A 144,179-nucleotide genomic window follows, 5' to 3' on the forward strand; every position below is an offset into this window, starting at 1 on the left:
CAAATTTTCCATATGGAAATATCGTTTCGCCTAAAATTATGAAAAACTTAATGGAAACTCAACTGTATCTAACTAAGTTTTCAAAATTAAAACAACCACGACGATTAATGAATGATAAGATTTCATTTAGATGAATCTCATTATCTAGCTTGTTTAGTATATTGTTTATTTTTTATTTCCATCATTCTCTAGCGTACAGCAATTTTTAATATAGAATACCAGTACCTACTCATACTTCCTTATATTTAAGTTGCTGGCTTGGCAGAATAATTCATCCAAATTAAAAATATTTTTAATTTGGAGACGTTTAAGATTCCATTTGTTTCATTATGGAAACATATTTCTTAATAAATTTGAATAGCAATGATATTATTAATAATCAATTATGATGAAAATTTTTTGCTCCAGTAGAAATTCAATGAAATCAATTAATTTTGAGTCATCAGATTGAACACAACCAATCAGTACATTATCTAAATGTTTTTGATTTTTGTCTCTTCTGTTTTAAAATTTTTATTTTTATAATTTTTGGAAGATAAAATTTGACGTTTCAACTTTTGTTTAAGTCATTGTCTTCAAATTTTTCTTTGTTATTTCTACTAAAGTGGAAAGTCTAGACTAGGAGATTTATCTTAAGTGTACTGGAATTATAAAAAACAAAAATGATTATAGTTTCTTAATATAAATATTAGCTGCATTACTTTTACGGCATGCATAATTTATTTCTAATGTTTAAATCTACCACAAATACAAATTCATACCCCAAATTTAAATTTAATATCCCATTAAATGTCTTCATTCAGTAATTTTGTCATCACGGCTTGTTGCCACCGACTCGACGGAGGGCTTTTAATTCCGAATTTATATTATGACTGATTAACCTATCAAAACGGCTTATAAGTAGCGGGTACAGCGGTTTACACTTCATTTTACATTGAATTACAACCCTTTCCCTCTCGATGGTTCTAAAAATGATTATGAGAAGTTAAAAATCAAATTATGTGGCGGTACCTCTTTAAAATAAAAATATTTTCTTGGGTTCTACAAATAAATGAGAAAATACTCATTAGTTTAGTTTAGATTATCACTATGATGTTATAAATAATAATTAACTTTTACGAATCTTGCGAAAAAATTTTAGCTTATTAGAAAAAAGTTTTTATCACACGTTCATCACATTGATTTGAAATATTTGAACTCAATTTTCGAACAATTCGAAACGTTGTATTTTAAGCACTTAACGCAACACCTAGGACTTGATTGTTAACCACTAAAAAATGTTTTCCAAAATTCTCAAATAACGATTGCAATAATAAAATTTAAATATTTTTGTAACCTTTTAAAGACCAATGGTAAAACACCAATTTAATAATTCGAAAATATCCGAAGAAATAACTATTATGCATTGAAATTTGTCAATATGATTTCAGCATCGACCATCCCCAAGATGTAAAACTGTACAATTGATCATCCTACTGTTTATCTAGTTTCTTCGCTGTTTGCTGCTGAGTAAACTTATTCAATAGCACTTAAGGCCCCTTTCACACCAAACGAATCCGAATCAATCTGGATCACTCCGAATCAAGTTGAATCTATAAAAATCCTTTCATCTTCTTTTTGTTTTCCTTCTTTTAGTTGCTTTTGAGCTATCATAATGGACGCAGTTGTTTTAAATGCAATAGTGTTGAGATTTCTGTTGCTGTGATTTTTATCACTGGCGTCATAAATCGCACTATTTTCTTTAACTTTTAAAATTAATAACTCCACGTCCATCTCGTATGGTTGTCGATTCAAGACTGACCGGACGAGGAATCTGACAGGTTGAATCAAGTGCGACCTCGAATCAAACCTGATTGAACCAGATTCGTCCGGTCTGAAGGCGGGAAAAGAGTCCCTTCACATTTAAACGGAGCGCTCGAAGCCGAATCTTGGTCAATCAGATTCAAATTGATTCGGAGTGATTCTGATTGATTCGGATTCGTTTGGTGTGAAAGAGCCCTAACCGAACAGGCCTCCAAAGGTATACCAAATGAAGATTTGTGAACATTAGAGGAAATTATTTAGTTGTGAAATAATTTATAAGATGAACTGACGTTCTAGTGAGATATGATTAAAGAAATAAATTTTAGTAGATCGCCGGTTATCCGAACTAATAATGTCAGAGGTGGTTCGGATAATCAAAAGTTCGGGCAATCGAAATTTTTATTTATTTATATTTTATATATAATAAGAAAAAGGAAGATATAAAACAACAACTTTGTTTTTTTTCATTTAATTTAGCCACATGTACATAATGAAAAGAATAAAAATATGTAAATATTTACGTGTATGGAAAAAAATAATTGTATCTAATCAATGTTTCATCAAAATTAATGCTGTGGCATAGAGAATGTCTTAATATTTATCTGTTTTAATGTCGCTTTTGTTTTCATAGCAGCTGGATCTTTTTTTCAGTTCTAATAATTGTACGTGATACGACAGTTTTTGACGTTCGAGCCTTGATCATCAATTACGTTATTTTTATCACAATCCACGAAAACACTAATATTTCTCATTTCATCCAAAATTTTCGATGAATCTTCATTATCATGCGGATTTCGATTTCATCTTTGGATGGTTTCAGTAGTTTATTCCAAGGTGCAGCTTTTAAATCCATTCTATGCTTCGACGAACTACAGTCTTTTAAATTCATTTTTTTGTACGTGGAAAAAATAGTTTCTTCTTTATCTGTTCAACTACAAGCAGACGACGCATGAGCTATTTTCGGTACAGTTTCTTTAATATTTAATGAACCTTGCCTTCTTTTTCACTATGCTGCTGAAAATTCTTCACTTCGGGAATTTTCTCGTTTTTAAAACATAGTGAGTTTCTGTATTTAAATATCATTAACAACGGAATTCTATCTGTCCCAGATCCTTGCTAATTTTGTAACCTGGAGCTGCGTCTTCTTTTCGAGACACCAACGACTTATATAGCAAAGCTCTTTCGGTTGTTTGGCTTGTTTCATCTGCATTGCAAATACAATCCAAATCATATTCTTAAACTTCAAGATATTTCTTCAAGTTCTCGGAAAAAGAAACTGCAGCTGGAGCGTCAGCATTAAATTTTTCACCGTGAATTTCGATTTGCCTTATCCCATGTTCTAATTTGAAACTAGAACTTGTGGTAAAGGTTGAGTAACCACCAAGCTTTATCTTTAATTCCAATGTTTTTTCAGACAAAATGAGCACCGATGTGGGCTGCCCAGAATACCGTTTTTCAAGTGTAAACAGCTTTCTCCACCAATTCACTTTTCACTTGTTCCATAGTTTTACGATTTGAACTGCCCGCCTCACTGTCAATTTTATGTGCGTACCTGACTATTGAATCAGAATTATTTTTCATTCCTGTTGTAGTTGATTTACCATCAACACCTCACAAAGAACGGTTTGAAACTGAAAGTCAAATAAAGGGAAAGGGTTTGACGGAATCAAATGCAACGTCTAATATCATTGAACCGTCACACACTTATCAACTAGATACAAATATGTAGTAAGGCAGTTTTTGAGAAATAATTTATTTTTGTTTAATTTTATTCAAAATAACAAAAATCAGTTTCGATTATCCAACGTTAGGATAATTGGCGTTCGGATAATCGACGCTCTACGGTAAAACTTACTTACTTAACTCTGAAGTCTTTCTACCTTCTAAGGTAGAAGGCATGCTGTATTGAGTCTTTACTTGGGCTGCCTTCTCCACAGTAGTTTCCATTCTTTCCTATCCTGTATCTTTTGTTTTATTTCCTGTAATCTTATTTCTCGATTTTGCCCTGCCTTCTCAACTTCTTCTGTCTTAATGAAGGACTCTTTTATAATTCTTCAGTTTTCCTAGTGTCAAAATTAGGTTTCGAAATAATTGATACCATTGTTGCAATAGCTTTCCGATCATGTTTGAAATAGATATCTTTTTCTTACATCTTCTTACATCTGGACTTACATCTACGTGAAATTAATAGAAGACACGGCAACCACAAGATTTATTAGTTGGACGACACCTAGCAAATTCTGTAAATAAAATAAGGGTAAACAAGGACAAGAGCAGCCCACTTAGAAGGACTTGACTACCATATCCTTCTGCTAAATGTTTTAATTCTCCTTCACAAAAGAATTAGGAGACGGTTTGGTCGATGATAGCGATTAACCTCACACCATGAAGGCTATAACTCAAGTTCGGATTACTTTGATTAATTAAATTTTAAATTAATCCAAAAAGGCAATAGAGAAGACGTTTTACAGTAAGTTACTGTACTTACACAACGCAGTATTACATTTGTCACTTTACCATTGTAAATTATACTTATTAGAAATAATTTATGTTCAAATTATGGGTGATGTAGTAATAAATAATACTCAATACTCAATGTGAAGGTACTATAAATGGAAATCGTACAATTTGTTAAAAAAAAATTGATTACAAGCCATAGAGAAGATAAAAAAGGAGAAAAATGATATTAGGAAATTTGGACGAGATGGACGATATGAAATCCGTGACTGAATCTGAAACTACCTACAAATATGAATTTCTTATGAAACATCATTTTTATATCTAAATTTGACTAATTATAATTCGTTCAATCGTATGAATTTAGTAATCGTATTCTTACAACTAAATGCGTCCATTTTCCATATCTATAAGCTTTTGCGATTTATCTCATCTTCATTAATTTCAAGTGAAATATTGTTGTAGCTTGAGCAAACTGAAGCCATTAATTGATACAAAATATTTCACTAGTAATATGCAGTCAGTGAAACTTCATTTTCAATTTCTCCTTAACATAATCGGCATAACAAACTGTCAACGAATGATATCACATAAAAATGTCGGTACGAATAAGACATAGGCATGTATCGGTTCTGTCTGTCCCATTCGATATAAAATACTTGCTGATTCAGTATTAAAGAACAATAAAATATCTTAGTGGAGATATGTTGTTTCAGTTAGTATCTCTGTCCCACAGTAATTTAGGATTGAGATGCCAACGTTAATAACAGAGAGCTATTAATCAAATACAAAGACATCCGACAACCAAAACGTGACTGAGACTCATGTCGGTTAAGTAGAACAGAGAACAGAAGGGTAAAGATAGATTGACGCCCTTTACTTCAACCGATGTTAAGGTATTATTGGATAAATTGATTTTTCGTCAATCTTAAAACGTGCAATTATCAAGTTGCTCTCTTAGCGGGTGTTGAAAGCTTTCATAATTGGAGATAAATCATATCTCCAAAAAATGCCGGAAAATTTATAGTATAAGAGCGATTTAAACTTTGTGTTATCGATGAGTGTTCCATTTTGAATTTATATAATCCGAATTTGTAAGTCCGGCTCGTAATCCGACACAACTTTTTAGGCAATTACCATTGTTTTGCTGAAATATGAACCCTAAAATTACTAATAAGTGTTTTTATCTATTAACACCATTAAAATTAAGTATTTAAAAACTCATATAAATATAGTTCCAACAAGTACAATGCCTTTTAAATGGGATAATAATAATTTTATACTGTCATTTAGAAGTGTGGAACGTCATAGCAATTTTTTAAATTTTGATTATGAAAAGCACTGATTGTTAAGCTAAATAAACATAGAAGAAGAATCTGAATGTACTCCTCCTGAAATTGCGTGCAATGTAACTTAATCCTGCTTTCGGAAATGTCAAAATAAATATACATGAAGTCAGATGGTGATTTCATGATTGGTGTAACACCAAAAAAATCAAAAATTACACGGAAAATGCTCGCAATGCATATTTCTGGGAAACGTCGGGCCAATTTCAATGAAATCATCGACTTTATGGTCCCATTATGTAATGTTGAAAACTACTATAAATTTAAATCAAAAAATCTAAAATATTGTGTGATAATCGTGCGTGAACTACTTTTGCGCCCTCGTTGCGAGAAAGTATCACTTCACGTACTTGTATTATAAATAAAATTCTCTCGAATTCAAATTATATCACAATTTTTTAGACGATCGATAACATTTACTAAGACAAGATGTAATTTTATATTTCACTATAGTAAATCTGACTTGGATAGTAATTATACGGGACTATTCATTATTTTTCAATAACTATCTTTGAAGATTCACAAAAAAATCTTAGTATTTTGATTTAATATGTTTCATTCTGAAATTACAAAACTATTTTGTGATCTGAGACACTATCAAAACATGAGATAGATGGCTCTAATTACACCGTTTGCATTTATGCTTTAGTCTAGAGCACTTACGCCTCTTATTGTTAAATAATAGATAGTCAAAGAAAATTTGTTTGTTTATCTTTTAGTAAATTAAAAAATATATTGTAAGTCTCCCAAACTGAGCTCAAGTTTATTGGTATGCATAACTGCATAGTAAAATAAGTATCCTTATTTTCAATCAATTATATAGTAAAATTACTAATCAAATATTTTATTACCTCTTTGTAATTTTTTTTTAAAATGAAATAAATCATTTTGTTTAGTATATTCACTATAATGTCTTGCGTTAAAACTTTCCAAACATTTTTGTTTTATTATTATTATTATTATTTACATGTATACATTTTTTACAAGCTTGACACACATAACTTTTGTATGTCATATGAAATTTATTGTGCGGATTTCCAAGGTTTAACAGAAAATTTCATGAACATTCTTTGCTCTGCTTTAATATTATTATTACGAAATAATGAAAAATCAAAGTTCTAATAACAAGTAACTTAATAATTTGATACAAAATTTGCAAACATACGAATGTTCAGGTGGTTCATTGAGTATGTCATAATATCCTAAATGCGATTGAGATCTGAGGATTTCTACCTACATTCGAAAATTTACAGTATCGAAATACTCACAAATAGACTTTGTGAAATACAGAGAGACACAATCTTGTTGGAAACAAATATTAGAATATATGGTTAAGAGCCAAATAGCCAATGGCGGCTCTTATTTTTCTTCCAACTTTGTTTTTCTACAATACTCGACAAATCTCCACTTTTTCACGGTTTTGAGTATCGCTTTCCCTGACTCAGTAACTGACATCGTCCAGTAACTCCAGGAGCATACGTTTATGAAGATGTATTATAAGTGCTTCTAGAATTTTAACATTATTTCAATTGAGTATCTGCCTGGTAAAGGTATTAGTTTCTTGAACATTCATATTTTCAGTTATGACAGTTTGTCGATGTATACTTATTGTTCATATGGTTCATTTCCCTCGTATATATGTGAAATTTAGAGTATTTCATACAATGCTTCTGTCCGAAGATCTATTGTGTCCTTTTTTCTTGTTGTGGCACGGTTGATGCTCAATGTTTATAGCTGAGCTATTGATTCCACTCCTTTAATAAAGTTTAATGTGAGATGGCTCTACCTCTAAAATATCTTGATTTTCTATTTCATTCCACTAGGTATAATACTCTAGAGCACTCTAGGTCTAGAGTGTCGTAGACACACACTGAGGACGAGCAAAATGTGCACGCAGCTGCCCTTTTTATTCATATAATTTGTATTCGTAATACGACAGTAGCTTCTGTTTGTGCTCTTGCTCATTTCCATATTTATTCATTCGAAAAAAATTCAATTTGAAGCATTGAAAAAACGAAATGAGAGAATGGTTCGTTGTTCAAAGATTTTCCAACAATGAAGAGGTGATGCTGGCAGTTAATGGCTATTTTGAAGAGCATGCCGATTATTATAAAATGGGTTTCGAACTTATTGAGAAAAGAAAAGAAGATTCCGTTTTTATCCAAAATTTTTGTGTTTTCTCTGTTGGATCAGCTACTTTTGGGACCATCCTCGTACGTATATATCAATATAGATACTCGAATCACTTTTTTATAAAATAATTACGTTTTCGAATTGAACTGCCTTGAGTGAGTAATTTATTTGGCACTATCCGAAATTAACAACGAAGTAAGTAGCAACATTCTGATATATCCTTTAATCCAGAAAGTTGTACGTTCTCGGATTCTGTTATATAGGACGCTGTCACAGTCTGAGTTGAAAGGTTTTAGCAAACGTTGGGCCCCGCCGACTCGATCCATCATGGGTTGTCAAGTCGGCTACACTTTTTCTACCCCTACCACCCCCTCATGGCCTTCTACTTTTATGGAATCAACCCTCACTCTCGAACAATACCAATTATTACCAATATTTAGTCTTTCATTCAAATATTTTTTTGGTTGAAACCCCGAGCAGGGTACCCTTAATAGAAATGTTATGGACGTTGCACCCTTATCTGAAAAATGTCAACAAAAATCTATTCAGTTTCGATTTTTATGGAAATGGAGATGTCGGATATAAGTCGTAACTGAAAAAAGTTAGTTCGGGGTAATATAACATTATAATTCGCACATACGACTTTTAACAATGTGTATGCAACCGATTCATCAAAGTCAATAACAGGATTGCAAAAAATACCAAAGAAACTGACAAGAAAGAGTACATCGGCTACTGAATATTGCCTCAAGACATTCTATAGAAAATATTTGAGCTAATATATTTGAATCTTTGAAATTCGATATCCGTAACTGATTAAATTGAATAATTTCATACTTTCAATCGAAGTCTTGGTGAAAACGTTACTAAACTAAAAGGTGTCGAAAAAGGAGAATATAAATAGAAATTAGGAGAATTTTTCACAGGCGTTGTCATGAGATATTAAAAATTGAAGTGTTTGTCATTATATCAATGTGATATGAATGAATATTCAGCTTACTTCAGAGGCTTCGGGTCATAAGTAATACCTACCAGAATATAACTGACTGGTAATTTTAATGTAAAATCGAATAAATACTAAGATGTTCCGTTTGCTTCGCTCATGACCTATTTATATATAAAAATAACTATCTATTACAAATTCCCATCACAACCCATCAAAACTAAAGCCAGAAACTGACAAGTATAACCAGTTTAAGCAGGCTTATAGTAAAGACCCGAAGACTAGAGAGGCTCACACTTCAGTGTCAAAATACATCGCATCGAGCAAAGTATGTTGATTAAATACTTACGTTCCAATGACTTTACTCTTTTTGCCCAACAAATTCACAAAGATTTTGGGAAAAAAGTGAAGGAATTTTCACATATCATTTAGTATATAATTAACTAATTGCCCAACTGAAATTTAAAAAATATCGTCACCATTGCACCATGCACAGAAGCATGGTGCAATGGAAATATATTTTTATTCATCTTTTTATGCAGTATAGCGATAAAATTTTGCTTTGCATGACGAGAGTAGGCAATGCAGAATGATGAAAAATCAAAATTTACCACATGAAAAGGAGCATGAATCGAAGGATTACGCACTTCTTAACAAGTGTACACCATTGCAACAGCATCAATAGTTCATTGTGACGTCCAATTACTTAAGCATCAACAATATTTTCCAGATTGGACGCTCAGAAATTACCAGCTGCTCCCACTTGAAGAATAGCTGTGTGATGAACGATTTTCTTCTGATAACGAAGTCATATGTACAGTAGATCAGTTTGTACTTTGTACTCTTAGTAGATTAGGGAGGATACAAATCTTTCGTACTAGACCTTTGACAAATATAGACAAGTCTTTCCTTGTCTAAGTATTAGACATATTCAACACTAGAAATAATTAAGTCAACGAGATAGTATGAAAGTTCTCGTTAAAACAAAAATTTTCCAAGATATCAGTAATCCTACCTTTTATCTAGATACCGTAACTGTGATTTAAAAATACCAATCGTGAAATTTTGTAGTGAAATCTACATAGCTCTTGCTATGTATTTATTCAGAATTTATACACCTCAGTTCCATCTAGCGGCGAAAGGTTATAGGTTAATTCCAAACAATATTCACCCCTACAGTCAACCCTCATAACAGTGTTTCGATATTGATCTGCGACTGTGATTTATACCGGTAAAAACGTATATGTCTTATATAGAACAAAGAAGTATCAAAATGTATAGTGAAAAGGTGGAAATTACAACAGAAACAGAAATAGATTGATAATTATTCAACAGATCATCAACTATTTGCATTTAGAACATTGTTTAGGTGAGTTTCTAATTAATGCTATGTAATTCTAGAACTCGCGCCAGTTTTAACCTATTCATTGTTGTTCGCTTCCCAGTACCAACCCTAGTAACGGTTAATATTTAGGTAGTTGCCATGGTAACCACAAACAATAATAAACTTTTTCATATGTGGAATGGAAAGCAAGAGTTATTGTAATGAACATTCTGGACCATAGATTCATAGTAAAATCAATTCAGAGTGTGCATTAATCAGGAAATAAATTGCTTCTGAAATATTTTTTGTGGGTCTATTTTTTTATTAAGTAATGTATATAATGTTGAAAGTAATAAGAAAAATACGAAATAATATAACCTTTTACTCATCTGTGAGACAAAATAATATATATTTAAATTTTAAACTGTTCCATTATTGTCTTTGTCGTTATGTTTTTCGCGAAAACGTTTTTAATGCTAGCTAGTTACTTTTAAATATCACCCACCCCCGAATTTTTTATTCCTAGACGTCTAATGTCTAATTATCCTGAAGATTACCTTCTAAAACTTTTCCTAGCTCAACTAGTCTTTCACAACTAGCAGCTCCTAAATTCATTATGATAAAACTCAAAATCTTGAATTTTCATGCGAAAAAAAAAAATTAAAAGGAATGCTAGTAAAATCCATGATGTTTAATTTTATTATTAACAGTTTAACATTTCCTAATTACAGGCAGTATTATCACAATGAGGTCACTGGATGATTTTTATTTGTTAAGAATTATCTTAATATAAACAAACATGTAATTAGAATTATTTATTTCGGAAACATAACATCATACTTTAAGAGCATGATTAAGAAAAATCAGTTTCAACTTTTTCATCACTAAATATGCATCACAACTTGTCCACCGTTTCTTTTTAAGCATTTAATTGTTCTTTTAGAAAAAGCTGGTACTATGACATGGTACCTCATCATATTGGTTGTCAATTATTGGTAGGTTATCAATAAAATCGGAAATTTTATCATTCAAAAATTTTGAGTAACGTTCAGAATTCATAGTATTCTCTCAAAAAGCGTCCAACTATTCTTTCCTTGAATATTCCACACAATACATTTGTTTTAAAACAATATTGGTAGCGACATTCGACAGAAAAATGCGGATTAATGTCGTTCCACCAGCGTGAGCTCACTTTGCCATTAGAAGTAACCGATGCTTCGTCCGAAAAAAGTATGCACCATTCCATATAATGATCATCTTTTAACTCCCCTAACCAAGCCAGAGTCCAAACCTTTTATTAAAATCTTCGAGTTTTAGAGTTTGAATGAACTGGGGCTTATAGGGTTCAAATTTGTTAGATTTTAATATCTTCGCAACTACATCTTTACTTACATCTTTGGGATTTTCTACTGCTGAAAGCATTATTATATCTTCGCAAAATGTACATTTTTATCAAGATAGAATATTACTGCTGCTTCCCTATAGGTTTTCCGCCAATTAATACAATTTCTATATTTTCGTGTAGAGTCAATTTCAACGTCAGTTTTGCTACTTCTTGATGTACAATTAATACACACTGACGTTTTCAATTTTGTTTACATTAGTTACAATTGCATTTCAATTTCAACGCACATTAACTAGACGGAATGTATTTTTTCTTTCTCGAAAGCTTTTACTAGACTGATTTTCGGCAAAAGAAATGTCATTGTCAGAGCCACCTAGATTTTAAATTATTTTCTGTTGGGTATTACTTATTTTTTTTTATTTAAATTTATTGCTGAAATATTTCAAATCAACAAACGAAGATTTGAGGTGTTTTGACTCGTTAAATAAGTTAAAAGTTTAAGTGTATCCCAACTAAAATTCGTGGTCAAAATATTCCTATTAATCTTTTACAATTTGTTGACGCCCTGTACATCTAATGTCAAATGTAAAAACAATTTGTTGACAATGTCAAATTTAAAAACATTATTATTTTCGAAAACAGAGATTTTCATAAAGAATATAATATGTTTTTTCGTAAAACTTACAATAAAAAAGTTTCCCATATGTTTCCAATAATTTCGGACATATCGTATAATTGAATTACAGGCATTATATACGATTCGAATATACAAGGCCTTAAGAGACAAAAGCATTTTATTTCGAATAAAAATCACATATACAACTGAAAATTACGTAGAAATTTCATTCTTACCTATATAAAGCCCCACTTAGCAATTTTTGAATAAAATTAGTTTCATCATTTTTTGTCTAATGATAGACGATTTTCCATGAATTTCATTATTCAAGTAATTTTTCTTCCAATTTGATTTTCATGTAGTTCCTCTGCTAGAAACTCGTGATTTATGAGGTGCACTGGAATAAATAGACTGATTTTGTCTGTAAAGTATTTTGTAGCTCTATTTACTAATATATTTTGATAAAGACTTAAAGAAAAGGCGAAACGTCAAATTTTATGTCCCAAAAATTATTACAAGAGACAAAAATCAAGAACATTTAGATGCATTAATATATCTAAGGGTCTAAGAAAGAAGACATTAAAGAAATCTATATTTTTACACTTAATCCCTTTTTTTTAATATCTCTCTCTCCTTTATCAATGACATAAATCGTTTTTCCTAAAAACTATTAATATAAAAAACAATTTTTGAAGCATTAAGCAAACTTCGCCGATTTACAACAATTTTATGATTTTCAGTAGAGGAACTACAGCCATGATTCGTAAAATTTTTTTGATGTATTTGTTTCGGTCATGCACATAATAGCAATTACATACAACACAGTTCAACACTATTATAAGTTAGATGGCCAACTAAAATGTCCACACACTCAAAAATCGCAACTTTACTTTAGCTTCAAATAAGACCACTACCAAGTTTATAACAGCAGCATATGTGCTAATAATATGATGAAAATGTCCTCAACACTTACTTCACTAGTTTTTGTATTCACAATGCTTCAAAATCCTCACAAATTCAAAATCAAATACAGTAATATGAAATCATAAGAAATATTAACGAATAACGCCATTAACCAGAGCTCTCATGAGAAAGACGAAGATCCTACAATCATGTGTTGTCTCTTATACAATTTTGGACACACTTTTGCTTGTCTTGGCGCATTGACGAGTCCTTTCCATTTATTTATCGAGCTCGATGGTCGTACATCACTTTCGTCAGTACAGCTACGTTGCCATTCAGCTCCGTAGATAATTTTGAATTTATAATAAGTAATCTTGAAATTAAATTTTAACACATCTATTTCTAGTATAACTGAATATGGATAGATCCAAAAGATGTGCGGACAAAAACCTAACAGACGATGATGACAAATCTTCCGATTCTTCAGAAGAAACGTTAACTAATGGTTTTGTAGAAGACATTCGTATGGAAAGAGAAGATTCGACATCATCCGGGGAGAACTTTGTTCTATCTAGAATGAAAAAGAAAGTTTTATATTTGACAGAAAACCAAGAAAACGAAAGTCCACGAAGATCAATTAATAAAGCATCTAGGCATTCAACTTTAAGACCTTTCTATGAAAATGAAAAATATGCTGACGCATCAAGACTGCTCCGATCTAAAGTGAATGAAGATGAAGATTCACATTATAATTATAATCCTGATGAAATAGAAAACCATGCTATTATCAAAACCATTATGGTGGGAAGTGATTATCAAGCTCAAGTACCAGAAGGACTTTGTCACTATGATGATGCCTTACCTTATGAAAATGATGATAAATTGATTTGGGATCCTACTATTATTGAAAACGCTGCAGTGGAAGATTATCTCCGTAAAGCGGAAACTATCCAGAAACCGTCTTTGCCTCTGGGAAGTCATCTGAGGGATAATGAGCAATTCCTATTTTTGTTGCAGCAGTGTGGGCATAATATTGAAGAAGCTTTGAGAAGATTGAAAATGAATATTGGAGTACATAACGAAAATATGTCTCCTTGGTCTGAAGAGGAATGTCGAAATTTTGAAGCTGGCGTTCGAGTGTTTGGTAAAAATTTTTATCTGACACAGCAGAATAAAGTACGGACGAGATCAGTGGGAGAATTGGTGCAGTTTTATTATTTATGGAAAAAGTCAGAAAGACACGACATATTTGCTAATAAGGTTAGTTGTATTATTATTTTTTGAAAAAATTTGAACATCAGTTGGTTAATTTACAGGTAAGATTGGAGAAGAAGAAATACGCTCTTCATCCTGGTGTAACCGATTTCATGGATAGGTTTCTGGAAGATCAGGATATGCGTGATAGTAGTTCATCACCAAATGTTCAAATAGTTGATGATAAGAAATGTCAAGATAATCTAAACTCCACTTCAAAAAACGAAACATAACCTTTTTATCCTATGTAGAAATATTTATTTTATAATAAAGCATAGGTTTCGAAAATTGTCGTATTTTCGTAGCCAAAAAGTTTTCCACGGGATTACTTTTATCCTATACATGGTAAGTCACTTGTATCTGTACGCTCTGCTAAAGGCAAAAGATGATATTTTTCAAAATCGCTTCTTCTAGCCACATGAAAATCAAGTACGAGTACCATATAAAATTATTTTCAGCCATATAGGATGTTTCAAAAGTAGTAAAACATATCTAGTATACGATTTTCTAAATAGAATGCCCTTTTTTCGATGACATCACTGAATTATACAATATACAGAATGAGTTTTATGTACGGAACGCATCAAATATCTTGGAAACGGCTTGTACGATTTTCAGGAATTTTTGTGTACAAGAGTCTTGTGATACAGCCGGTATTATGGAGGTATTTACATTGTTGTCAGATCTTTTATTTTTCCTGAAAAATAATGAACTTTGGCGTTTCAATAAACTATTATTTTTGAATGTCACAATGGATCGTTTATCTGAAAAAGAACGAATTGATATTAGGATATGGTAAAAGGTGTAAAAGTCAATAAGAAACATGCAAATTTCTTTAATAATTTATATCCTAACAGAAATCCCATAACAAGATTACTGTCGGTAAATTAGTGAAAAATTTAACGAAACTGGTTCAGTAAAAGATTTATCCAAATCACGGCGAAGAAAAATTGCATCAACTGAAAAAAAATCTTTAGGTATTTGTGTCCTGTTAAAATATCCAGGGAACTTGATATTTCGCAAACATCAGTAATGAAAATTTTATCCAAACAAAGTTACATTGGTTCAAGAGTTGTCAGATGACGATTTTGATAGTTTGCAGACGTATATAATGTTACAATCAAAAATATCCAAATTTTGTAATGTAATGTTTTGCGATGAAGTCACTTTTTGTATTAATAGAAACGTAAATCGGCATAATTGTGGAGACTGGTCACGTAACAATCCTCGTTGGATGCGTGAATCTCCCACCCAATATCCCGAAAAACTGAATGTATGGGCTGAAATAATAGGCGACAAAATAATTGGTCCCTTTTTCATTGGGGGTAACTTAAATGGTACTGCGTATTTAGATTTATTGGAAAATAGTATTATACCTGAGTTGGCTCGGATATTTCCAAATCCAAGTATTTTTAATTTCATTTAAAAAAATCTTCATTATTAGAAATTTTCAGACAATAACAATATGTTTATATAACAATGGTTTAATCACAGAATTGGCTTTTGATTATGGACCCTTGTCGAGTCGTAGAGGGGGATACTTTTTCAAATTTCTGTTCTACACAAACTAATTCATAAAAACGGTTAAATGATAATTATGATATTGAAAATCGGCACTTTTTTCGAGAATCACTTTACTTTATTCAATATTTACGTGAATGGACAAATACACGAAAAACAAAACGAAAAGTTACTTGAAAATGGCATTTTGGGCTTTTTTGTAGGATGTTTCCTCAATATTAGAGCAAAATTGTGGATGTAGATATCCAAATAAAAAATTTCCCAATTGATAGATAGGACGTGTTTATATGTATTCATAACTTCAGAACGGTTATAGATAGATACAGAGAACCACTATGCCCTATAATAAAAAAAGGCTTTAAATACTCGAATAATCCTTACTAATATTATAAATGTGAATGTAAGTTCATTTGTTACGCTTTCACGCGAAAACTACTTAACCGATCATCATACAACTTTGTACATATAATCTTGGATGTATTAGAAATAACATAGGATACTTTTTATGGAAAAAAATTATTTTTAAGTGATATAAAACAATTTACGTTAAAAATCTCAAAATCTAGCTTCCTCAACGCCTTCCAGCATTCCAGCAATGAATTTCCAACCCTGAGTATTGTAATACCTTTCCATTGTAGTACCAACGGTCACGTCAATATCCAATCCAATTGACTATAGTTACAGCTGTTTGGAATTTTTGTTTATTGGAGTTTACTCCTTAAGAATCGATTTGCATATATAAGGGGCCAGGTATGAGAAAAATGTGAGGAGTAAAATCTATCGATGAATGACATCGTTACGTTTTTGGTGCGCACCCTATGATGCGCAACTTTCTAATTTGTCAGTGTCGACATACTTATATTGCTGTTTTTATTATAAATATCAATAATTAATATTGTTATTGTGAAGTTTTAATTTTTATCATTGTGTTCCGCTAAAGTGAACTGAAAGTATTTTCAAATAACTATGGCAGAAAGAGGTGTAGATGATATTGCCGGAACATCTAACAAACACGTGGTTGCACGGTACCTTATAATTCATATATTATATGTATGAGCATGTGCAATTTGTATTTATTAAATATTTTAATAATTATCGATGTAGTTCATATAAATATATATTTGAAAACAACACATAAAATTAGATAATCAACCCAATATGAATTATCGAGCGCATCCACATAAAATAGAAAATTTCTAACCTAACCAAAAATTTATTTTTTTTGTCGATGTCTATAAATTCTTCCACGTTATTATGATTTATTTTATAAATAATTTTTAAATATTAACAACTGTAGTCAATAATTCGATAATATTATCAGAAAAATCGACAATATTTTTTCATTATAATAATGTTTTTATATAATTTTCTTTCGAAAAGTTATTTTTTAGCTTATTTAAATAATTTTCATGTACTATTTATTATTGTATGTAAAAGATTTTGTGACATAATTATCTTTTTATAACCATTTTTGTTGATTATTAAGATAATATTATATTTTAAATAAAAAATTAATTATAATAATTTAAAAAAACTGTTTATAAAAACCTTTTTTTATCAAGTCGGTTAAAATTTTTATGCATTTATAAATTTTCTAATTTTTTTTTATAGGAAAAAATCTAAACCTCCAAAAACTCCAGCGAGCTTACAGATTAAAAAAAAATTAATGAAGGAAGCACAAAATATTCTGGCAATCAACCAATCTTTTTTAAGTTAAATAAACTCTTTTTGCGTCTGGTTAGATTATCGAACTTAAGGAGTAAACTCCAGTCGTGCGTCGGAGCTGCCACACACAATTTTTCTATATTTATTGTTATTTTGTTCTGTCACTCTTTGGTTTTAATTCTCACTCTCTTCTTCTTTAAAAATTACTCGGAAGCAAAAGACACATGCAGCAAAAGCTTCACGAAATAAAAAATCTTCGATTCACGCAGAGATGAGAAGACAGCAGCAACTTAATGTAAAATTGTCTGTTTCATATGTTCAACCACTTTTAGGATAACCTGTAGACATAATTTAAGTTGATAGTTGATACAGCTGTGAGAAGCAATTTTGGAAAATATCACCGAGTGACTAGAAGAATAATCTACAAAAATATACAGCCATTTTGGTGACTGCGCCCTCACCCGGGTTCGGATAGAATCAAAACTGAAAACTACCTACAGTATAATGACTATAATGACTCAATATAAGTAGAAGTGAGAGTCGGATCAAGGACGTGGAAGAACAAGAAGAAAACTCACTTTCACAAATTGATTTATGCGTAATCGACAAATTGATTAATAGAAATACTATGAAAAAATCAAATTATGGATTAGAACTTATCTACCAAATCACTAAGTATTTCTATAGACATTAATTTGAAAAATCTATAACGGTTCTTATATAATTGAAGGAAATAATACGGATGCAGCGGTCATAACAATGAAACAATTTTTTGAAATTTCAACTAGATTTCTATGATTTCGGAAAGAAACTATTATGGTTATATTTTATTCTCATTATGATACAACTATAGGAACATGTAAATTATCCGTCAACTGTCATTAAATTTGAGAATATTACACTTGAACACGTTTCTCTTTCATATTGGCAAGCGAAGGTCGAAAGGGTGTCCAAAAATAATAGTGTCCGTTATTTGTTATGTTTATTCGAAAGCATGCTTTTATTTTGCCTCTGATTTCAACAAGCTTGCAGGGATCAAATGAGGGAAGTCGAAAGTAACTTATGTATGAAAAATGATATGTTAATTTATAGTAAAGTAATTTTTCGAAAATCCGTCCAACTGCCCTCGTACAAATAATAGATGCCGTCCGAGTCAGTAGGAATCTATAGTTTTGATATTCTCATTGAAAATATTCTCGGCTAGATGGCGCAAACAACAGTAAATATGTAGAAATTCTCTAATAAAATCACCTGTCAGTTCACATCAACCATTCATTAGTTATTAGAAATACTTAATAGTATTTATCTAATCTAATATACAACTTTAATTTTTTTACGTGAACATATACAGGTTGTTCTAAAATAAATTTAGACCATAGTATATATAAGAATAAGGTAAATTATTGTTGTTAACATTATCAATCACAGCCTGACTAACGTTCTTTAGATTTGATATGATAATTTTTAGTACTACATAAGTTTGAAACAAAGCATAAATAAGGTGATGCATTTTCAAAAATGTGTTCCAATCGCACAAAGATTGTCTACAAATAACATTGAAAAAATGGTGTTCGATTGCGTTAGGTACACGTTAAAAGCTCTTCACAACTTTTGTTAAATTGTTATGTAATACAGCAGCAATTTCTTCACACATTGAAGCCTTTAAATCTTCGAGAGATCGAGGTTTACGACAAAAAATTGAATTTTAAAATTCATGTTGTATCATGTGATCGGGAAACATTTCTCTAACGAGTTCCATCGATGCACTACTTGCGTGGGCTGTATTTTGAAACTATAATTTGATGTGTCAATCTCCAAAACTCAAATTAAATTGCTTAACTAAAACATACGATGGACTCAAAAATGATGTAGCAGATTATTTAGGTCCATAGCCTTGTAATTTCTCTCCACTTCTTTCGGTCCTTGATTTATCTCTCCAGATCTGGATTTTTTTCTCTTTAAAGTATTCTTCCACTACTTTCCTCCTCTGTGTTTTTGGTCTACTTCTATTTCTCTTGCCCTTTGGTATCTTCCAAGCAACTCGTTTCAAAAGGCCGTTTTCGTCTATTCGTTGTGACCTAACCATTACAACTTTCTTGTCTGCGTGCTGATTGGTGACTCATTGATAAGCTTCTGACATTATCCATGTTTCACAGACGTATAACTTGATGCTAATATTCTTCTAAGGCTACCAGCACAGCTGTTTTTTTTTTGCAATTCCTAATTCCTATTGGCATTTATTATCTAATAGTACAACCCAATACATGAAATTTTCTACTTCCTCGAATTCTATTAAGGTCCCATTACGTTTATGGCTATGGCAGTAACTAATTTCCGCTAGTTTTTAAGAATAAATATCTAGGTAGCATCAAAAAACTTTCGTGAAAAGCTGAGGGTGCAGTGCTTTCCGTATAATACAACATTACACCTTAGTTAACAGGACCTTATTTATTTCTCAATTTTAGCTTTTTTTGGTTTTCTTTTCTGGTTAAAATTGCTTCTAATAGCTTCTTTCGACGATCCATTTTACATACCTGAATGTTGAGTTAAGAAAAAAAGAAAAAAGAACAGGTTTGTAACGTATAGGTAGATAAAAAGACAAAAAGTCGGCGGTTGTTTCAAAATCAATTTATGTTAAGTCGACGACATCTATTTTATTGTTCAAGTCCTTATTTTTTGGGTGTGCGCCATCTCGTGATTTTAATACCCGTCATAAAACTGTTACAATGTGTCAACGCGTGGTTTTCATACCTAACCTAACCTAACCTAACCTAAAGGTGTTAGCAATATTCGGACTAGGACTATTTTATATCGAATTTTACAAATTATGGCTTCTGCAAATTTGAAAAATTCATCTCTCTACTGTAAACCGTTTAGTACCTACTTAACGTTAAAATGCAATTTAAAGGATTTAGAAATTTTAAGTTTTAACTTTTGGATTTTGCAACTTTACAAAGTGGCTTAGATAATAAATTCCAATTCCAGGCAATACTTTTAATGAATGCGTCTCGAGTTGTATTATGTACTCGAACTACCTTTTCGTTTACCTGAAATATTCCCGTCCTGAGTTGGCATCTCATCTCAACGGATTAAAAATAGACATGCCCTAATTTTGATATCATATTCCATTTAATGATTTTGCTCGTTTTTTTTTATTTACGTTAAGAAAAACCTTAATTACAATAAAAATAACGTGTGATTGGTTTATAGATTTCGAGGGTATGGTGTTAAAGTTAACGTTATTTTGAATAATATCTACATCTCTATTCAAATTTTATCTATTCAACTTCCTATATCATATCTCTAAAACTGTCTGTTAATAGTTTTAGCTGAATTTCCACATATTTATTCACTAATTTGGTTATACGTTTATTTTACGAATAGAATCACTTTTTTTCAATAAAAAGCTTTGTATAACCTACAGTAAAAATAACATATAGATATCACAAAAGGTTCAATTAGAAATACTATATAAACTATACCGAATCAATTTCAATAGTTAAAATTGTGGCCATAGAAGATTGCAATTGATTTGGATGCACGGCGTTGAGGGCTCTGTATCTGAAACAATTGGGAAAATTAATGGTTTCGTCTTGAAATATCGGCCATAGCATATCAGAGACTAAATATCAGTCTAAAAACTGCAAGGAGAAAAATTATGGCAAATATTAAGCTATCTGTTGTATCGATTTAAACAGGATTTAAAACTACGAACTTATTGATTCACGAGTGCAAGAATGTACAAACATCTATGAAATTTGACTACGAATGACTGTCTGTTCTTTCCAATCCCGATAAAATAGCCTAGCGGAAAAAATTCTGACTGCAATTATGAAAAAAAAAACCTTGAGTAGAAGTTTTGAAGAGTTCAATGAATACTGGATTGAAGATGTTCATCGAAACATATTTCATTTATTGACTAGCTTTTGTATCTACATATTTCACAACTAATATTCGTTTTAACTACCCTTGCATACTAAGGTGATGCTTCATATCCCCTAAGATTAAACATTAGAAAATATCTATTCGAATAAATCATCAAATTTTTTCATCCCAATTACATTTCTTGGAACTACTAAGTTTAATAGGAAATCTGACTGATTTTCCGGCAAATTTATATGTTTATATTAGATGTAGAATCTAGCATAACAAGACAAAATGCATAGATTGAAAATTTGGACATCAACTGTTACTAAATTACTGTTAGATTCAAAAATAAACTTAGCAGAATACGGTTTGATTGAATTGATAGCAGATATACATAGTGCAAATCATAGAGCGTTACTGAATATTGGATATAAGGTGTCTGACATTGATGTATTACCCTCGCAGGGCGTTATTCCGAGAGTGAGTCATCCATTCCTGAATGGCGCGTCTCCTTCTCGGTATCATTAAATGCATATACTACACAACGCTCTGCGTCTATCGCCTCCAAGCGACGCATCAGCTGATCCGCTGTTTTTTAAGATCGTGGCAGATATTTATGAAATATACGCCGGATATATAGTGTATGAAATGAACTAGGGTGCGCCAAATTTGTGTTATTATATTCAAAATGCTCCCATCAATGTTTTTCAGTTGAGTCAAATCTATTCGTTATATTTATAAATTGTATAATTTATTCTTAAAGCGATAGAATCATCATCATAAAAAATCCTCATTTATTTTTAGTGCGGATAAAAAACAAAATATAAATCAGTGAATCCCAAAGTGGTCCAGGTGTATCCCAGCGGCTCACTGGAGGCCCCACAATAGAAATATACCAAATTCAATACTTAGATGTTGATCTGGTTTATGAGAAAAAAGTTGTTTTTTGTTGTTTTTAGTGCACGACCAAATTCTCTTCTAAATCCCTTCGGTAATTGAGCAAATACCACGTTATTAAAATATACGGTAAATGAATTTTTCATACCAGGTATTTCAACTGGTAGGTATCATACCGTCATGTGATCAGACAAGAAGTTTCAACCAGTTATAATAGATAAAATTAGTAAAAAACAAATCTGTTCGTTCAAATAAGCGATTGACTATTCGAGGGCATAGGAAAATCTCATACGAGCTAAATTTGTTCCAAGACTTTTGACTGAGAAAAATATAAAGAATCGCGTAATATAATACGAAGAGCGCCTTTCTGAAGATTTGAATTTAAATGCCAAAATTGTTATTGAAGACGAAAGTTGGGTCCACAGTCATGGAAAATTAGTCCTCATCTCGCCTGTTAATCAAAGTCGGCGATCAAGATCGAGGTTATTATTTTCTTGTGAGGGCATAATGCGATGAGGCATCGTTCTAAGTGATCAAAAGACTGTTGCTTAACGATAGACGATAAAGCAAACTTGGAGCAATGTCAATGTTTGTTAACATTTATTTTATCCAAGATTTAACATCAAACTGCTTCAGGTTCTTGCGAAAATAAAAACGTACTCAATGGGATACGTTTTGGGACTATTTTTAAAATTGAGAAGGCCAGAGTCATTACTAGAGAAGCCATTTAGTTACTTATACCAAATTGGGGAAAGGTTTTGCTAAGCCAAAGCAGTATTCTAAAGGATCTGAGCTGAAAATCTAAACATAAATGAATATTTAACATTTTTCATTTACAGAGAAGATATCAATGAGGAATTAATGTAGTAAAAACCTCCAGATGTCTAATATTGAATGATTTGCTAACTATTTATGAATCCAATTTATACTGGAAACTGGGAAATAAATAAAACAAACTAAAGCTATAGTTTTATATTCTGAATCAAAATGCTTGAGTACCAATGTTTTACTAGAACTGTACAATATACTATGTATAATACGAGTACATAAACGAGATATTTACATTAACTTTCTACACTATGTTTTCTCAGAATTATACATAATGAAATTTTTTTATACAATTAGGAAAATCTATGATATTTACCAAATATAAGACATTTTCTGTTGGTAGTACAACTTCAATAAATTATTAATAATTTCAGTTGATTAGGAAGTAATCGTACAATCTACTTTATTTGTTCGCTAACAATAGGGTCATATATGGACAATAAAAATAAGAATTTTGCCGTGAATATCGTCAATTAAATTTCAGTTAATCGTGATGAGACCTAGTATGAATATTGAAATCTGAACTCCATGTTATCAGAAATATGTTCCTCATCTTAAATTTCCCACACTTTACATTTATTTAAAAATTGGTGGAAATGGTAATATTCTCATTAACAAAGTACACAAAATATTTCATATTTTTCATTAAAATGTATAACTTTTACTTCAAATATAGTTCTGCAGTAAGTTTTAAATGAAAGTATAGCCATTGGTATGCTTCATTTGGTAAATATCCCAGGCTGTTCCTCGTTGGTGTATGTGCAACATTTCTACTTGACTATTTTGTACATTTTTCGAAATGAAACTGACAACTCTATACAATTTTAAAAACTGACGAAAACATTAAATGTATCAACAATTTTAGGGATTGTCACTAACATTATTCGTGTTTGGAACATAAACATGATAAACTAATCAGTTAAATGTGATTGTTTTAATTTTTCCTACATTCACACATTCTGTAATTATTAGCTTCTCCACCTTCCATCAGTTTAGTTCATTTTGAAGGTATGCTGCTTGAATTGTGTTGATATGACATAAGGTTCATTTGAGTTGGAGTTGAATATTTGAAAGAAAAACCGATTTTTGGAATTTAAATAAGAATAATTTCATCTCAAGCTTAAACCATTTTAAGAGCACAGAGTATCGGGAAATGGAGTATTAAACGGTTTTTGGTAATGAATTACTCAAATCAAATCTTCTTAAGGAAGAGTTTCAGTTAGTTCAGAATTTGTTATATATCTTCACATCGATACTCTATTTAATTTAAGAACACCATGAAATCAAGACAAGTTTGAACATTAGTATAATCAGCTCACGTAAGTTTTTGCATAAACTTTCCAGTGTTTGAAGCTATGTTTGTTTTCTATCAATGAACTCAACAATTTCTTTATACTCCAACCAACTGAAGGTAGGCTTTTTGGATTATTAGCAAACGCAATTGATGCCTTTAAAAAACAATTAATCAAGTTATCATCTTCTGGATGGATTGAAGTGTTAGATTAGGCGATAGATTCATAGAGATTGACATATATTTTTCAAAGTTACTTGATTGACTTAAGTGTAGATGCTGCAACTTGATTGAGAGATTCTGACGCCACTGTTTTTTGAAGAAAAAGCCGGCTCAATGTCGAATTAATATCTCGGTAATAACGAGGTATCAATTGAAAAGTTTTTCTTCTCAAACTTACTCTATGTTGGTAACCTTTTAACTACGATTGAATTTGATGGAAGAAATAACGTTATCTTAGTGCTAGTTACTCCACTATATCAATCAATTGCCAGTGTCTTGATTTTCGTATTAAATATAAAATGTTTTGAAATTATTTTAATTCATATAGTCATCCTATCTCAACGGATTGACTTTAATTCATATACCTAAAGAAACTATCGGAAATTTTAGATTTTAGAAAAATCGATTTTATTTGTTACATATCTAATAGGTAGTCAATAATAATATTTATAATTATAATAATTAATAGTTAGTGTCGTCTTTTAATGAAGGAAGAGATTAGTTTTATTAAAATCGGCTTTATTGTTATTTAATTAAATAGTCATGTGTTTGCTGTAATGGATAAGAATATAATTAACAAATTTCTGATGTTTGCTGTATAGTTCACTTTTTTTCACTTTTGATTTGTATACGATGTCCAAATCCAAAAAGATTTCGTTTTCGCTATGAGGATGATAATGTGTTTTTAAACAAAATCGTGTCTAATAACCTCAGATTTAACCCTTATAACCAGTACTACTTAAAAAAGAAATTTCAGGTTAGAAATTACAGCTATGTGTCGAATGCGACAATTTTTTGCTAACTCTTAAAGTAGAAGCAAGTAGAGTCGATTTTAGTAAAATAGTCATTTTTCCGATTAATAAGTACGAATAGTTTGAAATTCAGGTGTGTTTTTTTAGATAGACGTCATCGATTTACTTGTGAATCTACTTTTAACACTCCTACCACATTTTTTGACTATTTATCTGTTCATTTTTATTTATATTTTTATTATCTCAAGATTTTTGCAGCATAATATGAAAAATCAAATCAACTGTTTTGTTTTATTCGACAAATAGTTGCGTCATTCATTAATGTCAGAACGAAATATATGGAAGTGGTATTACTATGTTAGAACGAAGTGAAAATGAGGAAAAAATAAATGAACCACATCGAAGAATTAAGTTGCCAAATGTGGACTTATTCGCTACGATAGGCGTATAAAATTAATAACAATTAACAATTATTTAACATAAATAAATTGAAAATATACGAGGAGTGTTTACTAATATACATTTTTATAGAATGACACTGAAGAAACAAAAAATACATTCACATATAAAATGAAATAATATCTTAGAAGTCTTCAGCCAACTAATCTTTGAAAACGTTTCATTTATTTAATTTATCTACCACTCATATAATATGAATAAGATCTGATAAGATTTAATATGGGAATTCCATTGTAGTCTTCATGTGTTTCAATTTCCAAAAGAAAATTGAGAGATTTTGTAATTAAAACTTGAGCTAATTAGTGATTATAGCAAAGGAAAATTGCAGTGTAATACCTAGACGTGGGCGTAGAGGGTCCTCGCCCACGGCCTCGCACTTTAAGTAGCCTCGCTATTGACAATTTGCGCAATTTTTGTAACCAGTTTCAGAAATTTCGTGAAACGGGCTTTAATGAATGTACTGAAATACGAATTCATAGAAAATTGCAGTCGTGATATACGAATGGCTTTTAAAGAGAAACGACTCGGCAAAAAAAGAAAATTATGAAGCTGTAGACGAACCTATTGGTTCCATTGATAGTTGATTTAGAATTGATTCTTCTGGATAGATAATTTAAAATCTTTGCCAAATATCGAGCTTTTGAACCACTTCAAGATGGAGAAAACAAAGACATCTTATGAGAATCTTATGAGCTCCACGAAGTGCTCAATATACCAAACTCCATTAAAGACGCCAGTCGGATGATCCAATACATAATTACAAATGAAGTGGAAGATATCTATCCTAATGTTTGGATTGCTTTTAGAATTTAAATAGAAGTTAAAGATTACTCAAGAAACAATATGTAGCATGACCGACTATCTAGTTTAGCAATAGTCTCAATCGAAGCAGATTTCATAACTTCTCCATCCCCTGGGGAAGTTTTGTATGGGAAGAATGAAACTTTCCTGTTTTCTTGGTCTTTCATTGATTTGGATTGCCTGTGTTCCTTTGTCTTGTGTTATTTTTCAATTTTCTCAAAGTGATTATAGGCGTGAGTCCATTTTTTCGCATCTATTGGTTCAATTTCGTTTGGTTCTGTAACCGGTCTGAGAGAACCTTCAGTGCTGCTTTATCTATCTCAAATGATTTGAATTTGCTGTTTGTAGGTTTCGTCACTACTTAGTCCAAGCTACGACACTGAACATGTCAAGGATAATCAAAATATTTTCATATTTTGATTATAACTATGTAATTAGTTGTGTTTAAACTTTAACAAAAATCTACTTCATACTTGTTGACATATCAGTATTAGTAAAATAATTAGTAAAACCCCCTCGTAGATATTTCGTCAACTAAAATAAAATCCAAATATGTAAAACGTTATAAAATGTTGAAGTGTTTTCCGATGAATTCTTTATTTGTTGTTTTTTCAGAATTATTTCGTAAATAAACAAATATAAACCAATGAAAATCAACAAATCTTAAGAATATCAACAGCTACCTGTACATTTTATTTTCAATTGCACTGAATCAGATTTGATAATACTCAGGAGTATAATCATTCGCTAAGTTACTTAAAAAGTTAAAATCAGATGAGCTATTACTACTTTCACCTGGAACGGGAACTTGGGTTTGAGACTCTCCGGGATAAAATTGATGGAAATTATTGTAATTCTCATTATTTTCTGTGGGAGCACTTGCGGGTGGAGTCATTATTGTAGCGGAACTATTGTTGCTACTAGGGAAAACCTCTTGTCCCATATTATATGATGCATCATTAGTTTGTAAAGTAGTCGGAGGCATGTGGTTGGAAGTATAATTATTATCGTAATATGCAACTTTTCCTTGATACTCAACCGGATTCTGAACTTTTGGTATTGCACCTTCGATAGGATAATAGTTACCTGGATGTTCGTGATTTATTTGTACCGAGTTTTGCATATGTACAGCTTCGTTTCCATCACTATTATAACCATAACTGTAATTATTGTAGCCTGCATGGTCAGCATAACCTTGATTGTAGTTATTATGACTCATTCCGTACTTCTCCACACTTTGATTATTATAGTAGTATTGCTGTTGATTGGTATAACCTGCATATGGTTGTCTTCTATTGTTGAACTTAACATGTCCCATATTATTAGAGTGAGGCTGACCTCGGTGATACGTATGTGTTTCGTTGATTCCGGTATGTTCATGATTATACATATCTGATGAGTACATTTGAGTCATATTTTGATAGTGCTTTGATCTTTCGGCTCGGTAATCAGATTGGCTGTTGTTCATATTGTATTGATTGGGAAAATGAGTAGCAGAAGATCCTCTTGATGCGAATGGCGGAATGGCATTGGGAATATTCTGGATTGTGACAGTTGCTGAAGCTATTGCTGTTGCTGTGGTTGGGGATGATCGTGGGACTTGCTGGTAAACCATATTCGTAGGCAAACCTAGAAAATATTTATAGATTTAATGGTAAAAAAATATTATTTTCATATCACGTAACAATATCAAGTTATACCAATAATTATTTCTGTAGGTTTTATAGAAAATGTAAGAAATATAACTGAAAAAACTTTATTTTTCAATTTTTTTCTTTGTCTCTAGTATGTCAAGTGTCCTCTTTTGTAATTATTTTGATTAAGGAAATTTCATACTTGTATTTTTTCTCATTATAACTCATATCATTGCCTGAGATGCCCCTATAAAAATACTGGTACCCTTGTGTATTATTTGACGGGTGTTAGACTTTCTCAGTTCATTATTGCATCTCAATATATATTAGTCCATGTTAATAGACTGAAATAAAAGGATTCTAACAGGATTTGATAGTTTGTTAAATACATGAATGAATTTAATATGAAAATAAGTCCTTAATTTTAGTTTTGCTCAATCTTTTTCAATAACTACTAAAAAAATTGTCCAAATTTACCAGAGACGGTGATATTACTTTTTGCAGACTTAACCGTCAAACTCAGCATTAGTTCGTACCATGATATAAATAATTGAAATTGGTTTTTAGCATGGCTGTCACATTTCCAACGAAAACAGCAAAACTTTATGTTAGAAGCCGCAAAAGAAAAGAAACCACATTAAACAAAAACTTATATACTACTCAGCTTAGAGCTAGTATTATTCACCTATTCCTGATCCAAAGTATAAAAAGCATTAGGCTCGATTCACATAATAGATTTCTTTTTCTGGAAGTCGACGAAAGTATTTTTTGGGAATCCCAGTTTAGCGATGTTATCGTGCAGGGTTTTAGGTACGACGGCAGTTGCTGACATAATAACTGGGATATAATATGGGTCACATCTGCTTAATCTCATTTAAGAGATCCGCGTATTTGACCAGTATCTCCTGGTATTTGTTGAGATCGTTAAGAGTGTTTGGTATGGCTACATCGACCAGAAGGACTGAATTGACTCTTCACCATGTCAGGTCTGTTATTCGTCACCTTTCTATCGTAGTATCTAGAATTATTATTTTCGAACATCTTTTGGGGTTGACGCTTGTTATTCAGTGTATAAGTATTCAGAATACAGAACTTGTTGGCCACGTCTTAGTGGATGATGTTGCAAATTTGATTATGCCGGTGTAGATAGTCTGTATCAGCTAACACACTACTAGCAGATATTTTATGTTGAATGGTCTCTGATATTAAATTGAAAATTGTACAAGTAACATAAAAAGTACAAGTGATTCGCGTAACTAAGTCAAAAATTAATTTAAAATCCAATTTACTTAATGGAAAAAGTTTTGTATAAAAAATTATGAAATAGTGGAGAACACAAAAAGTAATTAATTTAGAAGGTATGTTTGGCATCGTTTAGACAATATATCTGACTGATTGTCAGCGCGGTTGTCTTCAATTCGGATCCGAATGTCCGAATGAGAGGGTTTGACTCTGATGTGATTCAGCAACCGGCATGCAGTTATGCATTGAATATCAGTATATAAAATTACTTATTTCATCAATTATTTGCAATTACAGCAAATAGTATGTTACATCAATTTATCAAAGTTATTGTATAAAACTCACTCAAAGGGCCACTTGGAATCACTGGAGTCCCAGAAGAACTTTTCGGAGATAATTTTGTAGTGATATTTTCCAGTGAATTCAAGCCTATACCGACGTCTTTACTTTGACTAGGACTTGGGGAGATTTTTCTTATTCCTATTTTTCTATCACATGAATTGGGTGAGTTTCTGCGTCCTTCGATTTTTACTACCACGTTATTCGGTATTGAAGAAGAATTTTTTTTGGAAATCCTTGGCGAAGTTTGTGTTCCACTGCCTTCATTCGATCGTGAATCTTCTTCATTCATTAATTTGTCGAAACTACCGGAGCTACCAATACTACTTGCTCCTGAAAAAAATTATAAACATATAGATCAATTTTATGAGACAAAATTATTCCACTTTGTTTATCCTCAACATACTTTATGAATGAATAGCCCATATAGTCAATTCCTTGTACTGCTCTGCCAGTTAATAAAGATAAGAAAGAGGCACATTAGTTTTTTTTTCAGTTTTCGTGACAAAGAATAGTATATTAACTTCGTATAGTTATATTGTTGGTTATTATTTCCATTTTATTTAATATATATCAATATTTATGATTTCCAAGTTAAGATACCAATAAAAAAAATGGCGTCAAATATTTGTGGATAACTAGTCTTTTAAACAATTTCTCCATTTCAACTATTCCGGCTAATATATGATGTGTATCCTAAATATCCACGACAGCAATGCCGAAAATGTGTTTTACTGAATCGATTATAGCCATAATGAAGGGACTAAATCCTTTAATAATCAACGATTAGTACAAAAATGATTACAATGATAATGGACGAAAAGCTGAAAAAGGTAATCGAACCAGAAATATAGAAGTAAAGAAAAATCAACAGTAGCTGACATATATACCATAAAAGATATAATTGGAAAATGCTACGAGCAATATATTGGAGTGCAAATGCTATTCATTGACTTCAACCAAGCATTCGACAGTCTGAAAAAAAGGAATAACTAAAAATTACTCAAAAGATAATACGCTCAGCAGAAATACCAATCAAATATTCTAGGGAAAGAGTAACGATAAGAAAAAGACTGAGAAATTCCTAAGAAATAGAATAAGAATATATTAAGGAGAGACAAAATAGGTATAAATTGGGAGAAAAATGTCGTTTACCTACCAAAACTTTACCAAGGTGAATTAATGCATCTTCGAAGTATTAAATTCCTTAAAGTAGTAGCAAATGTTAGCAACAAAAATGATACAAGATAGATAGAAGTTATATAAAGTTTAGATAAGTAGCGATAAAATACTAGCACCCCATAAATGTCAAAAGAAGTCAATTCTACAGTGCCTAAAATTCTAAATAGAATATACTAATTTTATAGTTTTAATCAATTTTATAAACAAGCTACTCACCATTACTATTATTATTAAAATTTGTGTTATTATTAGTCGCACTAGGAGTGTTGTTGTTGTTTCCTCTTGTAGAAGTAACCTCAGAAATTTCCTCGTGTGAATTGCATAAGCCGGCAGTAGGCATTTCGCAACCTTGACAGCTCTTCTTTGACATTTCATCGTCAAGAAATTTGTCGGATAGTTTGGCGCTTTTACTACCTTCACTTGTCACTGAATCTTTATCGTCTCCTTCTTCTCCTTGCTTCCCTAGTGTTTGTCTTTTGTGCTTCATCCGTCTGTTTTGGAACCATACTTTCACCTATTTAATAAATTATCATATAAATCACAATACACATTTTTATTTACTAATATCATTCATTTTCAAACAACGAATTCACTAATTTTGTCATCAATTCATTCATTGATTTTGTAATTTCATTTATCACATTCAATTTCAGGTAATCAATATTTCTCAGAAACTGAATACAGGTAAAATAGTACATTACCCGGCTTTGTGAACATAATAACAAATTGAAAAGTGAGAAATCGAAAGTCAATTAATATCAATTAAGTTTTTACCTGTCGTTCGGTAAGATCTAACGAAGCTGCTATTTCAATTCGCCTTGGCCGGCACAAGTATTTGTTAAAGTGGAATTCTTTCTCTAACTCTAGTAATTGCGTATTTGTGTAGGCTGTTCTAAGTCTCCTTGGAAGACCATTTTCTGTAAAATAAAATCATTTGTCAATATCATTTCAGCATCCAATATTTGTCAGGTAATATTTATAATGATAAAAACAGTTCAAAATTCTTGAAATCTCTTGAAAATTATTATAAATTAACGTTAATACTCAAACAATTCATGAGGTACAATTTGAATGTGGTTTAATGCTGATTTACTTTATCTTGGTTCCGCAAAAGGATATTTTTTTGATTATACATTTCAAGCGATTGTTTTAATTTGTGGAAAAAATATGCTGGGCACCAAATCAGGAGAATTGAACGAGTGCAGAATGCAGTTTTAACATTTTAGAGAAGGACTTTTTAAGGAAGATCGCTTTGTTTTCCTAATTTGAGATCATTGGTATCACTAATTTTGAATATTCTTGTTTTTATAATAGATCCTAAAATGTAAATGAGCAGACCTTAATGTATAAACGAATATCTTAGTGTCAAAAAATTCAAATGTTAATATTAGTATTCATATTTATTTTTAAGAGAATTTTCTACACTTTTAATTAATGAAAAAGTCTATCAACAAATTTTCTACCTCCTTGGATGAAAAGTCCTTCATTTTAACTTGAGTTATCATATAAATTAGTACCACACTATAAGGGCCGAAAGTTGAGTTTTCGGCCCTTTACGTCATTATACGATTTTTCTTTATAGCCAGTATAAAGTGGGTTTTCAATTTTACTTTTATTAGCATTATATGTTGATAAGGATATTTTTTATGCCTGCCCTTGCGGCACGATCGAAGCGAGTGCTGCTGGTCGTGGGGGTAGGAATCAAAAACATACTCTCCATCCGCCTTTACAGATGGCGCGCGTGTACTTATCACAAGCAGTAACGAACGTACTCTAAACCAAGGCATGAAGAAATAGATATTTACATACCAAGGAAGGAAGATGACGCGTTTCTTCACGTGAATATCCTAGAGAAGATATGCATTTGTCTTGTGAGATAGATTTATTCACTTTACGTTAACAATAAATTTATGCAACTCATGTAGCCTCCAAGTAAATAATTAAGTCGTACCTTATGATGACACCAGCAAGTTAAATAAGGTTATGCGTGATACCATTAATGACGCATTACTAATTATCAAATATCAACTGTTCTTTATGCTGGTAATTGTAATGAATCCTGACGATACATGAACATAAAGCTGTCACATAGTTTTAGATGTCTTCATGTTTTTGCTATCTTCGTCTTCTGTTTTTAATTTCTAATCTGCTCCCTATCATAAATATTTTCATTTTTCTCTTTGGAAGCAGATCCTTTCTATCGTCCTGCCTCCCTACTAAGTCTAGTTCATGTTACATTTGTCCACAATTTATCTCTTCTATCTCCAACAATTATTATAGAAGTAACATAATAATTACAAGATATAGAAACAGAAATGTAAATTTGAGCTTAACTAATCTAGTCTAATCTAAAAAAGTTAAGGTTGGCACAAATAGAACTGCGCTAGGAATGATCTACTATTCAATTTTTTTGCTACCTTTTGTAGCTCAACTTATAATCATACAGATTCTGTGGATTACCACTTTTCTGCCGTTTTTGAGAGATAAACAAGGAAGCTTGGCAGTTATGGTACAATTGTGATTTCAAATTTGATATTCTTGGAATCCTACATGGATATTTTTTCCAATATTCTATTCTGAAGAAACAAGCCTTATTCACAATAATCAATGAAAATAAGCACTAAGATAATTTTTACGTGAAAATGAAATTTTTTTGCACGAGTACATACTTTTTAGGTTTGATCTTGAGCCTTATACATTTAAAACGCAATATATATCAAATTATTAGGATTAATTTGAGTTTCAATAAATTTGATTAGATTTCATCTGACTACGATATAATAATAGCCTACAATGTATGACTGAAAAGTTCTGCCAGTTTTTGCTGTCAGATCGAATATTCTTAACTAACTAAAGTTTATTCATATTTTTATTGTTTAAGCTTAACGCTATAGTAATTGCTGAATAAGAAACTTAAAGAGGTAATTACCATTGAAGTACCGAAAATAACTTTATCATTGTAGTTTATTTATTTATAATAAAAATAGTATATCCTGTACCAAATAATAGAAAAAAACGTGAAATGTATACAACGGAAATGAGTTATAATAGCGAAATTTCAAAATTATTATATATAGTGAAAACACGGCAATTGTTGACGTTTCTATAAATACATTTCCTACAAATTACCTGTGAACCAAAACTTCATAGTCATTTCGCATATAATTGTAGTATTAAAATAACAATTACATAGTTCTTGGTCATATGAAACTGTACTTTTGAGTATAAATACAATGGAACATGATTGTTAAAAACCATCAAGAAAAAGTTGTCTCAGTTGTTAAAACAATAAGAATTTTCCCTTGACCGAAAGCTGCTCTTTGTTTAGGAGATAAAAAGAAATTACTTATTATTAACTTTTTGATGTATAACAAGTTTTTTAATCAGTACATCCTTAACTTATATCTTGTTTCATACTTTTGATGAAAACATTTTTAACCAAACCAAGAATTAAAACGTAGATTTATCGAAAAGACAATTATCGGATTTGTCTAAATTGTTCAAAATCTATTCTTGTTCAAAGTTATATTTGGCTTCGATTAGTGTTATAAGTGTGAATAAAATGATGGCTTGACTTCTCCTATAAATATAGGGAGATAATATTTTAAGAAGCGATTGTTACTTGTGAAAACTTGCATTTTCCATATTCAGTACAACGTGTCGATACTTTCCGTCCCCGCGCCGCCCGCCATCCCGTTCGCAACGCTTGTTCAGACATGCAAATGAATCCGACTTGTGGTGTATGCGCTTGCAATCTTGCATGAACTTGTTATTGATGAAACAGAAATGGAGAATGTGATATTACAAGAGGAGCTATTCGAGCTTAGTACAAATGAGAAGCTGAAAGAGACATTCAGGTAAAAATACATGAAAAATACGCTGGACTGTGAGGAATTTTTTAACAACTTTAGATCGAGCTTCTCCGATCATATCTTGGCAAAAACTGTTTGAGTGCCGTAACAAACTTATTAACAAAAAAAAAACAGGAGCAGATTTAATCTCACGGAACGGGGAGATTATTCCTTATAAAACTCAAAACCAAATATTGATAATTTGCTGTCAATTCATCAAGTGCATTCCTCAAATTATAATTATCAGTCAATTATAATGTTATTGAAAATTTGTTTAGTTAATTTTATTATCAAATAAGTAACCCTATCACCCTATCACCAGCCTGAAACATGATGTTAGAGGCCGAGAGAAGGGATGTTGATGTAGAGTACAATTGTTTCTAAGTTACTAAGTTTCGACTTAATCGCCGAAAATCACTCTGCTTCACAGATCAAGTGAGCCGACTCGGTGTAATGTAAATGAAAAATTCACAAAAATATTAATCAAATTATATTTCAAGCAGAAGAAAATGAGATATTTATATCTTCTGAATGTGACAAAATTGAACAATTTCTAAGGACACTTTTAAATATGAAATTTGTTCATAATTGCTTAGTTTGACCTCGTTTCATTTTTGACGTTTATAAAAACTGTAAATGTCGGACAAAGTAAATATTATTTGATGAAGAAAGATAAATGTCTATATTGTTTTTCTACAACTTAACTTCCTCCTCTGTCGACAACAGTTGACGTGAACTTTGAGAAGTGATACTAGGGTTTTCAGAGTTTTGTGTGAATATAACAGTACATAAATAAACATACTTGTATGTATAATTAGCGTCGAGCCATCGCTTGCTTTTGAAAACCTACGAAGTCCGATGTTGTTTTGAATACTCAGGTGAGACTGAAATGTCGACGGCACACAATATTTTTTGAAATGCTTTCCAGTTTCATAGATGGACGAATAATAAGAATAATAAGAATTTCGATAGTTTGATAGATAACCCTGTCAAATATTAAATCGCATATAATACGAGTATAAATATCTCAGATCGTGTATTGGTGGTATAAAATCAAAATAAACCTAAATTTTATTTTTGTAAAAAGCAAGTACAAGAGGTTAAACTCTATTACACTCGAGTAGTTCGAGAGGTGCCTATCTTGTGGAGGTGCCTGTAGATATTGATATTAAACTTCTGTAGACGGTAGTGTTCGGAAAAAACGCGCCTTGGCCGATGATTTCAGAGCCGTGCACTTTTTCAAAGAAAGGAGTCTCGATAAATTGACGTACTGGGCGTCTGTAGGCGAACTTATGTGCCACGTCTGCCTGTCGACTAGGTCTTGCAAATACTGCATGGTATTATGTCTTAGAGCTCGGAAGAGTATCTGCCAGAGTATTGGTAAAACAATGTCAAGTCGGCGACTTCCTTTCTAAGCCATTGGTTCCCTAACTTTTTTGTTCCATAGACCACTTGCAAAATTTTATTGCAGCTACATTATTATCAATTTGAACAAATCGAAGAAAGTGAAGATATGACGGAGGATACGCGATCAGAAGCTTTTGCACAATTTTTCCGTTATTCCTACCTACAGCCAAAATTTTTGATACCCTTTTTTAAATGTCACTTTAAGCTCCTCATCAGTGATAGTAATATTACGAGTGGCGAACTTCGGTTTTATAAAATGAATTTATAATCCATGGTGGTATTTCCATCGACAAAATATCTTCATATCTGTTTCACTTCACTTTTCTTTTCGAAAGACTGGATACAAATTCTGTGACCGTCTAACCCTAATGTATTATTCATATCGATTCACTTTTCTTCAGAAATTTCAAAAACAAATTCTTGACATTCGTATTTTTATTGGTGAAGAATGAAACAAGTCCATGCAAGCTTGCAAGCACATACACCACAAGTTGTATTAATTTTTATATCTATAAAGACGTTGCGGACGGAACTACGGCTGGCGCGGGTACGGCAAGTCTCGACGTTGCCTATTTTGACATGACGTCAAGCCAACATTTAGTTCTTCACTATAGAACACAAATAAATTTTCATGGACTCACACTTCCGATAGTCGACCCCCATTGTTTGTCACGCTCAATGTAGACCCCCCGTCGAGTCTTCCGTGGACCTCTGTTGGTCCACCTAGACCACTTTGGAAATCATGACTCTACGCTGTCCTGGTCAGCTCTGGATCGCCTATAAGTCGAATTTTTGCATTGAATTGACCGTCCTCAGGGTAAGCTGAGCTCCAAATGTGTGAGCAGTACTTCAAAGGTGGAGAAATCAGGGTATCGTAGAGGCTGCCCTAATTCGGCCACTTGACTAGGCGAGGGCATATTGCTTCCAACCTTAACACTCAACGGGGGCATTTGCGATGACGATGTCAAATAAAATAAATATTATTTCCTCCCTATCATCCCATTCGTAGTAAGCTGTATCGATTATTGTAATTTGTTTTTTGTGAGATTAAACATTTAGACTCTTTATTGATGAAAATCCATACCACAGAAATCACCTTCAAATTTTGCTAATTATACTGATTCTTATAAAATAATTCAGTTATCGTCAGGTCTGCAACACACAAATGTCGATATGGTCGATATGCCTAATATTGTTTTTGTCTGTTTAGAACGTTTCCTTCAATCGAGAGTACCACGACTTCCAAGTACAGACTAACTTTCTGCATGCTAAAGGCAACAAAATAATTGATATTCATCGGATATATGTTCAGGGTACGGATAAAATATTATGTGGCCTTACTTCTATAATTACTAATGATTGGTGGAAAAAGTTTTTCAAAACATACTGGAGGATAGACGCTGAACCATTTTCTTATAAACTCAACAGTTTTCTCAAGTCTCTTGTTTGTGTATGATGTTTTTTGGTGTGAACTATCGTATGTTTCGTCTCCAATGGGTATCAAAAATAATTACATATGTGCATAAAATCTAGAGTATGGATAGTATATTCAATTTTTATTGTGGTATGATAAAAAAGCGAAACTTTCTTAGATCACGTAGTGACAAGCAATAAAAAATACATCGATCAAGGAAATCAAGTTGAAATAAACCTCTTTAGTTTGATAAATGATTTGTACCATGCTATGTGATATGTACCGACAGCACTAAGTGTCACTTAGACGTTAAAAAAACTTTGCAGTGATATTGAAAAGCCTGTCAACTTGCAGTTTATCTAACCCGAGATCTGATCAGAACATTCGGTTGCGAACAGCTCTCCACTGCTCCATCGAGAGGTTAATAACTAACACATGCTTTTTCATTTGAAAACGATAAGTGCCTCAATATTAATGAAAATTATATTGGAAAATAGATTGAAGTAAGATTTCGTTAAAAACCTATGTTTTCATTTTGTCAATTTCCAAACGGTACTTGAAAAAGCACCTCGTACAATCATTCATAACGAACAAAAGAAGGCAAATGAATTGAAGGGATCTACAGTTTCCATTAAGCAAAATGATTAATTTGTGAGGCTTGAAATAGAGGCAAAGAACAGTTAAACGACGAGATGAACCTAATAAAAAGTAGATTCAAAAGGAAAGGAACACCATAAAAAATGGCAGCGAATTTCAATCACGTCCTATTCTCTATAAATGTGCTCGAGAAGCTCAGCAAGCAATTATTGGGACTATACTGGCGATTATATCTTTGATAACTATTCCTTATTTCTATCTTTGCTTTCTTGGTTGTCTAGCAAAGTATTTTGAAAACATTTGTAATTTCGGTCACTGTTTTTTCAAAAAAAAACCTTGGTTGATGAAAATAGAAAATATAATATGAAAACAAATTATGAATAACAATGACTAAAGACTAATATTGAGTGTCCAAAAGAGGTTGTCCTTTTTGGGCTGCTGTATTCATGAAATATGCACTTTTCAGGGCTTTTACTTTATATGAATTATTCTGTATAGTCCCTTAAGCGCCAAGACGAAGGAAAAACACAGGTGAATATTAACATTCTCTTCATTCAAAACTAACAGGCAACCCTCAGTGAGGTACTAAACATACGTCCCCAAAAAACGGAAATCACTTTTCAATTTGCGTCTTCTCGAAACCCATCAAAGAATTAAAAATGCTCAGTCATGAGTTCCCAGACCATTATACATATTTTTTCTATAGGAATTTCGTCACTACTACCTAAAAAACAATCCTTCGCTTCTCTCTATTTCTATCTCCATAATTCTATATTTTCTTTAAAATGTTTATGATTTGTATTAAATAATTTAGACACATGCAAACAAGAGGAATCGCCGGAAAATTAGCTTAATGAATTTGTCCTGAAAGAAATATTCGGCCTACAAAAGCAAATGAAATTGAAATTCAATTTCAGTGTACATTAGTAAAAGGTGCCACTCGGGAAATAACATTTCACAATTGCGTAACTTGAAATAACTAAAACAATGTTTGATATCATGTCAATTTCAAATTGCTTTCCACTTTCCTACTAAGTTAGGATGGAATATGGAAGTAGAGATATCCGTAGTTTCAGTTTAGATCTGTTCAGTTGAGTATTCGAAGTTTACGCTCTCTTCACGGCAACTAGCACGGGTTGTGAGCGTGATTGACGTATTCCTCATCAGTATTCCGGCCTTGTGATTGGACAAACTCAGCTGTCAATCAAAAAGTTTTACACGCGCCTCCCCCAGAAACGCGCTCACCCGCTTTTCAAACCCTCATCTCTCTGCAATGTATTGGGATATTTTTATTCCCCGTTTACGGCTTTAATACTTTGGTACAAAAATTAAATGAGAAATGCTTACTCCACTTCGAAAAGGAGGGTGGAAATTCAATCCGAATATAAACGATTTTTAAACCACTTTAAATAACTTCCTCCACTCTTCTGATCTACCTTCAGTTTTTGTTATATTGATTAATAAGCATTTTGACATAACGAGGGTGACTACCTGAAATACACATATATATCGAAATTATTACCTGTTTCGGAAACTGAGTTATCTATTTATATTTTATTTTATTCATATTCCAACATCTGTACACCTTGAAAACATTTTTTCTGATAGAAAGCAGTAAGCTATAGATTAATTCGTATGAAATAAACTTGAATAATTAACTTGTTGCCATTGAAGTTTACGTATATTTACAATCTTAAGGTAATTACAACCATCCTCATTTGTAAATACATTCCATTTATGTTAACAAACTAATAAACCTACTGATAAAACTATAAAAAATATAAAACTTTTCAAAAAAATAAGAATTTCAGTTTAATCTAAGTCTAAAAAAACTACCAAGGGATTACATCTTATTTATTTAACTAGAAGACATTAATTTCTCATTGAGACAAAGCGTCGTCTGCTCAGAGGATCTAATATCTTAGTGGTAGGTCTGCCTCGTTCGACAGAACTTACATTATATCCTGCAGTTTAATCCGCTTCATAAGGAACAAGATTGTTCTCTGTAGTTGTAGGAGAAAAACCGTCCTTCTTATGAAGTCAAAAGAAATTCAGCACTGTAAGTGATAAAAGCATTTCGTGAGGCATCACATAAAAATAGAAATTGTGCTAGTTAAATTAGATGATAAATAATAGAATGAAAGTCTTTCTACAGTACCTGTCTTGTTAATTATCTATACACACACAATAAGTTTTTCATTTGAAATTCCGCTTATGGAAATTTTCAAAATTGTTTAATATATTAGTTATATTAATTACCAACTAACCTATTAACTACCAAGTTACCTACAATGAAACATTGATGAAAATATACCATTATGTGCATATTTTATTAAACTTTCAGAAAAAAATAATTTGTTACAAATAAAAACATTGTACAGTTATTTGTTATTATGTTTATACATATTGGAAAATATTTTGTATGGTATCTATTAGGTAATAATAGTATACCTTTTACCTTGGTGTCTATGACCTAAACCTAATATTTCAGTTATACACTATAAATTGACGAATATGGGTGATTCCGTTCTAACTGTGATTTTTTGTATTCAAAATTTCAAGATTTTAAAATTTAACTTTTCTAACATTTTTATGCATATTATTCATCTATTTTACTGTAAAAATAAAACTCTAAGAGGAATTTACTACAACTTCAAAGTATCACGAGCAAGACACAAATGTCGGATTTTGAGTTCCACGGTACTGACTCATTTATCCACGGTACTGACATGGTAACTTAAGATATTAAACAACAAGTGCATCAATTTTCCTCAGTTTGATCATAAACATTAGAATTTATAAGGTAATTAGTTTAAATCATTTGTTACGACAAAAAAAATTAATAATTTATCGGTAAATTCTAGGAATGGACATGACACGGTACTGACATGGTAACTTAAGATATTAAACAACAAGTGCATCAATTTTCCTCAGTTTGATCATAAACATTAGAATTTATAAGGTAATTAGTTTAAATCATTTGTTACGACAAAAAAAATTAATAATTTATCGGTAAATTCTAGGAATGGACATGACACGGTACTGACATTCAAGTGATGTAGTATAAGTTTTCTTTAAGTGGCAAGTTATATTGTATAAAAATAATGTTTAAATATCTTAAGAATTATTCAATTAACACAAAATTTTTATTAATTGATTATTAATTAATGACTAGTACAAAAAAACAATACAGGACATTGAATATCACAGTTAGAACGGAATCACCCATATATATTTTATATAATTCATCTATTTATTTGGCATCTTCTTCCGTATCTACAGACCATTCGATTGTGTGGCCCCTTATTCCATTTCCTCCATTATATTTACATTCCCCTTCAATTTGACTCCTTGTCTGATTTCTTCTATTCTATCAACATTATCCTTGGATTGGTTAACTCCACTCTCAAATTCTTGCTTATAACATATGTGACATAGAAACGAATCGTTATCATCAGAATCTGGAATATTTGTCTGTGAATTGGTGGGATGGACGATTGGTAAAATAACTTTATACAGAAGTTACTTCATTGTATTTTGAAATTTAACACAAACATGGTATACCCTTTAAATGACAGGTGGAAACTTGATTTTTTACGATACTTTGGTGGCTTTCTTGAGTATTAACTAAATTTTATATCTTGAGTTTGAGTTCTTAGTTCTGTTTTCTCTCTGTCTATCTGCATCTTTCTTTAAAGGAAGTTCCCTGTTTTTCTGTTATTCTTCCTATTTTTTCTTTACACGTTTCTCTGCTTTCATTCCCTTATATTCGCTACCAATTATTGCATATGGTAGCCGTTCATTTTCTCGTTACCCTTTACGTTTAGGAGACTTTGGCCAGGTAAGGAATCGAGGTAAATGGGACAAATTTGTTAATAGCAACATTTGGAACCACATTTACAACTGTACTCGTAGTTGTCTGGTAAGTAGACATAATGATATCTGTATCCTCAGACACATTATTAACTTCTTTTTCAACATATTGCCATATACTAAACCAGACAAACAAATCATCGTTGTTACTCAAGTTTAGAAATTTGTCGAATTGTTTAATTTTTTTATTTCCAACAATATTTTGAAACGTTTGATCTTCCATTACAGTGTTTTGCTCTTCTTTATTGTCATTGATTTTATTCTTTGAAGTTCCTGAACATTTGGTATAATCTAGTGTCTACATAGAGTGGAAAAAGGTCAGACACCGTTTACTAATATTTCTGACTTGGTACATTTTCGCATTATAAGACGCTTTAAAGAAACATTTTTTCAAAACACAGTAATTATCCGCCTAACATACAGTTTGTAATGCCGTCCAATAAGTTCTTAAATCCTTCGAGATCCAAATTAAATATAACCACGATTACAGTATATATTCCCAATGTTCTAATAATACTCTTCAGTTATTGAACACTCTGTTTTTGTTATTATTAATAGAGATAATATTAGTTGAACTTACCTTTGGTCAACTGCTCAATTTCATATTTATAAATCTTTTTGTTGAACACCACTTTCACTAATATTTTCTCTTTACGAAAAACATAAGCACCGATACAATAAATTATTGTAGTTTACCGAAAACAATATGTACAAAGACCACTAAAAGCGATTGTCAGCAATAATTATTACAGGGATATGTTGCCATCTATGACAGAATATTCAAATTAACATAAATAAACAAACTAATCTTATTGTCGGGTTTTATGCAAGTGTCCATTAACCAGTGGGTGCCCAATGATTATATTGTTTATCTTATTCCCGTTTTTTCAAGAGAGTAATCAAATATTTGTATTTATCCATTAATTGATCTCTTCTATATTTTGAGTAGAGGGAATTTATCATATACATACAACGGCAGAAACCATCTTATGTTCTGATCTAGATAAGTAAATCAGACATTGGTTTTATTTGAAAATAATATGCTAAATCTTCGGTGAATGGTAAATAAAAAATAAAGCATAAAGCCCCTAATATCCCAAAGCTACAAATAATTATTAGCCCATAAAACGTTGTATACCATCTAAAAATTTAAATTCTAGTGGTTACTGCAATAATTACTGTAGCTGTTGGAGTGTCAACATCTATTCCATTCCATTCCAATAATTCGTAAAAGGCCAATTGCTATAGTAGCGTAGGTTTTTTATATTGTTCTAAAAACATATTTTTTCACTTTATTGCTTGAAAAAATCGTGGAAAAATTGAAATATAAATTTCCGAGTGTCCACAAACTCCAAATTAATATTGGCATAAAATAGCACTTTTCACCCAGTCAATTTAGAAAAAATTTTTTACATCGAGCTGCTCCAGTCACATATTTCGACTAAACCATCAATAGTTTATAAATTATTCTACCTAATTCTTCTAACATCCATCAATTGCTTGTAGCATTTCAACTTTTAGGTTCAATGACTAATTTTAATTCAAATCTCACTTGTGCCTTGTGCATTCTCATAAATTTTATTTCATTGGTTCCAATTTGGATGCCTTCTAGCTTCTGTTACTGATTTTAGAGTACCTGGGCTTCACTTCCTAGTCCTTATTTTCTTCTTAATTCACCTTCCACCATTATTTCATTTTGTTTTCTCTACATCACTTTTTCATTTATTTTCCTTGTATTATCTTTCTCAAAATTTGCTTGAATATTTATTATATTTTTCAATCAAATTGCCAAACTCATCAAAAATAATATTTTTATAATATAATTTGGCCCTAATCACATCAAAACCTGTATCCATTGTTAGTACATCTTTAAGAGGAGGATTTTATCTCATTGTCATCTAATTTTGTTCTTACTGAAGATCAGCATAATACATTCATGTTATTTGTATTTGTGAGGTTGCTACTTTATTAAAAATAGAAGATGCAAATTAATACACAGGGTATTGAGAAATTACATTGCTGGTTAATGCAGAAGTCAATTTAGAAACTTTGCTGAAGGTTATATGGACGAATCAAACAATAAAAGACAAAATATTGCCGATAAAATTCTCCATCCGAACCCTGATGTAGAAGTTGTTAACAAGTGAGGCTAATTATGAAGCAAAGAAACTTGATAATAATCGTTTTTTTAATGCCATATTAAATAATTGCAAATCCAATATGTCAATATCAACAGTATAGACGTGAAATACGACAGGTGTTCACCTTGTTTCATATTACCACGGAAACGCCGGGCTGTATTTAAGTTTTGAGATAGACCAATATTTATAATTGGAAATTGTTTTATTGTAATTGTAATTTCTGTAAACAACTCAAATAGCACTCATATGTCAACATTAATCCCCATTAAAAATGAGAAACATATTTCAAAACTTGAGTAGCCTCATAAACAATGTATATTATACATTGAGAAACGGATTCTTCAATATTATGCTCTAGTAACATTTTGGAAAAACCTTGGTTGGTGATTCATAACATACAGACTGATAAATTTTGAAGAATCATCGGCAATTATATTGTCCTTATGTTGTGGTATACGAGAGTAATTGTCCCACATACAACTTCATTGATAAACTCCAATACTCTGTTTGACTTCGACGTTTTTTAATATTCAAGGTTGGATTCTAAGCTTAGCTTCCACACAAATAAATCACATTTTTATTTATTGCCTCCGGAATTTAAATCATTAACCAAATTGAGATTATCAATTTTATTTAAATGAAGATTCGTAATTGAGGTGACCACATCTCTTATGTTATAATATCATCACCTAATATTTTTAATTTGAATTTTAATATATTATTAATAAACCTACACTTGTTTTACGTACATCCTGCACTTTATACCCCTAAGGAGAAGTTGATAGTTTATATTTTAATATGAAATTATTCTTCCTCCTTTCTGTTATAACATTCATAGGGAGATCCAGAGTTCTTCTAAGGAAAGATTTCTACCTGTTTTTTCGGGAAGTTTCATTTTTAAGTTTGTGTGAAATGTATAAAGAATTTGCAAATCTGTAGGCCATTTGTCGAAGATCCAGATAACGAGGTGCAAATCCACAACTTTGCAATTGTAGTATACGGTACACTAGCTTCCTTTCATTTGAGACTCCGAGACTGCTATCTGGCCCCATTTTCCCCTTCTTGAAATTTTTTACGTTCAGTCTTCTGCAAATTGTTCTTGATTGTATTCCAGAAGTGCGCGTTGCTAAATTAGTGCCCAACTCGCCTTTCCCAACTGCCTGTATTGCTGCCAATAAATTTTCCTTTGTCCAGTTAGCTCTTTGAGGACAAATAGAAAGAAGGAATAATATCCTAAGAAAAAATATCACAAATTTATTGGCCATCTTACCTATTATGACTCGGGCATCCCTATCAAAAAGTTGTAGCAAATGACCAATCATGCAGTTTGTATAAACCAACATATAATTAATTTTTGAGGTTAGGATCAAATGCTGCCTGTATCTAGATCTACACTGACCAAATAGCAGATGAAACGATTAGAGATTAATCCTTCTACAAATTAGATACTTTTATAGTGGAAAAAACTGCACGTACTTTAAAAAAAGATAAAGTCTGCTCAAAACTAAGTTTTTTTTTTAAATATAACACACTCTGTGCTCAAAATATAAAAATCTGGCTCAATTGGAACCGTCTGGCCTGTTATAGTAATGGGGTTTCCAAAACACTAAGCATACAAGTATATCAAAATCCACAAAGTATTTGCTAATTAATTTCTATAAGACCCTTTTCACTATACTATGATTTAGACATGAAAATTTATCATTTTTCAAAAATCTCTAGCCATTGGTAGAGATTTCTGACTACGATGAACTATTCAGTCGCTGTACCAAAAGTCGCATCGTAACACACTGTAGCTCGTACACATCTGTACCGCAACAATTCGGAAACTTTAAACAAAAGTTGAAAATCAACTAGCAGGAGGAATACATTCGAGTTTCAGTTTTCATAATAAATTTCATGCAGCATTTGGCAGTGAGGAAGCGAAGAAGAGGACTTGTGCCAATAGCGACAGATACGATTATATTAAATTCACCTGGTGACAGCTGTTGATCTACTTTATCATTCACGAATAGGCAGCATGTCAAACTTTCTTAGAGACGAATAAATTATAATAACCAAATAACGTTCGGAGAATAAGCTACTGTTAGCACAAAACGTACTTTTGATAGGCTGATTTTGAATTACACACTTTTTGGTCATTTTTGGAAGTTTTAGTGGATGGAATATGCTTAGAACAATTTTTTTTCATCATATTCGATATACCCAACAATTATTGAAATTGAATTTACCGCGGACAATAGATGATTAGACAGCATAAACATATTTTGTAGTTGTACTGCCAAAAGACATCAAAGAACAAAAAAAAACATAAAAAATAACGAAAGAAATATATGTATTGAGTATTCACTCAATAATTGTAATAAGAAAATAGGGAGATCTTAATTGTATCATTCTCATCTCCAAACATATGAAGAAAAATTGTTGAAAAGTAACTAAGAAAAAACAAATCTCTTCAATAACCATCTGGAAAGGGTATTTGGACCTAAACATTGCTGAGATACTAGAATTACTATATCAGCTTAGGATTCTTTTGAAATGCCACTCTCATTAAGTGCAACAAACAAAAAAATTTTGAAAAACATTCGCTAACGACTGAAAAACTGCAATAATCTTATCTAAACTACCTTGTTGACATCTGGAAATTTTCAAATAAATATTTTATCATTTAGTAGCAAATAGCAGAAATAATTGTAATCTCGAAAACCCCTGAAAAAATCACGTCCCACAAGTCTACTACCTATAATGTTTAAGCTATTTGGATCACTATTAAAAGGAAAGTTATAGTTGATTTGTAATAATCACACCTTTCAGAGTGTATATTTCTGAATATTGACCAAGATTTCGACATATTGTGGTATAGTTCGTCCAATATCAGTTGCAGATTATGAAAACTTATATAAAAATTCTTGCCGACAATTTTGTTTGACTGGTCGTACCATGGGCTTTTATTAATTTATTATTTTTATGAATACTTTTAAAAATATGCATATCTTGTGTGAGAAAATATTCCTTAAAAGGATATCAATCATTATTAATTGGACGGAATTATACGCCGTTATTTAGACAGTTGCACTTAAATATAGGAACCTCGTTAAATTGCTACAACTGAATATTGAATTATAAAACGTAAAAAGACCAGTAAAATGTACCTGCCGCTAAGGGAGTTTCGATTAAACAGGATACCAGACGTGAACTCAGCCCTTTTTGAACCTCATTCTTTTTTTCTGGAAAACGAAATTTCAACGCAAAAACCATAAAGGAAAATGAATCCTTCGCAAATTAAACATTTCAATTCCAAAGTATCTTTATGAATAATAATGGTAATCAGAATCATCTGAACTCGTGTCATCATTTGATTGAATTATGATGAGTTGTATTACCACATACTCATCTTCTTCTTTGATAACATTTTAGTTACAGTTTGTTACAGTTTTTCCAAAGCTCTTGGTCTGCTGCTAGAATTTTTCCTCATTTCAGTTCTACAACCTCTTTTCTCAGTTTAGGAGACTACATTTTCGTATTTCTAACTTTACGTTTGTCCATATTAACTCTATAGGGTTAAATATGCAATGGTAAGGAGGTATTCCGAGAAGAGTATGACCCTGTTCTTTGCACAGTTTCTCTATCTTTAGACCTTCAATAACAGTACTCAATTCTTTGTTTGTTGGACCTTTTTTACGATCGCTGACAGAAATGCCAAAATTTGAGCTTGTTGTTCATAACAATTACTGACTGTGGTGGAATGTTAGGTGAAAGCTGTTCATTAAACCATTTTTCGAATAATTCTGCTGTAATATCATTTTTTTAATAGATATTAATAATTATAATGCGTTTTCCTTTAGAACATGGTCCGTTCAAACAGCAATTTTTACTATTGTCAACTCAACCGAAATTTAGAACATCATCAATGTCGAACCATGTTTCATTTAGATAAATTATTCTATTAGAACTTTGGTAGTATTTTGAGTTTTTAGAAATAAACTTGAAATTGACCGCGAAAAAGGCCAAGACTGTCATGGAGTCTGTGTTTACGACAGTCAATTGTGTTTTTTAATAAATAATGAATTCCTCGTATTATAAATACTGTATAGAGCCTCAATGTGAGAGTACAACGATAAAAAAGCCAGACAAATTATTCATATACGTTCCAAACAATAGAGAAATACGAAGAAAATGGTGAAAAATGGCAAGGATGCAAGTTGCTCTTACTTAAACAACTAATTCCACAAATTATTTCTGAGATCATTTTGATATAAGTATCAAACAATACTTGATGTATCTATTTATAAATGTATAGTAAAAGGAATGAATTTTGCAAAATCTACCACAGATTTGTATTCGCTAACCTCAAAATCAGTATTTTCATTCCACATTGGGCAAATGCGACTCTCTGACCGGTAACTGTTAACTAAATAAGACTTTGTTTCTTCTTCACATAATAAAGTTTTAACACTACGAACTTTCGATGAAAAAAAGTAGGTGTTCATTGCAAAAAATTTGTCCAGCATAACGGCGTCAATTTTGGGCTAATTACTGCATTTTGCTTTGTTAAATCCTGATTCCATAACAAATTATACCTGTCTTTGAAGATTAAACTGAAAACGAACTTTATTGATTTAATAATAATTGCTGAAAACTCGAAATAACCTGGTCAATTTATACGAAAATGATGTTTAATCTCATGTGATTAAACGCCTCATTTTGCCGATTCTATTTTCCAAAAATATCATTAATCTCATATTATTTTTGTAGAAAAGTTGTTCTTTAATTTACTAATTATCATGGTTAGTCATTAAAAACTCAAAACCATCCGATTTATTCTTAGTGGAAACAAACCTATAGTATTCAGGATAATCTGCTACCTTCTGCTGTATTAATTTTAATGTCGCAGCCCTGTTCTAATATAAACTATAAATTGTCCTACGTATCAAATCTTGAGTAGCTTTGTCAACTGATTTCAATTTTTCTTTACATGTCCTTCGGTTCTATGAATGATCCACAGCAACCCCTTTTGTGACTAATCGATAAATGGAAAATTTATTTACATTCGAATATATTTAAAATAACTTGCTGTGTTTTTATATCTTAATCGTTATTATAAAATTTATACCTTTCTGTATTCTCACTACAATGTCTACACTACACTTATTTAAAGAAATTTATAAATTAGATAAATTTTACCAAGCTACGCTAATGTTTAGCAGGAATAATTCGAAGAAATTGTGTGCATACAGTTTCGGCCAATAGAAATGTATTTATGTTTACGAATCGATGTTTTCATTGGTAAACAGAGTCCACGTGGACTGACGGTTTGTTAGATATAGTGAATTTTATTTATTTTCATTTCTTAATTTATGTTAGTGCCGTGCGTATTTTTGAAAAATTGATTGATCCTCGCATAACTGTCTTCTGTAATTGATATTGGAAGAACTACACCTTTGGACAATTATAAAACTGCTTCCCGTTAATTACGTATGCATAATGAACTTTCGCCCAACATACCGAATTTCCTGGGTAATATAAAATTTTATCTCTACGCTTCATCAATAAAATTGAATATTAAGGAAAGGTACTGTGCTTCTCCTAAAATTTTCCTTGAATACAAAGTCATTTCAACTTCACATGTAGAATATTGGCTTTACAAGTAGTCACACTTACTGTAGATCCAGTTTTAGTTCTAAACATTAAATTAAAACTAGCTTTTACCCGCGGCTTCGCACGCATCGAATCCATTAAAAAACTATCAGAAATCCTAATAGAAAAGAAAGAACTCTATAGCTATATTAGACCCTGAGATATAGATCTTTAAATGTAGAAAAATTGCCAAAAACCTACAAAAATCCATAACTCCACATTGAATGTCCGCGTCAGCTCCTCTCCAACTCAACTGATTCAAGTGTTCAAAAACTCAAAAGAAAGAGGATGTTTCAGGGAGTGTTCTTAAATCCAAACGAAGTCTCTATCTTGAATAGTACTTGAGATATTGAGGATAGAACGTGTGTATGTGAAAAACTCCCAAAAGTAATGTACAGGGAAAAATCGGATTTGAATATAACTTCAGCATGGTGAAAATTAGATGAAATCCGATGGTTGATGGCTGATCTGTGCATCAATACCTTTCATTGAAAAAAAAAATGAAGCAAATCGGTTGGGTAGAACGCCTGAACGGACTCGGAATGGGAATCATCAATTTTTTTAATATATAAGATCTAAAAAATCGATCAGTCCATATGACAAATCGTAGAAGCACCTGGCCTCCGGTAAGATTGAATAATATCCTAAAATAAAGTACCTTCACGAAAAGAAAGCAGCCTAATGTTCCACAAATATTATGAGTTAATCCAAATGAGGACTCAATCCTCAATCAATTACCTACTAATCGATAGTGATTGTTTTATAAATTTTGTTCTTTCAATAACAAGAGGAATCCAGGCCAGTCAAAACGGGATATCTTAGAGGTCATTCAATGAGGTTTTTCGTTTCAATCCATTTTCTAAGAAATTTTTCATTTTTCTAATGTCTTTGTTATATTTTTTAGGTGCGCAGGCAAGAATCTTAATCAAAAAAGTGCGAGAGGAAAAAAATTGACAAATTAAAACATTTACTTAAAATCTAATGTATACTGGCATATCTTAAGTTGGAATGTTTCATGTGATCCACTCAGTATAACGATTTTATAGCAAAAAATATTATTTGTACTTATCGTTTTTCGTAAACATTAATATACATGTTTGTTTCTGTTCTCTTATCCATTTGAAAGATTTACTTCACAATTAATTTGATTACGATTATCTTCGTTTAGTTAATGTGCTTTTACGCCAAGTTAGTTACAGGGTAGTAATGTCTCTGAATATAACAATAACAAAAAAAAGACATTTTCAATCACATGATAAATTTGTAACGTTGTATAAATAGATTGAACTATTGCATGTCCTGGACAAAAGAATATAATCTGACATGAAAGATGTTTTTATACCTACATTTATTCAAAAGTACACAAAGACAAGATTGATCTGAGTACATGAATGGGAGACAAATAACGTATGAGTAATGTGAAGGTAAGAATGAATAAAAAACTAGCGTTTTGAATTATGGCTTATACATTAACGATACTGACTACACTTTCAGTAGTTAGATGTGTTTTTAGAGTAAATTCATAATGCATATTCATTGTAATTTCTACAGCTTAATACATACTTTCAATTGATTGGAAATAAATTTCTTCCCACCAATTTTAGTGTAGAATTAATGTCAACAAAAGATAAATTTCGGTAACAGTTTATGAAATTACAAATTTTCACATTACCTGACCAATCACGAACCAAAGACAGCTGGGGTTTTCGCAAAATTACTGCAGTAAAAGTTCATCATTATTAATTTTTGACGAAACATCAATTTACTTGAGTTGAATTTTAAGTTATTTTGGAACATATTTAAAAAATTAATTCCACTTGTGGATAAAAATAACCAAATGTTTTTAAAAATATACAAGAGACCTGAAAGTGATGTCGTTTCTGTGCATTCAATTTTAATTTGTTAGCTCACTATGTACATTCTTCAAAGTCTTATCAAAGACATTTCATTATGACTTGTTAACTCCGAAATAATTGAATAATAGACTTTTTGCAATTTGTTGTGTTATCTTCAGACAAATACTAGCATTATTAGCTTCTTGAGGTATGTTTTTCAATTTTCATATTACTGACTGTTATCAAACAGGTAAACCAACATTATTAGACAACGACTTGCTCAGGACAGTAGCGAAAGGAAATCCATGTCAGACAGTGGAGAGTCTAAAACACTCTTAACCAGTATTGGTGGGCTATCCTAAGCATTGACAGCAAAATGGAAAAATGAGCTTAGCAAGTATTCAGGTTCTGCCATGAGGGAAAACAGTTGCATCATATGCAACGTGGTGCTTTATCGACACCACACAGAAATGTTAGATCGCTGGAAACGAAAAATGAGTTCTGTATAATAATCTAGTACTGCGAAGCCGGATTTACATCGTAAAAACTTCCTTGTGTTTTGTAGGATTGTTCAATTCAAGAGCTGGTACCTTGGCAAAATGTTATTGCAGATCTGACGGCAGATTCATTATCGTAATCCTTTGGGACTACATTTTGTACGAATTACGGTTTGTATAAATGATACTTATATGTATGATACGTTATGGAATATTTATGACTTTTTTTTTAAATATATCCATTACAATTGGATTTGATTTTTTGCAGCTTTTTGAAACACTATGTAAATATTCAATAAGCGGTAAAATAATGGTAGAGATAACAAGCAAAGTCACTACAACCTTATGGAATATTACTGACTATTTCCTTCGAAAAATTTAAGCCAACCAAAAAGCTGTAATATTTTATGTTTACCTAGCAACGATCAAATTTCAGCGATAATACTGCACTAGTGCAAATTATCGATAATTTGCACTAGTGCCAAATTTTCGTCTAGGATTAATAAACATCATTTGGTTTTAATTTTATATTTTAAGAAAAGGAACAATTATTGAAAATGCAATTAGAATATACAACTTTACTGGAGGCGGTGTTTCTATGCTGCTTCCACCACTTCTTATTATAATTTAAAGAATAACAAATTTTAAACACAGAATTAAGTTTATTTTAAATTAAATTTTTCTCAGGAAATAGTCTGCCAAAATGCCCTCTCGTGCATGTCAAATTGTCTCATAATTTCCTCTCGTGCGCATTCGCGCACTCGAGAAAATTAAATTATCGACAATTTGACATGCACTCGGGACATTAATATTGAAAAATTGGCGGTAAAAAACATATTTTATAAAAATTCTGAGAAACATTGATCCTTCAAAGACACAATGTAGAAAAGGTGAGAGCGCCTCGTAATAACAAGAAAAAATGTATTTCTTTCGCTTTGACTCCAGACGAATATAAAAATATGGGCTTTGATAAGATAAACTCACGCCAAAGCGACTCAAAAACATATCTTCATTAGAACTAGTTTGGTGAGGTGATGGAGTAGCTTCTTTTGAAAAAGAATTTAACAACAGAGGCAGTTTAATAAACGCTTATAGCCCTAGTGTTCCCAAAACAGTCAGAAAAATTGAGCAGATCAAAACGGTTTATGTTCTTTGAGATTAGACCGAAAATAAATATAAAAAAGGGTGTTATTATCATTGTCAGATATTCTCTGGTACCTACAGCAAGTGGAATAAATATGATAATAGTAACTAGTAGAAAAAAGGTCAGACTGGCATTAATAGCATATCAAAATAAACTAGGCTGTCCGTAGAAAAGATATAAATGGAAGTAAAAACTGGAAGTAGCAAATTACTCTATTCATGCCACTGCAGCATTTGGCATAAGTAAATAATAACTACAAGGAGACTGAAAGTAGCTACTGTTACTCTTCAAAATGAAGGAAATTAACTGGTTTTTATGATTAATCTATTCATCAGTATTGGAACTTTCAGCTTTTAACTTTTTCTTCTCAATATGACTTGAAAGCTATCATTAAATATAATTTATATTCAATTATTGTATTTACAACAACACATTAGATATATATGTAGATTTGGGGGTTGTATTGCACTGCAATCTTACTGTGTGCCTATCTGAGCTGTCGGAGGTTAGATCTTCGTTCCTACAGATTTAATATCCAAACCATTTCTAGCGTGTATTTAAAATGAATTTCTTCTGCCCGACTTTCGTCGTTTTTTGCTAGCCCTTATTTTATTTATTTACCCTTTTAGTGCTTCCTGAGACGGCAGTATCTAGTTGGTGAAGGTGGAAGTTGGTACATCCGACATTTACAAGGAATATTTAATAAATTCTGAACCAGTGGAAGTAATTTTAATAAAAAGCGTACGAAAAAAGTGACAAATATGCCATAACTTCATAAATATCATCTATACAAACCGTAATTCGTAGTGCCGAAGGATTACGATTATAATGAATCTGCTGTTAGATCCGAAAAAACAAAATTAATAATAATTTGTAACCAATATAAGTTCAAAACGAACGTATGATGTTACGACAATAGATTAATTGTACTTTTTTTTCAAAATTTCTACTCACAATTTGTATTTGTAAGATTATTATATCTGTAGAAGAAATCATAAAAGTAGTTTTAGATATTATGAAGCAAAAACTATAATAGTTATTGGTTCAACAGTGCTTTACGGCTATAATCACGAATATTTTCTACAGAAGGGTTTTATGAAGAAGAGTAAATAAAGAAATAATCGCCGTGTACGATCAACTATCGATTACCCATATATTAAGTACATAACGATCTAGGTAGCTGGTCAATGTCTCCAAAATGGATAATGAGAGAATTTTGAAGAGCTAATCGAGATCAGGATAAGCGGAAACGAGAAGACTAAAGAAGAAATGGATAGAAGAATTCGAAGTAGTAAGAATTCAATTTAATTATCTTTATAGTTTCTTTATAAAGTACTTTTTTTTTTCGATATAAAGTTAATTGTATGTATTCTCCTATTTCAAAATTGAATAAGTATTCTTCAACTTCACGAATGGAAATGTCATATTTAGTATAGTTAAGATAAATAAACCCATTAAAGCAATTTCTAATTAGAAATAATTTGAAACGTAAAATGTTAATAATCATTAAACCTTAATTTTCATGCTCATTAGTTATATTTGCATATTAGAATAAATTTAGTTAGAATAACTTTGATAATACTATTCTGTATTGTTAAAAATATACTACTACTCTACTCTTGTGTGAAATTGACATTTTATACTCTATAACAGTCTCATGAATTAATATCCGGTGCTTGCATTTCAAGTTTTCCGCAATGCAAAATAATGTAAGAATAATATAACGTGAAAAAATCGAATAAGTATTAACATTAATGAACAAATAAACATCATAGCCTCTAATTTTTGATAACGATATCTTTCTTAGCTTCGACGAATGTTTATTAGATCTACAAAGGTTTTGATTTCGTGGCATCTCATAGTAGTTGTCCATCACCTCCTCATTACAAGACAATAGCCAGCACTGCTATTTGGATCGTGAAGTACACTGTAGAGCAAATGCTCTGTGGTGCTACTTCCAATTGCACACCATCAGTCAGGTATATTCAACAGTAAATCGACAAAAACATAAAAAGACCTCATTTTTTTTTAAAAAGATTTCATTTAGTAGAAATTACTATATTAGACAAAAAATGAGTTTTCAAATAATGAATATGAGAAAAACGAGTATTTTTCAATTTAAAGCACAAACCTCGTATACAGGGGGCAGCAAGAAATTCGGGAATAAGTTGAAGACGTAAAATTTATGCCTCTACATAATATTGAAGTATCCACCTCACATCCATTATCGATAAACTTGCGAAAAAAATCTTTTTTATATTGATTATATAGTGTTAAATAATGTTGGAAAATTTTTGCTTGCTCTTTTTGCTTGCGTGATTTCATCAACATTCTATCTATCTATCTAATAGTCACATGTCGATCTTGCAGCACGAGTTCATGGACTTTTCTCATTTTCTAATGCTGAGGCGTGACTTTCTTCGGCTATTACTAAAGGTATGCTTCCACAAGTTCAGTTTCTAGTGTGAGTCTAGAGATAATAAGGTACGATATGATGATATATAGGGTGTGAGTAGATGACGAGAAAATAATGCTGTGATATGGGAAAAAATTTCTTATGTTCCCCTTGTTTTTGTGTATAAGCCTTTAAAAATGCGAAATCAGAACTCATAATCAAGTATATTTTCTAAATTATAAAATGGAAAATTATGAATTTTCAATTTATGATTACGTACGTCCATGTAGTGTGTTTGACAGAATAAATAATTCTGCACTAGTATCTGAAGACCAGGGGCAGATCATGCCCAATGGTTACCAATCCATAACTTTCACAGAGACAACCTGAACACTCCAAATATAGCAAAAATAGGAGATATGTAGTTTTTTAAATCGTTGTACAAGGAAACCGAAAAATTATTATAAATTGTGATTATTGAAAATAGTCACAGGAGGTATTATAACATTACTAATCGTGTTAATTACATAGGGAATAGTTGAAAGGCCGCAGCTGTGATGCAAGATCTCTTTTCGTTTTATTCTAAGCAAAATCCTAAATCTCCGCTTTTCCTCCGCCAGAAAAGTTAGCAAAAATAACCTGACGCAACCACCACAACCCCTGCCCTGCAGAGAAACAATTCCTATTTCAGGATACACTCCAAAAAATCATTATGGAGAAATACTAAGTATCGTTGACCATTTAGGTTATTATCAAAAAGATATGGACCTACTAAATACCTACTTTTATTCAGAATGTCTCTTTATGGCAAACAATTTATTTGGCATGTACAACAATCTAAAAATCTACATATCTCCTAAACCATAAATTTTATCGAGTTAAACGAAGAGTATCTTTTTGATAAGGAATGAATTTAAAAATTCATTTTTGCTATCTTTATAATGTGTCTGTCCTTGTGAAAGTAACTGATTGTTAACCATTGAGCATAAACCGCCCCTGGCCTTCAGATAGTAGTGTAGAATTATTTATTCCGTCACCTACATTACATGCACATATGTAATCATCCCTCGAAAATTCATAATGTTCGAATGTGTAATTTGGAAAATATATACAAATATAAGTTCTGATTTCGCAATTCGAAACGCCTGTAACTCAGAAACGAGAAATGTTTTTTCTGTCACAGCATTACTTTCAGTATAAACGGAATATATTGAAAAACATTTTAAAAGAAACGTAAGAAACTTTCTTTATTGGTTATTCAATTAATTAGTTTTGAATCATATTTGTATAATATCGTTTTATTGAAATTTATAAGGTGATGTTCCGATTCATTTTTCAGTTACATTTGAAGAATTTGAACTATCACAATTGATATATGTTTGTGAAAACTACAATTTTATCATCAACTATGTGCTTTAGAAAATTCTTCAAGGGGGAGAAGCCAAACGATAATATTGAGGTTGAGCGGATTGTATAAATAAATTATTAACACGAAAATATTTTGTATGTAACGAATTTGATCCACGCGTTACAATAAATTTTATATAAATAAGAAATCACAAACCTTACAGTTAGTAATCTAAATACTAACTACTGCTACTAAATAAAATTTAAAACTCATTATTGACGTCCGAAATGAATATTAGACCTAGAAAAAATGACACTTAAGTCAACGGAAACAAGTTAACATTTTAATTATCTGCGTTCACGTTTGCTTGAAAAAGATTTTAAACATCGGAAAACATTAAGGTTGGCAAGTTATATCGAGCAAAGAATTTAGTTAAATATTATCGCTGTGGTAGTGAGGCGGTATTGGGTGGCGGGATGGAGACGGGTGACTGGAGTGGAACCTGCAAGAGATTTATATGCGGGGAAAGGGAGCATTTGAAACAGGAACGGTGCATGTACAGTATAATGAGAATGTGTTGACAATATTTTTCCTACATTCTTATTACTATTTAATTTGCAAATGGCAAGAAATATTCAGCAATATATTAATTTTCTAGGAATTTGTGGAATTGTCTTCACTATAAATGTTAACATTCAAAATACTAAACTTGCTTTATAGTCATTTTGTAGACACAGGCTTGGAAGTGACTAAAAAACAAATACCCAAATAAATCTAAATATACAGTATACACAGGAAAACTAGAAAAAATATATGAATATGGAAGGGATTTTTATTAGAACAAAAACTATACTTACATAAATTTTTCGAAATATTATAAACACTCGGTTAAGATAAGCTTGATATTGGTTTTATTCTAAATTCTATTGGGTAAAGATAATCAGATTCAGTTGATTCTCGAATGACTAAATTTATTGTAAACGGATGAACCAGTGGAACAAACTTGAATATCTAGCTAATTAGACGCTTATTTTGTACTAATCAAATATTAAGCTACCAAAACTATGGAAAAGAAATCATTTTATATCAACAGCATCTCTAGATTGGGTAACGTCAACCCTCATTGGTCCTGGTTCACAACTTGAGGCCCATTGTGTTATCCGTTATTGTTCTCAATTTGGGAATTTAGTTAAATATTTAATCACCCTCCGCTCTATTTTACTTTTATAGCTAAATTTCTAAATATTTCCAAACTAGAATGTAGCTTTTCATTATTTTTAGAATTTTGCTACTTCTTCGAGACAATATATCGTATCGTTTCCTAACGTCGGTTTTCCGTTAAGGCAGGGTACTGGTAGAGCAGATGATCGATCGTTTCTGTTACACTATTAGCAATAGTTGTCCATCGAACCTCTCCATATAGAGTCTTGTGCCAATACTCAATGCTCATTGCTAAATACAATGGATTTCCAGATCAAGTAATACATGAATATAAGATTTTAGTTTTTTCTTTCCATTTATCCTCAGCTAAATCGTTTCGTTTCTTTTATAATTACTTCTGTTTCACCATATTCTGATATTTGGCATCTGTTAACAATTCAATCGATAACCATAACTGGCTTTTCTTCTCACGGCGTATATCTAAGCCCATCTGCTTTGAAGTTTTTCTTTTAATTCATAATATCCAGGTATAGCCTTACTCTAATGTCTGGAATCAAGTGCCTCGCGACACTTTTGATTTTGTTATATTTAAGGCATCTAGGTTATCTTCGTATATTGTGCAGTTTCTGCTTGATTTACCACTTTCCATTTATAATTAATTACAGAGCAAATTGGAAATAGTATATTATAGTGATTATAACAACATTATATCATTTTGTACCGTCACAAACCTCTTGGTTGCATCTAGGGAGTTCAAAATGCACTTAAAAGTCTGAGGATCAAATTCGCATTAATACCGTTAACCTTGATTTCAAACTTTTATTACAATCTATGTCAAAATAAATATGATAAATGAAAAACATTTTGTTGTTGTTGTATCATCATGATTAGTAATCATAAAATTTTTCCCTATCAACGAAAATTGTGTTTGAATTAAAAAGCGAAGCAAGCTGCATACTGTGTTGAATCTGTTGGAGATGAAATAGGATCAAACAAGAACAGATAAAGCAAAACTTGTTATTGGAATCAGTAATAGAGTACTAGAAATTGTGGTATCACAGGAAAACTGATAATGTTTGGTGCTAATTTGTTCTCAACACCCTACTGCTAAACGCACAAATTAGAAACTCCATAAAGGGATTCTAGTAGCAATTTGATGACTGTTAAAATAGAGTGGCTTTTTCTTCTTACAAAAATTTTAAATATTTTTAGTGGATTGTGTCACTTTTAAAGAGACGGCACTGCCCAGGGGGCGCGGGACGATATTTAACTTAGCGGTGTGGTTCGTTGCGGCGTCTTTTAATCTACATGCACAGGGTTTTTACCCTCGTTCCTCCCTTGCGGAACTCGAGAAAAGACTCAAACGATAAAAACATCTTGTGCCGTAAGATTTACTTCTTTAGCCACATATTCAAATTATCAAGAAATTTGTTTTTCTTATTTTAAAAGTTTAATGTTTTAAAAGTTTTATGTTTTTTGTGATTGTTGGATTAATGGAACTGAGAGGACAGTGGCGTTACGAAGTCAAGTTAAACAACAATTGGTTTTGAATGAATGCTAATACTCCAAAAACTTAAATAAACGTCTACATTATATATTTCACTACGTTTTTAAATAACAGTGGTAGAAATCTTATAAATGCATACTAAATTTATTTGTATTAGAAAACACTAAGCCCAGTTTCAATTTTTTATAGTCACATTCTACAATTATGGAAATAATATATGAGTTGAAGAGTTTTGGGAGTATGGATATAAAAAACGAGTTACAAATTAAGATACTAATCCAATAATACTTGATTCCAATGATTTTACCAGGTATGGGGCTTATTTCTCAAAAGTTTTTGTCATCAATTTTGGATTTCTTATTTGGGATGGTTTAAGATTTTATAAGAGTGGCAGTGGAGGAGGAAAGTGTTTGTAGTGTTATTGGATAAACGGTAACTGGTATAGAAGGAGTTGTGCTATGTAACTGAAGGCGCCTTATCACAAGCATGATCATCGGTTTGGGGTAGGAATAGAGGAGGAACATTCTATTTCATAGCTATCACTGGAAGGTTGAGAATGATTACAGAATACTACTAGTGGATTTTAACGGGGATCTGCAGTGTGACCAGTATCTTACGCAGAAAGCATTCTAGTCTGAATATTAAAAATCTTGAGTTTTATGTATGATTATTATGATCGTCGGAAAATATGAAATATGAGTAGATTCATCCTCTGACTACCCATATTAGATAAAGGACCTAGAGGCAAGTTGTAACACAATTTCATTCTTGAGTGCAGTTTCTATAGTTGAATTAGGGATAGAGGCAAAACATTGGAAAGTTATAGTTTTTTTGCAAGTGTGATGAGTCTACTTTTAGGAATGGTTTGTTCTTTGGTTGTAATAGATTGATGATTTTTCATTGAGTAATTAACTACTGATACTTAAGATAGGTAATACATATTCTGTGGTTAGAAAGTTAGAAATGCTGGAGGCGGATGTTATTACTTTACGATTTCTCCGATTACCTTGATTTAGTCAAAAAAGACAACGTCTTGAACAGCATTTATTACGATACCTTGGCTTCTGCTTGGAAATTATGTTGGTGTTTGAGCTTTCTTGGGTACAATTTTGGTTACTGTAGCCAAGCTACTGTGATTGGTTGATGGTTGAAATCATTTGGTAATACTATTTAAGATATCCAAAATTTGAAGAGTTTGGCCAGATACTAATGATTTTGTAAACAAAAAACCGAGTTAAAAAAGAGGTACGTGTTGACTCATTCATCAACAAAATCGTACCGATGTGGAATTAGTCACCTAAAATTTCATCAATTATGATTCTATTTCAGTTCATTAAGTCTATCAGCCGTAAGTTCTCATTTTTTTATCTGAGTATTTACTTTATCAAAGTATCATCAAAAGAATTTGAAAAATTGTTGTGAATGTTGGTGACTGTATATTCATAGACTTAATATAAATTGAATTATATATAAAAATATGAACAGTGTTGTCGTCTATTCAATCAAAGTAGCAAGTGATTTCTAAACGCCAGTTTTCATACTATTTCAACGATTGAATTAGGTGATAATAATGTTTTCAGTGAAATAGTCAGATTCAATTCACACAATTCTCAATTACAGACCGCTCGTGGTATCACGGTCCCTATCTAGTAGAATTCCCATATAAGTTTAGGAGAACAAAAAGGAAATATATCCATTTTGCATGTTTTTGCTTCCGGTCGGCGGTTTCGGCGAGAGTGAGTCTACAACGAAGGGTGGGCGATGCTTGGCCAGCGGTCATTCTATTAGCATCTACAATCTAGATGGCCGTTCTTGTGGAGGTCCCTTCTACATTATTATGTCCCTCTTATCTCACCGCAGTGTTAAAATCCGACAGCTACTGTTTTATACACAACTTACGGGGAGATTAGGTCGTTGGATCGAGAAATGATTGTTCAATTATCATTTTATCCTAAATCGCATTATTTTTTAAGATCTGCTAGTTTCTCAAATGAAATAATATCAACCAATCGACAAATTTGAAGATAAAAGTATTTCGCAATGAAGCATAACGTAGTTTTTGCAAATAGTAGTATGAAGAATTGATTGCCACATTTTAGTGTCCGCGTTTTCAATTTCAGCTCTGCTGGAGAATATTTAGTATATCTACTTTGCTGTCTAGTAGAAAGTTCACTATTTTTAATTCAACACGATTTGTCTATCTCATTTTTCTTCTGTTAAGGGAATTAAGAAGGACCACTAAAGGATGGAGTGGGTATTTGTATACTATTATCACAATCTAAGAAAGTGCCTTCACTACCTAAACCTATGTGAAATTCGATAAAAACCAGGGCCGCACTATTATATTATAATAATAATATAATCTAACAAATCTAACAAACTCCAGTTTTCAACAGTTACATGTTAATTTCCGTTTTTATCAACTCATTCATGGTGAAAGGGCCGTATTTTTTCAAGGTAGAATTTCATGTAACTGTTTGATTGATCCTTAATTAACCAACTTTGGTTTTACGAACTTGGCTTACGATTTATCAATCAACATTTTAGTTATTTACTTTTATTAAACTAAATTAGTGACCGTCTTATCCGACTCATTCGTCTCAGATGGCAATAGCAAGTAGTATAAAATGAACATATTATTTTTTCGTCCTTTTTCCTATTCCTTTCCCCTAGCTTCGATTTTCCTTGCCGTCAGACTTTTTGTTTTCCTTTTTTTTTACATGTGTCGCAAGTATTTTCAAAAGGAGTACAATTTTCATGGATCCATTTGAGACAGTTAATTACACTGAAACCAATCTTCGATTTTTTAGGTTTGATAGTAGTTTTCACTACACCTAAATCTTCACTATCCAAATCTATTTTATATTTTTATTAAGTTGATTTTGCTTTCTTTTTATAAAAACGAAAATTGGCATTTTTAATTTTGTTCCTTCTCTATTTTATGTTATTTTTGAAACTTTTGTAGTTAGCATTTCTGCTCCTTGTGTTGCACGTTTCCTTGCATTGTCGTCAATTTTTGGGACTGGACTCAATTCTTGAAGAAATTTAGAAGGAATATCGATAGTGTCTGTAACAGATTTTGATTGGAATGACTTCGACTCACGATCCAATAGTTCTGCTCTTTGACTTTTTTTAGAAACGTTAGGTTGTATTGGTCCTTTTGCTCTTCATAGATGGGTTAAATGGATATATTCTAGTAGAGGTGAACCCAGTAGAAACGTTCCGTGGAGACGTAGATTTTCCCCAAGATTCTGTCAAAAGAGTGCCAAATTGTGATTGGGTAATCCTCGACCTTGGTGATTATTAAGCCAACTAAGACATTGTTCATGAAAATACCATTTTAAGGACTTGAAAAAAGATCTGTCTGAAGGTTGGAGGTAATGAGTAGTATGGCTTGCAAGTAAAAAAAAGTAATGTCATTTGCTTCGCTTAGTTCAAAAACTTCAACCGAACAATACAATGCATGTCCATCAACAATTAGTAGGACCTTACAAGATGGTTTTCGAGTAATAAAACGTTGTTCAAGCCAACCTGTAAAGATATTCGCAGATATGTAAGCCTTGATGATGCTAACAGGACTTTGGTACTGCAACAGACTATCACCGCTACAGTTTTCCTCTCTGTCGACGTTCTTCAGGATGATTATTCAGTTGGAGACCATAAAATTCATTATCCTTTAAAACGGTATCCAAAAGGTTGAAATATGACACTACATCATTCCGATTCATATCAATAGTTTTTCTCTCCGATTTATGAATTTTAATACCTTGATTTCTTTCTAAAAACCCAGTCACAAAATCATATCCAGCTTAAGGCTTTTAGGTATTGAATTTAACTGTTGAGCAACAGAGCCTTCTTTCATTTTTAAAGCCGAATGTGGTACCTGGGCCAAATGTAGAATAAAAACTGTTGTAGTGGAACAATTAATCCCACCATCAATTTCCTGCAACGGGCACTTTTTGTTCTGTATATATCCCATAAAGATTGCGACGAATTAAGTCTTCTTGAAAAAAAAAAATAAGTGCAATTGGACGAGCCTGGAGTATATAGAAGGGGATTGAAGTACACAAATGGCTATCTATACTCTAGTTATGTGCAGAAAATTTCTATTATGTCCGACAATGATAGATACATCTAATAATATTGAAATTATCAAAATAAAAACATATGAATGCAGTTTTTGGATTCACATCATTTTTTTGTTCATTTTGTTGTCTGTATAATTTGAATTCCAGGGATTCCGAGAATTCTCATATGATAGGTAATGTACCATGTAAAAATTTCTGCTTGAATCAAAAATAACATTTTTCGTAAAGTTGAAATGATCGTTTTTGAAAGCTTTTCTATAAACTCAATGAACTTGGAAATTTTTTGCATCCAAATATGGAAAAACGCTGATTTTATACACTTTAAGTTCGTCCTTTCCCCACGTCAGTATAAATATTTCAACCAGCTGGTCAACAGCTGGTTTGTCTTCCTCCGGAGCCAGAGAAGAGATACCTACTGGTTACAATTCCTATATTGTCTGAATTGAAAGATGGAACATGAAAATAATTCACCTGCTTCCACAAACAATCAAATTGTATTAGGATTATTGGTTATTTATCTCTCTCTCATGTTTGCAGGCCCAGCGTTTTATCCTTATTTTTGCAATGAAAATTTAAGACCAAGTCTTCATGACGTTGTGATGAAATTGTGAATATCATAAAAACACCCACCTCAGTTGAACTTAGTGAATGGAATGCTAAATGGCAGATGAATTCATTCTCTCGGTAACAATAATGTTGATCTAACGTTTATAAAATTATTCATCCAACTGATTTTTTCATGTATATCGGATCCAAAGTGTCTCTTATCATCTTCTCTCTCATACGTTTATGGTATACTTTCGCAGCTGGTAGATCTGCTTAACCAAGTTGTTTCATTATTTGTTTGTTGTAGTTTATTTATTCACTTTATGACGCTCGGTCAACATTTTCATTTCATATCGTATCAGATGAGAAACAAAGAAGCTATATTTTCTCAAGCTCGGAAATGAAAACTTGTTCGATAATAAATCAAACTAGAAAAACAAGATGAAACCAATTTTCTTACTTCATTTATTCTATGTGAAGAGTCCAATAAAGATATCAGTTTTTCACAAACTACATTTTAATCAATGCTAATTTTATTTGTTGAGCTCCAATTATTTCGCTTCGAAAACAACATAAATAGTGATGTATTTATGTTATTTATTAACAAAGGTTTCAATTAATTTGTTACAGTATACTTCAACTCACAGAATCTCAAATTCATCTGTATTCAGTTTGTTTACAGTACTCCGTTTTCTATTGAGCTTTGTAATATTCACGATTTAGAAATTTTTCTCATTATTCAAATAGATGATACAAAACACGATAATATTTATTTCAAACGAATATCTAAAAAAACACTCACATATTTATGTAGGAATATTGCTTAACAATAAACATTTTATTACTTCAAATGCACAGAATCCAACAGGTTTTTTTATCTCCCACACATCCAGAGCACCCAACACATTCAACGGCTATAAATAAATTGGAAGTGAAACAAATGTGAAGGAAATCTGGATAATCTAGCAATCTTGATAGCAGGTATTACATATTGTTGACTGTCAACGGCCGGATACGGGCACGCGTTGCTTTTTGGACCATTCGTTCGAACGTTACTGAATTTATTACGACGATATTTGAAATAAGGTTGCGCTCTATTGATTCAATCTTCACATTTTGTTTCCAATTCTACGATTAGTTTGTACGTTTATATTGAGAAAGCTGCTATTCTATAGTTATCTTCAATATTATTACTGTTTCGTGGTTTTTTTTTTAAATAATAGTTTTTATATAGAGTATAAAATCAAAATACACAAAACTAATGCTTTATTACTGACTGAATTAAATCCACTCGAAAACATTGAAGGCAAATTTGAATATCAATTCCTAAGTTATGCATAATTGTATTTATTTCTTTGAATATTGGAAATGCGAATTCAGTCAGGGGACGAATAATATTTAATAAAAATATTCCATACCTGAAAACTGAACCTATTGGGTAGACAACTCACCCATCCTATTATACTCGTATATTTCTTCGTCTAGAATGCTCTTTTTTTGACTTTCTATTCTAAAAACTATCCTTCTAATTTTTAACCTTAGCCTTCAACCAACGTGGACGGATTTTGAAATTTTTTTGATAATCAAGTCTCTAATAACAGTTTGAATGCATTGGACGGATTTTAATTTGTAATGAATAAATAATTGATTAACATTAACAGCAAACAGAAATTCATAATCACTGCATAAGTAACAACAGTTTGTCTTTAACTCCTTTGAACATTATTTTTTTAATGGTTTAGAAATTGGAATCTCGTAGGACTAAGTAAGTGGAGCTCAAAGAAGATCAAGTGAAAAATAAAATATTTTTGGCTGTGAGCCAATTTTTTCATTAAAAAGTCACTCTTCCATCAATTTATCAAAATATTTCGTCCGAATATACGAGATATGGTTGAATTTTTTAATTTAATACATTACTTTGCGGAACCTTCGTAAAGGACTATCCGGAAATATTTTTGAAACATCCGTAACGGGCCCTAAAGGCTCCAGGGCCCGAACTTCGGAGTTATAGCGCCATAAATCGCCACCAGCGTGCGCTGTCATCGACATTGTTACTTGCACCACTCGACTAACCACTACTAACAACTCCCAAATTGCCTTTTAGATATCATTTTGAGATCTTTGCATTTCTCGATTTTGCGGTTAAAACTCTATATACAAGAGATTTTACGAGATATTAGTTTTAATTAACTGTCATTACTAAATAATCAAGATCAACTTTAATTTATGAGACTGAAAAACTAAATATTTGTTTGAGACCGAATAAATTAAATAAATGGATGAACACCACTAATATATATAATCCTAATCCTGAATATTTTGCATTAAAGGGAAAAAATAATTTTGCATCAAGCGAGCTTCAAATTCACCCATAAATTTGTAACAAATCGATAGAAACAAAATCAGCTTTTATGAAATTCCTTGATAAGAATAAAATCTTTTATTCCAAAATCAAAATTCAGTATAATGTGCCTCAGATACAATTCGAAATTACATTTTATATGATTGCACATTTATACCTGATATTTAAGTTTCGATAGCAGATTTTTATTTGTAGATACAGTAATGAGAATAATTTTGTTGGATTCAAAACGTCGATTTTATATAGTGTTTCTGACGGTTATTCTTATTTATACCGAGGTAGAAAAATTGGATGTGGCATCTTTGTATTTGAAAAAAAAATATATGTAAGAAGAAACCAACTGTCGTATTTTTATCAAGTTAATCCTACTTCAAATTACAATATTACTGAATATAATAATGTTGCGAACTCGTCCACGATATGGGCCATAAAACCGGTCCTGTCAGGTTATAATGAAATTCAAAAATTTGGCAACGCCTTTCATGTATATTTTTTTATAAGCAGCGGCGAGTTTTTTATGTTATTTTTTTAAAACTAACTACAAGGAAGGTCTTATAATTTATTGGTTTTTTTGTTTACGTTCTAGAATTTTTAAGAAGTTTCTTTTGGATATATGAACGAGTTTGTTTAGTGTTTATAATTAAGTCGTAATGAACGGATCGAAGTATTAGTAATAAGTTAATTTTTATATTAAATTGATTGAGTCTAATGTAAGTGTTTAAATGAATTAAATAATTAACCGACAGTGTTTATTAATTCACCCCACCTATAGAAATAGTATAAATATATGAATAAGAAAAACATTACATATACTAAATAGATTTCGAGCACCAATGATCGGATCAACCTGACAGCATCCCGTTCACTGATAGAAGTAGTCTGGTAAAAACCATGATTGATTCTTTGAAGAATAGAACTTTTTAAATTTCTACCGGAAAGAGAACTGTGATGAAAATTTTGTTCTGGATTAAGATCCACAATCAGCTGATAGATGTTCTACCTAATATTGGAGCTTAGTTTCAGAGAAGCCCTTAAATCGAATACCGGCAAAAGAACGATGTTTGGGTCATCAAAACAAAAGTTATTGGGTTCCATTTGGAAGCCTCTAATGTACGTATTTTTAATTACTTAGTGGAATATTTATTCCAAATATATAAACTAATTAAAGTTCGAAATAATCCATATTTCTTCAGATTTCCATACATAGTTGACGCTATATATTTTGGAAACCACGAAAACTACTGTTACTGTTGTGTACGTTGATGTTTAAGTTTAATTGCTCTTACTCATCCTATACTACGAAAGTAAGCCGCGAGCATAACTTTTTTGACAGACCTTTGGAATTTTGTTAATGCTGGTGGTTGTACTGTCTGCTGAAAATCGTTGACACACTACAAGCAACAATTTTTTCCACAGTTGATCATGTAAATTTGAATCTGTTGCGGATTTAATAAGAGTTGCCTCACTCGCTTGATAAGTGCATCTTGGCATCGTCGTCTTTCGAACCAAAAAGACTTTTCACCTATTGCTGTTCCATAATACCAATAAAAGATAATAAGTTCAAAAATTAATTGATCCTCATATAGGTATTACTAGGGATGTGCAAACTTTGATGTTCTATCGATCAAGTTTTGGATTTAGGTGTGTAATATAAAATATATTTGCTCACCGTCATTGTCTTCGTTACCAAAAAGCATTGAGGAGAGTTTTTTGTTACTTTTCCTTGATCCTGCAACGAAAAGAAATAAAAATCAATTAGCTTGATGGAAATAATTTAGTGTTATCAACTCTCTTTCTGATCCTTTGACAATCAATTGATTCTAATTGATTCTTAATTAGTAACTAATTCATATAAATGTTGGAACTAAAATGCTATGCGGCAAGAAAAAAACCCAATTTGAACATAAACCAAAGGAAGTTACATAGTTGACAGGAGGGGTATTTGGAATGTATGTATCAAAATTCTTTCTCATGTTACCAACATTGTGATTGTGATTATCAGATTTTCATTTTCTCATATTATGTTGAAAAACATAGCAAGTACTGTACTGACAAATGGAAGAATAAGTAGAGAAGAAAATTTGCTGTATATAATATATATGAATGAAAATTAGTTATCAAAATATCAGTTTGGAGGAAGTTCAGGAGACAACAAAAAAACTGAAGAACCGGAAGACGCCTGGTATTGATAATATAAACAATAAACATACGTACGGAGGAACAGAGTTACAAAAAGAACTCACGCGACTATTCCAGAAGATTATAACAACTGGTACTATACCAGATGAATGGAAATCGAGTATATCCCTACCAATACCAAAAAAAGGAGAAAAAAGGGACCCGAATAATTTTAGGAATATAACTTGGCTTTGTTCGGTTTTTAAACTTTTTACCAAGATATTGGCAAATAAAATAAGGAATAAGGTACCGACTTCCGAAGAACAACAAGGATTCAGGTCCAATAGATCAATATTCATAGTTTAACAGTTGGTTGAAAAGTCGATAGAATTCAATAAACGCATGTTTGTCTGTTTTTATTGACTTCACCAAAGCATTTAATAGAATACGCCTGGGAGACGTGATTAGGAGTCTCGAGAAAAACCACATAGACTATAAGTACCAACAAATCATCAAAGAACTTTATACCGGAACCAGAATAAGAATTAAAACTAAAGGAGGACTCTCTGACAAAGTTCAAATTAATACTGGGAGACAGTCTTAGCCGAACCCTATTCAACATCATAATGGATCAAATGATCGAGAACGTCAACAAAGCAGGATACAGAATGCGTCACCGCTCCTCAAAGTTATTGTTTTATGTAGACGATGGTATTGCTGTAGCAGAAAATGAAGATGTCACTCAACAAGACAGAATCAATGGTAATATCAAAAAATCCTATTAGATGCAAATTGGCAGTCGATAGCGGAATGATACAGCAGGTATCAAGATTCAATTACCTGGGATTGATTATATCTGGTGAGGAAACCTGACAGAGGAAGCACGAATATAAGCTATGAAAGCATCAAAAGTCAGCGGCTGTCTGAGAAACAAAGCGATGAGCTCACAGAGCAAGACCAGAATCTATAAAACGTGTGTGAGACCTTTCCTCACATATGCCGGGACCGAATAAGGAGTGATGGCATAAGAGAGGAATTGGGCGTACAGAATGTGGCGAGATGGGTCAGGGCAAGAAAAAGATTCTGGATGGATCACGTAGACAGATGGGCAAGGTGGGCTAAAACAAAGAGACCGAATATACGCAGATCTGTAGGCAGACCACCAAAGAGGTGGTACGAGAGCTGGAGTTCAGCTTCTTAGGAAGTTCCAGGAAGAGAGGCAAACGTACAGGATTGAACAGGACCTGGTCCTATTGAAAAAGGAAGAAAAAGAAGAAGAAGAAGAAGAAAATATCAGTTTATTTAAAAAACTGATGTCTTTATCGATGAACTAATTTTTATGAGAATGAAAGTTCTTGATAGAGATTGAATGTACTTAATATCGTTTGAATCGAACCGATTATTCAAAATAAGTGAATATGCAGATAAAACATTCAGCTCATAAACAGGGATTTCAGTTTTACAATAACTAGAACAGGATACCACAGGAGAGGTATAAGCTTTAAATTATGAAGCCCACCCTTGAAATAGACGATATCTTAACATAACACCAGCACATTTTTATGAAATCGAGTTTTTGAATACTAAAAAATCACAATATCGATAGATAGATATACGAGAATAGAATATTGAATTAAAGAGAAAATTTCAAACACACAGCTATTGCAAAATGAATTTTTAGCTACTAAAGAATATATTTTCAAGGAAGGAGCTTTAAAAAGGTGGAAAAGTGCAAAGTAGGGAACCAAAACATACATGATAGCTCCGTAAAAAAATCTAACAAAAAAGCCTATAATCCTATTGACTATAACATATGGTGAAGAAGTTAACAAATAAATATAATTTACAATTATTGAAACATTCGAAGATCAAAGTTTTATTCAAGGCACCAGATTACCCCTTTTAATATGTTGATTATATGGAAATGAGAGTCTACTGTTTATTTATTCAAAATCGATAACAATAAACTACGATTTGTATACTTAGTCTAGTATATTGTTTGAAATAATATTTTTTGACTAAAATATACAATAACAGATAATAAATCTCAATGCTTTTGAGTATATTTTTTGAGCAATGACGGATCAGAATAATGCTATTTCCGAATAATAAATATCATCAATAATAATTATCAATGAATACTTGAAAATACTTTCTTGTTTACTGTCTATTGATATGTCATAGTTTGCGTTACCTATTTAAGTCTATATTGATTGGAAATGAATCCATTCGATATTTTCGCTTGAAAATAATCTACGTATTATCGATATACTTAATTGAAGCATCATAGTCAGGAAGGTAATTTGCGATTATGAAAGTCATAATAAGCTGTTGATATCGATAGTTGAACTATATGAGTAATAATGGTGCGGACGTTGGTTGAAATTCTTATCAATAATATTGGCATCATACTTAGCTTGAAAGTCAGCTGCTTAGTTATGGAGGTACTATGGGTAAGCTGCACACTTAAACATTTAAAACAACTAGTAAAAAGAGCACAGAAAACAATATTCAATTGCATTGGCAGAAGCAGTGAATACCATAAATATTGGAGCGTTTTTTAAACACATGTTTCGATAATCACTTGAGCCCTTAACACGACTTTTGTACTACCCAAGCTCCTGCCAATCAAATTATAAATTCACTGCGTGGGTGGATCTTTTTGTCGTATACAATTAATTTCCGTTTTACTTTTCATATAAATGGCTACGAATCCAAATATGTTGAAGAACAACCGTTCTCTATATTTTGGGGCGATAAAATATTATCACCTTATTCAGAAAAAAACTTATTTCAGTCTCACGAAATATTGATGTAAAATATTTATAATAATAAATAAACTTTCATCGTATTCATTAATACCAGTTTCTCTAGGTTACATGTGAAAGAGTTGGGAGCACTCAAAAAATGAGAGCACCTTGTCACCAACAATGATTATGGAGACTAATCTTTATTCAAGATGCGCTTATGATTAATATAGAAACTTACCGATACCGTCAGACTTTGCACTACTATCTGATATCTATTCTGAGCAAGCGTGGAGGAAAGTTGATCTATAAAATTTTGTTTTAGGATCATAATACCCGCCCTCATAAGAAGATATCTTTTTTGATTGTAAAAATTGGGTAGTAGTGATTCTTGTTCAAAAAATGTTAAGATTATACTCAAAACATTGAATTTATGAAAATGCGGCATGGAACTATGAAAGGACAATTTTATCTAGTATATCATAAATGAAGTATCTCATTTATTTGAGCTCATTGAAATATGTAGTTCGATGTGATAATGTATATTATTTTATAATATATTTTTTCGACGAATGAAAAATTTTGGCTTGCCCACTCATCTATTCTTGTCATAATTTAGTATTTCTTAAGTTGTTGAATAATATCTGGAAGAAACTCATGCTAAGCTTCTTCATTAATATTTCCTGATAATTTTTCCAGACGTGAAGTAAATTTTCGTTGTCTTTCATAGATAATGAATTCTTACATTGATAAATTTGGGAGATATAATCTGAGGATCATATTATTCAATCCCTCACACTACACCTGTTATTTACCTACAATAAGTTTCATTTTCTATTTTCCAATTTCAAGTTTAGTTCATTTATGAATTTAAAACCAAGATATTCACAACTTTTATAACAATAGTCCAATTAATATAACAAATTGAACAACTACTGCATTCTTCTCATTATTTCTCAAAGTATTTCAGTAGCAGACCACCAACAAATGTTGGTATACGAATGAACTACTGTTGATGAGACCTCAGCGTCGACCATTCTTTATACCATGACTAGCAAAAAACCAACACAATAAAATCATCAAATTCTTAAAGAAACCGCATCGGTGTAAATCCTGCTGGGGGCTTATTCCTTCACCTTTTTTCATTATAAATTATGCTTGAGTACTCTCCGCATGATTGTGATTAAATGTAGCTGCATCATGCCTTTTAAACAATTAGATTTCATTAATTAGTCCATTATTGCAAGGAAGTTTAATATAAATATCGCCGCCTTGAAATTTTTGATTCTAGTGATAAAAATGAAATGATTGCCACGAAGATCACCACTACTTTCGCTAGTCAATTGAATGATTTCACCTGATTTTAACTTAACACAGCGAAAAATATAACGAGCGACACTAGGCTTATCTCTGTAGGAGACAGTGACAAATGTAACACTACAGGTCGTTTGGATAGAAGATCAGACAATCGGTGGATCAATATCAAAATAACAAGTGGAAACCGAGAAGTAGAGGACGCCCATCAACACGATGGTCTGACGATATTAAGAGGACGGTCCCAGTTGGATGACAGTTGCTATAACGAAAATTGTTTGAAACCACTGATTTACTGCACTTATGACTTAATATCCAGAAAAACTCGTCTACTACGTAACACGGAACATCACATAATATGGAGAATTTTTCAAATTCTTAACTGATTCGAAGCTTGTATGAGTAACTGCAGCTGTTGATGCATTTCTCTTTCATCATCACTCGTAATTTTGTAACTGAATCGCTATAATACACACCTTTTAAACGCAAATATTTGATTACTACGCGCTGCTCAACAAGATTTTGATACTAATATACAACGCTCGATTCAGGGATTCTACTTTAGTCATGCTTCAATTAGTTAATTTCTGATAACTGTTTTGAATTATGAATGAGTTGGAGGCAGAGCAAAAGAATTATCCATTTTATAATAGTATTACAATCCAATACTTTCTCTATTATCTGTTTGATGATGGTTTTATTTGTAAAACCTTCACAAAGTTCCATGCTTTACTGTCTCACATGGTGAAAAAATACGAAGTTATACAAACTTTGAAACGAAGAACTCACTTTTGAAATACAAAGTTTTTCTAGATTTTATTTATTAGTTGATCCTGGACGTCTGTTTGTTCAGGGTTGCGAACACGTGAATAAAATTCCAGAATTTTCATGTCCTCTGAAGGTTTTCATATAAAAATTCAAGTCTTAAAGGAGAAAAATTGGAATATACATATTCAAAAGTTTCGTCCACCAACAAATTTTAGAAAATTGCTTAAGTAGAATCAACATTATGTGTAAATTCATTTTGGTTTTGTTAGGTCTTAAATATTACAAATAGTATTCGTATTTCTTATTAAAATATCAAATTATTTATCAAATCTAGCAGCACAATGGAAGAACCTCATCCTGCTTTTGTAATTGTAGGTATAGTTTTTCATATTTTTTTTATTCATAGTCTTCAGGTCTGTTCTTATTGAAAAGCAGTTTAGGAAACAAAGAAGAAAATAAAGGTTTCGATTTATTTCGACCTCCTCCAAAATATGATATGACATCGAGAATTTGCATAATTATATTAATCAATACATCATCCACAATATGAATATTATTTTTGTTTTATTAGAATAATATCAATAAATAAGATTTAGATATAAGTTATCCAAACAAAAGAAGTAATATTATATATCAAGTACTTTGTAATGATTGTGATGGTGTTTATATAGGACAGATAACTCAGTATTCCGAAAATAGATTAAGAAGTCATCAATACGATAAAATTGTATCTAAAAATGAGATATCAAGAAGCAAACATTCAATCATAAAAATTTAAGACTTCCAGAAACGAAATCAAATACAAGAAAATTCTTAGAAATGATTCACATAGTCAGAAACAAGAAAGCTATCGATGATATTGAAGAGTAAAATTTATAATTCTATTTTAAAAATTCCAAGGCAACTATGAATCACTGAATTGGTCACTGCTACTTATTTTGAGTTATAACAACTGAGGATAAAATAATGAAAAACTTACAACTAAAATAATAAAAAAATATTAAAAAGCGTTAAATTCTACAAAAAACTATACTCTTCTCTGATTCGTGTAACTCAACCGGTTATCGAGTTATTTGATTCTAAAACGTTCAATAAATTTTAATTTTTTTATAAAAAAATTTTATTATTCCTTAATTGAATATGTAACAGTAACAAATTTGTAAGCAAAAACAAAAAAAATCGAAGCAAATGCTCAAATTGCCCCCCTTTTACTTTAATACACTTTATGGCAACATTTACCAGACGAGGAATATTTAATTATAAAAATAATCATTTCTAAAAATCCACATGCTATGAAGGAGAAACAAATTTTCAGCACGAGTTTAAGGTTAGAATTTGGTGTGGTGTAATATGTGGGTATTTAATAGGTCCTTTTGAACTGCCAACCAATTTAAATGGACCCCTTCATTTAGATTTTCTTCAAGAACATTTACACGAATTACTAGAGGATATACCTCTCGCTTTAAGACAAAATATGTGATTTTTGCACGACGGAGCACCACCATATTATTCTTTACAAGTTCGTCAATACTTAAACGAACAGTTTCTGCATCGATGGATTGGTCGTGGAAGTGAGTTTGCTTTGCCACCAATAGGCCCTGATTCAAATCCTTTGGATTTTTCAATTTGGTCGAAAATGAAGGCATTAGCATTAGCAATTGAAATTTATTGAACTTTTTAGAAGCAAATAACTCGATAACCGATTGAGTTACACGAATCAAAGAAGAGTAACTTTTTTTTGTAGAATTTAACGCTTTTTAATATTTTTTCATTATTTCAGTTGTAAGTTTAGCCCCAAAAAAGTTTCCTTTGATATAACTAACACAAAAAAGTGTAACTAGCGCCCTCTATTATCAATGTTAAATTAGAGTGCAAATTATGATTCCTCGTGCCAAAAAACGTGAAATTGCCAATTTTCAAAGAGAAATTGTGTAAACATAAAAAATTATTGCGAAAATCAACATTTAAATTTAAACTTTGAATACCCCGTATCTCGGAAACTAGCAATATTTGCATAAGGGGCATGTTGAGCAGAATCATCATATTTTGAGGTCTAGAATCTACAGTTCAGAGATTGGACATTCTTAATGAATCACCTTGTATACAATACAATATTTTATATATTATATATTTCATAATTTAAAAAGAAATCAAATAAACAGTATACATTTCGAATTAAGACCCATTCAGTGATATTCTGTATACATATTTAAATTAACTTTGTTGAGAAGTTAAAAAAATAATTGTACAAATATCCATTAAATCGATTTGAAATGTAAAAAAAATGATAAGTAAGTAAAAATTCTTAGAAAGTGCTTTAAATTTAAAGATATTTTCAAAATTTTCTCCATTATTCCTTCTACATTCCATTTTCGAACAATGTGTATGTACTGAACATAAAATAAAACAAGCTAGAATATTCATGAAGTCCAAAGTGATGGGTAATTAACTGCAAAAATTTTAAAGACGGAAATGTCAGGGAGTCAATAAAAAGCTATGGCGTATCAACCAAAAAAAGGCATCTTCCGCATGACAGTGTCTTGAAATTATCAAATGGTCTTCAGGGACACATTAAAATTAACATGGAGATAATAACGGCCATTACTATTTTTTATAGGGCTACCAGTTTTTACAAGGGAGTTTTCTAACAGGAATTCCTCAAAATAAATTCTCATGAATATGCACAGCAATACTAAAGAAGCTTTGGTTGTTTGTTTTATAATTTAAATGGAAGACGACATTTATAGAAAATAATTGAGAACTTTTCATGGAAGAAGAATCGTTGTTTCTTTTTTTTTTCTGAGAATTCGGAAAAAAATTGGCGTTCTTCGACTAAAATTTACTTTAATTACAAATTGGAGTATCTTAGATGTATCTGTTCCGTCAATTCTAACAAGAAAATCATGGAAACAACTAATTGAACTGAAGGTACAATTATTTTGGAAACTTTTCTATTTCATTTATTGATCCTAAGAAGACAACCAGATCATATTAATTTTTATATGATTCTAATGGTTTCCCTACAATTCTACTTCGGGACTGTTTGATCATTTTAACCAAGCTGAATTATAATGTGTAAAACTAGAAATCATTATATTTTTGAAAATACTAAAAAGATTGTTATTGAGAACTATTGCCCCTCATAATCATATCTAACTTTTCCAAAATAATTTAAAATATCTATTCACCACCCCCATTAAATCACGTAATAAAATTTACTTTTTAAAACCGACAGACTTCTATCCTGCTAGACCCACAATAGAATTTATAAAAGTAAATATATTTTATCATGTTTAGCTACTGTAAACAATATAGTTATGCATAGAAAATATGACCAGGACTGTCTCAATGTCTCATCGGAATTGATTTTCAGCTAGTCAATTTAAAATCAAGAAGGTAACAATTAGATTTCCTTTAATTTAACTTTATTTTGAATAAATCCAATTTAGTCACTCCTAAATGTGATTATTTTCAACAGCACCCAAAGTGTGTAGATCAGGGTAGGAGCCTTTAAAAATAATAAAAAGTGAAAAAAACAATAGTAGGATGAAACCTATTAGAAAAGAAGGAGAATATAATAGAAATGGAAAGAAAAATAATGTACGAGCGATCTGAGGTCAGGGGGGTGAGTTTTAAATTGTAGAAAACAATGTTTCTCGATTTCCGGCAAAAGTATAAGTTCTATAACTTTTGTATTTTCATTGTTTTCATGTTTAATAAACACTGTTCCTATTTCATTTGAAATTTTTATTTTTTCACGTTATTATAACATAATGTCAAAAAAGGAGACTGATTTTCAATCGCAAATTCTCCCGTCAAAATATCACCTTTTTTGAAAAAGTCATTGAGACTTTTGATCGTTGCAATCTCTAATCCCTGATGGTGAAGAAAAATATGACCATGGCCATGGTTATACTTTCTAATAAAGGGCAAGAAACGAAAAAATATTCGCATCGTTAAATTTTGTTTAATCATTTTGTATAATTGCTAGGTATTCGAATTTAAAAAAAAGCTGATACTTTGACGGGAGAATTTTCGTTTGAAAATTAGGATGCTTTTTGGATATTTTGTCAAAATAACGTGTAAAAATAAATATTTCGAATCAAGTTAATTACAGTATATATGGGACATAAAAAGAACTTTTCACTAAATTTCGTGAAAAAAATGTAAAATACCTAAAACTCGGTTTTTCAATTTTTCGCATAAATTTTGAGGTTATGAGAGAAAAGTGTATCTACAAACGTTGTAGATCTTTCTATTACCTATAACTTTACTATTCGACTTTTTTATTCATATGACGTGTACTTTTGCCTAAATTCGATAGAAACTGTTTCTTACCCTTAAAAATGCACCCCTTTTCCCTTACCAATCTCAGATCGCACGTTAACTATCTTTTCTTTTATTTTTATCATATTCTCCTCCTTTTTCAATGGGTTCTAACCTACTATTATCAACCCTGGTCTATTGATTATATTAGTATTATTCTTAGTGAGATCTTTAGAAACCTAAGTTAAGTTCTCTAGGAAATTTACTGAAATTTAAATCATATATTCTATTTATAACGCACTCTTTCTTCTTAAGTAGAGTATGCCTCACATGTATGGTACTATCAAACTCATATCAACAAAAAAAATGAATTTTACAGAAATTATGTAGCTCAAATGATATCCATTCACTTAAACTTCTTAGTTATGTTAGAAATGCAAAGAAATACATACTCCTCGTTCCATATTACATTTTATTTTCCATTTGCTAGAAGTAATTAAATTTTCAAAACTATATAGAATGAATCAATATCACTCTAACATGCAGAACTCAGTGAATATTTTTCACAGCCCTATTTTTATACACACTACAATTAGTGCTTTGTAGTTCTTAATATTCTTAATTATGTCGATATATTTCTGCATTGGTAAAGAAAAAAAATATGATAATTGCCAAAAACGAGAAAGCTTTATTTTATATACAATCAATGTTGAATATAGAAACAATAATAAATAATATGAAGAAAAGAATATGCAACAAACGTAAATTGTTCTCTTTTTTTGTGATTCAGAAGATAAGAGCAAAGTGCGCAAGTAGCAGACAGTTAGTGGAAAAAACCGCAAAATGTTACCATTTTTGTGATGATTAAATCATTATTGAAATGTTCAGGATACGACAAAAAATATTAAGCGTCCAATACCAAATAAGCTGAAAAATAAATATTTCATCTTGGCTCTTCCGAAATTGCAATTAATCTATTGAATCTAATCTAAGATCATTCTTTCCAATTTTAAATAACTGTGCAATTCTCGGTTATCTTCAGTAAATAATAAACATTACGATTCACTTTTGAATACAATGTTGTCGTCTTCATTTGTTGATATATTTCAAAATTATTTCCTCTACACACACGTAATAAAAAAGTAGTCACTATTTTTTCTGAGCTTACAATACCCATTAACTTTTCGATCTCGAAATAAATTTTTGTGAACCAACAAGCCACGTTTATTAAAAGCAACATAAATCAAAAGCTTTCGTCGATTTAAAAAATCCCATTACCTACAGAATTTCAATTAGAAGCAGTATTAAATTGAAATGTTTCCTACTCTTTTCAGAAACAGAATCAGAACTTATTAATCATAAAGCTAAACGTATAGATACAACTCTGAATAAATATCTTTTATGGAGAAAATAAAACTGAAACATCACCAGAAAATAAGCAGCAGCCAAGTTCGGTAGGTATAATTTTTCAAAAGAGTAAACGGCGTTTGTAGGGGTGTTCGTGTGAGGAAAGCCTCGCCAAAGATGACGGTGCAAAATCAGACCCTCTCTGGAGTATAATGAATTGATCCGCAAGTTGCCCTCTGCTCGCTAGTGACCACGTTTCTGTACGAACTCTCACCTCTACAATCTGTGGCGATCTCAGCGGATTATCCCCTGATTTTTCTACGATAAATCCTGGTTTTTATGTTCCTTGCACATAAAATTTCAACATATCATTCTTTGTTCAATTATTTTGACAATAACACATTTTAAAGTAACAGTAGGAAATTGATAGAATGGAAAATGTAAATTATGGTTACATCAAATGACAATTGTGATAAATGTTTTGTTATTGGTATGCTATAAAAAGACCACCTTTGCTCTTATTGCAAGGATAAAGATGAATATTCTGGGGAAAGTTCATTAGAAGCAATACAATATAAAAATAATTTTCCCAATAAAAATTTTAATAATAAGCTTCTATCAAATTACATTGATCTTGGCATTACTTGTTCCATTTTTTCTAGTATGAAACATCATTTATACTACATTTCTTAGAAATGAATATGAAAAAAAATCAAATCCCACAACTCAGCTCTTCTATTGTGAAAAGTTGAGGGATTCGTCGTGTAATACCAAATCGGTTAATTTTCTCAACGTCTGTAAACTAATGAGACTAATGAAACTAGAAAATTTGACCGAAATTGCAAATTATTGAGATATTTCCTTGATTTTACGCTAAGCACTAATTGTATTCTTAATAAGCTTCTATGTATGACAGAACTAACATAGAAGGAGTTTTGATGATGAGTGAGTAAGATAGTCGTGAGTGATAAAAAGACGATAACTTGGTTATCGAAACGCGTGTCAGACAGTGTTATTGTGAAATTCGGTGTAATGGTAGTATGAAAATAGTGTTTATGAAACTTTGATTACTTCGATTTTTAAAATACCAGTTCAAATTGTATGAATTTTTAATATACCGTGTTTATAAAATACCTGTTTGGCTACTAAAAATTCAATCTTTCAATTTCATCAAAAAGTTTATAAATACTAGAATCAACAAACACCCGTTGTCGATATTATTGCAATAAGAATAAACTTAATAGGTACATGTCTATACTATAAATAAACAATTCCCATGATATTTCAGACCAACTTGATCTTTTTAAAAACTATGATATTACAGTACATGTATTTGGAGTCAATTTGATGATAGACATGACAGATATAAATGGAATGTACATATTAAATGACATTTCGATATTCTGGTTAATATTAACATATGTCTGTTGTGGGGTTCTACCTAGGGAAAATTGAAATATTGAATTTTTTCTAGCTTTACTGTTCCAAAATAATGATTAATATTTTTTTTTCGGCAACCAGATGCCAGTGTAGTTTGCGGTCGCATTGTTGGATAATTTAAAGCTGTCTGTTCTTTCATAACACAGCAATGAAAATAACTTACACATTCAATTCTTTGTAATTAATTAATAAAAATCTGTGATATCGTCTCTATATTGTGAACAACTCATTTTGATAGTGTTTTTTGGAGGACGTAAGTAAGAATTAATAAAAAACTTTTTATTTTTTATTTCATCAATATTGTCAAACTAAAAATGATTTATAAAATTGAGTAATAATAACTGATTTTAATCAATTAATAGAATAATGAAAATTATTTGAAAAATTTGGATCTTTTTTAGTTGTTTCTCACTTTGCAGTAGGAGTCTTTATTTGCCATAATTTCTTGAAGTATTGATATAGTGCTCCATACTTATTTCTGGCAGCAGTTATGGACAAGAAATATTTTCTGATTCTTATATATTCATTTATCATTCATACAGATCAATAATTTAAATTTCCCTCAAAGTTTGATCATAAAATTTTCTAGAAATTTGTTTGTAAAAAAGAATTGGAAACGTTCGTACGGTGTATTTGAAGCTGTCGTTTCCATGGATATTTGTGTTGTGTTGTGTTGGATTCAAGCTCAATATTCTTTTTTTTTTAATCACAATCATTTTTTTCTATCTTTTATCTGCTTTGCATAATTTTTTATTGCTTCTATTTTCTGTTCTTCATCTTGTTCTTTCATGTAATCCTGTTCTATCAACGGATTTCTAGTTCTTAAGTATGTAGCTGGTACTTTTCTACACTTTCATCATAAGAAAATTCAGAAACATTAATTATTTTCCTTAAATGCTCGTAGGAATATTCCAATTCTAATGCACTTAATATATTTCACTTCAATAATATGTAGTTTGATATTTTTTTTCATCTTTTGTTTGTTTTCTTGGAATTCTGGACAGTCACACTTCGTACATTTAGAAAGATTTCTATGATTATTAAATTACATAGTAAAAAGCTATATATCGTTAACAAATCCTTCACAAATCTTTTCATCCTTGTATATGTACAATATTTTCTTTATTTATAACTTTGACCTGGATCTGTTAAAGTGTTTAATTTCATAGTTCAAGTGTTTATAGAATTTCTTTAAAACTTTGCATTGTAAATGTTTGGTATTAAAACTTATGGAAAACCAAAAACTGCTACTACTTGATATGACTCCAGTGGGTTGTTCTCTTTTGTCTTCCATGTCAAATTATCAATCTGAATAATTTCTTTTCAAATAATGGACATAAAAGTATTCGCTATAGTTCTTCAAGTCGATTCTTGAAAATACGATTCAAATACCTCCGATGTATGAATTACTTCTTGGAATTAGTGCAATATTCTGAAAGAGTCTTATATTTGAGACATTCTGGTGAATAGAATAAGAACAATTGGTACCAAAAATTGAAACAGTGGATTAATATGAAATTGAGCAAACTCTCGATCTATTTTGCGTAAATATAATATATTCTGTTTATACCTATTAATATCTCTTCCATATAAACTTTATAGTTACCAGATTACTTCTTCACCTCTAACATTGGTGGGAAATTTTCATATCGCTAATCCTCTTAATAAAATGTGACTTGAATAGGTTCCATATACGTTGCCACTTCTTTCTTAAACCGCAATTTTCCTTTTGTGAGATTTTTTGCTTTAATATGATAAAATGGAGCCAAAAAATTATTTATATGACACTGATGTCCTCACAAAAAGAATTTGGGATTAACTAATTGCTTTGTAAAGGTTTGTCGTGTCAATAAAGTTAAACTCTTTTAAGAAAGAGTCCTTGATACATGTCTTAAAAAATTGCTTTTCTTGGAGTTCACACATTGACAATCATATTTCTTAAAATAAACTTAATGTGGAATCAGTAGTTGATTCAAAATCCACTTCTACTTGAATCGAGCAATTATTTCGATTTTATGTACCGAATATTATCATTAAATTAACAAATATGATTAATTGTAAATTTTGTCTGAGTTTAGGTCGAAGGTAAAATATAACTCGTTCGAAATGAAGCTGAACGGTGTTTCAGATCGTAGCAGAGATGTTTCAGTACGCGGAGATGATAGTATTATTAATAGTTGGTGTCTGCTTTTGGGCTATGTGCAAGTCATTCTACGTCACTCCTCTCCCGTTTGTTTTTCGTGATCGATACCACCGCCAACATCTCATGTCATCGCAAAATCCTCTTTATCACTCGGCAGTGCCGTATTATGGATTAAAATTCAAGTCCTTATTGATATGTTACGAGAACTTTCAAAAAAAATTGTCTAGCCGCACTTTAAATAAGCTATAAGATTTTTCGAAAATCATATTTTCTATCAAGTGTCTCTTGAAATATAAGAATACTTTTGCTATTATATTTTAGTGAAATAAATGTTGCACCATAGTACAATTCACAATAGTTTCAAATATGTTTCTTCAAGAAGTTTCTTTTTTTGGTGGAATATTTCCTCGATTTTCATTCAATGTTTTACCACAAATATTGCAATAACAAAACAACAATCGAACGTGTGCTATTAAATTTTTCAACTCCTCTCTTCGGTATGTATACATTCCACATCCAAATTATTGCTGCATAAGTAGAAAAAGAAAAAATGGCATCAGGGCGACTTGAACCTGAGACCTCCCGCATGTGAGCCTCGTACTCTAATCACTGAACTACGGAGACCTTAATAATACGTTTTTTACGCAGTACGGCATGAAATATGTTTCTTCGGGCATTAGTGTGTAAAGTAAAGCTTTGTGCACTTGAAAGTGTGTCTAAAGTACGTATTTTACGCACAGCAGTAGAAAAAAACTTTTTTGTTACGTATTCCATTTCAGTAAACTTATTGATTTGGAAGTATAAAAGTAGTATAAATGACAAATTTGATGGAATTTAAAAAAAAATTGTCTAGAAGAAAATTTACTTTGGTGCAAATGGCTGCTTAACCCGTATCCCCTTTCCTCTCATTATTATATATTAAATTTAATGCATCTAAATGATCTAGATTTTATCTTTATTTCAAAAACTATCAAAAAAACTAATTTTGAAACAGAAGAGACCTAAAATCAAGAACATTTAGATGCATTAATATATCAAAAGGTCTAAGAAATAAGAACTTTATTAAATTTAATCAGTCTTTTTTCAATCTACAATTTTATATTATTTTCTAGATTGAGAAATCACCATCTTACTTGACCAGTATGATATGTCAATTGCTCCACGTTTCTATAAAGGTTGGAATTTCTGTTTATAAACATTCCAAAATTAGTATGGATGTTTAATTATATAGAAATTTCAATCCTCATCACGGAATTTCATGTAATATGTTCATATTTTCCAAATCAGAAATCGTTTTTGATACTTCAAGACTCAAATTACAAGGTTTCCGATAAATTCATAAGTATATGCTTCTATCAGTAATACAAGTAATACATCGACTGCAAATCCGTATTTGATCCTAAAATGCTAAATAAGGGATTGTAATGAATACAACATATTGACGAAGTAATCAAAGAACTTATGATGTTTGCATTAAACAATGCAATAAAATCGATGTTTGTATCAAGATCAGTGCTCTATAAAGTTTATTCATAGTAATAAAGAAAATTATGGTTAGGTTTAAATTGCTTGCTAAGATACAGGGTTGTTTTTAACCACCACCGAGCGACTTATATTTTATCTAAAATTGCTTCCTATGCTGATGAGTACAACGTGAAACTGTTGTGTTATAAAATGTTTCCAAAAAGTTCATCGCTGTGAATAATCAAAAATGTTCACGGGAGCAATGACCTAGCTAGTTTTTTGTTAACGATTTTCAGAATTTATAAAAATGAACAATATTCGTATAGTCTGATACAAGATGAGTCACAATATATATATAACATTTTTCAGTTCTTGTTTCTCAATGTTTCCCATTTATTTCTTATAACTGAATTTATAATTTTGAAGATATTCCAAATGTATTTAGAAGAATTAAATCCATCAGTCTTATATATTTCATTTATTTACAATTAATTTTCGAAAACCAAATAAAATTTTGAATAGATATGAGCCTCGAATAAAGAAATTGTTATATACAAATTTTTTCTGTTCAATTATGTCACAAAAATTCATAATTTATATAAACAGGTGGATGAATGAAAACTTGTATGAATTGGCACAAAAATTGATAATTCAAAGAAGTTATTTCCATTTTGCCCAATTCGGAAATAGAAGACTGTGTCCCAAAACTGGATTTGTTAATGGTTTGAATTTTCACTATTATAGGACAAAAAATGATTACGACATAGTTACAAAGAGCCAAACTAGCTGGAGTGGTAATTTAGGTAATTATCTATTTTTCAAGGAAACATTAAACGGAGAGGTTTATTTAGAATTTTCGAAGAATCAATCATTGGCGAGCTATATCACCAGAATTAAGTAAAGTCGACATTTTCTTGTGGTATATTGAAGACTTGAATGACAAACAATATTATGGATATTCTACACCATATACGTGAAAGCAATTCACTTTAGTGAAATTTTTCTGATATTTTTTATCTTCAAATCAACTTTAATGTGATGCTTCTGTCGTTGCAACAGTAACTGTTAACGTTATTTCTAAAGTAACAAAAAGTATAGAGCATAGCTAGTATCGTATTATTTTTGTAATGAAGTACCGATTAAACCGTAGACACAATAATTTTCTATCAATAATACTTCATTTTATTTGTAAAGAAGATATCGTTGATATTGTTTAAAAGTGATGGTTCAGTTTATTGAGAAAACTAAATGGATTTCGACTGACTTCAAACGCGACAGAACATTCATAATTGTTTGTTGCATGGTAAAATTAAATCATTAATCACGTAGTATCCTTCGACTATCTCGAACACAAAATTACTATCTTCTACGACGGGGCTTATAGGAACGTCAAATCGAATAAATTTTGAAAAATTAAAACAAATTAATTATGGACGCTTCGGTTATATTATTAGATTTTTAATGCGTTTCTAGACGCCTTTAGATAAGTTTTTTTTATTAATGTTTTTAGATGTTTTGGTGATTCTACCTTCAAGGATCCCTCCTCACCGACAAACATGTCAATCAGTGGCGTACTGTCGACGAACCGTGTTTTGGTCGTTATGAGAAATGTTATCGATAAAACTGAAGATAATACAAAAGAGAATATGGAAAATATGTTCCAATTTCATGGTCATTATGAAGAATCAAGCCAATTTAGATTGAACACGGTATTCTACCTAAAAAGTGGAAATAATTTATCAAGCTCCCGCACAAAATGAATTAAACATTATAAAAGATGACCCAACTATCAATTTTACTACTAGAAATCTCGACTAACTTATGTTGAGTAGTAGTTTTTTGTTAGTTTTTATAACTGTATGACATTTAACTGAACCAAAAAAATAGATACTTCGTCTACATAATTTTTCATTATTTGATGTTGATATATGATCATGCATAGTGGATTATCAACGACTGTTTTGCAAAAATGAATCTCGAATGAGACTAAGATCTTCAGATGGTCATTATAGACTTAACGCAGATCAAGTGAAAGACTTTTTGCTGTGTATCCAAAACAGCTAGTGGTTCAAAAATTTTCTGATTGGAGATATATTTAGAAGCCCCTACGAAACTGTGGTCTATGAATGCAGAATTCTATCTGGAAAACATGCAAAGCCACACATTGTAAGAGCAGTTATGAAATCAGCATGCAGGTCTTGAAGTGGCCACTACATGGTACCATGACTTGAATCCAATACAGTATCTTTGGCATGCCTTAAACAGAATAGTTCGGTAGCTTGTACCTTCCCCAAAGAGTTAGAACATGTTGCTCTCTTAGGTGCTTAGATGCTTCAGCCTTTCAAAGCTGAGATTTTGATTATTTCTATTAGAATTAGTGGAACCCAAGTCAAATATGCAAATCAATTCATTTAAGTATATCTATTATTATAATTAATTAACTATTTTACTTTGTTAAATACCATAGTAGATGGTGTAATCTGTAAATGGTTTGTACGGAATTGCGCAGCTAAAAACAGTTAACTTATGCTACTCTCTTCGCAGAAAATACCTGCTTGACCTTAAAAAACGTATATTTGAAAAAATTTTGTAGTATTTTCACATATTTGAATATTATAATTGTCAATTTTTAGAGGCTAGTGGTTAATAATGTGTAGTTGGTGGCAGAGATATAACTGTGTTTTTTGCTACCTTACGAATTATTTATATTTTTTTAGATCAAGTATAAAACTATGGAATATATCGTTTTCTTTTAATAAAGAATCAACAATTACTTAAAAAAACTAAATCTTACATTAAATATGAGAATAAAAATCTAATTCTGTTATTCCAAAAGCTCATGAATTGAAATCGACGAAAAAGGAAGAAATCGTGGAAGCTAAGAATTAAAAAAAATGGAGTTCGTATTTATAACTTAATTTATGTTCGAAACTTTATGTCAAGTTAACTTTTCATCAAAAATATTCCAAAGAATTGATACTTTTAGAATAGATAGAGTAGGTACTCACAAATACGTTTTCTCTGAGGTTTGTTCGATCCAAATTCGCCACTGATAGGTACTAGACGTTATTGAAGTTATTTTTTGTATGAAATCGAATTATATTGGTTTTTAAAGTTCAGTAGATTTCTATAATTTTAATGATTTCGTACCTAAACGCAAAATTCTTAAAAATTTGATTAAGAATAAATGTTTTGTGATGCAATATTGTCTAATCACCTATATATCACTCCACCTATAAATTGTATAACCATTAAAACTATCAACAAACATTGACGAAGAAGTTATCGCTTTTAGTGGTATCCAACGTACCTCTTGACTCAAGTTTAATGACAGTTGCAAACTTGATTCACAGAAGCTCCATACATTTCTAACAAAACTCAAGTTATATTTTTCTCGTAATATCAATCAATCATTCAAAAATAATTCTGTGGAACGTAAAGTTTATTTTCACTTTATATAAAACATCAAGTCATTTTAAAAATATCAATCAGCATTAATTTTTCTGATTAACATTGATGTTACTACTTTAAGTAATTATCACAATAATAGTGTACCATTACTATAAAAGTGGAAAAGTGTTGATTGATATAACTAGCAGTTGACATCATTAGTTGTAAAACTGGCAATTTAACTTTTAATTGAAATTAATTGTTTCTCATTATTGTAATGTGATTATAATTCTACTAACATAAATTTTAATATATAATTAAATTTTCTGATGACGACTATGTCACTTTTGTGCAAACAACTCAACAAAATATTGTTGCTAAAAATGTACTGACACATTGATAGTGCCAATTATAAAGATCAAGAAAATCGTAGAAGATTCAGAAACATATCTAATCTAATATTTTACTAATCAAGAGAATAAAAGTTCGGGAAATTGTGAGAACTTGGTAAATAAGATAATCATAATATTGGAATATCTTACTACCACCACCGCAAAAATACAGGGTGTTCCGGAACTTGATGCTAAAAGTTTAGGAGTGAAAAAAATGTTCTCATATGACCTCTCGTTTCTAAGTTATAGGCTTTGAAGTTTTGAAATCAGAAATTATATTTAAGTATATTTTCTAAATTGTACATTCGAACATTTTGAATTTTTAATGGATGACTTCGTATGTCCATATATAGTGACGAAAAAAATAATTCTACACCACTACCTGAAGGACAGGGGTGGTTCGTGCCCATTGGTTACCAATTCTTAACTTTTACAGGGACAACCTGTACAATCTAAAGATAGCAAAAATAGATTTTTCAATCAATTTTCTAACAAAAAGATACTCTTTGTTCAGCTGAATAAAATGTATGATTTAGGATATATGTAGATTTTTAGATCGTTGTACACGTAAAGAGACATTCTGAAGAAAATTATCATGAAATGTAATTATTTTTCATAAATACGTTCAGCAAATGCATACTATCGAACATCGTTTTACTTAAATATAGAAAAAGTTGAAATGTAGAAAAATTTAGTTGGTTAGCTCAAAACCAAAAAAAAAAACGAAAAACAGAATGAATGTTCGAAGTGATACCTTGCATTTCTATAGAGTTTCGAAGGATATTTCCTTGAACTTTTAAGAACATTCCAAGTTTCTGCTTGTGTTTACCAGTATTACATATACCAAGCTCTTAAGATATCTCCCAAAAAATGAAATTATTGTATTCAATTCAGGGGAACGTGTTGGCCATGCAAATGAACTTCCCCGACAAATCCACCTATCAGGAAAAATTATATTAAGATAATTTTTTACATCATTTAGGTAATGGGAACCACATATCTCATAGTGCTCATGTTTTTTTTTGTTTTTAATTGATAAGTTGTAGGCTAACCAACAAAATTTTCTACATTTCAATATCGGTGAATTAGAAATGTTTGATTGTGTTTTAATACCTCCTGTAAGTATTTTCAATAAATAATTGTAATTGATGACAATTTTTTTCAGAATACCTCTCTATAACAAACGATTTCTTTGGCACTTACAACAATTTAGAAATCTACATATATCCTAAACCATAAATTTAATCGAGTGAAGCAAAGAGTACCATTTCGTTATAAAATCGTTTGAAAAATTCGTTTTTGCTATCTTTAGATTGTACAGTTTGTCCCGTTAAAAATTACGGATTGCTAATCATAGGCATGAGTCGCCGCTAGCCTTCATGGAGTAGTGAAGAATTATTTATTCCGTCAAAATCACTACATGGACATACGTAATCATCCATTAATTTTGAAAATATCCTTAATATAAGTTCTGATTTCGTAACTTTAAATGATATAACTCATGTTTTTTCATTCCATAACATTTCACGTCATCTGCTCACTCCCGAATTTTTTGCATCAAGTCCCGATACACCTTGTATATTAAAAGCACCTACAGAACCAATTTGAATGACAGCCACTCACTTTCAGTCATTCAAAATATTATAATTCTCATATACTGAACATACTGTATACTATGGTATTTAATTCGAAGTTATTTATAAGGAAATTGGGGGAATGAGAAGCGCAGAAAGAGAGACAACGAACTTCCAGTGATTGATGATTGAAACGTACCATGCAAGAAACAATTATGATCGTTCTGCGACAGCCGACAGTGGTCGGGCTGTTTGGTTTCAGTGGATGAGATCGAGGGCAGCAGTGCGGGTAGGGCTGCTGCAGGATTTGTCTGTCCCTCGATGTTGCCCTGTGCTTGCGTTCGTTAATTAATCCAGACCCACCATAAATCAATCTGTAGCCGCAAGGTGACGCGTCATCATATCGACATCATTGACCTGGCCCTTCGCAATGTTTTCGATTCCAGGCACATGTTTCACGTTTTTTATTTTATAATTTTTAAAAATTTCAACAATCTGCAGATATATTTATTGTTTATAATCATTTAACCGGGTTAATAAAACTTACAAATGATTATTTCAGCAAGTAAAAAGTACTTTGCGTTTCACATTTATACGCAATACAAAAAACATCGCAATAACGAGACAGATATTAAAGTGGCATTATACACTGGCGAGCAAAAAATTGAGGTCACTTCAGAAATTGCGAATAATTTTAGCGTTAATATTGATTAGTAGGCGTTAAAGCAAATTTTTTCCGAGACTTGACAGCTGTCATTAGCTGTCATTCGATGTATTAGAGTACAAATTAGAGTGCCTTTGCGCTAATTGAACATTTACATTTCCCTTACCTGTTTTCCAGTTTACTGTTGGTTTTTTGTGTAAAATCTAACGATTGCAAAGTGTAGTGATTTAACAGGCCCATAATGCCTTCGATCCGATTGTTGTGGCAAGAATTATTGCGCTGTTACAAGATGGTCGGAGGCAACGTGAAACTGCAAGAATTGTTGGTGCTAGTCTTTGTGGTGTGCAAAGGGTGTACCGGCGCTTTCTGGGGACTGGCCTGATCACTAGAAGACTAGGATCTGGGCGAAAAAGAGTTACCACTCAACGAGATGACCGTTATTTGGTGTTCACAAGTTTGCGGACTAGGACAGCTCCTACGGTTTCACTGAGAAATCAGTTGGAAGAAGTGAGAAATATCAACGTTAGTGAATGGACCGTTAGAAGAAGACTTCGTGCTGCTGGACTGTCATGCAAAAGAATGGCTACAGGCCCCACATTGCAACGCCAGCATTGGACTGCAAGATTGACTTTTGGTAGAGATCACGTTCGTTGAAATGATGATGACTGGAGCTGGGTATTGTTCTCAGATGAGTCGCGTATTTGCCTCGCTGGGTCAGATGGACATCGACGAGTGTGGAGAAGACCTGGGGAAAGATATGCTAAAGTTTACATTGACGAGCGTCTTCCATTTGGCGGTGGGTCAGTTATAATTTGTGCGGAAATAACTGCACAAGATCGTACAGAGCTGGTCTTCATAGAAAATGGCTCCCTAACTTCTCACAGGTACATTACGGATTGCTAGAAGACCATGTTATGCCTTTCATGGTGACTATGGGAGAACTTTGCATTTTTATGCAAGATAATGCGAGACCACATACAGCCAGAATTGTCAGGGAGTATCTGGATGAGGGAGAAATTAGGCGGTTTGACTGGCCAGCCCGCAGACACGACTGATCCGCAGACACACACCACCACACCACACGCCCAGGAGCTGAGAAGATTGCTGTTGCAGGAATGAGGTAGCATCGACCAGAATGTTATCCGCAACTTATTTCAAAGTATGCCGGGCCGACTTCAAGCAGTCATCAATTCAAGTTCCATATCTTCCCTAATAACAAAGTGTTGAATTTCGCCCAAAATGTTAATTTGTTGCTTGGATGTCATGTACGTATTGGGTAGTTGATAAAAATGATTTTAATGGATCTCAGAGAGTCAGCATATATGGTGATATATTTGTGGAGGTGAAAGATATATTTGAAAGCTTCTGTATAGTCTGTCAGATCAAACACTACACGTCGAAGGTAAGTGCAAGAAAGAAGGAACTTATGAGTTCGTGGTTTGAAGTGACTGACAACGGAGTCAGTATGGAAGCTTTCTTAAGTAGAATTTCTAGAACTGCTTCTTTCATAAATACGATAAAGCATTCATAGCAGTACGCAGTTTAAGTAGAAAGGTTAATAACTACATGAAGTCTGCAGACATGTCTGAAAAAAATATATATAACTGTAAGTATATGTATCTTCACAATTTCTGTTATTATCAAGGTAGTCTACACCTCCACCCAGAAGATAGAAATGTATTTGTATGTAACTCTAGACAAGGTCAAGATTTCAGTATATTCCAGCTCTCCTCGGGCTTAGATCAGAAATTTAATGATGCAACAGATATAAATGCCTTGTAGAATTAGGCCCAATCCTCAATTTTCTAATATAATTCGAATCTCAACTTACAATATATCAACTATTTTCTTAATGTACTTTAAAGTAGACTGATAAACTATGATAAACAACATCAAATTACAAAGGATTTAACAATGGATGCAATCAATACAGAGTAAAAATATATACTTGTGATTATTGATGACCATCTCATATTCTAATTGAAAGAACCAGTTGTCACACACAAAGGCATTCTTATAATCACAATTAATATTGCGAAAGATTCTGAAAATTTCGATTACCTCATACTATAGATTTGTCCTGTATTGAGAGTTAAATTAAATAAATTATTTGAAAGCATTCAAACATCTCACACTATTTTTATTAAAAATTTTTTCCCAAAAAACATACTCTCACTTTATTGTTTGATGTAATGGAATCCATAAAAAGGATTAACTACTTTATTAGATAATGAATTATCTGGCAATCCTGTTTGGCAAACGCAATAAAATTGATAGGACAGTAGATACAACTCTATGTTTATCATTACTTCGGAATGTTTGAACGAGCCCTTCTTGCAATTTCTCCTTAATCTTTTGTGAATAATTGATAGTTAGGTCTGACAAATGTTGTACCGTTTACAAGTAACAACTCCTAAGAAATTAGGATCGATGAGTGAGTTAACAAATTATGTGGATCAGTAAATTGATCAAGAACATAGAGGGCGTCAACGATTCGTGATATCTGTTTGAAATTTATTAGACTGTCTGCTCATTTTTAAATCTAGCTTCATTCAATGGTTCGCGAGAATAGTTAGCTATGCAAACTGCCAGTTTAAAATATCTTCGAATTATTTCTTTCTCTCCAATCAAATTTTTGATGAATCTCTCCCTTGTGATTTATCTGTCATATTAGTGCCACCGTATAGTGCAATGAAATATGTCTGTATAAATTTCTTTGCTAACTCATCCATAGTAAAGAGGGTTGTTTTATCAACTATTATTAAAATCAGACGATTCCCCACAACACATAGAAATTAAAATAAACAATAGAGCCTTGAGCGAACAATTTAGGAATTTCGACTAACACAAAGATTTCTGGCGAATAAAGCAAAGCCTACAGTAGAAAAATAGTAGTGTAGCTTCTTGCAAAAAAAATCCAGAATGCGGTCGTACCATTAGGTAGATAGTGGGAAAATGAACGAATACCAAATTGATAAAAATTTGTAGCAAGAGTTTGATCCAATCAATAGCAAAGAGATGACTAAGGCTCTGAAAGACCAAAGGATGGGAGGGAAGTTACATAATTGCAATAACCATGAATAAATCAAAAGGATGTTTTCTGTCCAGTAAAAAATAATTATTAGTAGAATTAAATATTAGCAAATTATTCAGACATGGTGACTAACGATATAGTCCTAATTATAAAAACTAGAAATAGAATGAAAATGTGAGTATCCTAGAGGATCTGCCAACAGGAGAAGAAGGAATTCAGTCGTCAATAAATACAAGCATTTGAGCTAAGAATTATGAAATGAACTTAAAGATATAGTTGTAGAATAAATGATTAGAATATTTGGTAGAGTACTCAAAAATATACTGCAGCCGGATCCAGAAGCTAGAAGGAAAGAAATGCGCAGAAAAAGAGGTTAATTGAAGTACCTGACTTATTAATTGCTGTTTGTTTATCTTCTAATCGTACGCAACTTGGTGAGATATATCATGCATTTTTTTCTTTGTATAAATGAGACGCCTTCATTTGCGATAATATTCAGTAACAATTTAAGAAGCTACTATAACTAAAGTCCTGACGGATCACTCAAGTAAATAAGTTCACAGTTTTGATAACAACATCAAACTAAAAGAAGATCTTATTCAAGAGTTGATATTTCAAATTTCTGAGACTAAGGAATATGTATGCTGACATTTCCAATATCATGGCGTAAGTGTTGTTTAACAGAGGAACTTGAATAGGGTATAATTCAATATTTCTCTTAGAACGATACAAAAGAATATTGGTTTCATAACTAAATATGGATATGAAGAAGATTTTTCCTGACAAACATTATAATTGTTATTATTTCTAAGATAAAAACTTTGTGGGCGCATTATTATTCAATCAAGGAAACGTTGTAAGATATGAAAAATAATTTACCGTATAAAATAGTTTTTCTCATCAAGAAGGATCGGTCTTACAAAAATAGGTATGTGATAATTAGATTAGAATTATTACCAATTTCAACTCTGATATTGTTCCAAATGTTTAATAATTTGAAACACGGCGTGTCGTTCTTTGAGAAAGAAAACAACTCCTTTTAAGACTAGTGCCGCGACGGGTATTGAATTAAATCTCTTATGTCGATTACAGCGCCATATACGTGGCTAATGGTTTGCAACTGAAAGTGACTATGACACCAAAAGGATCTAATGCAGATATTTACTTGCACTAACCAACGAGTGGGTGTTGAAATGCTATGATAGGATGTATAACATCGAAGCCGGTGAGCGGATCAGGCCTTACTCCTTGTAATTACGAGCCCGATAAGTCGATTTCCAAAAAATTTACTTAGAGAGGTAATTCAGTATTTGTCCATGTATCAGATGAAGAAGTTTTTGTCGAAGAGTTTATTAACATTCACGAATAAGAGGAAGAAATATTGCGTACTTGATAAATCTTCTTCTAAGCTTAACTAGAAAGTATTTCTCTTTGTCTACATTCTGCTACGTTTTTGTTGTCGTTGATTACACTGTCACAATTACATTGTCTTCGGGGTCTTCTAATATATGTTATATTTCCATACATGTACAAATCTAAGCTCATTCTGTCTTCGTGATCATTCCACGCTGATAGTTCTTTATCCATCCTCAATATTCCAATTCTTACTTTTATAGATTCAATTCTAAAATATTCACGGTGTACATTTTTTGTTTTGTATATTTTATTACCGCTCTCATTCTGCCAGCTTGTTACGATGGAAAAATGGAAACTTATTCTTGGTCAAAGTAACTTTTCAAGCAGAGCGACCTAAGAAGATAGTGCTTAACCAAATAGATATTCTACTGCACATGGAAGTTTTCTTGGAGTTTTCCTCTTATAAAAGTAACTTCAAATGACCATTAAGGAATCAATATTGAAATGGATATGAAATGCGCCTTGTGGTGATAATACTGGAAATCATTTAATCAGATACTTACTGTATCTACTCCAATAACAAGGAGCATATAAGGAACAATATGTTCTCTTTTCTTTGTAATACATTATTCAGCACATTCAGTTTGAATTATTATGGATGCAGAAAAGTTTAAGTCAGTAATAAGTGTTACTGAATTAGTGTACAATTGTAAATCGTAAATAAATTAATATAAAAATTTTCTCAATTTGGAATATTGAAAAGAATTGATCATTGTTATACCGTCAAAAATTGAAAATAAATTATTAATCAAAATAAACAAATAATAGAATTGTACTTGAGATTCAAGCAGGGAGAATAAATAAAATCATATAAAGAAATAATGATTGATCTATTTTAATCGCCCAATTACATTCCAAATCCTGTATTGAATACTACAACACTTTTGAATTCGAAATGCACAGAAAGTAAGCCCACGGACAATAAATTTAAAGCAAATTTTGTAGAGACACGGAAGTGGATTTCCTTTCGTCTGATATAACATTCATGAGAGAGAACCTTCAGGTAGATATCAGCGAAGCTGTTGAAAAAAGATGGCACAACGCCTAGATACAAGACAGCCAATGAGTTGTTGAACCTGGAATTACGTAGGAGTTATCTCTAATTTGAGACGGATTTACTGTACTCAGAATCCTTTAAATTGGATTGTGACAGAACGTGAGATAAAATAATCTGTTTCGTTTCTATAAAAATATTTTGCTGGTGGCTCGTTATTTTTTTTTAATAAAGATGATTTTATGAGTAATTATTATAACTGATTGATTCCAATCAGATTTAATTGAATCATGTGATGACCAATTTATCTAGACAACAGTAGAGTTGTATGAGATTAATTAAACACATTAAAAACGTCATGAGAAAAAAATTATCGATCTTTATGAAATTTTTTATAATATTTCATTAATTTAATACTAAGAAACAAAATCCTGGAGTTAATAGAGAGTTGTCGAGCCGCTTAATTACCATATTCAAATCGTTATTGTTTTTGTGTGTATTGGTACTGAGATAATTTATAAAAACTAGTAAATCCGTAAGGAAATTGTTATTTTTTCACTCAATACTAAGCCAGATAACTGTGATTTCTCCTATTGCTTTTTCCTTTTAAATCGGCTGCTGCTGTCCAAATCATCTCAATTTTACTTCATATATTTTATCTTTCACTATATTTATCTTCAGTTTACTTTACCTTGATATCTTCAATTCCAAATTTCATCTTATCTTGTTCAGTTTTCCACTTGCTTTCCATTTCATTTGTACGGGCTATTAGATGATGATTTGATGTCCGTGTTTGGCAGCTGTACAGCATAGTGGACCTCTTTACTCTTTCAAAAATTTCTATTATCGTTTTTGTTACGTTAATAATAGACCAGTTTTCACAACCTAGTTCTCTATTCTTTTTATTAATTTCCGTATTCAATATTTTCAGATCGTGTCGTAGATTTTGTTTCATCTGATATTTTGCTCTTGTTTTGTTTCATCTATTACTATTAACAACAGTAGTGGACATTGTAAATTGTACAAAATTTCAGATTTTTATCATTTTTATACTTCACTTTCATCATGTTTTCAGATCTATATCACGTATTTTAATCACTTTAAATGTATGTACCCTCCTTATTTGATCGATGCTTTCTTCCAAATCTATAAAGCATAAATGATTTTCTCTCAAAATTGTCTAATGTTAATTATAAAGTCGTTTGTACTTCATCCATTTTTCTCCACATTATTAGTCCCCTAAAGTGATTTCGACTTTGCTTCTTATTTTTTCTCTCTATTATTCAATTCAGTATTTTAGCTGGTACATTTGTTAGTGTTATTTTCGGTAGTGATCACTCAATTTTTTTTTTAAATTCCAGGTATTAGTAGTAGGTATAGTTCCTAGGTTCCAAAACGGATTTTTCCTAATGCAATAACTCCTTTAGTACTTCTGAGACAGTTATTGTACTCATGGTTAATAACGAGAACTCTACCAAATACTTTTATGGATTACATGGTATTTAAAAGTCTTACAAGACAGTTGTTGAAAAAATAAAATTGTTTGCTATGAAAATATTACGCATTTTGTCAGACAACTTGAAAAATCAAGTGTTCTGTTCCAGAAAACCCTAAATTAATAGACAATCGTCATCATATTCGACCAGTAGCTATTTAAAACTGAAAATATTATTATGAGATATCTCAAAATCTCTTTCTTCATTGTTAAATCTAATCCTATAATCAATAAATTCAACCATAACCATATCTCAAAGCGCCGTTGTATTTTTTTGGCTTAAAAACTATTCTGAAAGATTTCATATTCAAAATGTATCAAAATTATTCTAGCTACCGAAAAAATTTAGCTTTGTGGATTAATTGTGTAAAATAATATTAAAAAATTATAATTATTTCAAGGAAAGTAATGTATATTATGCTATGTGATTATGGCGAAATAGGCATTAAGTAGGAAAGCAGTTAGGCTAACTTTTTTGTAACAAAAGTCGGCGAAAGAAATGATTAAAAATCCGAATGTTTCCTGGTATCAAAAAATGTCAGCTAATCAGATTATTACGAGTCAATCATCGTTCTTCCTTTTCTGAATAATCGTTGTGAATATATTAAAACTTTGGAATGCCAGAATTATATATTTATGCACACCAATATACTTAAGTTTGATCCATTGGGACATACCCAACTTGCAAATAGCATTTCATATATAACCTTCCTTAAAAAATATTGCATACCCGTTCAGTTGGAATAAATACTTAGTATACTAAATTTAATAAATAAAGGTACCGACGTTCAGCGTCATACGTCTTCATATGGACACTTTGAAAATTAGGAATCCATTGAGATGAACAAGATAATGTTTTCATAACTTTGCCTTGGTTTCTTTTAATTGTTGTTTCACGTTAACAAAAGTATTATCAACATATTTTTTGAATTCGTAGAAGCAATAGAGGAATACTTAGTAGCAAATAAACTTACGAAATGAATATCATGAATTCTATGTTATATGTGAAGTTCCCAATTTTTTTCTATGAAAAAAAAATTATATCGGAAAACAATCAATATAATATTCTGTGAGTAAAAGCTAACAGAAAAAATTGATTAGTTTTGTATATCTATTATTGTCGTATTCTAAAAAATCGCTTTTTCAAATGAATTCATTTACTGATTTATGATTTATTCATATTTATTTATATTTTTATGAGGTAATATTTTAACGTTAGTTTCTCCCCAATTTTTTGTGTATGTGAACAAAGTAATTTAGACAATTTCAATGCCATTAGTTGATTGAAATTGATTTTCACGTGCATGTCTAAATGGATTAGATAATAATTTCCTAATGTTTACAAACTTTCGGTCACTACTGTGTACTTCGGTTTTTATCTATGGATCACATTGCAAAAATAGTTTCCAATAGATACCAATAAGACTTACACAATATAGGAAACCAAGATTAAAATTAGATTATCAGCCCAGTACGTCCACAGTAGAAATAGAGGTAATTATGAACTAGGAGTTTGGTCAACATTAAGTTGAGCCCACAATTTTGTTAAATGCCAATTGTAATTGGAATTATTGATATTAGATAAAAAAATCATCCTCTATTCGTATTACAGATTTCTTCGATTCAGTCTTTCATCCGAAAAACCTCTTTAGGGTTTATAATTAGATAATTTATGGAATATCTTATACTCAATTCTTTTCTCTTAAAATGTTTCATTTTAGTTGCTAGATAATTAACTATATCTTCTTTTACCCACGACTGGGATACATAATTGATAGGTATGAAAAATGGGGAACCATTGAGGAACTAGAACCGATAAATAAACCAATAAAGTTTACAAATGGTGTGCTATCAAGACGTTTAGCAGGAGGGCAATTGACGAGGCATTAACGACGTGCTTACAATGTTGGCGGAAGATGAAGTGGCCAGGCGGGCAGTGGCTCACCAGAATGATCTGTAAATGGAGTGTCGGATGTCGAGCAAGGCTATAATTCATTCCGTCGTGGCGCGTTGTACGTCGTGACGCCTACCAGTGGCGTCTACTTAACTATATATCAATATCTATTCAGGCAAATAACAAAATTGGAATTTTAATATTAATTTATTATCAATTATATACCATATTGAAATGCTAAATACTTTTTCAATATCGTGTTATAAAGAAATCATTTTATGTAACATAGTTTAGACTTTTTAACACGCTTATATTAGCTTCACTTATATGTAGGTTTTGATGATATCAATTCTCAATTTTATTTCTTTATATGGCAAATTTGCTATTCCTCAATAACTTTCCATTTCACAAGTTAACTCTCTCTCTCGAATGAAAATTCATAATTTCAATAGAACCAGTGGTCTCGAACCCTCTTGTTCAATTCCAATTGACAACAAAGAAAAAATTGTCGTAATGACAAGAAATTTCGAAAATGGGAAGTAAAAAAAATCAACCTAGCAACGATCATACTCGTATTATTCATTAAATAGGAGACGGTCCAGTTCAACAATTACAACGATCAAAATGATTTCGGGCGTTTTGTGGTAGAAGAACTGAAGAAGAAAACTTTGAACTTGCATGCGAAGTTCGAACCCTCTAGTTAAACTTTTTCTGGCCAAAAAATAAGAAAATATAACAAAAATGACCATAAAATGGAGAGGGGTGGAGATGGAAAGTTTCGACCTTAGACAGGAAATCATCTCGTAACTAATTGAACCTACATGTGAAATTTCATTTTTCAGTTGCTTTTCGTTTGACCTGCAGAGGTCAAAAACCACTTTTTTTGCATTGCGACCCCTCGAAATATTCATTTGTTTCCAACCAAACTCTAATAACATCAATCCGCCGCCAAAAAAGCCATGTATGCTAATTTTGAACCAAATCGGACCCATAGCAATTGCTCGGGAGATAAAAATAAACTACAGACATTCGAAAAACCATCATAATCGTGGTCAGGAGGTCTCAAATCATGGGAAAAATGATGTGCTCCCCATTTTTCTTCTAGTCATGCCTACCGTAATATTCTAATTTTTTCTTGAAAAATTCGACTAAAAATATTATTGTAAGCGTGGGGCTCTTTGTTTCATATCTCTCGTTTATGGAGCGTCTGACGCTTTTTTCACAATAATACTTGTATATAATTCATGATTGTTTTAAGCTTATTAAAAAAATATTTGATAAAATACACAGTTTTCTAGTTTCTCCAAATTATATTTACTATTATTCGCAAATTCTGTTCACATTATGAAAGTAAGTAGAGAAAAAATGCTAAAGGAGGGTACAGTTAGAAAAAAATCCCAAAAAAACTTATTCACAGTATATTTTTTGTGAATTATTAATTAGAAAAGTACAATGTGAGTGGTTGATAAGTAGATACTTGATACATAATTTTATTACGTATGTACACAAATTTTCAAAATTTCTAAATCTTTTGATACATGGGTCGTAACTGATGCAAGCAAACAGGTAAGTTCCTAGTTTCCTAAACACAATTTTGTAGAGATGAACAAATTATATCATAAGCATGTCGGCGGAAAACGCTTTATTGTCTTGCCTGGCTTGTCTCGGCTGGATCTCGATTGTCAATTTACAGGTTCAACTATAAGTTTATTGTACTTAGCACTGACATGAAGTTATCATCGTAGTTTATAATTAGTCTCTCTTAAAATACATGTCATTCAATTTATGTTTTATGTTTTATGTTCGTGGAACATATGTAATATTAGCGTATAGTGATTAATTAAAATTGACATAGAAAAGAAAATGAATTTATAACACACAACAATTTTCTTTTTAAAATATCGCTTCTAATATTTGTTTCCTTTGAAAAAATATAAGTGACGCTTTGGTACGACCGGTGTCCCAAGCTCGACTGTATTCCCTATGTATCGTCGTCGGCGTCGATGTTAACGGGCCCTCCTGCTACGGCGTAAGGGCTCTCCCACTGGGCACCGCTAAAGCACAGTCTCGGTGTGGTGTTTAGCATTGTTGTGTGTGACGGAAAGGTCTGTTCAGGACCGTAATTCTTTCTAAGAGTTGCTACGAATTATTTAGTGGTATTCAAAGTAATGAATATTTAATTTTATTTATTCAATTAATTTATTATTTATTTAATCTCTCGCATTTCGAAGGGAGATAGTGAAAACCTGCAAAATTTGAAGAATATATATATTATATAGAAAATTTAACCCAGTTCTTATTTAGTTCTTTACTTGTTTCAAAAATTAGATGATGAGTAAAATTAATAATTGGGAATTGAAATAATGTAATAACAATTATCTATTGTACTTACGAGTAAAATAAGGTTAACTTTGTATTGAACACAAGTAAAATATACAGTTCACTTCTTCAAGGACCCTAGTAGAATTAGATTCTCTTAAGATCGTTCCTTACAGATAAGTGAGTTCAAGAGTGTTATGAGGATTGCTTCACAATGAAAATGACAACAAATATCTATGATCCAAACTAGGTTTATTGTTAAAATGTATTCCATTAAGATAAGTGTATTAGATTCGGTGCTTTCGAACCAATTTTCTAAGCACTTTTCAAACTCTGACTTAGATAACTCCAAAATATGTGTGCTTGTAGAAGGATTTGTCTTTTGCCTTAAAATATGCTTCAGTAAAGCTGAACTTTTTACTGACGAGTATTTTTCTGAGATCAGCGACTAGCCAGTATTCCCTCTCTCTTTTGGACATGAACAATATTCCATGCGCATCCTGAAATACTGAAGCCATAACATGTCCACCTGACTGTTGTGCCTTTAGACGCTTCGGACGTAGTTCACTAGCTGCAGTCCACTCAGATGATCACCGTTTTGATTCCGGACTAAAGTGATGAATCCATATTTCATCCATTGTCTTATACCGCTGCAAAAAATGTGATTTATTATCTGTAAACATCGCCAAACACTGCACTGAATGATTAACACTCATCAACTCTGAGTAAACGTGGCACCCCTTTTGAAAAAAAGTTTCTCGTTGTCAAATCTGAAATCTGAAATCTTTACGGCCTCAGCAAGTTCAATCAATTCCAATTTACGATTAAATATAACCAATTTCTATGTTTTCTGGAGTAACCATACGAATTGGACGACCAGAACGTTCACCATCATCGGTATCAGTACGAGCACGTTTAAATTTAGCAAACCGATAACAAATAGTTTTTTCGTTTGAGTAACGTCTGAATGACACTTTTGAAATCATTGCTGAGCTAGTAAAATTTTTTTTTAATAAAGAAGCTATGCTAAATTAACACTTGAATGACTTTCACTTTATTCAGACTAATCGAAATGTCATAAAGTTTTACACATAGTCTTTTAACAGTTGTACTTCATAAATGTTATATGGATTTGACAATATCAGCGCACTCTTTGTGTCAGAGGAGATAAAATGTGGCTTTATTGCTATAGGATGTATCGAACCCATCGATATAATTTTGTAGTGAATATTCAAGTTAAACATTGATAGAAAAAAAGTTGAAACACAATCATTGGGAAGGAGATGAATAAAAGTCATCGATACATAATCGTAAATACGCTACTGGTTATATTCAAATATACAAAGGACATAAAGACGCGCAGTGGACCTGTGGATTCACATTTATTAATCCAAATCAGTAGCATTCTCGTTCTACGACAGATCATTATGTCAGACAATGTTAATTGAATGGATATTGCCCCCCGCTATGAATGTTTCATCATTAGTGTTATTTTATGACAGCTACATTAAGTAGCTTTTGTGTGAATCGCAAATCACTGTAATCTTTCTAAACGGTGTATTTATAAGGTACCTGAATAACGCAATAAAAAAATTAGAGAAAGTTACGTTTCAGCAAATCCAAGCAAAAAATAGAAGTTTAAAAGTTAGTTAGTGACTTTACACAGGAAAATTATGAATGATCACTTTATTATATACGATCAATGTTTAATTAGGTATAAACATTTTTATATGGAAATGACTATTGTGTAGGTTTTCTTTTAAATACCCCGTAACAGCATCAAAATAATCTCAAAATTCATTTCATATACCAATATCACTCGTTTACTGTTCATGTATTTCATTTTTTTATCAAAAATTATATAAAAAATTAGAACAAGACCTACAGACTAAAAACTAGATGTAATATCAGCAAGCAAAAATTGGGAAGTGGTAAATCAAGCAGAAGCACATCTACATAGATAACCAGATAGCCTTTAAAGCAAAACATCGAAAATAACAGAATCAAAAATGAGATGAGATGCTGCGAGGTAGATTCCTTGTTTCGCGACCGGAATGAAAGCTTAACAAGGAATGGGGATGAAGAAAAGATAGTTACAGCTACTGCCGAAAGAATTGTTAAAAGTATTGACACTAGGATCAGAGTTAAACATCTGGATACATGACCAAATATAAGTGATTGCACTATATCCAGAGCAATTTGGCCAAAGATCATAGAAGATAAAACGAAACTCAAGAGATCATTGGAGTGATCACTGGAAATTATACCATTAGCACAAAACTCCAGAAATAGACAGTGACAACGGAAATCTGTTGCAAAGCGAAGGGTTGGTTTAGCATCTGCCATGCCTTTGCCTTGACGACAGAGTAGATTATGTCGAAAAAATAGCAGGGTAAGGAGTATAACTAGTAAAAACTCCATTCCAAGTGGGAAATGCTCAAAAAGTTATGAAGAGAAGAGAAAAAGATGGCAAGATGATTGGGTAGATAACTAAGAGTCCGAATTGTTTAAAATAATTGGTTTCCAATTGAACCACAACCAAGCTAGAGAAGGATTTGATTCGAAAAGTTTAATCTAACGAATAGTGGACATCACTCAATTCCTGGAAAAATAATAAAAATTGTTTGTCTACATTCGTTAAACATTTCCAGTTCATTTATACTTTGTTACAAACTGAAACTGTTCCGGACTACTAAAGAGAAAATGGAACTTAAAATTAAGCTTTATTGTTAGTGGTTAGCTTTGAACGTTTACTTCAAAATTCTACTCGTATAAAATACGGTTTTTCCATCGGAACTAAGAAAGGAAATGATTGTAGCTTCCCTTCAACCTGTATACATAAGTCTTATTCAATGAAATACGGATTGCGAAGCCTTGTTGAATAAAATAATGTTTTGTCTTTAACGTATAGTAAGCTACATAGCGTTGGTTTAAACATAAACGTGACCATACATCTCAGAGGATTGTATAGAATAAGAAACTGTTATAAGCAAAGCTTTAAAAAAATATGAAAGAATATACAAGATTTCTCCCATGAAAGTTATGCATTTGTTCAAGAATTTGTACACTCTGTATAGGTCTAGATAAAATATAGTATTACACACGTTTTCAATGGTTATTAATCGCTCGATAATGTTGTGATATATATGAAGAAAATCAGGTTATCGATTCCGTTATTGTAAATATTTATATGAAACACGTCAAATATAAATTATACATTGACATTTTTCAACCTATAGAAAGAAAGTACTCCGAATACCTCTTAGTTAGTGGAGATATCATCAAGACAGATTAAAAGAGTGTAATGGTAGCTAGAAGAATAGCAAATATTTGTCAAAGTAACAATAAAAACGTTTCCTCATCCTTAAACATCTAGGAAATTGTAGAACTGAAGATCTTAAACCAGATCCAAAGATACGTAGCAGAATTGACTTTTTACCAGTGCAGGATTCAGAATTAAAGGAGCTCTACATTTCAGTGTTCCTTGAATATTTGAGAACATCGTGAATCGCCTTCCGTATTTAAAATTCCTCCACAAAATATTTTCTAGCAACTTAAATGCACAAATGTTAAATTTTTGAATAGGAGTCTGATTAAAAGTCTTTAAACTAAAAGTGTGACATTGAGTTTTAGCTTAGATTGTATCCAAATGTTCCCTCTCTTGCTTAGTAACAGGAATCTAAGCATAAAATAATCATGTTTGATCGTATAATTCCTCTCTTTATTGATTTATAAGCAACAACTATTCAAAATTCCGAATAAATTCAACAATAGGTACATAAACTTAATTTTTGCCTCACATTTGTATAAGATAAGCTGTCTGATTCGCGTTATTTCTTAATGGTTGGCAACCCACACGTACCCAAAGTATGTGTACTGTCTACAATAAAAGTGCTGTTGTACGTTAAGATACAATAAAACGGGAACGACAAAGAACTTCGAACACCATAATTATGGCCGCTATGTTGAGAACATTGAAATGATGTCAATAATAAGTGTTCGTGATGTTTCCGTCAGTTGCGTTTGTATCATATTTCAGAACGACATCAAAATATTATTGCTTTGCAACATGCAATGTTTCAGTAGGCGTTGACATACTAGCACGATACTGTGATGGGTTTCCTTTACCTTTACAATAATTAATTTTTTAGAAATTTCCTATATTGGAGCTTATTCAAGATTAAACACTCTCATTTATTAGTTTTCCATTATCTTGACTTATTATGTCCACAAACTAAAACATAGCGAATGGACTTTGCCTACTATTGTGGAACATAAATGTAATAAAAAATTAATTCAAAAAATATTTTTTTGAATTAAAACCACACAAAAAATGGTAGGACAATTGCTTGAAAAGTATATTGTGAACATAGAACTACAGAAATGTAGAATAAAGTTTGTCATACAGAAACTATAATTTGCTAATATTTAGCTGAATCCTAACGTACAATATTAATGAAAATTATTAAGTCATACCTTTCGAAAGTAAATGATCACTCAATATGTCGTGTGACTAACTAAGAAAAATATATTTTTTTGACAAAAATCGATTTTATTCATCAATGTAATCTCGTTCAGAAGCAATACAATCATTCCGACGCTTTTCTAACTTCTCGATGCCATGCTTGTAGAAGAATTTGACTTTAGCCTCAAAATATGCTTCAGTTTCAACACTTGCTTGTTGATTTGAGCGAATTTCTTATCGGCGAACATTTTTTTGAGATCAGCGAATAGTCAGTAGTCAATGGGGGCCAGATATGGACTATACGGTGTTGCCATCGACTTGTGAATTGGTGCATTGGCGAAACAGTGGATTTCTCTTTTCTATACGACATATGAGGCCGTTTTCCCATGATTTTTGCATTGAAACGATCCAACATCTCTAAGTAGTATACTCTATTGATTGTCTCTCCCTTTTGGAGATAGTCGATGAACAATTTTCCACGCGTATCCAAAAATACTGAAACCATCATCTTCCCAGCTGACTGTTGTTCCTTTGGACGCTTTGGACTTGGTTCATCGGCTGCACTCCACCGAGATGATGATCGTTTTGATTTCGGAGTGAAGTGATGGATCAATATTTCATCTATTGTCACAAAATGTGATATTACGTGTGAACATGGCCAAAAACTGCACTGGATCATCAACTCTTAAATTTATCGACCCGAAAATTCACCATCATCGGAGTCTGTACGACCACGTTTAAATTTTAGCAAACTAATAACAAATGGTTCTTTTCGATTGAGCAGAATCTGGATAATATTATTGAAGCCATTTCTGAGCTCGTGTAGTATTTTTTGTCCATTAAGAAGCAATGATAAATCAACACACTAAATTATTTTGTATCCATTGTTTTGAAAGTAACACAAGTAGGTAGCTTCACTTAAATGGCTGTCACTTTTTTTTGACAAATTGAAATGTCATGAAGTTTTACACATAGTCTTGTGACAGTTGGTACTTCATAAACGTCATATGGATTTGACAATAGCAGAGCCATCTGTGTGTCATTCACACGACTTTTTGTGTGATGTAATTAGCACAATAAAGTGTGGGCATTTGATGCATAGGGAATTAGTGGGATAAAATTTCAAATTCCCACACTTCACGCTGTGACTTTGCGCATCTTTTCACTGATTACAATCATTTTTCAATAATGTTATTACTGTACTTCAGTACGGTTATGAATTTAGTAATTTTCAGTTAATAATTTTCGTATGACCAAATTATTTCTACATTACTTAAGAGTCGGGCGCTGAAGAATGAAGGGAAGATTAAGTATATGGAGCTGAAAAGAAAACGAAATGATTATAAACAGAAGATTATAGCGATAGGGAAATATATTTTCGAAGGGGTTAACAATTTTAAATATTCGGAAGTAACACTGAACGAAAAGAGGAAATCACTCAAAGGATCCACGGAGGACACCAAGCATACCATAAATTCCGACCTCTAATCTATGCAAAAAAATCAGTAAACTTACTAAAATGGAAATATACAGAAATGAAGTCAACAGTAATCTAAAGGGTAGAAACTATGAATTTAATAAAAGCTGATGAGGAAAAACTGAACACCTTTGAAAAAAAAAAAATGAGACGAAGATTATCTGGACCGGAAAAGTTGGATAACGAACAATTTCTTATGAATAATGGAATTAGGGAGATCTTGAATGAAAAAACTATCACCAGAGTAAGATGGTTAGGACACATAAAACGAATTAAAAATAATAGTAAAGTTAAAAGAATAATAGAAAGGAAACGGCCGAAAAGAAGACCAAAAATCCAATGGGAAAGTCAAGTAATAAATCATCTGAACAAAATAGGAGTCCGTGGATAGTGGAATAATGGTTAGGACGAGGAACCAGGAACAAGTAGAAATGTTCAACTTACTGATATAGAGATTAAAGAAAATCCCCATAAAACAACTCGAGAACTTGCCGCCGACAATGATGTAAGTAAATCATATGTTTTGACAGTTTTGCATAGAGAAAAATATCACCCTTACAAAGTTCACTTGGTTCAGGAGTTAAATGAAGATAATCCTAATGGAAGGAAAGAATTCTGTGAGTTGATGATGTACAGAATGAACGCAGATTGACATTGTGCAGATAGTTTTTTCTGACGAAGCGACTTTTCATTCAAACGGAACGGTTAACAAACTGATTTGTAGATATTGGAGTAGAGAAAATCCTCACTGGATGTGTGAGGCTCACACTCAATATCATAAAAAAGTGAATGTTTGAGCTGGTATCATTAACAATAAAATAATTGGCCCCCAAATAATTTTGAGGGCACAGTTAATGGTGAGGTTCATCTATATTTTTTGATTGACTTCTTAGTGCATTACAAAGACTTTTTTCTGATGTTAATCATCCAAATGAGATAGATCGATATATTTACTAGCAACGCATTTTGCATGTACAGTTATAAATTATGAGAACGAGGCTGTTTCCCGATTTGACTCTTCTGGATAACTTCTTATGGGGTTAATTAAAATCTAAAGTATATCTATCTTAAATATTTAAAACTTTTTTTTAATCAAATAGCAGTACACGAAATACAATCAATCAATTTTGAAAATGAAAATTTTGTTTTCTTTGTTTTATTCGATACTTGCTTGTGTATTTTTTTTACTGGATTTCTTCTTCTAATATTGTTTGTGGAACGAAGTATTTATCCAAAGAAATACCCAGAAGTAACTTCTGATTGTAAAATTCAACTACGACGGCTTCCCAGATATCAGATCCCGACGATTCCAGTAAATTTGAAATTTTAATTTAGACTCGAAAATCCTGTTGACATTCATATGTTATTATAAACTTTGCGTTTATCTTTTGTATATGTTGATCATTGTAAATAACATTTAGAAAACCGAACTTGAAATTGGTTAATAACATAAACCACTTAAGCTTTATTTCTATTTGCATAATTATCTCACATAATGTATAAAATAAAATAAAATCTGTGAATTCTGCTTATAAATATGTACATATATATTGGGGCTTATTTTCGACATATACCGGGTGGTAGGATTTTAATATGAAATATCAGAAATCCTAAATTATTCAGAGCAAATGGACAAAAATAGCGTAATAAGCCGAAATATCCAAAGAACTTTAGATTAAAAAAAAAAAATTAATAGAACGTGGACTCACCACATGAAACGAGTCAAAAAGCTTTTGATTGGGCGGTTACTATTTTTATTTTGTCAACTTTCCTTTTCATTTTGATTCATATACAACTCTTCTATTTTGTATATTTTTTTCAGAATCAAATATATTTTATTCAATCATATTTTAAAAAATTGATTCATCAGGTAACGATGACAAGTCACCAATAATTTACCGCCCTACCATAAATTAATATATCAAATCACTTACCCTGTTGGTTGTTTTTCCTTGTAGTCTTCTTTTCTTTCATCCACGGATATTCGGGTACGTTAACACCAGGCGATCCCATTCCATGAGGTACATCCATAGGATATCCACTCGATGGAGGTGTTTGTTGAGGGCTAATTGGTGGTCCATGAGGTAGTTCATTAGAAAGGTGTGGTAAGGCAGTCATGAATTCAGCCATCGATGGCTGACTATTAATGAATCCGGTTTCATTACAACCTATAAATAATTTGAAATCCAGTACTTCGTGTTTGGCAAGTGGTAAACAAAATTATTTGATCAATTACTTTACTTTAGGTTATTGATGAGGTGCTTCTTATTTTTATTTTTTGAAATGAAAAAAATATCGATTGGACTGGAAATAATCTCTCACATTAAACTAATAGCTATAAAAAAGGATTGTTCTTTATAAATTGTACTAGATATTTATACAAACATTTCATAGAGATGCAATTATATTTACTTTCATGAGATCATTAGGTCATTAATAATTACGTATTATATATATATATAATTATATAACATCTTTTCATATAAACCGCATTTTTCCGCTATTGTACAATTCAATTGTGACAACAGACTAAATAATTGAAATGTAAATATATAACATTTGGACCGTCTTATGATCAAATACTACTTTCATAAGAAATTAATAGTTTCAAATTACTCAATTTTCCTCTTGGCAAATAAGTGATTTTTGTTATATGCGAATCGAACTCAAGTTTCAAAAAAAAGTCAATAAGAACAGAACTATATCAAAAATATGATTAAAATCTAGGGAGAAAATAGAGAATAGATATATCATAATTGTCAGATACAGGTTCGAATTCGGTTAATGAATAAGTGGAAGAAAAAGGATTTTCGAAAATATAATTTTTGAATTCCTTGATTGATATTGTAAATCACGATTTTTTGAGTAAAGTTTGACGAGAAAAAAGTAAATCAGAGTTACGCTGTAAATTAAAAGAAAAAAGATGTCTACCAAAATTGTGAAAATCGAAAAATTGGAGTATCGAGCCATCATCAAGTACCTGTATTTAGAAGGATTAAGAGGTAAGCAGATTTACGAAGATATTCTCAATACCCTTGGTGATCAATGTCCTTCGTATGCGACCGTGAAAAATTGGACTACAAGCTTCAAAAGCGGTGAATTTTCCATTGAAGATAAGGACCCATCGGGAAGGCCAGTTTCTGTGTCAGTCCCCGAAAATATCGATGCAGTTCATGACGGATATCTGAAGCACTGAATATATATTGTTGCAAAATAGATCTCCAAATGTTTGAATGTTGACCAAAAGCGTGCAAGTGTAAAAGCATCGCGTTCGATCTTTGCTCGATTTGAAAACAATGTAGACTTATTAAGCCGAATTGTTACTATGGATGAGACTTGTGTATATTTCTACGATTCAGAAACGAAGCAACAATCGATGAAATGGCGTCACTCTGATTCTCCAAGACCTGAGAAGTTTCGTGTTCAAAAATCTGCGGTAAAAGTTTTTGCTTCAGTTTTTTGGGATTGCCATGGAGTAATCATGATGATTTTTTTGATAAAGGTTGAATAATAACTGGAGATTCGACATTACTGACCACTCTATGGAAAAAAAACTAAAGATAAAAGACGCGGAAAGCTATCCAAAGGTGTTTTGTTTTTGCAGGACAACGCAACTGCACACAAATCTCATATTGCCATGAAAAAAATTCGTGATTTAGGGTTTGATATACTAGAACACCCCCCTTATTCACCAGATTTGGCTCGTTTCGACTATCATCCTTTTCCCCAACTGAAAAAAAAGGTTGTAAATTTTCTTCCAACGAGGAGGTAATTAAAGCTGTGGAGTTCTGAGAGCAAGAAGAAACATTTTTTTTTAAAAGGTCTAGAGACATTACAGGTTCGCTTTAATAAATTTATCCAATTAAGAGGAGAATATGTTGAGTAATAAAATATTTTGATATTGAAATTTTGTTTGGTTCTATAGTAGGCTAAGAATTTATCAATATATCCTCGTATAACTCTCAAATTTAAAATTTTCATTCGTCACCAATTAACAGAAAAAAGTGTAATTGAAGAATGTCATAACAGAAGAGGAAGAAATAAAGTAGTCAAAAAGGCAATACGAAAGATTAAAATCAGCAAAGTGAGCGGAGCAGATAAGATAGATCCTCAAATAGATCGTCAAATATTTCGGAGAAAATGTCGATACACGTATACAGGAGGTAATGAAGGAAGTATAGAGGTCAGAAACAATACCAGAGGAATGGGAACTGAATTTCGAAAACTACACAGCAATATGCGTAAGCTCAGTTCAGAAAAGTGAGAGAAACAATAATTATCTCGGATTGACGGATATTGATATATAGAGAAATTGCATTAACGTGAATGGTGAGAGAGACTATGTAGGGAAAACAGACATGCAAAAAAACACAAGTACTTATCGATAAATATCAAGATAATGTACTTATAAAAATGTGAGGTTATAAGTTTTTTGATACAAGAAAAGTACTACGAAAATGATTAATGTTCCAAGTAATCATCGCATATAGCAAAGCACGTTTTTAAGTTTCCACAACTTAAAAGCTTGAAACCAACTTCATTATCTCATCCTCCGTCGTGAAACTCGACACGTTAATATTTATTCAGTTTAAACAATAACCAGGAATCATAAATTGCCAAATCATCTAAGATGTTGGATGCTCAATAACTGTTAATTTATTTTCACGTGAAAATTCAATTCTCCTCTATGCACTCTGTGACGCATTAACTTGTGAGCTGCAGGTTTTGTGGTGTATCAATTTGCTCTAACTATGAAACTCAACTGTTTTAACGAATCTTATAGATATAATATATCTTTGCTTTTTCGCGGTGTTTGTGACTCTTCGTGAACTCATACGTGGCTCTTTTAGTAGATAAGAACATCATGAAGTGGTAAGTAATCGATATCCACCATTATTTAATACTACAAACGTTACCCGGGCGATTCTTAGTCACTATACCTCTTTGAAATCAAAAAGCATTGTCTCAATCGCTTCATAGGTGTACCTTGGATTTCCATCACTCTCTCTATGTTTGAAATAGTAACTGCCTATCAGCACATAGCTCATTACCGAGCGATGTCCCTCTTTTAAATTCGCTATAACAGCGAAATACAGTTGCTCTAGAAGAAGTACCATCACCAAATAAGTATATTCTCGTATATTCTCTTAACAAAAACATAATTATATGGCGAATTTCATGTACCACTGTTTATTCTTTGAATGCAGCGACTCAGCTGCAGTCAGAGTTTACTACATAAAGATGGTGCCATTTAAGAATACAGAGTTGCTAGCTATACCTTTAGTCCGGATCATAGCATAATATACAGTGGAGTGGAGTGGCTTCCGTATCTCACCAAAAAACACTAATGCCTCTACCAGATATTTAAAAATGTTGAAAATTATCAGTCAGCATTAGAGCGAATTCATAAAGCACATAAATTGCTTGCATATGTACTTAAAATCATTACTAGTAGATGTTTAAGAGATAAGACTGTAGTTTTGTGAATTTTGTAAATTGATTCGATATTGGGCAGAAAATAATACACATGGGATGAGGTAAGGCTCTAACAGACGATTCAGGCTGCCACTAAACACGCCCAGCACTTCCATGAATGTGGATAACAATGTCAAAAGGTTCAAGTCAAACTGCCTGAATAGCTTTTTAAGAGACATCGAATTTGATAGTTCTAAACGGGGTATGACTGGCCTATTAGAGGCTTATTTATGTAACGTTGTGACTGATGGTCTGATTTTCAATTTCGTATCAATCGTTTCAATTTTTTAAATAGTCAGTGACGAAACTGTTGCTAACTTTGATATAATATGATAACTATGATATGTATTAATAAAATCAACCAAGTTTGGAACGCACGTTCCTGTATAAATATGTGCATCCAATGTCTGCTTCCGGTATGGCAGAGCAAAATTTCGTTTCCAATTTTTATTTCACGTCATTGGGACAATATTCTATGTCAGACGTTAAAATTCATCATTAGGTACCTTTAAATTCTAAAAGTGATGAAGTGAAATATTTTCGCCATCCATGATCACAATTTTATTCTCTGTGAAGTGACGTCTTCTTAATGCACGGCAGCATATCGGAATTCTGCACCATTCATCTTCAGTATATTTTTGACATTCCTTCCTTAACCGATGTTAAGCTTCCTTTATCTTTAGTTATCGACTGGTGTTCATGTGGAAAACCCAAAATCAGCGAGCCAACCTTCAACCAAAATCTATTTGGCTGGGCATTAGTCAAAGCTTTAGGCTGCCCACATTTTGGAAGATCTAAACACAGTATTCCTTGTTCGCACCCACTCATTGTTTCATAAATTGTCAAAAGTACATATTCTGCTTTAAAAAAATATATTCACAATGTCAGTTTCTTTTGACAACCGTCCAGCTGAACTGTATACGAGTATACTTTAGTTTTTTGAAATTAAATTGATGGTAAAAAAATCTTTTCCGAAAACATACGTTAGTACATTTCTAGGCAGATCTTAGATGAAAAAAGTAAACATATTGCATGGCCACTGGAATGATCAAAAGAAAAGTTTTAGAAAGTTATTGAGCATATAATCAATAACGTTAATATTTCTATCAAGGGTCGATTTGAATATTGCTTTTTGAAATCGTTGAATTTAAAATTATTTTAAAAATTCGTTGAAATCATTAATTCTATGATTTTGAAAATTTACACAAGCTTTAATAATATCAAAAATCACCGGAAATCTTGTTTAATTATTATACATAAGTATTCGAAAACTCGGAAAATATGATAAAGTTAGTCCACTTTGGTGTTTCCTTGCTACGTTCCAAATATATATATTCTTGTTAAGACTGAAGACATTGATTATGCAAAATGCAGTCATGAACCTGTGATATTTTGCAGATAATTTAACTTTCCAAAATTCCAAATATAGGTATGATGATTTAGCTCCGAGCGCACTATTCTACTTAATATACTTGTTTATAATTTAGTAATGACCAATCACCTGTCTCGTCTCCAGTTGTACCACATAATATCGTTATTAAGGGTTAAATTTTCACCTGTTTCTCAAGGAAGACTGAAAAATACTGAAGCAATAATGATAAAGTACAAGGTGATTATGTTTATAATTGCTAACACTTGATTAGGCTTCTCTTTACCTTATTTAACACAATTTAGAAATATTGGAAAAGAATAAAATGTAATTACGTGAATTTTGAAGTAATAGAAAAGAATCAAAAATATGCAAAACTGGTTTCTCGTGGTATAAATCAATTAGTGAGTAGTTGTAGCAAATTATTTTGTAAAACCCTGTATATTTATCTGAAGATCATTTAATCCAGTACCTAACAGTACATTACAAATAATAAGTTTTCTATTCAAAAGAATATTCGAGCCTAAATTATTTTTATTTCATAGTATCAGTTTGGAATATCGAGTAAATGTGCCATTGATCAGATTTTGTTGCATACACTGCTTAAACTGAGATAGATTAATAGATAAATCAAGAGAAAAGTCTAAGCATTGCAAAACCCTACTATAGACACTGTTTGACGTACGTTTCGATAACAAAATTATCATCTTCGTTATAGATACGCGTGTTGGACATTGTAATTGTAAGTGTGGTAGGAATTAGTGTCTGTTTTCCTCCCTCCCAATGTTCTTGATACAGTATTCAATATACCAAATCAAGGGTTGATATACCCATTTGATTATTCTTTGTTGACCGGTCACGAATAAAATCGTGACGCATTTTTTTATCGCATAGCTGTTGGTAAAACACGCTGTTTCTCTCGCTTATAAGCTTATAAGAAACCATTTGTTGAAAAAAATATTTGATAATTAAAAAAGTTTCAAAAAACCGATAACGGAACGTAATGAAGAATATTTGAATGGATGACACGCGGATTATTCATCTGATTGTCCATATAATTGTGAATAAAATTGTGGTAGCTATGAAAATGTTACTGATCAGAAGATAGTGACTCAGAAGATAGTATCTGCTACTACAACTTGGAAGAAGAGTGGGTCTAATATGATATTGCACCAAACTTACAGAATTATTTGGATATTTCTTGTGCAACTATTGAATCTCAAATGATCGAGGTTGTTTCATCAAATTTCTGCTAAAACCGATGTATGTTTGTGTTTGAGAAATTGAGGGATGTTGAAAATAAGAGACGCGGTCGATACTGGATGCAATGCAATGAGGATTCAAAAGTTATGCAACCCTATTTAGTCTTGAGTTTTTATTTTGTTTAATTAGAAGATTATCAAGAAGTTAACCAAAAAGCAGTTCATGCTGAAAAAACTCATGAACTTCCAAATATTTACAAGGTGTTTCAGAGAGGTTAATTACTTTGTAGATTCCTTTTTTTTACAATATTTTCCAACTATGAATAATAAGAAGAGTGGCGTGTACACATTTTTTGAAATATTTGTAAAACCTGATTGTGAAATTTTCTGGTTGTAATCACGAGACATGAGATAATTAATCAAATTTAATCATCTACCCATATATATTAATTTTCGGGGTGAGAAATAACAAGTAATATTTATTCCTAATAATTTAAGAGAACCATTAACTAAATTATACAATCGGTGCCTTTCTGCCACTACTTTTTATTTGTTTTTATATTTATAGTCTGACTGAAATTACAGTCGAATACATTATATTAAATATGTATAAATTTATAACAATAATAGAAATTTACTTACAATAATTAATTAGGATTTTCTGTGGTTTTGAATTATTAATTCTTGTAAAAATTTTTAAATTCATAGGATTCACAATTTAATGTTATCCGTAAATAATAATGAATAAATTAATATTGAACATCATTCACTACAACTTATTCTTATCCAACCTGTAAAAATTCAACGTCATTCATAATATGACCAATTAAAAATTAATAAAAATTACTATAGTCCAGAATCAATATTTCTATAAACGTCAATTTGAATATTGAATTTTGAATCTTATGAATAATACAATTCAAAACCACGGAAAATCTCAATTAATTATTGTAGCTGAAATTTTATTATTGTTATACATTAATACATATTTCTTATAGTGTATTTGTTGTTAGTCCACTTTGGTGTTTCATTTCCACGTTCCCAATAAGAAACCGCTCATAATATAGCTGGTGAAAACTTAATCAACAATAAACATTTTCAAGAAGTTCTTGCCTCTGAAGAATAACGGCTTTAGCTATATACATTAATAAATAATAAAGCGTAGCAGTAGTTTGACCCTTGTCAATTGGTATTATTTGAATTTGTGAAATTTTTGGATATTTGGATGTTTAATTATCAATATTTTTGAACTTTCCACCACAAAACTTTTACTTCATTAGAAACATGTATTTGTTTATAAATAAAGAAAATTTCAATTGATAAATGTGAAAAAGTTTCGAAAGGTTTTTTTAATAATGTTGAATTGTTAACCTTCGAGAGGCTGTGCTGCAGCCGGCACTGCGGACAACCAAAACGTCCCGCTTCCGCCGGCCGCAGCACCTTCTGGTGTGTTGGACCGCGTCTTCACAGCAACAAAGTCCTCTTCGTCTAAGTGACCCGTCGGCATTCGGCCGAAATCCTTAATTTTCATAGACCACCGCAAGTTCTTGTACCACTCAACATCACAATGCACTGTCAATAAGTTTTCCACCACTACTTAAACAGTTTTTCGCGGAAAACGTGGAAAATCGTGTTAAAGGCTTCTTCACCGATCGCGGGAAATGTTAAGCGACTTTCCGCGAGAAATAGTCAACGATTGTTACGTGTATGTTCGTAGTTACTGTTAGCGATGGTTGTTTTTGTTTCTTTGGGGATGAGGAGGATGATGGCAAGTCACGTGGCCGGAGAAACAACCAATAGCACATCGGCGCGAGCAACTTTGTGGGCAGGCTTCGGTCATAAGAGGCGGGATTTAAATGCTAGCGTGACGACCTGTCTCACAATTATCAGGTAAAAATTTTATAAAAAAAATGCCTGATTCCGTATGAATACATTCCAATTTCCAAATCACCGGTTGAAAGTCCAGAGGGTTTTAGATTATGATAATTCTCCATTATGTATGCTAATTTCAGTTTCCTTTGCTTAATTTTTTTAGGCACGAATTAGAATACCTGTCATGATCATCATTGTTGTTTTCGAGTCGATATTTCGATATTCTTCATGCTCATAATAACCTGCACTAAAGAATATCATGTTTTGTATAAGTTAAGCCATATCTCAGATTGAAATATCTATTAAAATAATTATCACGATGAAGAATTTTTTTTCAAACAGAATAATAGTGATATAACATAATATTCGAAGTTTATCCACTTATTTATGCTTTTCATAACAGAATAAAGTTCCATGTAAGCCAGACAGAACTGGAATTTGATATTGAAACGAAAATCACATGAACTGATTAATTTAAATTCATCCAAGCCTTCAAAAATTTGATGATATACGTTCAAATACTAAATTATAACAAACAAAATGTGAAATTAGTTAGCCAATGACTTACTTATACATTCATGATTTAGTATCCATTGAAGTACCTTATCAAGGATTCTATTTCTGTTGATGGAAAACTGTAACTATAATTCCAACTATTAGTGGGTCCAACAAGAATAGTAACAGATTCAATAAACACCCTAAGAAATTCAATTCCAAGATGCCGTTTTTCTCTTTGAAAACGGTTTTATAACGTTCTTCTATATTAATCGGGTAAGTTCAATGTAGTACGTAGCCAACGCTCCACTTTTGTAATTTTAGATGAAAGACGTGAAAGACGCTATTTACCATAGCATTCGACACATAGCATGGGGAAAAATCTTAACAAAGGTGTGCCAAACTGCATAGAATCCAATTCAGAAAAAGATGAGACAGTATATGATAGTTTCCTAATTTTGTTCTCAGGAAAGTAAACAGTAGCAGTATTTCATGTAGCCAGTGTGTAGAACCGTTTATCCATCCGAAGATTATCCATTCCTCCGACCTATATTTATAACTCAGTTTTAACATTAAGCCCTCAATGTCATTACAGTACACAAACACCAACATATAAACCCAGCACATTCCACAGTTTCGCTGCTTGAAGACTGCCAGGAGCTGTGAATTCTGTTTCAATGCCATCAACTAGATAAGGCATAGGAACTCCTTTTTGCGTTTGATATTGGTCAAACAAAAATAACAGTCGGTAGATTCGCACCATATCATTTCTGCTTTAACAACAGACATTGCTAATTATTGTGCATTAGGGCAATCGGTGAAATTTCTGTGATATGAGATACAGCAGTTGTATGGCATTCAATATTTATACTGACTGAGAATATCAAGTTTGAAATATGCACGATAGCACTTCTTAATTGTGTAATAGTCTTTTTGGCTTTTAGTTGTATATATAATATAACAAAATAACGCGTAATAATTAACATATTTGCGTGACATTTCACACTATTCAGCAGTCAACTAACTTCTAAAAACTCGTTCTAGAATTTAATGGAGAAGTGACAATAAAAACTAATTGATTTGAATTTAGAAAGTGACATTATTAAAATTATAATAAAATGATACAAATATATGACAAACATCAATTTTAACAATTTCAATTATTTGAGAGATTTAAAAAATTGAAAAATTGGCAGGATTTTTTAAGAAAGTGGAAAAGAAATTGACCATGAACAGCCTGTCGAATGGGTATAAATAGGATTAGAATTTGTTATATTATATACCAGACGAATATCAGATATATCATAGGTAATTTTTCCAAAAACAAACAAGAAAATGTACAGAACATAACTCAAAATAGTATACGAAGTATATATTCGAATTGAACAACTCCAAGTGCTTTTAAAATATTCCAATGCGTTATGCACCTAAATTTTTTTTTGATGCAGTAGCCTTTAATATTTTGAACAAATTTCACGACCAAAATATTGATATTATCAAAGCAAATTCCGGAAGACATCTACATAATTTATACAAATCGGGATACCTTTTCTTGTTTTATATTTGATTGGATTATAGTTGTAAAAAATGAAAGTTAATGAATAAAAGTTATTAAGAAATATTTAATTATTAGCTCCATTACCTACTGATTGATGAATACAGCTACTAACTACCAAGTTATTTGATCTGCTCGGCTTCCAATAACGTCTCCAAAACTATAACAAATCTTTGAAATTGGTATCATCGGTGAGTGAAGGATGTTATGTTAAGATACCAAACTACGTAAAAGCCGGTTTTTCCAATTTTCGAGATGTTATATGGAAAAAACTGTTAACAGCAAGACAAGCTCCACTGTCATTAATTCTAGTCCTAATTTACCTAACTACCTAGAAAGGTATAAATTACCAAAATCTAGTTTTCATCATTTAAGACAAACTTATTTAAGAATTTAAAATTATTGTTGTTGAAAATATCTCTCGGGTAACTTCTTATTGGGCATGAACTGATCGGTATTTATTTATGAAGAAAATAGAGAAAAGATCGTTGGATTTGTTATAGTTAGATAAGGAAAATTAAATACGGGTTTGGCTTTTTTGCAATGGCCTCAGCAGGTTTTGTGTATGTGTACGATGTATCTCATGTGAAACATGAAAACTGATTGAAAAAAGCAATGCTGAAACAGAGTGCACTTAAAACAAATCAATTAATTTAAATCCTAACAGCCAACTTACCCTGAAAGGTACGACTAATTACTCATTATATACTACAGTACTGATTCGTTCATTCAAGTCCATTTTATTTTCATGAATCTTTTCCCGGTTTGAAAATGTACGCTCGCTTTTGAACACTATAATACCAAAATAACATTCTTGCGCACCTTTATGAGAAATGAGAAAAAAATTACCTCTACAGTATCTATTATTAGATAAATTCGCAAGAGTTCTTGTTTCCGTTTTTCCTTTTATTATTTGAACCTGACAGTTCGTCATAAACTATCAGGGCTGCAGTGATACCGCGTATAATTCTAAACTAAGTTTAAATACAGAGGGTGCCCGACAACGGGACAGCAATTTTGTGATGCGCGTTTCGGGAATTGCTTGCAGGGGTATAAGTTTATGTTATCATTCTATTCTTATTTCGTTTGCCTCTCTTGTGAATTCTGGAATTTGATTTCAACTATTTAACAAACTGAAAGTAACTGTACGTATTTTTTCCCTCTTATTTTTGTGAATAATTCACCCTTGTTTCCAAGATAAAAGTTATATGTTGACTAATGAAAATTATATACACTATTTTCCTAATGATGCTCAGCAATGACTTCAGAAGTGATATCCGGACTCCGCTCCATCGAAAAGAACCATTTATTATTAGTTTGCAGAATTTAAACGTGGTCGTATATAAATTATACATGATCATAAATTGAAATTGCGTGAGATAGCCAAAGCCGTTAAGATATCAGAAGGCAGCGTGTTTACAATTATGCATAAACATTTGATCAAGAGAAAGCTATTTTCAATGTAGGTGCGGCGTTTACTTACAGTAGATCAAAAACAAAAAGTGTTGATGATTCCGAGCAGTGTTTGGCCATGTTTACACGTAATAAATCCGATTTTGTGCATACATTTGTGACAATGGATGAAACGTGGATCCATCACTACACTCCGGAAGCAAAACGATTATCATCTGAGTGGATTGCAGCCGGTAAACCACGTCCGAAGCGTCCAAAGGCACAATAGTCAGCTGTAAAGATTATGGATACAGTATTTTGGGATGCGCGTGGAATATTGTTAATCGACTATCTCTAGAAAAAAAAAAAAATTCATATGTCGAAGAAAAATTGACTGTTACACCGATTCACAAGTCGATAGCAACGATGGTTGAATTGAACCAATTACACTTCGAATTGCTTCTCCATTCTCCATCCACCGTATCGTCCAGATTTGGCCCCAGTGACTACTGGCTATTCGCTGATCTCAAAAAATGCTGGCCGGTATGAAATTAAGCTCAAATGAAGAAGTAATTGCTGAAGCTAGAGCCTATTTTGAGGCAAAATACAAATCCTTCTACAAGCACGACATCGAGAAGTTAGAGAAACGTTGGAATGATTGTATTACTCTTGAAGGAGATTACTTTGATGGATAAAATCTATTAATGACCAAAATTATGTTTTTCTAAGTTAGTCACAAGACTTTTTGATTGGTGTGAAGTGTCATTCTACTTCATTTTATGTCAACAATTTCTTCAATTTCTTTTAAATTCATATAATCAATAAAATCTCTAACATAATTGTGATAAAACAATATTAAAAGTGAATTTCTACATTAGTTGGAACTGTTCAGAAAAAAAGATATCAAATATTTGGGACAACTTGGAAAATTGGAACGGATCAATCGATATTAGCGATATGAACAAACCAACTGCCTTCAACGGTATGGCATCTGAGGATATCAGCAAAACATTGAGTTCAAAATAATAACTGTGAAATGGATTTTATGTTCTGCAATATAGAGTAGAGTCTAGTATAGATACTTAGTGAGTGATGACTAATTTCGTAGATTGAGCTGTCTCTCTTAGGTTATGATATGATACATCCAAAGGTTGATACGACTTGATTAAGTGTGAATAAAGTAATAGTGACCAAGCAGATTGCTAAAATTGGAACTGGTATGGCACGCTTATAAAAAGCGTCTTTATTTTTTTAAGCGCTCTCCGTCGTTTTTTGTATTCTTTGAAAAAAGCTTATATAGTTTTATTTTAGTATGTAGTTGTCAGAATTTAGAAATGGATATTACATTATTAAGAGAACAGTGTAGATTGTCTGTACAAGTAGATTATCCATAGATAGGATGACCATTTGCGCTTTAATTGACCAGCAAAGCTAATAATCAATTTTTAATTACAATTCAATAGATTTCATTATAAATCAAAAAATGAATTAGGCGGATACCATATGTTGAGAGAATATTGAATCATGTTTTACGTCATAATATCTTCTACTTTCAACGAAAGTCTATTATTCAAACGAACCCATTTTATTTCGTTTCGACAATATGTCAAATCCTTTCTGAATCTTTTATGTATTAAGCACTAAAAGATACGGCTTAAAATGACCAAAGACCATGTGTCTTAAGATGCCGACCACAATGTCCAAGTTCAGTATGTAAACTGCCGTATTCTCGGTTAGAAAGGACCGAAGGGTTGACTCATTTCCTGACCAACTCTTGATTAATGATTCGTAATAACTACGCTGGAGAATGTTTCGTATTAGTTTTCGGATTGTGTTTTTGACGGATATTATTTTTATACAGATGTGTCTGGGTTGTGTTGAGGCTTTTGGTCTTTGTCAATCATATTCGTCTGAAATGCGTATTAACGATCTAAGGATCGGATGGTATCTTTAACTATTTATCATCACAACAAAGAATCTAAGAAAGAGCAGTAGCAAGGTTACTACAATATTTTCAATATCTCATAATGGATTGTTCGCAACTGAATTTGTATAAGTCATATTTTTAAATACTTTGATTTATACTGAAGAATATTGAAAGGAATGAAGAGCTGTAGTGTTTACAAAGAAACACTAATTTATTTTATGTATTCTAATCTCCAGAGATATATATTTCATTGACAGTTTCAATTATATATTGTGAAATAAATTAATACTGAATTAGAATATACTGCTGATTAAATGAGATACCGTAGCGTTCCAAAATGAATATAGAAATTTTTTTTCTTCATTAATACAACTTACATTTAAGGCTAATACACTACTTAGAACAGAAAGTAGAACAGATAGTCCTTGGTCCGGACAGATCATCCAGCGATGATGTATAAATCTATAGTAGGAAATTAATGGAAAGAACAATTAAAAAAGTGGAAAAATTGTCCACACAATAGGAATATGAACATTAGTAGAGAAGATGGAAATACATAGAGAACGGATCCAATGGATAAGAAACACAATCAACGGCTGAAGAAATAGCCAATTTACAAAAATTGGCTACATAACGAGTGGAACAATACTAAGATGTAAAAAATATGGATATGAATGTGACAATGCAAATAGAAAAGAAGATAATAAGGAGTAAATATGAGACAAAAATAAACATGGTAGGAAAAAAAATGAAATCATTAGATCAATAATCATAAAAGAACCAACAAATAAAAAATCCCATTTGATATTCACCTATTTAGAATAAAGACAGAGGGATTTGGGAGAAAAATGATGAAGATTGTATATACTTCTGAAAAATGTTAAGGAATACCCAGAAAAATATGAAAAGACCAAGTAAATTAACTGGGAAATGCCAAAAAAACAGAAAACGGTGGAAGAAAGTGGTTTAACGACGATATCAGCCTTCCTACGACACATGGAAAGTTAATATTTTTTTTATATACAAAATTAATATTAGGTTATTCTTTAATATTTAAAGATTATTTTTGAATTGCTTGATTTCTCAGAAATATTCAGAATTTATTAAAATTGGTTCATTAGGTCCTCCAACTATTTAGTAATACTATTGTTTTGGAAACCTTAGCACTTTCCGATATTTCAAATAAAAAATTTCTCACTTTAAGACGGTAATTGCATAATCGAGGTGAAAGAATTAAAGTTTATTGCGGATTTATGGATTTATTTATTATTATGTAATTTATTATTACGTTCAATATAATCAATAAAATAATTATTCTACTAGCTCTTCTGCTTTTTCTTTGAGGAGACTGCTTTTTATACTCTTCATAATTCAAAAACAATAACTTGTTTAGAGTCTACAACTCCTTAACACCGCTTTTCAAACCACATAATCCTTCCAGGACAAATAATATGATACTAAAAATAATATATTTCGACCATTTCAAAAGTTTTGTTCCAGAATGGAATTTGTAAGACTAAGTAGGCCTTCTTGGAAATGTTCTTTAACAATCACTACAAAAAAAAAAAAGAAAAAAACAGCAATTTATTATAACAACCAACCTTCTTCGAAGTGTTCCTCTGCTAGCTATTACAGCTTTTCCAAGAATTTCAATATTATAAATCAATTTTCTCTGTATAATTGCAGAGACAATATCTTCGTTTTTATCTGACCTTAAGGTGAACATTGAAAGTGAAAATAATAATGATCAAAATTATGTACAAACTATCACTTTTATAATGAGTTTCTTCACCTCTATCTCATCTATTGAGTCACTTTCATAAAACTTAAGTCAATTTAAATGTAGTTAATTTTGTCAACAACGCTCTGATACCAATTTACACCTGAAGTATCTACACTTTCATTGTTTTATAAAAAAGTGTTAAAAGTAGTATGACAAATTACTCAAGATCATTAAGGTTGGTACAGCTAAAAATATTTTTGATGCACTTACGTATAGCCGATGTTAATGTTTTTTAAAAACACAAATGAGTTTTATATAGTAGATCATTCAAAGTAAATCAACACAGAATTACGTTAATGGTTTCGGACCAGGATACATAATTCGTTTAAAAGGGTTTCTAAATTAGCAGTTGATGATAGTAACTCTAACATTAGTAACATTAGTGGTATTCAGTCATTCTTCGTCAAGCTTCCCGATGTGTTGTGTTATTCTCATGTAGCTTGTAGTGAATTTTGAGTATCGTGTATGTCTTCAGTTGGTTCAAAAAGAGCATGATACTTTTTGGTAAGTCGATAATATATAATATTGAAGTAACTGAACAATGGCTTCGGAACAGTTTTCATCATCATCAAAATTAATTGATAAATAATAGATGTTTCTCATTGCTGTATAGATACATATTGATGGAATAACCTGTTAAATATTAACACGTACTTTAAGAAAATTGCATGTACGAGTACACTATAATTACTAGGTTCAAAAGTGTCAAGATTAATGTTACCAAACAGACAGCTAAATAATATGATCAGTAAATTAAAAGTAAAGATGATCAACATATTCACATTTTCATTTTTCAAGAGATAATTTATGTTAATATAACCACAATATAATTTCTATCATAGCGTCGTCTTTACTAGTTACTTTTACTACTACATACTATTTTTATAATAAAAAGGTAACGAAACAACCAAAAACTTGATAAATTGTTCATTCGTTCTCATTTTCCATCATGAATCGCCAACCATTTAGGCTAAAGAATAACAAAAAATCAGTTTCACGTTGTGCATTGTGCGTTGCTGCATTATCGTCATTAAACATCACCCCGCGACTCATAAATTGCAGGTAACTAGTTTGTGTTGTACCAGTTCGTTCAACTATTCGTTGATCTTGAGGCTCAACTTTTTCGCCATTGTTAGCTCGCTGCATATTTGTGAATTCACACACGGCTTTCCTGACAGATCAGAATATTATATAATAGTCTACCAGCATGTGCCTCTTTATCAGGCGATATCTGCCCTTTTTTTATTCGCTATATCAGCGAAAAATAGTTGCTCGTGAAGACGTTACCGACCTAAAAATCTCTTGTCAAATTCATATGTCTATAGCAAATCATATATTCCACCAATGACTACTACTTAAGGATTGTAGCATTTGAAAATGCTGTGTTGCCAGAATTTGAGTTGGTATGAATTCAAGCTCATATTATTTATTTACATTATTCCTTTCGTATGTTCTTGGTAAAGGCAAAATTTAAACTGTACAAGGAAAAAAGGGCACATTCATGTCTCCCGACTATCAGAATTCCAATTTTAAGTACAGACTACTGGTTATTCAAATATTTTGTCACCTAAGTCCCACAATATTATGAAAAATATATTTGATCAAATTGAAGCTGGTTTTTTTTTTGCAAATTCGTTACAATGCGATGTATCGAATTGTGCATGATTTCGAGTAAAGTTTTCAGACTATGAAACATCAAATTGATAATAGTTAATTTTGTTCGTGATTATGAAAACATTCCAAATAGAAAATTTCTATATATCGTGACCGATACGTATTCTATTATCTGTAAGTTCCAAATTTAGCTGCAATTTTATGAAAACCTATGACTTTTTCTTCCTATAATAGCGTATTTCCTACTTTTTCATGTATGTTCTTGATAGTTGAATTTTTTTGGAAGATTAAATAAATTCCAGAACAACAAAAATGATAACCCAGTTGCGTTAATTAATATTTACATGTAGATTACTTTAAAAACGTGATATTATTGTCCATCTTGAAATTTGTTACCTTCTCACTATACATTTGTATAGTTTAAAAATAATTTCTTTTGTTTTTATAAAATTTATATATCATGGGAAACTAAAGCCCGTTGTTTTAGTTTCTGCCTTCAAGAACTATGGGAATCATAGTTTAAAATATTATGTATTATATTACTGCAGCTGCTTTTATTATAATAATGTATACATACTTTGTAGAAAACTACGATATAATTTGATAATATTGTGAGATAGAAACAAAGTATAGATCAAAGTTTCTAATTAAAAAAGAAAATGTTACAGTTGCGTAATAAAATAAATTATTCAGGAATTTCAAATAAGTACTAGGTCTATTAATTCAGAGCAGCAAAATGGTGCCTATAACTTATAAATGTGTCTAATTATTTATTGAAAATACTTACAGGAGGTATTAAAACACAATCAAACATTTCTAATTAAACTGCATACTGTCAAACATCGTGTTACTTACATACGAATAAGAATTGAAATGTAGACAAATTAAGTTAGTTATCGTACAGCTTATCAAATAAAAACAAAAATATAATAATTGTTCGAAGTGGGCACCTTCCACTTCTACATACTTCCGGAATTTTCGGAGAATATTTCTTGGAAATTGGAAGAGCATTCCAAGATTCTGTCTTATAGCGTCACACTGCACGTTTATTCCATTGATTATTTCGTTCTTTGTGTTTACCGGTGTTGCATATAACAAGCTTTTAAAATATGCCAAAAAACCAATCCATCTACTAGGAAAGATATTGTTGTAATTATTAATCTCTTTCAAGTTTTTTCTTATGCCAGTAAATGATCTTCCATAGTATGCAGTACAAGTGTTTCAATAAATATTTTTAATACATATTACAATATATGATATTTTTCCTCAGAATGTCTCTTTATGGTAAACGGTTTCCTTAACATGTACAACGATCTAAAAGTCTACATGTCTCCTAAACCGTAAATGTTCGAATGTATAATCTAGAAAATATACTTAAATATAAGTTGTGATTTCGCAGATTTAAACGCCTATAACTCAGAAACGAGGGATCGCGCGAAAAAAAATTTTTAGATACGATTATTATTTATGAATATATGCTTCCAAATGTTCTTGATTCTCGGTTCCTTGAAGAACATTTAGAAGCATATACGTCTATATAGTATAAGAACTAGGTTCCCCAGTGTCCATCAACCCCATGCTTTACAAACATAATTTTTAACAAGAAGAACTGAACGTTTGGATATAGGACCTGAAGCTCTTGAAATAATTTGTTGAAATACTTGCATCCAACCGACTTTAACTAGTTACTAACATATGATTGTTCATTGATTACATATTTTTGAATTTACAAAAAGCCATGGATAATTATATAGATCAATAGGTGGCGTGTATTTGACATGTTCAATTTTTCATAAGTTTGACGCCTGTATCCTTATTTGATCGACTGCTTTGATTATGTTTACTTTGATTGTCGTCAAGATTTCTGACTTTGTATCACGTTTATCGTCGAAGAAATAACGATCTTCTGCCCATGGAAAATAGCCTGGTATTCTTAACAATATAAAATGAATTTTAGAAAAATTGATTTGACAAAATACATTGTAAATAATAGACGCTTTCTATACTTCATATCTTTTATATAATGGTTACAAAGATGGTTTAAATCGTTCTTTTCATTTTAGTACCATTTAGAAACAATTGCTCTAGTTTTGAGAAAAAAAAATAATGGATATTTTAGATTTATTATAACAAACTTAAAAAATCCTCCTTTAGGAAAAATTTAGCAGTTGTTTCCATGCAATCTTTCTGGGTTTTGTTTGGTCTACCTATCTAGTCGAAGATCTCCCTCTTGGGCGTTTGTCTTCTTCTTTCCCTTCTGATTTATTCTGATTAGCAGCCTTGTATGGTGTGTCAAAATGAACGCGAAATTTTAATTAATAGAAAACACAGTTTTTAGAATGATAGTAATATTTTTATTGAATCAGAAAGTTTATGGAATAGGGTTATTAGGGTTGGCTTTGCAAACATATACGCACTTGTTGGTCGAAATTTTCTGACTTTTCTGCATAAATGTAGCTGAATTTCGTTGATGCAACGTTGAATACACTTCTTTAATGAACGGATTATTGTGGCTTGATGACGGAGATTTGTGATTTTGAATGATCCCATAAAAATAAATCTAATGGTGCTTAATCACATGATCTATGGGACCAATACTAATCACCGAAACGAGAGAATACTCGACCTGGAAATGTCTCATGCAGTAATGGAGTGTTTCTTCGGCTGTTTGTTGTGTGACACTGTCTTGATGAAAGCAAATATTGGCCACATCAATATATTCCAATTGTGGCCAAAAGTATCACTGTGTTATCAAGTGCGATATCGGGCACCAGTAATAGTACCTGCTTGACAAGCAAAAAAGTATATTCCTATCATTTCACACCAAACAGTGATACGTTGTGGAAATATTTATTTTTCGCAAAATCTCAAAGCGGCAATTTTGGCGATTAACAAACCTATCAAGAAGAAAATGTTCTTCATCGGTTTTTCGAGCAAAATCACATCGATTTGTTCATGCTGAAGAATCAATTCAACAAATTTTCCTCATTGTGCAGTGTTATTTGGCTTCATATGTTTTGTTCCAATTTTGTAATCATGAAGACACGAATCTTTAGAGATTATACGTTGTTGAGATATTCTTGAAATTTATAGTTCTTGTCCATGACGCCGAATTGAGGTTCCTAGGGATTGTCGGACTTGATTTTCGACAACCGAATTGTTTGGAATCTTCAACGTATCTTGTCTTCCGGAATTTTCAAATCAATCTCTTCACAGTTGACGAAGTTAAAACACTATTCCAACCATAGTTTGTATGAAATTTTCAATTGCAGCTGCCAACCTTTTCTTATTTTTTAAATATTGTTCAATAATGAAGACACGTTGTTCTATAGTGAGTGTAATGTTCTATTTTCACTAACCCTAAACTTTCAGTGTAGATTTTTTTTATAGAGTCAACACTTCAAAAATAGCGGCAAATTTAAATCTTTTTAATTTTGGGACACTCTTTATATAGTGTTACAAGAATCAAAGGAGATTGATAATGTCGTCAAAAGATGGCGATTCTAATATAAAACTGATATTTGGTAAGAAAACGGAAGCGATGAAAAAATTAATTGTATCAATAACATTGGCTTCACTTGATTTTTTCGGCTGTTAAATGTTATTGAATGAATTCACTATGACATCAAATATCAATTTTGTCCCTCAGTGATTAATTGCATTGACTGACTCGGAAATGTGTTTTTTTTTTCATATTAAGAAACTGAAAGAGATAAAATGGGAAAAATAAAGTGATTTTCTTAAACTCCCCTTCAAGCACTAGAAAATTGAAAATAAAATGTTTACTGGGAATCTTGGACTAAATAGTATTCAAGAATAATAGATGCTGATGATGAGGATGTTCAAAACATATATTGTGAACATATAGGTACATACATTTGTTCATACAGGAGCTTTTTACTCTAATAATCAGCTAAGAAATACGCTTTTGAGTAAAGTTGAAATTTATTGTTATAAATGTGATAACATTAACTACTTCATTAATTTTTCTATTGAATTTATGTGAACAGATTGATTAAAAGTTAGTTAATTTTGTAGTCCATTCTAATTTTTTGTACGGGAAAGTAATAGAACAAAAAAAATTCTAAATATTATCACAAAATCTAAATTACATAGCCCGAGCATATTTTTTGTTTCAATAACTAGGTACCTATTTGCCAAAAAAGATTAGAAATTTTGTTTTATTTTAATTCCAAGGATCTCGGACAATTAACGAAGAAACATCGATTTTTAAGTTGGTTTAATTCATTTATAGACAAAAATGTATGTAAAAGTGTTGATGACACACTCAAATTTGTTAGTAGTACGCTTGGTTTTGGAAAATCTACGATTTCCTGAGTTATTGAAGAAGAGAAATGTGGCGAGCTTCAAGAGCAATAAAAGACACGGCAATAAAACCAAACTACCCTGAAACGAGTCGAAGCACACCGTAGAAAATTGTAAAAGGAATAGATTTTAGCTGATAAAAGCATTCCAGAAACCTTATTTTAATAGAGAGGAGCGATTTTGTACTATGAAGAAGGAATTACCTTAGTTCAAATGAAGTGAGAAACCAAAGTCCAGATGAAATATGGATCAACGAGGGAAATATTTAAACCAAATATTTTGGCAAGATGGCAAGTTTTACATGTCGTAGACAGACTTTTTCAATAACTGATCCACTGAATTGAATCGACCATCAGGAAAGCATCAGCAGACTGATAACAGTACACATGAGCAGTTCAAACGGTTTTGTTGAAAATGGTTCATTGATTTTTGAATCTACTCGTACCGGTAACTAGCTTGAGGTCATGAATGCTGATGTCTTTAAATAATGCTTCGAATAAATGATAGATCTTCTTACACAGAACTGTATAGTAGTAGGGGATAATGCAAGTTACAACTTGAAACCATGGGGTTAAAATATTGTCTAGTAAATTGGCTAAATTCGAAGAATATCTAGTTCTTTCCTGATTCTGTGAGAAATGAACTTTTCATAAAGATAAAGTGATGTGAAGCAGTTAGTTTTGAAACTGGCGAAAGGAACAAAATCATACGATTATAGAAAAAAATGTAGAAGCTGGACAATATTGTTGGAAATATAATCGCCCATTGTAAATATTGATGTTAACAACAGTTAATTTTTAGAAGTTATAAGCAGGTTAATAAGGTACACCCAATATCTTCATTATATTTAAGCAATTGTTATTTCTTACTAAACTACTCGAGGTATAACTTCAAAAAATATTTCAACTCTCTACTAAAGGGAGTATAGATTACGAATGCTTTATTATTTTAATACACAGTTGAAAGAAAACGTTTTTTTGCCAATAAAGTTATGGCAGCAGTTCTTTGGGGTTACGATGATTAGCGACCATTTTGCTGTTTTAATGATACGTTTCAATGTCCAACCAGAAAGGCGTAAAACAATTTTGGATGGCTTTAAAAATGATAAAAATATAAATGGACGCACTTTTTTGTTGCTGTCAAAATGATGAAATTATAATATTAAATAACACACTTTATTTAGAAAAAATTTTGAGAAATGGTTTCGAAATTTTTTCGATTTATAATTATTAGTTAATTTATTTCTAAATATTTTGATACAAATATTAACGTGTGAACACAAATGAACGATATGAAATTTTTCTCATAATCGATCAGCTAAATTTGTTCCGTACGTCATGTATTAAATAGTCCTCACAATATCCCAATGAACCTTTTGCTTGCTTAAGTTTTTTAAAGTAGTGAATGGAATATACAAAAATGCATTCAATCTTTGTGAAAAAAGTGATGACAAATGTATGATGAATTACCTTTTTTGCCGTTATGAAGTCGACATGTTTGTTCAAGGATACGAGAATGCAGTAGTAGGTCTAGTTTTGTCTATATAACGGTTTCAAAATGAATATGGAATCAAATTCTGCGATTATTGTGCTACGTTTTGTTCGATATAAATCTAACAAATCAAATGGATATAAAAATGTACAATTTAATAATATAACAAGATAATGTAGATTAGATAGAATTAAAAATAATTACATCTCATAATGTACAATATTTTGACACAATTGTACCTAAGAATCTTATAGTTTTTGATTGTTGTAAGATTCTAAAGGAGTATATTGGTGCAGTATAGAATTCTACTATTGAACAGTATGGTCTCTTCAAAATAAAACCAAACCGTTTCCGAAATATGTTGTACCAAATCGCCGCTTTCAAGCTTAAGGGTAATGTACATTTTTTACCATTGTAAGTAACTGATTTTTATTAAATTTATGGTGGCAGTTTATGAGGGTATTTCGATAAGAGCGCAATATTTGAATTACGGACCATGTTTGACAGTCATAATGTCACATGATTATGATCGAATTTATTGAAAGTTGGGAGTTAGTGAATATGCAACATTAAATTGTAGAACAATGCGTCATGATTGCCAAAAATTATTATAAAAATGATGAAAATTTAATTGCCAGTATTCGTAAAGTGTGTCCATTGTTCGGTTTTAGAGTACTGATTCGGTTAATGATGTGAAACACACAATATGAGCTCGTAGAGGTCGTTCAAAAACAAAACATCACGGTAGTTCGCGAAAGAATAACAAATAGGCCAGAGACGAAAATTCACCATTGGGCACCAGAATTGGATATTCCAACAGGCACTCTTCGGTGATTTTCCACTAAAGATTTACAGTTGGTTGTCTACAGAATTCAACTGACTCAATAACTCCTGCCAGAAGACCATGAACAGCGAAGAGAATTTACCATTGGGATCCTTGAGCAACCTTCTGATTTTGCTAACAAAATCATTTTCACCTCGATAGCTTCGTTAATAGGCAGAACTATCGCATTTGGTCGCTGGTATACATTATGGTCTGGAAGAATAATTGGACCGTTTTTCTTAGAAAACGAAGAAGGTAATGCAGTTACGATGCTTGGCGAACGTTATCGTGCTTTGATAACACAGTTTCTTGTGCGTCATTTGGAAACTATTGATCTTGAAGAAAGGTGGTTTCAGCAGGTCTGTGCCACATGTCATGCGGCTCGTGAAACATTGTGTTAGTGACCAGAATTGGTCTCCAAGCACTTGCAATATAACGCTTTTAGACTTCTGGCTGAAGGGTTATCTAAAGTCCCAGGTTTATGATGATAAGCCTAAAACCATCGAAGCGTTTAAAACCGAAATAAGCCGCTGTATCAATACCACCACACGTATTCAATAACGTTACTGGAAATATCGTCCAATGGATGCGCATGTACCAGCAAAGTCGTGGTGGCCATTTACAAGATATTTTCTTACATACATAATTCCCAAATGTATATTCTCTAAATTAATAGATATTCCAATACTGAGCAACAGAAAACTCGTATCTTAGTGTCTTAATGTCTTTGCTTAAAAATTAAGAAACCAGGAAGAGTTGAAGTTGGTATTTTTTCATGTAGAATTCTCCATGTATTCATGAACATAAACCAAATCCAAGATCATGTATCCAAACAAACAAACGTTGGTCATAAAGACGGTGAAAAGTTTAGTGTTCTGCACAACTAGTTTGGTTTTATAATTTGTTGAGCATATATTTCTTGATAATATGTCAATATGTGCGAGCTAGTTAAGAGAATTTTCAATACCTAACAATACAACCGAATCAACAGTTATTGAGAATAACTACAGTTCTTAATATTATCAAGATCCTTAAATAAGATAACTGAGTTGCTCCACGTGATGCTCGGGTTATCAACAAAATTATGCAAAATGGGAAAGAACAATGATGCCGAGAACCATAATTGAATCTTGAGAGGAATCTACGATTACTTATTGGTAGATTCCTTTGTTTATTTTCTTTGGATTTCAGAACGTTTGCTTACCATGAGTCAAAGAGATGTAAATTTTTATAGAAAACGAGTATTCAACAACATAGGTTAGTTTGGATTTGTAGGGACAACTTGATCTAGATTCGATGCAATATGACGCGTAAGGCCTATTTTGTTACCCTATAGTTCCAATAATTTGCAAACCTAGTTAAGTACTACCCTCCTATGTCGTTTCCTTTTTCAGCTCATTACTAAGTATTCACAACCAAGAATGAGACAATCTCAGGGCACCGGTAGAGCAAAAGTACGATTATTTTCTCTTCTCTATTACAATCTTAACAATAGTTGTACATTCCCAATTCCTATAATCTTGTGGTAGTGCAATGTACAGTGATCAATCAAAAGGTATTCTCGATATCTCTTTTGTTTCCAATCTATTTATCATTGGCCAACTCACTTTGGTTATCTTGGAAGCATTTCTTATTGAATATATATCCTATTATTTGTCTTTCTATGTCAATAGCATCTTTTATCAATTCTTTCGTCTTCCGTCGTCCCAGTTATTGAAACCCTATCCGCTTTTGGGTGAGCTTAAATTTTGTAATTTTGGAGACATGGTAGATACTTATTTGTGTATTAGGATATTGTCTAGCGATGCCTCTTTTTCAATTTTGTTGTTTTTGATGATTTGTTTTCAAGGCTTCGTAGCTACCTGCGTAGTTCGTTGTATTGTAATTACAGAACATAGTAACGTTAACAAAACGAGAAACTAAATTGTTTTATATTTTTTTATATAGATTTTACATATTTAAAAAAGTATAAAGTCCTTTTTGATACAATCTGAACGTATTTTCCTAGGTAAATATTGAAAAAGTGGTATTTTCAAACAAGAAAATAAAATATAAAATAAAAAGGAGGAAAAGCACCGTCGTCACCACAAAATTATGTAGTGATTTATTCTTCTCGGCTGCAGTTTCCAAAATAAAAGTCGTCTAAATCGCTTTTTATTTCTCGTAGCGCAAAACTCCCTTAATTCTTAATTGCTTACTGAAGCAGTAGTTAATTTAATTTATATTTGGTTAAGCAATAAAATCGGGTGGTAGTAGGTAGTAAGTTAAGGGCGCTACCCCGAATGGAGTTTTAGGGGGTCAGAGGGAGAAATGCATGATCTATGAGATGGTCAAAGCTTGTGGAAAGGGTGGTAAGGACGAGTAGTGCTCTAAGACATTAATATTCCTGTATTAGTCCTTGCTGTAGCTACGCTGCCCGATGGAGGATGCATGTGCTGGACAACACTTAAAGTTCAGAAACGACTCGTTAAAAAGGAGATTAAAATTATCCTAGAAAATATAAATATAATTTATTCGAAAAAAGGAAATAACGACAATAGATTTAGCGTATATTTTTTGTGACCAGAATTTATATAGAAAGAGAAAATTTGTATGGAAGGTTTCAATTTTGTACTGATTTTTCTGTAGGATTATATCGAATCAGTTTTCAACTTCATTGTTTTAGAAAATAATTCCAATTCACCAAGTCATGCTTTTATGTTTTGGGCATAAATTAATCGAAGATCGCCCCAAATCAGGTAAATCTAGTATCTAAGGTGCCTTGGATAAATTTACTGCAAAAATAGCGACGGATAAGTAGGCATATTGTTAAAAATATTTTTTTTTTCAATAAAATTTCGGCATTTTTTTTTCTCTGAATAAGTGAAAAAATTTTCTATGCATTTTAAACACTGAGCTTTTGATGACCATCCGTGTTGATACTTCTCTCAAAAAAAATACATTTATTTGGGTAATTGATATACAATTTTTACAGATAATAAATTGAAAATATAATCACCTCAGCCGAAATCAACTTCAAAACTATCCTTAATACATCAAAAAACCTAGAATTTATCGATAACTGTTAACCGCCTCGTACGTATATAATGAAAACCTGATATTTTCTCTAGTAAATTATTTCTTCGCAGTTTTGTCGATTTTGAAAGCAAAAGCGCGTTTCAAAATAACTCATTTGAAGTTTCCCATGTTTCTTCTTTTCTTTTCAATGATCTTGGTAAATTTTTTTTGTATCATATATTGTGTGCCGTGAATCATAAATATTGTTCTCTATTTTTTTTCTATATTTATCTATTTTCATCAATTACCACTCCATGAATCATTGCTATTTTTCTATATATTGTCCCAATTCCTATGGGTTCCAATGTAAACTTTCTGATGTTTTGCTTTTTAGCTTCTGTTATTTAATCAAACATTTTCTTCTTTCTAATCTGATCATTGAAACTAACTGCTCTCTTACTATTACTAGTGAATTTGTGAGATATCTTATTCTTATTGTTTTTTCGCATATATAATCATTTTACAGCTTTTCTCCAGTTTTATTCAGATTTTCGTTCCATTTTATCAATTTCCAAGTATCTGTGCTTGCTTTATTTCACACGCATCTTCCATTCTGTTATTAATATTCATTTTTACTATTCCATCCTATAAATGCCTCAGCTTCCAGTTTAGATTCTAGTAAAAAATTAGAAAGAGCTGTTAATATCAAAAATTTCCTTATAAATAAGTTATGTAAATCGACAGTGACATGAAATTTGATCTCCTGTTGATGACAATCAGTGCCAGTAGCTGAGTTTATAAATATTATATTTGGTTATATGCGAGACAATACAAAGCCCAAAATAACGTTTCTCTTGTCTTTCAATGCGCGGTACTGATCTCTTTTCTTATGGTCATAAGTGCTGCTTGTATTGGGTGTTTCTGGTTTCCTTTTTTTTTGTTTTTCAATGATCGTTCACGGGAAATATCATATTTTGATGACCTTCCAAGTCTGATTCATGTGCACTTACCTATTCTAGTACAACTAGAGAAATGAGAAATGCATTGTCGCAAGAGGCTTGCATCAGTTGGTTTCGGTGTTAGATACTCGGTCTTGGTTTCGTTAATCTTCAGCTGCAGTCTAACTTCTTTGCATTTATTAGGAGTAATTATTAGTTTCTACACACGGAGCTATAGGTGATTTACTATATGATAAAAGTTTGTAAACGCCTGTAGTTTTCAATGATGGTATTGCAGTATCAGAAAGTGATCCATTAGTGTCCATACTCTTTTCTCTACATTTGTTCATCAAAACCCTTCATACCTGTCACGCTTTCCACATTACCCAAATTATGTTGTCATTTCCGCTTTATGTATATTTTTTCATATTTCTACAAAGTTCGCGAAACAATAATTTATAATATTCTATGTATAAACTAAAGTCTATAATTTGGAAATACAGCGAAGAGAAAGAGGTTTAGTTTATCCGTTATTTTTATATACAAACCAAATCATGTTTTCATTGATGAATTTTATATAAACATTATACTCATGTCACATGGTTTCATACACAATTAACTAAAAAAGTTCAATGATAATATTAGTTTTAGTGCATCAGCCAACAGACGAATTCCTAACAATTTAAAACGCATTACTGACAGGAAATGTACCTTCTTTACCTGAAGGGCGACAACGTATCAATTGTGGCGTACAAAAAATATTAGAGACAAGTTATTACTGAATATTATGTCGTATCAATAACATGTTTTCGTTATAGTAGTCTAAAATACGTAAATAACTTTAATTTGAATGCAAAAGTTGGGACAAAATGATAAATATATTAATGATATTGTTTCATAAAACTTTGTACTACTCTTAATATTCAAAATTATTTGTCTTGCAAGTCTCTATCGCAGGAAATATACATTTAGTTCAACCTCTTTTTTCCCTCTCAATAAGTACTTTATGAATATTTTCTCAAATTTAGTCCTTAATCTAACTGAAGAATATTATATAATTATTAATGCAACTAGGAATCTCTTCTTAAGGAACAATAACTTTTCTTCCAGAATTATTAGAAACGCATATACACAGAGGACAACTAAACTTGTTGACAAAGTGGTTTTCAATTTGCTTAAGGCCACTAAATGCAAAAAATCGCAATTGCATGTTTGTTGATTTGATATAATTTTTATTTCATACTAGATGTAATTCTACATTAAATAAACTTTTGGTTAATCATTCAATCAAATATCTATGCTCTTCCATTCGAAGAGCTCTTGACGAACTCGAGGAAGTGACTGTCGCCTCCACGAATAACTATATGAAACTTGTATGGGTTCTTGGACATTCTGGTCTTACGGTAATAGTAATGGCAGATGGTTAAGTTTTAAGTACTGTAACGAATACTTTACCGGTCTGGAGATAAATTTTTTGTACAATTCGCCAGAAACAATTGGCATGCGACATTCCAAACCAATTTTCAGGTGGCAATCCAACGTACTGGGAGAGCGCCTCATCAAACTCGAAAAAAATTAACTGAGATTCCTCATCCAGTTGATTACTGGTTGAAGATTTATGGAAAATCCTCTCATCATATAAAAATCTCAATGTCTAAGATGCAAATGTGTGGAGAAAACTCCACGTATTGTTCAAATGCGCTCTTCTTCAGAGCGACATCCTCGAAAGGAGTGGTGGAGAATTCATCGAACTCATGGCGACAGATATTTGGTTAATACAAGAAATAGGTTCCCATAGTCTGAGCTCCAACCCATGAATTGTTCAACCAATCCTGGTTGTATTTTTATAATGGAAAATCTTGGAATCTATTTAGAAGATATCCTTTGATTATATAGAATTAGAGGTAGGGCTTATTTGAAGCACATCTGCTTTGATTGTTTGAATGGCAGGTGTTGATGATATTTTTTCTATTAAGATTAACATTTCAAGACAATGTAGAAAATATATTTTTGAAATAATTTAAATTAATATTAATATGATGTCAAGATACTGTTATTAAATCTAACTTTATGTGTTATTTACGATTTTTCCTTCGCTCCATTATGAGAACCAATTTGCATAACATATATAGGAAAAAATATAAAAACACGTTTCTATTTAATTAAAAGTCAGAGAAAACATTAGCAGTTGCTTTGGTGGTCGTGACTTCGTATTCTACCAGGTACTTCCACTTATAAATGTTCCCACATGTTGCACAATAGTTTTGCAATTATCTCAGACCGGGTTGTAGATATACGACCCGACTTCCCCATGTGTCCGGGAGGACGTTAGGGAATTCGTGCATATAAAACAACGTGCAGGGTTTTTATAAAAAAATTTAACTAATTATTTCAGATATAATTGTTTCCTCAATTGTTGACCAATTCTCAATATTTATTAATATAAGCAAATTATATATTAACATACGAGTATATAATCAACGAAGTGAAAAATGTTCTAAAGCACAATTTCTGGTTATTATGATCATTCATATTCTTTGTAATAAGAAAACATTAGGTAAATAATACAAATCGAATCTTATACATATTTAATAGGCATTCAGATTCCCACAAGGATTACTACTTAAGCTTTGAGGTAGATAAATAAAAACAATTGTTTATAATTGGATAAGACTTTATTCTTCACAAAAATATTCTCCATTAAGATAAATACACTTTTGCATGCGTTTGAACCAATTTTCGAAGCATCTTTTCCATTCCGATTGAAGTGCCTCCAATACATGGGATTTGACGTATCAACCACCTCTTTGGGTGTATAAAAACGTTGACCTCGTAATGTATTTTTCATATGAAATAAGAATAAATCATGTAAGGTGGATAGCCAATTAATTCGATGTTTCGACTGTTCAAAAACGTTTTTGTTTGAACTGATATGTGAGAGCTTGCATTGTCGTGGTGGTGTCCCTGATTTTTCCGAACACTTCTATCAAAAACATGCTGGTGTACCATTGAGAATTAACCGTTCTACCTTGCTCTAATGAAACGGTGGCGGAAAAACAGGCCACCATTCGTTTTGAAGTGCTTCGTGCGCGAACAACTATTGTTGGATTTGGTTCATCTTGAAATATCCATACAGTGGATGTTGTTTAGTATACATAGATCCATGATTCGTCGCCTGTCACGGTCTTATAGACTTTTTTCTTTGCATTTCTTTGCACCAATCGACACGAGCGTTTTATGAGCGATTTTCAAATTATGCGGTATGTAAGGAAGCAAGGAAGCTTCTATCTAACGGTATGTCACATAACGATGTTGCAATATCTGTTTACGTACAACATCGACGTTTTATAGCACAAAATTTGAATTTCATTCTGTAGCGAAGTGCGACAACGATTGAATTCGGAAAACCATTGAAACACGATGGCTGGATTTAGTGTTTCATTACCAAATGTCAGAGATAGTTGATCGGCACGGTGTTGTTGGTTTAATCTACGTCGAAAGTCACTGAAAATCATCGCAAGAAAATGTTTGCGATTCATTTCCATTTTTTGTCCAAGATAAATGTTACAAGTATCTATAAACAATTTTGCGTTTCGACAGTGAGAGGGGAGATTATGCAGATTTGCAGATTATGTATCAGTATGTGATTCCTTTATTTTTTATGGATAAATCAGATAAGTTGTCAGAGATTACTGACCAATTCCCATTATTCCTTTCACAAATCTATATAAAGTGTAGTAACTAAAGCGAGAATAAAAACTTACAAAGCCCACAAAAAATATTATTTTATCATACCTAATCAAAAAGGACAAATGTGTTGCAGACAAAACATAAATCCCACTTGGTTTCAGAACTAAAGTTTCATATATTTTACAAAATTTGTCACAAACGGCACCCACTACACCATATTATTTCAATATACATGCGAACCTAAAGTGATGTCATCAATCTAAAGGCCGTCGTACAAGCTTTGCGTTCCTGTGGGAGAGAGAAAAACTATGTAGCGAAGAGACTTCTTATAACATCTCAAATAGATTTGATAAATTTAAATAATATGCTCCACCATAAAAGCACAAATTCCATTTTTTTTTTACTTTTTCTTCTATATTGTTTGCAGTTCAGTTTCATATAAACATGAGAATATCTCAGGCGATTTTAGATACGAAGAAACAATTTATTTTATAAAGTGTATGACTTGATAATACCGTACATGTTATTTTTAGAAAATAATTATCGTTACAATATATGCAGCAATTCTACTATCCTCATAATATTTTTTTCAGATTGGCAAAGTTGTCTGATCACTGGCTCCATCACCAATTTGACACGTGGGATTATTGGAGCCAAAAAAATTAATTATAGATTTGAGTTGATAATACATAGTACAATTTTGGAAGGCGGATATTGTGTAAAAGGTGAATTAACGGAGAGTTAAAAGACTAGTGGAAGATAGTATAGGATTGTTAAATCACAACTAAATTTATTTTGGACATAGTCTGTTTGTTAATACAAAACTGATTAGTGACCTTGTCTCAAATATATGGTTGAAAAACGCAAAATTTGATTTTGCAATTAATTGGGCTTCTGTTACATATCATAACTTTTTCTCTATGCTCAACAAAATACTTTTTAGAAACTATGATCGTGTCATGTTCATTGTTGATCGGAAACTGATCGAGTTAATCGGGTCGCAGTCATATTCTTTCCAACCTGGAGAACGAGTCAGTAAACGAGATCAGCTGACGGGTAGTTTTTTGAACCATTTTTCAGTTTCATTTAAAAATGGTACTTTTCCCAATTACCTTAAGACCTCTGCATGAAGGAGGAGATAAAAATCAAGCATCTAATTATCGCCCAATTGCACTTCTTCCCACGTTATTTAAGATCTTAGAAAGATTGTTCATGAAGAGGCTTTTATCATTTCTGTTTAATTATAACGTACTTACATTCCATCCATTTTGATTTTTAAGTAACAAATGCACAAATGATGCTATATTCTCCCTTCTAAATAATGTCAAGTCCAGCTCCAACAACCATCACTCCACTGCAACAACTTTTTGTGATTTTCGATTGTGTTAATCATAATATTAACAAGTTGCAGTATCACGCTTTCAAGGGAACACCTCCCGCATCATTTAAGTCATACCTTACCGACAGAAGTCAGCTTATAAAAGTTGATACAACGATGTTTTCTTACAAGCCAGTAAAGTGTGGATTACACCAAGGCATAGTAATAGGCCCTATTTCGTTTCTTATGTTTATAAACGACATCGTCTATCTAGACATCAGTAGTAAAATATGTCTATTTGCAGATGACACTAGTTTCTCTTGGAACAAACCTTATCTCATGGCACTTTATATGACCATATCTAGTGACCTAATCGCTCTTAAATCATGGTTTTATCATATTTTATCATATAAAAATACATTGCAGCCTATTTTCATATTTCTATTCTATTCAGCCTACATTTAAATAACACCACCATTGACGTCCTCGAATCTGTGAAATTCTTAGGGCTTGTTGTGGATAGTTTCTTGAAATGAGATTTACATATTAACACCTTAACTAAAAAAATAAGTTACTCCTGTTTAGCGCTGAGATTAGATTCTTAAAGAACTGACTTATCTCCCTCCTTAACAGTTTATTATTCCCTTATTGAGTCGCATCTCCGATATGTCCTTCTCTTCTGTGGTACATGTGGTGCGACTCAATTTGAGCGAATCTACAAACTACAAAAGATAGCTGTTAGATATTTACTAGGAGTAAACAGCAAGGACTTCTTTAAAAGATTAAGAATCCCTTATTCATCTTTGAATCCGTTTGACTAATTCGTAAGCACGCTACTCCATTTTCAGAATTAGTTAATAGCTCAAAATTTGATAATGCAAAAAAATCCACAATAACTTGCCACCTGAAATCAAATAGATATCATCTTTTTCCACATTCCGCAATAATTTGAGGACATATTTACTGGAGTGTGCCTTCTACTCTGTAAACAACTTCTATTCTAATAATAATATTTAATGCCGGGCATGCCGCATACTGGTTTAATTTTCCTTCTGTATATTGTAATTTTATTGTATCTCTCTTTTTATTTAGTTAGTTTTTGTTTTTACCAGATTTTGTATACAAATTGTACCAATTTTTTGAAAATGAGGCATAAAAATAGCCAAATGAATGATATTTGTTCAATTACAATTATCCACCCAAAATTGAACGCGATGTTCGAAAACTGTGATCAAAATCTGGTTCTGAGTTAGGATCCACAATCAGCAGCAGATTGGTGAGTTATTTGTTCTCAGATTATAGTTTCCGAAATGCCATTAAGTTCTAAAGACACATGCCTTAAGTTTGTAAAGTGTAAACCATTATTATCATAGCCTGATCTCCCACAAACTTCATTTTGAAATAATGTCTTTGTTTTTAGCAAAAATGATTATTGTATTTTCCTCCATAAAGCCATTCCATCTATCCTTTAGCCATTGAAAAACCTCTCAATGCACTTTCAAGTACAGTTTTCCGGTTGCTGTGTCAAACTATTATTTTTCAACCGCATGTGCACTCATATTTCGTAGAAATAGTGAATATTTTCCATTTTGTTCACGAATTCTGAAGTACGCACATAGCTAAAAGTAGTAATACGAAATTCAGTCGAGGATATGAAGATTCATGAATCCAGTGTCTAAGATTATTTGAAATAATTCTTAATACCACTTTAAAATAAATCAGTTTTTGAAATTTATGAGAATAAAGAACAGAAATATGAAATTCTACAATGAAGAAGTTGCTTCAAATTGTAGAAAGTTATAATTCGAAAACCGAGTTTCTATTGACAGTATTTGAAAAATTCATGGACATACTTCATTGGGACTGTCCCCGTATTATTCGGATTTCAAGTCAAAAAATGCAAGTAGTTCCCGTACACAATAATATTTAATGAATGTCTAAGAGGTGGATTTAAATTAAAGTTGCTTCATTTATAGGATGTGACGCTGCATAAAGCGTAAATGCAAATAATTAAAATCCCATATTTCCTCTCTATTAGTTAGTTGATGGCAAAAAACATTCCAATTAAAATTTGAGACCATTATCTTATAAAAACTCTAGATTATATCAAATCTCCATCACCAAAGAGAGTTGTGGGCAAAAAAAACAATTTTTTCGAACAATTAAACAATTTTTGAACATTTTTGAAAATAATCTACTATAAATCCAACATAAAATCCAATAAAAATATTCAGAAAATCATCTCCTGTGACATTAGTTTTAAATAATTCAACAGCTTTTCCTTGTTTTTCATTTTTTGCCTAATCCTTACATCGTATCTAGTCGATGGAAATCCCCAATCAACCAAAAGGTTTCCGCGGTCAATTTTTGGGACATACTGGCCCTAACGACCTCTACTGCATTTTAGAGGCTTTAGTCGGTATAATTCCTTGATCCTGGGGTCTTCTCATATGACACACCCTTTTTAGTTAAGATTCACCTGAAATAAAGGAGAAACAACTGGAAAACAAAAAAGAATCAAAGAAAATAAAAAATACAGGGGTGCCTAAGTAGCCCTGGGACGC

At 31.6% G+C, this 144,179-nt stretch overlaps 2 protein-coding genes across 3 annotated transcripts; one reads left to right on the forward strand and one right to left on the reverse strand.

Annotated features, from left to right (window-relative positions):
- Nucleotides 1–9,909: 9,909 nt before the first annotated feature.
- Nucleotides 9,910–14,412, forward strand: LOC130896283 (mesoderm induction early response protein 1-like). The gene is made up of 3 exons (XM_057804276.1): nt 9,910–10,051; nt 13,277–14,130; nt 14,187–14,412. Exons 2-3 carry the CDS (start codon nt 13,288–13,290, stop codon nt 14,355–14,357), a joined length of 1,014 nt encoding a protein of 337 aa, XP_057660259.1. The 5' UTR covers nt 9,910–10,051; nt 13,277–13,287; the 3' UTR covers nt 14,358–14,412.
- An 8,625-nt stretch (nt 14,413–23,037) lies between these two features.
- Nucleotides 23,038–117,125, reverse strand: LOC130896191 (homeotic protein proboscipedia). 2 transcript variants are annotated; one of them, XM_057804107.1, is made up of 7 exons: nt 116,766–117,107; nt 109,283–109,516; nt 68,297–68,356; nt 31,599–31,741; nt 31,041–31,338; nt 29,649–29,975; nt 23,038–28,056 (listed from the first exon to the last, which is right to left on the reverse strand). In XM_057804107.1, exons 1-7 carry the CDS (start codon nt 116,923–116,925, stop codon nt 27,140–27,142), a joined length of 2,139 nt encoding a protein of 712 aa, XP_057660090.1. In that variant the 5' UTR covers nt 116,926–117,107; the 3' UTR covers nt 23,038–27,139. The 2 variants fall into 2 exon arrangements, with proteins under 2 accessions (XP_057660090.1, XP_057660091.1); XM_057804108.1 differs by lacking the exon at nt 68,297–68,356 and having other exon boundaries at nt 116,766–117,125.
- Between the last annotated feature and the right edge of the window lie 27,054 nt (nt 117,126–144,179).

This window comes from Diorhabda carinulata, chromosome 7, assembly GCF_026250575.1.
Source record: "Diorhabda carinulata isolate Delta chromosome 7, icDioCari1.1, whole genome shotgun sequence".
NCBI classification, from domain to species: Eukaryota; Metazoa; Arthropoda; class Insecta; order Coleoptera; family Chrysomelidae; genus Diorhabda; species Diorhabda carinulata.

Bases quoted from the DNA above. Each gene is read 5' to 3' on its own strand.
- LOC130896283 (XM_057804276.1), top strand. From the start codon at position 13,288: ATGGATAGATCCAAAAGATGTGCGGACAAAAACCTAACAGACGATGAT. The intron at 14,131-14,186 runs GTTAGTTGTATT...GTTAATTTACAG, and splicing joins ACGACATATTTGCTAATAAG to GTAAGATTGGAGAAGAAGAA.
- LOC130896191 (XM_057804107.1), bottom strand. From the start codon at position 116,925: ATGAAAATTAAGGATTTCGGCCGAATGCCGACGGGTCACTTAGACGAA. The intron at 68,357-109,282 runs GTAAGTGATTTG...TTTTCGTTGCAG, and splicing joins AAGGAAAAACAACCAACAGG to GATCAAGGAAAAGTAACAAA. The intron at 31,742-68,296 runs GTGAGCAAATAT...TTTATTTTACAG, and splicing joins TGGTAACGAAGACAATGACG to AAAATGGTCTTCCAAGGAGA.